This window comes from Silurus meridionalis, chromosome 10, assembly GCF_014805685.1.
Source record: "Silurus meridionalis isolate SWU-2019-XX chromosome 10, ASM1480568v1, whole genome shotgun sequence".
Taxonomy (NCBI): domain Eukaryota; kingdom Metazoa; phylum Chordata; class Actinopteri; order Siluriformes; family Siluridae; genus Silurus; species Silurus meridionalis.
Window position 1 is genome coordinate 2528803 of NC_060893.1, and position 144179 is coordinate 2672981.

The following is a 144179-nucleotide window of genomic DNA, read 5'->3' on the forward strand; positions in this document are numbered from 1 at the left end:
CTGAGGAGACAAGCTGCTCAAGTTTAGGAATAGGAATGTTGTCCCATTCTTGTCTAATACAGGCTTCTAGTTGCTCAACTGTCTCAGGTCTTCTTTGTCGCATCTTCCTCTTTATGATGCGTCAAATGTTTTCTATGGGTGAAAGATCTGGACTGCAGGCTGCCATTTCAGTACCCAGATCCTTCTTCTACACAGCCATGTTGTTGTAATTGATGCAGTATGTGGTCTGGCATTGTCATGTTGGAAAATGTCTTTCCTAAAGAGACGACGTCTGGATGGGAGCATATGTTGTTCTAAAATTTGAATATACCTTTCAGCTTTGATTGTGCCATTCCAGATGTGTAAGCTGCCCATGTCACACGCATTCATGCAACCCCATACCATTAGAGATGCAGTCTTCTAAACTGAGTGCTGATAACAACTTGGGTTGTCCTTATCCTCTTTGGTCCGGATGACATGGTGTCCCAGTTTTCCAAAAAGAACTTTTGGAAAAAAATTTTGATTCGTCTGACCACAGAAGAGTTTTCCATTTTAAATGAGCCTTGGCCCAGAGAAAACGCCTGCGCGTCTGGATCATGTCATATAGATACGGGGGCCATCTAAGGGCCTGAAGATCACGGGCATCCAGTATGGTTTTCCGGCCTTGACCCTTACGCACAGAGATTCTCGGGGTGTATGTGGGTGGGTGCGCGCACGTGTGTGTGTGTGTGTGTGTGTGTGTGTGTGTTTTGTGGGTTACCATTCTGTAGGAGTGTAGAGCTTGTGTTTAAGTCAAGGACTGACAAAAAATAAAAAATAAAATAAAATAAATAATAATAACTCAGGGCAAGATTGGTCAAAGGATTATGGGTTGACCTGGCTTGCAAAGCTCTGGTTGGACTTTGCTCTGTGGGCAGTGATGCCATTAAGAGGGATGGAGCCATGGTCACACAGAAAGAATACATAACTTACATTTTTCCATTTTATTTATTATCTGATTCTGAACGATGTTTCATTTTGGAAAATTACCGGATTCCCTCCACCACATCTGTCTATGACTCACTCTTGCTGCATGTCATGATGCCTCGGTCACATGTCTTACCTCCATCCGCTACCTTCTTAAAGGGGCTCCAGCCGCTAACACATAATACATTACCGCTAACCCCAAGTGAGCAAAATGAACAAAAAACACGACAGTGGATTCAAATTTATTACTAGATTTAGAAAATACCATTTTTTATGGTCGTACACTCCTTAAAGGCCGGTCTGTGAAAATATTGTTCGACATTAATCTGGTTGGGGACCACTGCTCTAGGTGATGTAAACAAGATCAGAGAAGCAGGGTGTCCCACACATCCAATCTGCATGTAGGACTAAATAAATCCTATTAAAGAGATTTTTGACCATGGGAGCTGGCTTGTTCTATCCATTCCACAGCTTTAACCTGTGCATTAACAATTTTCCTGCCACAGGCCAGTTTATTCTAATAGTAGCTAGATTTCTAGCCCACCAGTGGACTTACAGAAGCCAAGCACAATGAAGAGTCACCACCGGCTTGCTCATCAGAGACAAACTTACTTATAAAGAACATATTCACTTTTAATCAGCACATTATCTGTGTAAAGCTGCCTTGAGACAATGTTCATTGTTAAAAGTGCTATACAAATAAAAATGTAATGAATTGAATTGAAAAGAAAAGCCTGCACCACTCCTATTTAAAGCTATGCTGCTATCTAAAACCCCACCCAGCAGCACAGAGTAGATTTTTTCATCCTACAAGCAAACCTAATGCTGCATGTGTCTGTAGCGATGCTGCTGTTAGCACATCAGATGATACGGATAATTTAATTCAACCCTCAGTCCTTAACAAGTGCCCCAAAGCAGACTCATCTTTTGGCTGTTTCAGCCCCAGTTCAGGTAGTTAGCAATTTCAATAAGTATCCCAGCCTGTAGTATACCCAGCTGAACAGACACACTTCACTCTCTTGACACTGATGTTTATCAAGGATTTTAATGTTGAAAATAAAGCACCGTAAGAGCTGAATAAAAACACAAAACATACAAAGTGACTAAATAAAACTCACATAGCTCCAAACAACACGTTTGAACTGAAAACCCACATCAATCATAATGTTAACAAAATAATAATACACCTTATTATGCTTAAAACAACAATTACAATTAAATATCTTGGTACTATAATGGATGAAAAGTTGACTTTTGGGGCTCATGTGGATGCTGTTTGTAAAAAAGCTCACCAGCGTATGTATTTTTTACAGAAACTCTGTGGTTTTAACGTGGATAGTGTTTTATTGAGTCAGTTATTACTTTTACATTTGTGTGTTGGTATGGATCATTTAATCTGAACAATAGAAATAGACTTTAGGGCATTGTTAAAGTGTGTGGTAAGATTGTCGGCACCAACCCGATGGATTTAAACAGTGTGCATAAACCAAGGACTCTGAGGAAGGCTGAGTTAATATTAAGAGATTCCAGCCATCCCTTGCAGAATCTTTTTATTTTGTTACCTTCTTCACGTAGATATTTTTTTACCGCTTTGCAGGACAAATAGATTTAAAAATTATTTTGTACCAGTTGCTATTGGGTTTTTAAATACTTAAATTTATTTATTTATTTATTATTATATATATATGTTATATATATATATATATATATATATATATATATATATATATATATATATATATATATATATATATATATATATATATATATATATATATATATATATATATATATATATGTTATATATATATATATTATTTTATTTTTTTCTCTCTGTACTGTTTGTTGCTGTGCGTTTGGGATTGTATGGATTCTGCTGGCTGTGAAACAAATTGCCCCTCAGGAATAATAAAGTTGACCTAACCCTAACCAATTAATGCTCCAATCTCTATATAGCAAAATCAGCACGTGAATGCTAACCTGCAAACATACATTAGCGACCTGCTAAGCATTAAACATTAGCTTCAATGGAGATGGCTATAATAAACATTCCAAAACCACCAAATTTCCCACACAGATGATATTAAAATGATACTTTGTGCCCTTCATCAGCTAGGAGGCTAAGAGGCAGGAAGAAACCCATGTTTGACACCAGTACAGCCAAAACTCCACCTTTCCCTTTCACTGACAAATCAGACTGCCACTTCACGTAGCAAAATTCACTAATGTCCCACAGAGCCATCACATGACCACACTGCGCTCTATTGGACGGAGGTAAAGTGTCCGTGATTGGAAGATTTAATGGTCATTTACACAGCCTATATTAACTCATTACTCAAAGTGTGCTATTGGTGATGTGTGCTGCTTATGTCATCCTTTCTGTCTGTGGCGCGAGGGGTGCGGATGGTGCAGGGAGGGAGAGCCGAAGGGCTCGTCACACCCAAGCTCAACTTTATATACTAACCAAGTCGACTACGCCACCTGGGAGGGTTATACCCAGGAAATAGAAGTAAACCCCAGAGTTTATTAGGTCACACAAGTTCACAAACAAATCACAGAAGCCAAATGGCAGCAGCAGAATTCCCCTTTTAACTAGTTGTAAGCCGAGGTTGTTCACTCGGCACGCAGCGAGGGAAAAGTCGAATCGCAGCAATAATCACCCAGGACGAAAAAGAAGAGAAGGAGAGAAGGAGAGAAGGAGAGAAGGAGGGAAGGAGGGAAGGAGAGAAGGAGGGAAGGAGAATCCAAACGCGGATAGATAAGTTCCTGAGAATCAATTCACCGCTCAGGATACGCAGCCTTCAAATAACCTGCTGCAGGGAGGGCAATAAACAGATCCAAAGCAGCATCCAACAGGGACACACACTGAAAAGACAGGCTGAAATGTCTTTAGCAACCGCAAAAGGGGAGGATCCGGGCGTGACACATGCCAGGCTCAAACCAACCCACTCTAAATAGTGCCTGCTCGCTACTGACTGGTGGTCAGGAGTGTCAATCACCAAATGAACCTCATTCATTCTGTCACAATCCACCCCCGGCTTCTGCATCGTCGCCCCGACGATGAACTAAACCCAAAAGCCCACCCTCTTAACTTTCAGTCCCAAGGACGGAATAAAACCACAGATGTACTACCCACTATACTAGACACTGTACCTGGTCCCAAGGATCGTGGGAGGTGATGTACATTAGAGTGCTGCCCAGCAGTACTCCTTCCAGTCCTTCTCACCACACTCTCCCCCACCGAAGCAGAGTGTAAAGGAGGGTTTATTAGTGGCTGCTCATTCAATCTTACCTCAGGGATTTCTTCTGATTCCTGGACCCTGGGGTTCAGACTGAAGCATACTCCTAGGTGCTTGCCTACCACTAACCTGCGGTGTTTCAGGTACCAGAACAAACAAATCTCCTCGTCCAATTCTTCTCGAGGCCGCACAGTTTCCACTAATGGAATGTCCTGCAACATGGGGGCTAGAGTTCCTGCCAATCTGAAGTTTCAGCAAAGATCGGTGCACGTGCTTTAACTTGCCTAGATCTGTGATGGGAGCAATTGTATACACCACACCTCCTTCCTTAGGTGCCTTCACAATCTGGTACACCACGGAGCTCCACAGGTCGTGGATTTTATGTCGACCTCTCACGCTATAGTCACGGAGATATACCAATTGACCCTCCTGCAGTTGTGATTCTCGTACCTGCAGATCGTGCCTGGCTTTCCGCGGTCAGCAGCAGCCCCCAACCGCCATGAGCCCCTCAAAAGCCACCTGCAACCGATCCTGATGCTCCAGGACCCACCGATGAACGCTACCTGACTGTGGCTCCTCAACTCTACCAAGCAGGAAGTCCACTGGAAGTCTAGGCTCCTGCCCAAACATCAAAAAATACGGGCATTCTCCCGTAGCTTGGTGAGGAGTAGTGTTGTAGGCGAACAGTACCTGTGGAAGACAAGATGGCCAGTCCCCCTTCCTTGACACAGGCAAGGTGCAAAAGATTGTGCAGCGTCCGGTTAAAACGCTCACACTGGCCATTTCCAGCAGGGTGATATGGAGTAGTGCGTGACTTTTCAACTCCATATAAACAACACAACTGCTTAATAAGCGCTGACTCAAAGTTACGACCCTGGTCCGAATGAATACGGCCAGGCACCCCAAATTTACAAAACCATTCAACAACCAGAACCTGTGCCACAGTCTCAGCTTGTTGATTTCTAGTAGGTACCGCCAGGGTGTATTTGGTGAAAATATCAGTCATGACCAACACATTCTCAAGACCGGAACTTGAGGGTTCCAACACAGTAAAGTCCAAGGCCAGAATGTCATTTGGCCGTGCAGCCAGCAGGTGTCCCATGAAACTAACAGGGGCAGGCTGGACACCCTTTGCACACTGGCACCTTTCACACTCATGGCACCACCGGGCAATGTCAGAGGACATCCCTGGCCAATAGCATCGTTGCCACACCAGCTGAGAGGTGCGCCCACCCCTGGTGCCCGTGCAGTTGATGCAATTGTGTCAACACCTCCGGTTTCATGGCCACCGGCAATAGCACTTGAGGACCTCCTCTCCACCATCCGGGCGAAACACCCGGCGATAAAGCACCCCTCCTTCTCCACCAGACGATCCCACTGCGAAACAAGAGCACAGCAGACCTAGAAAGTTTCTTACGCTCCTCAGAGCTAGGCAGCAATTTCTGCCTCCAAAACACCAGCAGCTCTCCAATAACTGGATCGGCCTGCTGCTGAGCCGACATATCACTGCTGGAATAACCAGGAAAAGATACAATCTGGTTTACCTGACTCACCAATCCACCTTGGTTCACTTGACGCAATGCAGCAGGAACAGATACACCTGGGCACAAATCCTGAACTTCCACAGCAGGTGGGTTCTGGCGTGACAAGGCATCAGCATTGCGATTGCTCTTACCTGATCTATACTTAAGCTCAAAGTCAAAGGCTGCCAACTGGGCAGCCCAACGCTGTTCCATGGCACCCAACTTAGCTGAGGTCAGGTAGCTAAGAGGGTTATTATCAGTGTAGACTACACACTTGTGTCCCAGCAGGTACTCCCGGAACTTCTCAGTCATGGCCCACTTGAGCGCAAGGAACTCCAGCTTCATAGAACTGTAGTTTGAAGTATTGCGCTCAGTGGGTCAAGACCTCGGCTACCATAAGCTATGGGACGAACCTTACCTTGTTGCTCTTGTGAGAGGACCGCCCCTAGTCCCCATGGCTGGCATCCACCTCCAAGATAAAAGGAAGTGAAAAGTCGGCATAGGCGAGTACAGGGCGGTGGTAAGTCTACCTTTAACTCCTCAAAGCTACTCTGACACTCCGTGAGACCATGCCTCAGCAAACTCACGGGACCCATACTTTGACCGCTTTGGGGTTGCCAGCTCTGCCACCAACCTGTGGAGGGGGGCAGCCAGCCTCGCAAACCCTTCCACAAAGCGGCGGTAGTAGCTAGCAAACCCCAAAAATGACCGCAAACCTGCAACACTGGTAGGCTGAGGCCACTGCGAAACTGCCTCAATCTTTCCTGGGTCTGTAGAAACCCCTTCTGAGGAGATCACATGCCCCAGGTACTGTACCGCGTTTGAAGAAGGCACATTTTGACAACTTAGCCTTCAAACCTTCCCTGTGTAACCGGCTTAAGACTACCTCCATCCGAGCTAGATGTTGGTCAACTGATGAGGAGAAAACAACAATGTCATCAAGGTACAAAAGAAGAGACTGACACTGTTGGTCCCCAAACAACCGTTCCATTAATCTCTGGAAGGTGCTGGGAGCGTTACAAAGGCCAAACGGCATCCTGTTCCATTCAAAGAGCCCAAACGGAGTACAAAACGCTGTCTTAGATCTATCTGCCTCACTAACAGGGACCTGATTGTACCCACTGGCAAGGTCCATGGTAGAAAACCAACGTGCCCCTGCCAGTAAATCCAACGTCTCCTCAATACGAGGTAGAGGGAAGGCATCCTTCCTGGTCTTAGCATTTAAATGACGGTAGTCTACACACATGCGTAGACTGCCGTCCTTCTTTTTAACCAAAACGATGGGCGAAGCGTAAGGGCTGCAGCTCTCTCTAATTACCTGAGCCTCCAAAAGTTGGTTAATGTGAGCCTTTACTACCTCGTACTCTGAAGGAGGAATACGCCTGTACCGCTGGCGCACAGGGACCTCATCTAGTAAGGGGATGTCATGGGAAATAAGATTAGTACATCCCAAATCCCCATCATGTATGGAAAACACAGATGAATACCGGTCTAATAGCGCCCTCACCTTGCCTTGTTCTTTTACCGACAACACAGACAAGTCAATCGCCCGGATCTGCTCTTGTACAGGAGGGGAAACCTGCACAACTTGTGTACTTACCCTAGCCGAAACCTCCTGAACTTCAGTGACCTCTGGGGGTAAGCTCACCACCTGAACATGGTTAACAGTGCCTACGACCGTGCTAGCGTACACCACTACATCTATTGTACCCACATTAACCACAGGCACATAAGCTGTGCCATGGTGCACATGGACCAGAGCAGGAGATGCCAACAAACCTGCTGGGAGACCAGAATCTGGAGGCTCATACAATACTGTACCACTTGAGTACTGGGCAGAGCACGTTACGGCAACCAATTTCATGGTGCCCCCCGGGATGCGACACGCCCGACGTCCACGCACCTTGACTCGACCCCCCTGATCTGAAACTAGCTGGATGTCGATGTGATGACAATGCTGTAAGGCCTGGACAACGGAAATAGGGGCCTGTGACACAACAGGTAAATCAAAAAGACTGGTGCCATGCTGACCAAAGAGCTCCCGGTAACAGCGGCTTAGGACGCTCATTCCCAGAACACCAGGAACCTGAGCCCCAAACCACCGGGAGGATCTCTGACCACCAGCACTCCACACCCTAAGACCACACGCCCACAAAGCTGTACATCTAGTTCTAAATAGCCAATATAAGGAATTGAAAGACCATTCGCAGCCCGGAGCTGTAACCAATGGCACGACCTAAGCCGTTCCTGACCCCACGACCCAAAATTCGCCAAGAAACACTTCTCCGTAATTGTGGACACCATAGAACCGGTGTCCACCAGGCAAGGTACCATAACCCCACCCATACACACGTCAAGTTGCGGACACGTTGACATAAAACGAGACATAAAATTGGCATCATTTAGAACACCCGAGCCTGTCTTTTCCCGACCAAGCGGTGGCCCTGCAGCTCAGCGGAATTAGTTTTCCGACGGTTGCCTGGACTGTAACTGCCCACCTCTCGGTACCGCGGAGGCTGCGCGTACTGGTGGAAAACAAAAAGGTCTCCGTTCCCCATCACAATCCCTAGCAAAGTGACCAGGCTGCTGACACCGCCTACAAATTATCTGATTAGATCGATAATTGCGAACGCTGAGGATTTTGAATTTGAGCCACACTTTGAGCAAGTTGATTCAATTGTTGTTGTTGCTTTTTCAGCATTTCTCGCAACTCGCCCAATTCGGAAGTCGCCAACTTACTACTTCCCCCTGTGTGCCGATGTCCCTGTACCCCATACTGAATACCCTGAGCGGAAGGAACTGATTGGCTTCACCACGCACCCCCAGGCATTCCCTCACGTTCCCAGCGAATAGCCGCCACGAACATTCAACAACGTAGCAGTGGGTTGGCGGCGGACCAACTGTTTTAATTCACGTCGAAGCGCACCGTTGCTCACATGCTCAACAAATTGATCTCGCAATAACATATCCGCATTAGGCATACCATGGGGTGATTGACGCCACCTTTTCCAGAAGATTCAACAGGGCTAGGGAGAACTCTAACAAGGTCTCCCCACCCTGTTGTTTTCTGGAAAAAGGATTCTTGAAGAGCTACGAAACTCGCATACAACCATACAATTCGCGCAATGCCTTAATAATTTTGTTTGATCCTCCCTCTCGTCCCTTGGCCGATATCGAATTTCCTCCCTCGCCTCTCCCTCCAAATGATCAACCAAAAAGAATGCTTGATCAACCGAAGAGAGATGGCGAAGACGCATGCAGGCCTGAGCCTCCTCCACCCATTCCTCAATCATAACGCCGGACCTACCGTTAAATTTCGGACACTTACGATCCCGAGGCACAAACACGAAACGATCTGTTGCAGAGGCAACAGCACCAGTGAGTGGTGGATCTACAACGGGAGACATAGGAGCATTAAATGGGCCAGGTTGCACAATTGGCACTTGCTCCTGCTGCAACCTTTCATTATCTGCCCTTAATTGGGCTACCAATTCTCTCAATTCGTAGTTCATCGTCCATAATTGCAAACCCCGCAATCACTTACCACTACTGAGGAAGAATACGAAGCTCAGGATCTACTCATAAAATGGGAAAAAAAAATATAAACTGCTGCTGCCCAGCTTCTGCAAAATACAAAATATATAAAACAGAAATACACAAACAATACCCACGTCTTCTGCACTACACAAGAGATCCTGCCGACTACGCCAGAATGTGGCGCGAGGGGTGCGGATGGTGCAGGGAGGGAGAGCCGAAGGGCTCGTCACACCCAAGCTCAACTTTATATACTAACCAAGTCGACTACGCCACCTGGGAGGGTTATACCCAGGAAATAGAAGTAAACCCCAGAGTTTATTAGGTCACACAAGTTCGATTCCCTTATTATTGAGTGTAGGCAGGAAACGTGGGCATCGTATAAAACAATACAAAGTTTATTGAAAACTTAGCTTTAAAATATAAAACAAAAAATGTTCTCGCTGGTGAATATGGTCCAGTGACAATTACACAAATAACAAAAAATAAACAATCGGACACAAAATATTAAACAATAAATTTACACAACTTCCAAATGAACAAAACAACATAAAATCATTGCATACAGGGCTGGAGTTACCCACCGGAGTGATCAGCACTAATTATCAAAAAGCACACTTCCACACACACCTCACCGTGAACTCAAAACACCCACTCATACACGCCAAAAGTGTCGACAGCAAATGTAGAAATAGCACCACCAAAGACCTTTCACCCGTGGGACCCCAGCTCCTGAAAGAAACCAAAAGCAAAATAAATCTCAGACAGAAAGGAAGGAAACAGCGAATTAAGGTCACAATTCCACCGTAATATGATGGATAGTCACCAAGCACAATATGATTCACCATATACACCGCTTAAACAAAAACCAATGAAGAACTTGATTAAAAGGTTGAGGGAAGCAAAACCCAAAAGGAGCGCCACGTCGTCTTCAAGCCAGCCCCGATACTTGCACGTTGCTCGACCCCACAGTAGATCAGACTGCCACTTCACGTAGCAAAATTCACTAATGTCCCACAGAGCCATCACATGACCACACTGCGCTCTATTGGACGGAGGTAAAGTGTCCGTGATTGGAAGATTTAATGGTCATTTACACAGCCTATATTAACTCATTACTCAAAGTGTGCTATTGGTGATGTGTGCTGCTTATGTCATCCTTTCTGTCCATTGTGTATTAATATTTGCAGAAGTATGAGGAAGCTTCTGCTGAGTTGCATAAATTATGCATACATAAAAAAATATATAATTTTGCTATGGATCAAATATTAGTTATGGAGAGAATTGGTTTGGGTGTTAGAAACACTATCACTAATTGCCCACGTCACCACAGGAACACAATCAGGTGAGACACATACAGTTAGTTCTCTTTTGAATTCTGAAGTTTCGCAGGTCATGTTACCTGGATTACAATATTATATTTACAGCTATAGCCACTACTACCACAGATATTATGGCAGTTGATACACCATAAATATAAGCCATACTCTCTCCAAGTATATATCCAATATATTCAGCATTACCTGAAACTTAGCATTATCCAACTGAGAAATCCAGGCCCACCTTTACATATGACTAGTAATTTCACTCAGGGAAGGGTAATTTGAGTGACCCCACACCCTCAATACATTTCCTGGCATTTGTTAAAAAAAATAGCTAAGATCCATAAATAAATAAATGAACAATGAAAAAAAGAAGAACCCATTCAGTTGGTTTAATATAACCAATAGCTAACTGGAAGAAATGAATACTGACTATTCTTTTGTGCTAGATCATGATACCAAGAGAAAAAGAAGCAGATTGCACTGCAAAAACTACTCTACATTAAAGGTTAAAATAATCCTACAGCAACCATTAAAACCATTTAATATAATAAATACCAGCCCCTAAAGCTTAACTCTTAACAAGTGAGAAATTCATGTCTACCTCCAGAAGTGACTGGAAACTAGTCATTTTACTCAGGGAAAAGTGGTGTAATCGTATAGCCACACTCCTAAAACATTCTCTAGCATTCGTTAAAAACGGGCAAAAAACACAGAATACTTAAAACAAACAAACAAACAATCAAATCAATAAACAAACAAACATTAAAAATAAACCATTTAAAATAGTATAATGTAATGAATGACTCGAAAGACCAGATAAATATATAAATATTTTTCTATTCCAGTTGGTGGCAAACATGGGCAGTGTGTTGTTTTACAAAACTAGCCTGTATAAAATGCTAAACTAATCCCTCTAACTAAACATGAAAATGAGCAAATGCCCCTTCTAAGTAATGTGTCTAATCATTTAAATAAGAGGAAAACACTTTACTGTTACATCACCAGGAGAGAACGATAGAATGTATTAAACACAAAAGCAGATACTTTACTACTGTAGCTGCTAACCAAGAGGTCCTACATAGTGTCTTTCAAGATTTTTAGTAACTCCTGTTGGAAAATAGAGGCTAAAAATTGTTTAGATATGGTGACTGTGCAGACCATGGGAGTTGGTCAATGTAACACATTATCATTCAGATCCATGGAACCACCTTCAGGATAGAATGTTTAAACCAGTGGATTACTTCTAAAATGTTTATTAAATCCTTTTAAATAGCACACCCATCTAGTTTAAATAGTAGACCCATGTAATGCCATGAGATTGCCCCAACTGATCCACCCTCATGTTTTTCACTCAGAGTGAACAACAGTACCTCTTACCACTGACCAGGTGCTAGTCATTTTTATCAGAGAAAGGTGTTTGGAAAAAAACAAAAAAATATCCTGTCAAATTTACAGCAAAAAACTATGGCTGTCAGAAATGTAGTTTGTATATAGTATATACTTTACAGTGTAAAAGGATTGTCCTGTAAATGAATGGTAAAATCCTGGCAGATCAGCTTAACTCATTTTATTTACAGAAACTGACTGCACTGAAATTGGCCAACAGTCATTTGTTTATAAACCAATATTTAAGCAATGCGAGCATATTAGTACTGAGAATGTATTTTACTTAAGTCAATAATGAAAAGCTTCCAGAATTACACTAAATCATTAAAAGTATCAATTCAAGGCAAATTTATTGTAGATAACAGCAGCACACATTCATGTGCGATTGAAATTAGTGCACTGCATCAATAACTACAAAGTCTTCTTGTCAGTCCTTGACTCTATACTTTTACACAATAGTAACCTACAAAACGCGCAAAAATTTACTGTATTTTGCTGTTTTTTTTTTCTTGAATTTATGGTAAAATACTGGCAGCAGGGTTGTAATCTACTGTTTGTTTTTTTTGTTTTTTTGCACAGTCGGCTTCAATAAATTACATTTAGAGTATATTACTGTTAAAATACATTTCAGTGTGTTTTTTCATTTCACACATTTAATCCCACAGCAAAATACTCAGTTTTAAAAGAGCACTTATGCTCTTAATAAGGAAAAAAGTAAGAACATTCAGCTGGATAATTTATTTATGCTGCAATGCATGTTGGGAGTTTTGTACTATGCTGGCACCCAGCATGAATGGTTGTTAGCAGTCACCATTCTTGAGTTTCCTGTGCAGATCCTTGATGTCTACATGTGACTAACTGGTCCTACAGCACTAAAGATTTTGTGCATTAAATGTTTTATAAAATAGTTATTTTTCAAATGAAAGATATAAACAAATGCACTTTACACACACACAGTTAAAACAACCAGAAACAAATTTGTGTTACAGCATAAGGGTCATGAGCCCAACTAAAGCAACCACTGGTCTCCAAAACGGCAAAGTAAAACTAAATATTTTTAATCAAATTTACACCTCTGTTAAGTCTTATAGAATGTTTTATTGATATCTGACAGACGTAAAGTCAAACTGTAATAAGTGAAGCTGGTAATGTTTTTGGAGTTGTTTAATCATCCTCTGTTTCAGTTTAGTTGATTTTGTTTAAGGCTGTAACTATAGGTCAGTTATAGTTTTGTTTCTTTTTATTTCTTTTTTTTTTCAGTGATCCTGCTTGTTAACAGCAGATGTTCATCAGTGTCTGAATTCACTCATTTGTTTTCAATTACTTTGTCAAGTGGACTATACAAGCAAACTAATAAAATGAGAATCGTTTTTTTAAAACCAGGTTTAACCACAAAACTAGTCTATTAAATGTGCCTAATGTCTGGTCATTTGACTGAGTGGAACACAACATCAGGTGAGGAAAGTAGAATGTCTTTAACACCAACTAGCAAATAAATACAATTTCTATAACATCACTGATTTGTTTTTCTTTTAAGAAAAATGTATATTTTTATTGCTGAAATTGCAGAGAGAAAAGTCCCTTTAATGAAACTAATTATAATTTTCACTTGTGTTTAGTTATTAAATCTTGCACAGTGTTGTGAAGGGTTTTCCTGTTCTCTGGAAAATCTGCTTGAAATTTTCCATGAAATAAATCCGTGTATTTCTCGCCAGCTTTAAAAAGTGCTCCACTTCCTGCTGTGCACCACCACTGTGGAGGGACTTTTTGAACGCATGGTATATAAATAAAAGTCCATTTCAAATTACTTTTAAAGCGGTAACCGCACTGTACAGTTTTCTTTATTTCTTTTAAAATGATCCCAAGCCATTTTCTTTGGTTTGAATATTTTTCATGGTTCTTTAAATATGAACACAAAACACAAAAAATGTTCAAATGGATAAATGCAACTAGTGACCAAATGGAAGAGATAAATGTTGAACATTCTAGGTAGTGAAAACTAAATTGGGGCAGTAGTTTGTTCAATAAAACTAACCTACAGAACAGTGGCTGGGTCACTGCATGATGTGAATGTAAAAAAGGTTTCTTTACCCACTTTACTAAAATAGTGAAGAGCAGTTAAATTGTGATCACTGAAAAGGGTTAATTAAATTACTTTTACCAGTTTCTAGGATGGTTTGTGGATTATCACCTTATACACAACACTATTTTCAGTTCTAAGCTTCTGTCCCATGAAATTAACAGTAAAACACTGTCAAATAATACTGTCGGTAATGTGAGCATTTTAGTACTGAGAACATATTTTATTTAATCTAAAACTTAATGATGCAAAATCATTAAAAGTATCAATTTGAGTTAAACTTCTTGCAGATAACAGCAGAGCACATTCATGTGCAATTAAAATTAGTGAAGAGATTCTCACTGAGATTCACATGCAGTATAACATAAAGACAGCTGTCAGTCATTGACTTACTCTACTCTCCTACACAATGCTAACCGACAAAATGTTTTTTTTTTTTTTAGACTTTAGGTGTACATTCACTTGAAGTCACCATAATGGAGATCAGTTGTTGCTTTAGTGTTGCTCTTAAACCTTGACGTTTTAAAACATTAATAAAAATAATAATAATAATAATAAAAATAATGATTAAGTAATCTCTGATCACAGAGAACAATCTCGTGAAAAGTTATAAAAATCAAGCAACCTGCAAATTAACTGTATGAAAAAAAATAGTAAGAAATTCAGATGTATAATTTATTCATACTGCAATGCCTGTTGGGAGTTTTGTACTGTTTTGGCAAAGTTTTTTGAATAATCACCATCCTTCTATAACTGTGGGGGTTTATAAGAGAAAGATCTGCTCCCTGCTGTAGTCTTCATTATTTGAGGTACCAACAAATAGCCTGCACCTTTTGATCTAAGTAGGCGTGGAGGATCATACTGGTACAGAAGTTCACTCAGATATTGTGGCGCAAGACCATTAAGTGCTTTATACATCAGTAGTAGTATTTTATAATCAGTGTGAGATGTAATTGAGAGCAGTGTAGTCTGATTAAAACAGGAGTGATGTGGTCATATTTTCTAGATCTAGTGAGGACTCTTGCTGCTGCATTCTGTATTAACTGAAGCTTATTTATGCACTTACTCCAACACCCAGACAGTAGTCGTTACAGTAGTCTAATCTAGATGTTACAAAAGCATGAACTAGTTTTTCTGCATCCTGTAACGACATCATATTTCTAATTTCAGTAATATTTCTAAGGTGAAAAAAGGCGATCCTGGTAATATTATTCACATGAGCCTCAAAGGAAAGACTCGGGTCAATAATCACACCAAGGTTTTTGACTATTGTACACACTGAAACAGAAACACCATCCAGAGATGCTACATAATCAGAAAGTTTGCTTTTAGCTGCATGTGGTCCTAGTAAAAGTACTTCCGTCTTATCTGAGTTGAGCAGAAGGAAGTTATTAAGCATCCACTGTCTAATGTCCTTTACACACTCCTCAACATTTTTAACTTGATCTCTCTCATTTGGCTTTGCTGAAATATACAACTGTGTATCATCAGCATAGCAATGGAAGCGAATACCATGTTTATGTATAATTTCACCCAGAGGCAGCATATATAAAGAGAAAAGCAGTGGGCCTAAGACAGATCCTTGAGGAACACCAAACTTTACCTCAGAAAGTGTGGAGAACTCACCATTTACATCAACAAACTGATAGCAATCAGTCAAATAAGACCTAAACCAGGAGAGAGCTGTTCCCTTTATTCCAACAATGTTCTCAAGACTAACAAGCAGTATAGTGTGATCAATGGTATCAAAAGGATTTAGGATTATGCTTGTTATTTTTGTCAGGGTGGATAAATATGCTGAATCTAGCAGAACTAAGAGATTTGCTATAACTCAGGAGGCTCTCCTTTCATAACTGTGGGGTATTATAAGAGAAAGATCTGCCCCCTGCTGTAGTCATCATTTTAAGTAAGACCAGAAACATTCGAGGTTGGTTTAAACTGTTCTATCATAGTGTGAATGGAAAGAGAAATGGTGTAGGGGTGATTCTGAAGAAAGAGTACAGTAAGAGTGTAGTGGTGGTGAAGAGAGTTTCTGACAGGGTGATAAACGTGAAGGTGGAAGTTAAAGGGGTTTTAATAAATGTCATCTGTGCTTATGCTCCACAAGTAGGTTGTGAGATGAAGTAGAAGGAAAAATTTTCGAGTGAGTTAGATGAAGTGGTTGAAAGAGTGTACCTAGGAAAGAATGACTGGTGATCGGAGCAGACTTCAATGTCCATGCTGATGAAGGGAACAGAGGTGATGAGAAGGTGATGAATAGGTATGCTCCTCCTTCTTCTTAAAATACATATTCACCATTGGCCACCATCTGTTTAGCAAAATAGGAGGACTGAGAATAGTGGAAACTGAGGAGGAACACTGTAGTGTGAGGTGCAGGGAAGAGGTCAGACAGGGGCATGGAGGAAAGTGCATACAGGTGGACTATGTTCTATGTAGGAGATGCAACCTGAAGGAGTTTGGAGAGGACAGTGTAGCTAGACAGCATCAGATGGTGGTCTGTAGGATAGTTTTGGAGTTGATGAAGAAGAGAAGGAGAGTGAGGACTAAGAGAAGAATAAAAAATGGTGGAAACTGAAGGAGGAAGACTGTAGTGTGAGGTTCAGGGAAAAGTTCAGACAGGGGCTCGGTGGTGGTGAAGAGGTGCTGGATGATTGGGCAACTACTGCAGGAGTCATAAGGGAGACAGCTAGAAAGGCAGCAGGTAAGGAGGGATGTGTCAAAAGCTAAGGAAAAGGCATATGAGGAGCTGTAAGAGACGTTGGACACTAAGGAAGGAGAAAAGGATTTGTACCGATTGGCCAGGCAGAGGGACCGAGCTGGGAAGGATGTGCTGCAAGTTAGAGCAATAAAGGATATAGATGGAAATGTGTTGACTAGTGAGGAGAGTGTGTTGAGAAGATGGGGAGAGAATTGTAAGCATCTGATGAATTAGGAAAATGAGAGAGAGAGAGAGAGAAGGTTGGATAATGTGGAGGTGGTGAAGCAGGAAGTGGAGAGGAAGCCTGAGGAATGGAGAAGGAGTTTGCTGTTAACGATCTTCAAGAATAAGGGAGATGTGCAGACCTGCAGTAACTACGGGGGAATAAAGTTGATCAGTCACATGAAGTTATGAGAAAGAGTAGTGGAAGCCAGGCTGATAGAAGAGGTGACCATCTGTGAGCAACAGTACGGTTTCGTGCACAGGAAGAGCACCACAGATGCCCTATTTGCTTTTATAATATTGAGAAGGTCAGTAGGAGTTGCTTTGTGTGTTTGTGTATCTAGAGAAAGCAAACAAGAGGGTGCAGAGAAAGGAGTTGTGGTATTGTATGGGAAAGTCAGTTGTGTCTGATAAGTATGTGAGGGTGGTGCAGGACATGTATGAGGACAGTGTGACAGCAGTGAAGTGTGCAGTAGCAATGACAGACTGGTTTAAGGTGGAGGTTGAACTACACCAAGGATCGGCTCTGAGCCCTTTCTTGTTTGCAGTGGTGATGGACTGGTTGACGGACGAGGTCAGACAGTAGTCTCCGTGGACTATGATGTTTGCGGATGATATTGTGATTAGTAGTGAGAGTAGGGAGCAGGTGGAGAAGAGCCTGGAGAGGTGGAGGTACATGCTGGAGAGAAGAAGAATGAAAGTCAGTAGGAGTAAGACAGAGTACATGTGTGTGACTGAGAGGGAGGGCAGTTTAGTGGTGCAGTTGCAGGGAGAAGAGGTGGAGAAGGTGTTGGAGTTCAAGTACCTGGGGTCAACAGTGCAAAGTAATAGAGAGTGTGTTAGAGAAGATTGCAGGCAGGATGGAGTGGGTGGAGAAAAGTGATAGCAGGGGTGATTGTGATAGGAGGGTATCTGCAAGTGTGTATAAGGGCGTCTGCAAAATACCACAATTGTAAGTGTAAATGGTGTAGGACCTTCTTTTGCATCCACTACCCCATGTTTTGTCCCTGGAATTAATATGATAATGGAATGATAGTCAGTCGTGACATGATGGGGGTGGAGAAAAGCGTTGTTGTTGTTGGTTGTTTTTTGTGTTTGTTTTTTTCTCCCTTTAATATACCCAACCCTCACTCAATGATATTTAGATATGGTGAGTGTGCAGACCATGGGAGAAACTTAACTTTACTTTCACATTCATCTAACTACTCTATTACCCATCTTGCTGTGTGTATTAGTGCTTTGTCCTCTTGATACATGGTACCACCTCAAGGGTACAAATTTTGAACCAAAGAGCTCCAGAATAGTTTTTTTTAAAGTCTTTTATCAGTGACCCATTGGCCTAAACATTGCCATAATGCAGCCTGCCCCACCTGTGTGTTTTACTCTGGATGCACAACAGTAGCAGTGGTAGGTGTCTTTCACTCAGGTATCACTCAGTCTGTTTTTCTTGCATTTTGGAAAGACTTGAAATAGCATAATGCATCTTGTGACTAAACATGTAAATGTTGAACACATTTTTATTCTAGGTAGGTAGTTTCACAAGACTAACCCGCATTTGAGCCTAAACTCATCCTTCATCTAAATAAACACAAAAACTAGTAAGAGCACAATCCTGTTAGCCAAAAGGCTTAATATGCTTTCAGGTTTTTTTTGCATCCTATTCAACATTAATCTGCCTTGGGAATGCCTGGTGGCTTTTGAGTGGATTTTGAGACATTCCTCAGGCAGAACAGTGGGAAGATCATTATTTAATGTAACTAGCAGAAAATGTTTCCTAAGTAATTCAATCATATTTACTACTTACACACTACTTGTGCTAGATGGGTGTGTCAGGGTGATAAAACACCAATTAATAAAAAGCTCTTTAAGCTTGATTATAGAGTAGTTTAACAAATTTGATCGTGAAGCTGACTGTATTTCTTGGCTTAAATGATCACCATTCTTTGAACCAATCTTATGTATTTTTGAGGAGTGGGAGAAAAAATCTCCAAAATGTATCTGTTTTATTTAGTTACAAGTTGTATTAAGAAATGTTAATATATTTATTTGTTTTCTACTTATTTATACATTTATTTTTTATTTGTTTACAGATTATCTATTACATATTTAACAAGGAAAGATATATGGGGCAATAATGAACGTAACATAAAGGATATCCCACATCTAATTGCTGAGCTATTGAACTGAAAAGAAACAGTTTGAGAGAAGCATCTGATTACTTAAACAGATAAAACACAAAAATGCTGACGGCATTACGGCAGCCAAACACTTTTGTTCCCACCAAGATGTTTAAAACACCTGTGTGTTACAGTTATGGTATAGAAAGCCAAACATCTGCTCCTGGGTGTTTAATGGGTGTTAACTTTCCTCACCCAATGTGTGTTAACTTTGCTCACCCGATGTTGTGTTATGTTGTCACATGACCAGACAAAGATGAGGCACTTTCAATAACAGGCTAATTTTGTGGAAAAACCTGCTGCCTAATTCTTGTTTTCATCAACTAGACCAAAAAAACATATATCTATTAGTCATTTGTTGTATTAAGCATTTATTTATGTATGTATTTATTTAACTAAACTGTGGCCCTGTCCACTTTTTTCCTGGTTGAATTTACTAATTCTCAATCACTTGTCGAGAGAGGTAGGCCTACTATGAGGTTATAAGTATTATTTAGCTTTAAATGTAAGTGTGATGATTCAGATTTTCTTACTTTCTTGCTACAGCCCCAATTCTAGAAAAGTTGGGACTTGTGTGAAAATATAAATAAAAACTACAATGGTTTGCAGATCTCATAAACATATTTTATTTACTATATCACAGACAACCTCAAATGTTTATCATGAAGAACTTTAACATTTTAACAAATATATGATGTTATTTGGAATTCGATGGCTACAATGTGTCTCTAAAAATTTGGGATGAGGCAACAACATGCTCAAAAAGTAAGAATTACTCAAAAACCAACAGCTGGAAAAACTATTTTAGACAAATTAGGTTCATTTACAACAGATCAGTTAACACGGTTTCTTAGAAACAAACTTTTAAAAGTAACAATGTGTAATTTTGGAACAATTTCAGAATAATGTTCCTAAACATCAAATTGTGAAGACTCTGAACATCATTCAAATATAATAAAAAATCTGTAGAAATCTCTGTGTGCAAGGGACACATTATGTAAATTGATTTTTATGTTCAGTTATATGTAGGATTAGTTTAGCCTTTAACACAGGCTAGTTTTGGTGTACAACAAAAAAAGAAAATATGCATCTTGCCTCTCCTGTTTCCACCAAAATGTTTCATTGGGAGTTCTACAGGTTAAGATGTCATGGATACAGCAGTCACTGTATGCTATAAGTGATCCCATCTAGTCCTATATTGGGCCTGGGAAATACTACAGTAATGCAGCACTTAGAAAAGAGCATTAGCTTCTCTTCATTGACATTAATTACTCAAGCTTCAGCAGACAAAAGTGTTGTTTTGGTTCAACAGAGTTGTTTGGATGTGGCTCTTACAACACCGTGGAGACGTTACTTTGTGAAGTGGTGCATTATCACCCAAATACACAGAACCCCCTTCATAGAACATTGTTTGAACCAATAGTTCTCCAGAATAGTTTCTTAAGTTTTCAGCAGAGACATGACCATCTAGTACGAGTGGTGGGTCTAGAGAATGCCATGATTTTGCAGCCCTAACCGTCACTGATTCACTTTCATGTTACACTCAGTCGAGGTGCACAAGGAACAATGTTTTATTTGATTTGCTACAAGTGACCAAATGTTTGCTTCAGTAGTCTGTAGAAAACTGAATCTGTAGAACTCCCAATAAACCATTTTGTTGTAAACAGGAAATGGTTTTGTATATTTAACTTTGCTGTGCTTTGGGTAACTTTGGCTTTAGTTGATTTGTAAAATTTTTGGTTTACAGTTTCGTCAGTTTGATAGTTTAAAAGATATGGTTTATCGTTCATGTTGGTATGTCGATTATTATCCCATATACCATTGTTATTGTTACACTTGCTGTCCTTTTTAGAGATGCACCACTGAGAAACAATACCTATATACACAAACAAACAAATACATTATAAATTCCTTAATACAACCAATGATTAAATAAAACAGATGTATTTTGGAATTTTGGTGGTGAAAACAGGATTGGGGCAGCAGGTTGTGCCACATTTATTTAAGCTAAACTAATCCTACATCTCAATAGACATATAAATGAACAAATGCCTAATCCTGCATAATGTCTAATCATGTGACAGAGGAAAACATCAGCAGGTGAGAAAAGTAGAATGTATTAAACACCAAGAACAGATATTACACTTCCTGTGAGCTGAAAGTCTTTATTTGCTTTCACTTTACTACAACACAAAGAACAACACAATTATTACAAACACTTTTAGCCATTCCTCTTACAGAACAGTGGCCAGGTCATTACATGATATTAGCAAAATAAAATGACTCCAGACACACTCCTCTAACAGACCCAGTTTAAGAGTGGTTTAATAATATCTAGAATAACCATATATGTTTGCTTATAATTTGCTTTAATTCAGCTGCTCTTTAATTCTTAATGACTAAAGGAAACAGATGAATACTGAACATTCTTCTGGACTAGTTCATGAATCTAAGTAGATGGGCAGCAGGTTGTTCTACAAAACTACTCTGTAACCGACCTCTAAGTAACCATAAACATAAAAAATCCCAGCAAAACAACTATATAAGCTTAACACTTAACAAGTGAAACGTTAAAGCCTACCTCTACAAATGATAGTTTTTGTTAACAAATGGCAAAAGACAACATGATACTTGAAATATGTCTGTAAATAAATAAATAAATAAACCAGAAAAAAGAAACCATTCTAATGGTTTAATTCATCAAATGAAACCATATGAATACTGAAAATTCCTCTACTCTAAGTTTGTGAATAATATAAAAAAAAAACAGACAAATAAATAAGTAATAAAAAATATAAACCATTGAAATTGGTTTAGTGTAATAAATGACTAAATTGACCAGATGTTTAATTTGCTTTCCTTCACTATAGTGGTCAAGATGAATGGGCAAAATGGCATAGAACCAAAATTAGAGATCAAAGACCAAAACAAAGACCTTCTTTTGCATCCACTACACCAGGGGTGGGCAAACTTTTTGACTCACGGGCCACAATGGGTTCTAAAATTTGACAGAGGGGCCGGGTCATTGTCAGGGATTCCCCTGCCACGCCCCCCTCAGTAGCTGTCAGAGATTCCCCTGCCACGCCCCCCTCGGCCGCTGTCAGAGATGCACCCTGCCACGCCCCCCTCGGTAGCGCTCATGGTGCCTCAATATCCCGTGCCTGCCTGATCACCGACAGCTGTGACTCGTTATGGTGCAGACTATATAAACACACGTTCTCGAGTCACAGGCTGTCGGTTCTTGTATTGTCATGCTGGTGATATCCGTGGCTGCTCGACCGCCAGCATTCCCCGCTGGTTTTGTATCCTGGTTCTGTTCCTTCTGGATTACTCTTAGCCGCTGCCGTTTACTTTCGTTTCGGACTCTAGGTTTCATTTTTGGATTACTCGTCTCGAGCGGATATTCCTTGTTTGTTTTCTCGCCTCGGCAGCAGTGAGTGTTTGTTTGTTGAACTGTTTTGTGTGAATAAAGACAATGCTCGAGTTATTTCCGCTTCCGCGTCGTCAGCCTGACAGAAGAACCGACCAAAACCGAAAGCGGAATCGCCCTCCCGCGATTTCGGCCGCGAGGGATCGGCAGGCGAACCCGGCTTCGGATTTTCACCGGGAGTTCCAAGCCGTTTCTCGCGGCTCAAAGCCACAGAAGCCGGAGCATGAAAGCGGCTGCGCCACGCCCCTCCGCGAGCGCCAGGGGATTTCCGGCTCGATTCTCCGGGAAAGGAGAAGAATTGGGCGGATTTCTGAGGAGCATCGGCGAGTATGTGGAGGAAAATTTTTCCCAGTTTCCCTCCGAAAGAGCCAAGATCGCCTTCTGCGTTTCTCTCCTGTCTGGTGATGCGCTCTCAAAAACCAGCAGATTATGGAGCGCCAATGGGGGCAATTTTGGCTCACTCGCTGAGCTCACAGTGTCTCCAGGAGTGCGCCTCTTCGCCACAGTGTCTCCAGGAGAGCGCCTCTACGCCACAGTGTCTCCAGGAGCGCGCCTCTACGCCACAGACCCGTCACGAGAGGGCCGAGCCGCCACAGACCCGTCACGAGAGGGCCGAGCCGCCACAGACCCGTCACGAGAGGGCCGAGCTGCCACAGACCCGTCACGAGCGTGCCTCACGCCACAGACCCGTCACGGCGTGCCTCTACGCCACAGACCCGTCACGAGCGTGCCTCTACGCCACAGACCCGTCACGAGCGTGCCTCTACGCCACAGACCCGTCACGAGCGTGCCTCTACGCCACAGAGTCGTCACGAGAGCGCCGGGCAGCCACAGAGTCGCCACGAGGCGCCGGGCCGCCACAGAGTCGTCACGAGAGCGCCGGGCCGCCACAGAGTCGTCACGAGAGCGCCGGGCCGCCACAGAGTCGTCACGAGAGCGCCGGGCCGCCACAGAGTCGTCACGTCCTCCTCAGGGCGACGGCTCGCCCTCTGGTCCTCCTCAGGGCGAAGGCTCGCCCCCAGGTCATCCTCAGGCAGTGATGCAGCTGCTCAAGATGCTCTCAATGGTCCCTCTGTAGAACATGGACAGGATGGGGGGAGGGAGGTGGGTTTTCCTCAGCCTTCTCAGAAAGTATAGACGCTGCTGGGCTTTCTTGGTGATGGAGCTGGTGTTAAGTGACCAGGTGAGGTTGTCTGCCAGATGAACACCAAGGAATTTGGTGCTCTTGACGATATCCAGTGAGGATCCATCAATAATCAGTGGAGATTTGTCGCTCTGTGCTCTCCTGAAGTCCACAACCATCTCTTTCGTTTTGTCCACGTTCAGAGACAGGTTGTTTGCTCCACACCAGGCAGTTAGCCGTTGCACCTCCTCTCTATATGCTGACTCGTCGTTCTTGCTGATTAGACCCACCACGGTCGTGTCATCAGCGAACTTGATGATGTGGTTCGAGCTGTGCATTGCTACACAGTCGTGAGTCAGCAGAGTGAACAGCAGTGGACTGAGCACACAGCCTTGAGGGGCTCCAGTGCTCAGTGTGGTGGTGCTGGAGATGCTGTTCCCGATCCTGACTGACTGAGGTCTCTCAGTCAGGATGTCCAGGATCCAGTTACAGAGGGAGGTGTTCAGGCCCAGAAGGTTCAACTTCTCGATCAGGTGCTGAGGAATGATTGTGTTGAATGCTGAGCTGAAGTCAATGAACAGCATTCGCACATAAGAGTCCTTGTTATCCAGGTGGGTGAGGGCCAGATGAAGGGTTGTGGAGATTTGGACGGTTTGGACGATACGCAAACTGCATGGGGTCCAGGGAGGGTGGAAGCTGTGTCTTAATGTGCCTCATGATGAGCCTCTCGAAGCACTTCATCACGATGGGTGTGAGCGCAACAGGACGATAGTCATTGAGGCAGGAGACAGAAGACTTCTTTGGCACGGGAACAATGGTCGTTGTCTTGAGGCACGTGGGAACAACGTTGCTGCTCAGGGAGATGTTGAAGATGTCAGTGAGAACATCTGCTAGCTGTTCTGCACATTCCCTGAGCACTCTGCCAGGAATGTTGTCTGGTCCAGCAGACTTCCGTGGGTTAACTCTGCATAGAGTTTTCCTCACTTCAGCTGTGGTTAGACAGAGCACCTGGTCAGTGGGAGGAGGATGGTCTTCCTCGCCACCACGTTGTTCTGCACCTCGAACCGGGCGAGAAGTCGCTCAGCACATCTGGGAGGGAGGGATCACGGTCACAAGCAGGTGATGTGGTCTTGTAATTCGTGATCGCCTGGATGCCCTGCCACATGCGCCGGGTGTCTCCACTGTCCTGGAAGTGGTTGTGGATTTTCTTCGCGCGCGCCGCCTCTCTGATAGCACGAGACAGTTTGGCCCTTGCTGTTTTTAAGGCCGCCTTGTCCCCTGTTCTAAAGGCAGAGTCTCTTTGTTTCAGCAGCGCACGCACATTTGCAGTCATCCACGGTTTCTGGTTGAGCGTGTAGTGATGGTCTTGAGATGGTCACATCATCAACGCACTTGCTGATGTAGCTGGTCACTGATGATGTGTACTCCTCCAAGTTGATGGAATCGCCGTGAGGTTGCAGCCTCTCTAAACATGTCCCAGTCAGTGCACTCAAAACAGTCCTGAAGAGCAGAAGTAGCTCCTTCTGGCCAGGTTTTCACCTGTTTCAGAACCGGTTTGGAGCATCTGACGAGCGGTCTGTATGCTGGAATCAACATAACAGAGCAGTGGTCTGAGTATCCGAGATGGGGGCGGGGCTCCGCACGATACGCGCCGGGATGTTTGTGTAAACAAGATCCAGCGTGTTCGCTTCTCTCGTTGCAAAGTCCACATGCTGATGGAGTTTAGGAAGCACAGTCTTGAGATTCGCATGGTTGAAATCTCCGGCGATAATAAACAATCCGTCGGGTGAGCATTCTGCAGGTCGCTAATAGCGCCAGAGTTCACTCAGTGCCTCCTTAGCATTAGCACTGGGAGGAATGTACACTCCGACGATGTAAACAGTGGTGAATTCCCGTGGTAAATAAAAAGGTCTGCATCTAACAGTCACAAACTCCACTAGCGATGAGCAGTAGCTTGAAACAAGCACAGAGTTCTTACACCATTCCGTGTTGATATGAACACACACGCCACCACCGCGAGTCTTACCGCACAGAGCTGCATTTCTGTCGGCTCGAAACACGGTTAGCCCGTCTAGCTGGATGGCGGCTTCCGGAACTCTGTCGCTGAGCCACGTCTCCGTGAAAACAAAGACGCAACAGTCTCTAAACTCTCGCCGTGTGGTTCGCTGGAGTCGGATGTAGTCCAGTTTATTATCCAGGAGCAGACGTTGAAAGAAAATGGACGGAGAGCCGGCCGGCTAGGGTTAGCATTTAGCCTAGCACGGACACCCGCCCGCTTGCCGCGCTTCCGCTTCCTCGAACAGCGCTTTCGACGTCTCCTCTCCAGGCCACCGGCATCAGGTAACACCGAGGGCTGGGGGCCTGGTCTTTGTGGCCGAGGTCGCAGCAAGCCGAGGTCGCGAAGGTTGTTAATAAGATCATCATGCAGATTGTTGGTTGCATGATGCCTGTACTGTAACAGTGTCTGGTGGTCGTACACATGAACACAGCTGACTCTGGTGTCCATGTATTGTGAAGGGTCGTGCTAAATAAGGCGAAAGCACCATTTTTGGATCCGGAGGCCGCTGCGAGCTACTGCCGCGCCGCCATCTTTCTCTCTCTCAGCGTATTTGGACGATCTCCTCCTCTGCGCTCTGTCACGGCAGCGAGCGGAGGTGGATACGAGTGTGCTTCTGTCTCACCTGACTGGCTTGGGTTTCAGGATAAACGAGACAAAGAGCTGCTTGGTGCCCACACAGGAAATAATATACCTGGGTCTCAGATTGAACTCAGACCGTTATCAGGCTTTTCTATCGGAAGAGCGCATCAGGTCGATTCGCAGTTGTCTCTCTCTTTTCCAGAGAGGAAGGAAAGTCCCATTCAGACTCTGTTTACGCCTGCTGGGGCTGATGGCTTCGGCAGTGTCTGTCATACCGTTGGGACTGTTGCGAATGAGAGAGTTTCAATGCTGGGTTACGGCACAGCGCTTATGTCCGAAGCGCCACCTCAATCGCAAAGTGATGGTGACGTCACTGTGCTTACGCGCCTCCATCACTGGAAAATCGCGTTTTCTCGAGTCGGAACCCGCTGGGGCTGTTTTCCTGAGGAAAGTAGTGACGACAGATGCGCCACCGCAGGTTGGGGTGCGGTGTGCGAAGGCAGGATAGCGAAGGAAATGGCCCGTTTCGCTCGTGCGCACATAAACTTTCTGGAGCTGTTAACGGTGTTTCTAGCTTTGAAACATTTCGTGCAGTTTCTTCGGAGTCACCACGTATTGGTCAGATCAGACAACACGACGGCGGTGGCGTACATAAATCGCCAGGGCGGAACGCGCTCTCCTTGACTTCACCGTCTAGCGCGAGATCTCGTGGTGTGGGGCATGGAGCATTTCCTGTCGCTGCGAGCGACTCATGTGCCGGGAATGTTGAATGCGGGGGCGGATCTCTTGTCCAGGGGAAATCCCCTGTACGGAGAGTGGTCTCTCCATCCTCAGGTGGTAAACCTGTTATGGGAGAGATTCGGCCGGGCCGCCAGAGATCTCTTCGCCGCACGAAAACACTCATTGCCCTCTGTTCTTTTCTCTGGCGAAACGGTGCACCTATGGGTGTGGATGCGTTAGCCCACCCGTACAAACGTTCTGCTTTACGCATTTCCTCCTCTAAGTTTGATCGTGCCGACTCTACAAACAGTAAGAGAAGGCGGTCACTCTGTCATACTAATAGCTCCCAACTGGCCAGGGAAAGTGTGGCTGACGGAGATTTTCCAACTCCTGCACGATCGACCCTGGCCTCTCCCGTTGCGCAGGGATCTCCTCTCGCAAGCGCGGAGAGATTTTCACCCGGCACCGGACAGAGTAGCTCTCTGGGCCTGGCTCGTGAGAGGATGAATCTCAGTGTCGCTGGTTTGCCTCCGAGGGTGATTGAGACGATTCAGAATGCGAGAGCAGCTTCGACGCTCTGTATATGATAGGAAGTGGAGTGTGTTTGAACTATGGTGTGCTCAGAGACATATCATCCCTTTTCACTGTTCTGTGGCAGATGTGTTGTGCTTTTGCAGGAACTTTTGGATAAGGGCAGGCGTTCTCAACCGTTAAGGTTTATCTCGCCGCTGTTTCTGCATGCCACGTAGGGATTGACGGTAATACTATCGGTCATCACCCGCTCGTGTGCAGGTTTATGAAGGGAGCGCGGCGTCTGAGCACGTTCTCAAAGCCGCTGGTTCCGCCATGGGATCTGTCAGTGGTCCTGAGCGCGCTCTCTCAGTCTCCTTTTGAGCCGATAGAGAGTATTGATTTAAAGCTCCTGTCGCTGAAGGTCGCTTTGTTATTGGCTCTTTCTACCGCTGAAGCGGTTAGTGAACTTCATGCTTTGTCAGTTCATAACTCCTGTATGCGGTTTGCTTCGGATTTCTCGCGAGTGGCTCTCAAGACTAATCCGGCATTTATCCCGAAGGTGTGCGAGTCAGCCGCCTGCAGGCAGGTGGATTTGGTGGCTTTTCATCCGCCTCCTTTTTCCTCAGCGGAGGAGGAGCTGCTTCACTGTCTGTGTCCTGTCCGTGCGTTACGTCACTATGTTGACAGGACGGAAGGTTTGAGACGGAGTAATCAGCTGTTTGTTTCATGGGTCGATTCCCGTAAGGGAAGTCCCGTTTCCCGACAGCGCCTGTCCCATTGGCTCGTGGAGGCTATTATAATGTGTTATAATAGCGTGGGTCTCAACCCTCCGGAAGGACTGAGGGCTCATAGTACCCGAGGCTTGGCCACTTCGTGGGCGCTTTTTAAGGGTGTTTCTATTCAGGACATCTGTGCGGCAGCATGCTGGGCTTCGCCGCACACTTTTGTCCGTTTTTATAGGCTGGATGTCATGGAGCCTTCGCTGGCTCATTCAGTCCTGAGTGTGTAATATATATTTGTGTATATATTGTAGGTATGATTATATTAACATGTATTTGTCTATATTTATGTGTTTGGTCATGTATACGTGTATGCGTAGGGAATGACAACGGGTGATGGAAACATCGTGGTTCGGATGTTGTCATTTCTCTCACTTTTCCACTCTCTTCAGTGAGAGGGTTTATCTCTTTTTATCACATCACTAGTTGGTTGACACCTGCTTCGGACAGCATATCTGCAATACGGGAGTTGTCTATATCCCATAGTGAGATACCGAGCGAATGTTTGAAAGAGAACTTTAGGTTACTTACGTAACCCCGGTTCTCTGATAACATGAGTGAGGTATCTCACCACACTTCCCTCCTTGCAGTGCACGGAGAAGAGATATGTGAGAATGAGGCAGGGACCGCCAGCAGCGGTGTATATAGGGAGGCGGGACTCCCGCATCACTGTTGTGATTGGTCTGTCAGCCGACAGACGTGGTGTGATTGATGCTTCCAGGATTGGTCACGCCCGAGGCGATTCCCATAGTGAGATACCTCACTCATGTTATCAGAGAACCGGGGTTACGTAAGTAACCTAAAGTTTTTATAGAGTATCAGATTAAGCTCTCTTAAGAGAAGAAGAGAGTATTGCACGCGAACAACGTCAGTGGAGCTGAAGTGCGACATCTTTAGGGGAAACGTGGGCATTACATGGGAAAGGTAAATTGAACAATGTTTACTTGTACCTATTTTAATAGAATTTGGTCACGTTCGGCGGGCCGGAATAATAAACCCAACGGGCCCGTGTGTGGCCCGCGGGCCGTAGTTTGCCCATGTATGCACTACACACATCTTCCTCATCTGGAAAAACTAACAATAAATGGTTAAGGGTCACAAGCCCAACTAAAGCAACCACTGCTCTCCTAAACAGTGAGGTCAAACAAACCATTTTCAATCAAATATAAACCTCTGTTAAGTCTCAAAGAATGTTTTGTAGATATATGACAAATAAAGTCAAACTGTAATAGTGAAGCTGGTAATGTGTTTGGAGTTGTTTAATCATCCTCTGTTGCAATTCAGCTGATTTGATCTAAGACTGTGGCTATATGTAGTTTTGTTTCTTGTCCTTTCCTTCAGTGATTCTGCTTATTAACAGCAGGTGTTCATCAGTGCTGAATTCACTTATTTGTTTTCCTTCATTCAAAGTATACATTTGTGTCCTGGTATGTATAATCTATGTATAATCAGAACATTGGTACATTTTTGTACCTTCTTGTTTGTATTTCTTGTTTGATAAAAATATACTTTTGTGTCTTGTATGTGCTTTGAAAACTGGTCCTTACCCACTTTAAAACCTGTCATACCCATTTGCCTATTACCCGAATAGGTCAACTGAGGACACCATTTCCACAGTATCATCATTCTGCCCTGACTCACCCGGACACCCCCGACTCTTATGCTAGGATGTTGTTTGTTGATTTCAGCTCAGCTGTTAACACTGTTAGCACTTCCAAGCTAATCTTGAAGCTGAAACAGCTTGGCATCAGCACTCATCTCTGTAACTGGACCATGGACTTTCTTACGAACAGACCACAGTCTGTTCAACTGAACACCGTCACCTCCTCCAGTCTCACCCTCAGTACTGGGGTTCCTCGGGATGTGTATTGTCTCCTCTTCTATACTCCCTTTTCACCCATGACTGCATACCTGCTTATGCCACAAACCGCATCGTTGAGTTTGCAGATGACACCACGGTGGTAGACCTGATAAGAGGTAATGATAAGACGGCTTACAGGGAAGAGATCCAGCACCTAGTAGCATGGTGTGAGAAAAATAACCCTGAACTCAACACCAAGATGATAAAGGAGATCATTGTGGATTTTAGACAAGCCGGCAATCACACTCACGCTCCCATTCACATCAACAGGGCTGCTTTTGAGTGTGTACCCAGCTTCAAGTTTTTTGGAGTCCACATCTCTGAGCTTTTCTATTCTGATCAGAAAGGCACAATAGCACCTGCTTTTTCTGAGGAGATTTAAAAATGAAAACTTGAAAACTGTTTTTTTTTTCTGCACTGCTTATCCACTATGCATTTTTGCACCATCCATAACTTGTTTATCACCACACTACTGTATATTCCACCCATATTTATACAGTATTTACTGCATCATGCAACATTTATACTTGTACATAACTATATCATGTCCTATAAACATGTCATTTCCAGACGAGAGATGACATACTCAATCTTTGCACAGCATATTGTATATTACTATATATACATACAGTATATTATTACCTACTGCACCTTCTGTACATTATTCACCTCCCACTCTTGTACATATGGACCCCATACCTTTATACTGTTATTTATTTATTGTAAATAGGCCACTTATGCACTTCTGGTTTTGAGTGTGTACCCAGCTTCAAGTTTTTTGGAGTCCACATCTCTGAGCTTTTCTATTCTGATCAGAAAGGCACAATAGCACCTGCTTTTTCTGAGGAGATTTAAAATGAAAACTTGAAAACTTTCTGGTTTTTTTTTTTCTGCACTGCTTATCCACTATGCATTTTTGCACCATCCATAACTTGTTTATCACCACACTACTGTATATTCCACCCATATTTATACAGTATTTACTGCATCATGCAACATTTATACTTGTACATAACTATATCATGTCCTATAAACATGTCATTTCCAGACGAGAGATGACATACTCAATCTTTGCACAGCATATTGTATATTACTATATATACATACAGTATATTATTACCTACTGCACCTTCTGTACATTATTCACCTCCCACTCTTGTACATATGGACCCCATACCTTTATACTGTTATTTATTTATTGTAAATAGGCCACTTATGCACTTCTGGTTAGATGCTAACTGTATTTCATTGGCTCTGTACATGTACCTTGCAAGCTGACAATCTAATCTAATCTAATCTAATATAATCTAATATAATATAATCTAATATAATATAATATAAAAATGCAACCGAAATTGTACCTCAGTGATTTTGGTTAACCTTTGATGGTGATGTAATTATTATCTAGTTCAGAAATCTCACTAATCAGCTGTAATCATCATCAACATATCTCTGGCTCTCAGTCAGTGTTTAACTGTTTTAAATAATTTCTGATCACTTTAATTGTTTAATATTGTAATATGGCTCTCCAAGAAATCTATGACATTTAAAACTATTAAGAAAGATTTTAAAACATTTTATGCACAAAACCTTCAGAGGCCCAGCACTAGTTACACACACACAGACATCAAGACTCAGCACATAAAACAATGGCGACTATTATCAACATTGTGCCAGAAAAGCACAAACCACCCAGCATGCATTGCAGGATGAAGAAGTTATGCATGTGTGCATGTGTTTACATTCTGCCAAAGTTCAAAGATTTAATTTGTGCACTTAGGACTGTTTCAGATAATTGCTGTAGTATCAGTGCTGCAATTTAAACACATTAGCAACACACCACACACTCAGAGAAAGATTAAATATTGAGTAAGATCATGGTTAATTACATTAGATCCAAATTTATTTTTTGTAATAAAGCCTGTAGTGAAGAAACACAACAAATTATACCAACCAAAGAAAACTACTTTTTTAAAGTTATGTTTCAAGAGCCCAACTACAGCAAACACTGATCTCCATCATGGTGACTTCAAATGAATGTACAACACCTAAAATCTCAGAGCTTTTGTTCCCATATGACAGAAATAAAGCCACACTGGTTAGTAATAACTGAAGCTGGTAATGCTGTTTTGGGGGGTGTTTAATCATCCTCTGCTGAGATTCTGAAAGATTGAGTGTTATTGATGAACACATGAACAAAAGAAAAGAAAAACAAGAGCAGAGAAACACAACTTACAGTCAAAGCCAAAGATAAAATCAACTGAAAAGAATACACATTAAATCCCTCATGAGGAGAATTAAAGTTGTGTTTAAAAGCACAGATTTTGTAGCAAAAAAACAAACAAAGGAAAGTAAGATTGGATGCAGTGGGCTGTGTGTAATGTAAAATCCATCATGAGCTCATCTAATTCAATGTTCTCACTCAATAAAAAATTATATATATATATATATATATATATATATATATATATATATATATATATATATATATATATATATATATATATTATAAGATATATAAGTAATATTTCCAAGTCTGCTTTAATTGTACTGATGTAGAGTGTTTGAAGCTGAAGCTGCAGCCACCGATCTGGACGAGCTCACGGAGACTGTAATTTCACGTCAGTTTCTGTGAGGATATGTGCCACCATCTTCACTCAGATCTTCAATAGATCACTGGAACTGCGTGTAGTTCCTTTGCTTGATCCTCTTTAGTTTGTCTACAGAGCAAAAAGGTCTGCAGATGATGCAGTCAAAATGAGACTGCATTATACACTCACCGGCCACTTTATTAGGTACACCTTACTAGTACCGGGTTGGACCCCCTTTTGCTCTCAGAACTGCCTTAATCCTTTGTGGCATAGATTCAACAAGGTACCGGAAACATTCCTCAGAGATTTTGGTCCATATTGAAATGATATCATCACGCAGTTGCTGCAGATTTTAAATCTCCCGTTCCACCACATCCCAAAGGTGCTCTATTGGATTGAGATCTGGTGAATGTGGAGGCCATTTGAGTACAGTGAACTCATTGTCATGTTCAAGAATCCAGTCTGAGATGATTTGCGATTTATGACATGGCGCGTTATCCTGCTGGAAGTAGCCATCAGAAGATGGGTACACTGTGGTCATAAAGGGATGGACATGGTCAGCAACAATACTCAGGTAGGCTGTGGTGTTGACACGATGCTCAATTGGTACTAATGGGCCCAAAGTGTGCCAAGAAAATATCCCCCACACCATTACACCACCACCATCACCAGCCTGAACCGTTGATACAAGGCAGGATGGATCCATGCTTTCATGTTGTTGATGCCAAATTCTGACCCTACCATCCGAATGTTGCAGCAGAAATCGATTCCAATTGATTATTGGTTGATGGCATTCACTCGCCTTTATAATGACATCCAAGATTCATCTGCACAATTCATCAATTCAAGTCACATTTACAAAAAAAAGTTTAATAGAAATGTTAGATGACAGATTCTGACAACTGGTTTAACCATTTTGCATTCAATGATGTATACAATGAACTGATGCTGAGATGTTTTGGGGTTAAAACCAGGGCTGAATTCAGTATAATATATTTTGATAAAACAGCATCATGCTCATCAAGCTCATGTTGCCAAGTCAAATTCCTTGTGTGTGTAAACATACTTGGTAATAAAGCTTTTCTGATTCTGATTTAATCTTTTATTATTAGATTGATAGACAGATATATGTTCTGTTGCATATGTTCCTGTATCTCCTTCTTGATGAAAGGAAGTTAAGCAGTTTGTGACTGGGATGTGAGAAGTTCTTGATGATGTTGTGAGCTCCGTGCAGACATCTGCTGTGGTGAAGGTGTTCAATTGGTTGCCAGTTATGCGTCGGATGGATTTGACCAGCCTTTGCAGGACTTTACGCTCACACACAGCCTCCAAAACATACAGGGATTCCTAACCAGGGCTAAAGTGTTCTGGTGCCAGGACAGAGCTTTAGAGACGTGAACTCCCAAGAACTTAAAGCTGGAGACATTCTCTACCTCAGTTCCATTGATGTAGACTTGGAAGTATCTCCTACTGTTAGATTTTAAAAGTCCAAAGTGAGCTCTTTAAGAAGTGTGATATATTACTAATGTACTTCATTTGTACCAGTGTGGTATATTATAAATACATAACTAACACATATAATTGTGATACTACTAAATGCCCCATGCACACACAAAAAAAAAGCTTTGCGCTATGACAGAACATAAACACATAAAGAAAATAGTAAGTATGGCTGCATAATTTATTCATGCAGCAATGCATGCTGGGAGTTTTGTGTTCTTTTGGCACCCAGCATGCATTGTGGCATTGTTGGTTAACAGTTAACAGTTAATTTTTATTTCTGTGTGTCCAAATAGTGCTGTAGCTCTAAAACCCTTCTTAATTTTAAAGGTCCAAAAAAGTTATTTGGATAGTCACATGTCTAGTGATGCAAAATTAATTAAAAACACATCATATAAAAATTTGATTAAACATTGAGATCAATTAATAAGATCTGATGATAAGAATTAGTTTAAGAGTCAACCAAATCCCCTTAATTATAAGCTCTCTGGAAGTTTTTTATCATCAAAATATGCTTTAAAAACAAAGTTACAACAGGCAGAGAAAAAAAAAACCATTAAATGGTCAAGGGTCACGAGCCCAATTAAAGCACTGATCTCCAAAATGGAAAGGTCAAATGAAACATTTTTAATTAAGTATAAACCTCTGTTAAGTCTAAAAGAATGTTTTGTAGATAAATAAAGTCGAACTGTAATAAGTGAAGCTGGTAATGTTTTTGGAGTTGTTTTATCATCCTCTGTTTCAGTTCAGTTGATTTTGTTTAAGGCTGTGACTGTGTGTCAGTTGTGGTTTTGTTTCTTGTTCTTTCCTTCAGTGATTCTGCTTGTTTACAGCAGATGTTCATCAGTGTCTGAATTCACTCATTTATTTTTATTCACTCTGTCTAGTGGACTATACTAGTAATCTAATGTAGGGAATAGTGAATGAGGGTCTCTGAGTGTCGACTCTGAACGCTGTTCATTCACTGTTTACTGCTGTAGGCTACTTTCCTGAAAACAAAAAAACAGCATGTTACTGTCAGAATGTGTTTTTTTTTACAGCATATTTTTTGTTACAGTGTAGGTAGATTATTGTAGCTTGATTTGTCTGTGTGTTGTGATAGAAATGTACCTTTGTGTCCTGGTTTCGGTTAAAATGGAAAAATATACAATTCCAGGACACAAAGGTATACTGTAATAATTGCAATTTAAAAAAGGCCACATTCTGACAGTAACATGCTGTTTTTATTAAAACACTTAAATCCCCTATAAAACAATGCATTCTGAGTGATTTTGTTGTTTTCGGGAAAGTAGCCTACAGCTGTATACTGTGAATTAACAGCTTTCAGAGTCAACACTCCGAGACTGTGTCTGATATCACACCCTACACCCTCATTCACTTTTCCCTACATTAGATCATTAGCTCATTTTCAGACTAAAAAGAAATAAATTCCAGAAACTTTTGGAACAGCTTTTGTTGAAGTTGAACAAAATTATTGCCCGTCCCTGAGAGGTGCATCAAATCACAGTGAGCATATTTGGTTTTAAGTGGGAGCTCAGTGGTTACGGCTCTGGGGTACTGATTGGAAGGTTGGGGGTTCAAGCCTTGGCATAACCAAGCTGACACTCTTGGGGCCCTTGAGCAAGGCCCTTAACTGCATGTGCGACAGGTGTGCTGTATCACGGCTGACCCTGTGCTCTGTCCCCAGCTTTCTAACATCACTGGGATACGAAACGAAAAGATTCCACTGTGCTGTAAAGTACATGTTACTAGTATAAAGCACATTTCCTTCTTTAATTTATCTCAAATTATTTACTTTCATTTGATTTGTCCATTAAATAGTGATGTGATGTGGTGCTGTAATATTATTTGTGAATTGACAATCTCTTTTTGTAAGATAACTTTACTACATAGCCATTTTTTTTTGACCGACTTGTTTTGCTCTTTGTTTCTTTCTGGCATGTTGAAGAGGCTGTTGTGTGGATGGTTAATGCAGTAAGGTATATTTTATTTTAGTAAATAAAACCTCACAAATAAACAGCTTTTTTGGCTTTTAAATGGCACTTGGTGTTGAGGACTGCTGCATCTATGAGTCTACGTTCAATATGAGTAAAATACTCAAGTACTGTTCAAATCAGATACTTTTCCTTAAGTCAGATTAGAATTTTAACTTGTAATAGAGTCAGTTTTGCAGTGAGGTATCTATACTTTTCCTCAAGTATGATTTTCAGGTACTCTTCATACCCCTGGTTAAATTGTTGTAACTATACAGCACAGATAATGACGGCATGATAAAGACTAGAGTAAAGACTAGAGAGAGGGCGTCCCCTAGTGACCATTAGGTGTCTCTACAGTGACTGGAGTCTGTTTGGACGGTTGTTAAGGAAACACCATTAAACACTACAGAGGCTGAGATTTCAGCGTTGTTGGTTAGTCGTTTGAAAAATAGTCGATTAAAATGAAAGTTCACTCAAATGTGCATTTTTGCAGTTTGTTAATCATATATTAGTTCGGTTTTGATACACAGGAACTATTTGGTAAGTAAACTCCATTTATTTACAGCTATTTGCAAACCTGTTTTGCGTTCCTCAAAACAATTTGTACAAACAGCACAACACAGTGGATATTTTTTTGCAAAAGTCTGTACTTTTCTCAAAATCCTAAGTAAGTATTTGTGCAAATGGACATCTTATTGCCATCAGAATAACACGTCCTTTAGTCATTGTTATTTGATATAAACTACTGTTTGGATTACAATGATGAAAAATGCACAAGGCTGAATTTATTGTTTTTGCCATCTATAAATTTCAGCAGCACAACTTTATTTATTTAATTGCATATTTGGTTTATATCGATCTTTACTTTACTGTTCTTTTATTTCCTGGTTGTTTTCATAAATTGTATTTCTCTGCTTTGTCTGTCACCAATTGAAGGTTCATAAGATTCATCTTTGACCTGTTTTAGAGAACTAGATATTGAATGTTCTCTATATAATGGACACATGTCTCTTAAGGAAATATTCTACAACTATTAATTTGGCATATAATTGGGTTTCTTAGAATCTGTTTGAAAATCACAGTAACCAAAAAAGAACATGGAAACATGGAACTGCTTTTTTCTTCTTCAGTATTAATATTTTTGCAGCTTTTATTGTCATGTTCTAATTAAATTAATTGTGTATTTTCAAGACCTAGTTTTACTTTCAGATTCTGTAGCCTTATAGCTTTATTTGCTTTATATAAGGTCACAGTTCTCCAAAGCTAATCAGCATTTTTTGTAAATGACTTGGTGTTTAACCCACATCTACTGTAAATATAAATAATCCATGTATACACATACAGATATTGTATTTTACTTTGTTTTATAGCAGACCGTGTATTTTCAAAGTGGCACATGGGTACATCCTCACCCCAACACCCTGAGAAACAATACCTTTCTGTACTGTATTTTTCTCACTGTAGTTTTTAAATATTATTAAAAAAGCAAGGAAAATAATCTCAAAGACAAAGCGAGGTATGTACATTCAACATTTTTTAACAAACAACATAAAAAACGCTACAAGCTTAATTTACGTAAAAAAAAAATAATAAAAAAATATAATTTTAATTGAACCAAATTTAATTAAACTAAATTAAATTAATTTTAAAGTTTCCCTTTACAAGAAACATATTGCTCTCTGTGATTTCATCTAAACTGTCCACCATTTCCTCGTGTAAGTATCACATTGTTCTCAGTCTCCAAGAACAATTAAACTTTACTGTCATTTTTCTGACATGACGCCTTTTAAGTGTCCAATTTCCCTTTAGAATATTTGTATATAAAACATGACATCAATCTTCATTATCTCCCTCAAGTGAATGTATTTTCGGTGCATCAAAATAAAATACTTTTGCCGTATTTTCTGCTTTAGTGTAATAGGACATTACCAACAACACCAACTTTTATTAATCCATTTTATTTTTTCATTTATAATAAAGTATTTACAAAAACTGTGCTGCAGAAGATTTTCCACCTCTTGAACTGTTTCCAGGGGCAAGAAAACCATTCAAATGTGTAATAATGCATTAAAGTGTTAGAGAAAACACGTATTTAAGTAAAAAGATTTTATGCAAAACTGTGCACTGACCTGCTTTTTCCTGTCTAAGTCACAGGCCTAATTAAAGACGTGTAACTGCAAAAAAGTGCATTGAGCAGAATCACTTCACCGCTTCACATCTCCAGTTTGATCCTAAGTGTGAATGGCTGTATGCACAGTTTTGCATTGTTTATATCCTTTTTATATTACATACACAATGAGTTAATAATTTTCCCCATTTTATGTACACAGTATTAGTCATATTAACAATGTTGATGAGTGTTGTACTGTATAATGTGACATTGTGACTTAATTATAACAGTTATTTTAAAGGATTACACACATGTCATATGTCTCATTTAAATGAAAAGTAAAATGAGATAAACAGAAGATGGAGAGAATGACATGTCAGGGAAACTATGAAAAAGACAATGGTCTTTAGGAAAATACTAGTCATAATACTGATAAATCTAAAACATGAAGTCGATCACAACAAAACAATTCAAACAAAATCAACACTGTTACTTGTTTCTGCATGTAGATCATGAGTCAGTCAGAAGGGAGCAGCACTCCTCCATCAGGAGGTGAGGAAAGTGAGAGTCATGTTCAGCCACAGAATACCAGCTATGCGTCAGATGCCGAGGACGATTTACAGGAAGTTTATACAACCAGCTCCGTTACAACCAGTGAGGGCCTACAGTGCCTGGAGGAGGTAAAGATCTTTTCCAGTCGCATCTAACACTGGACATGGGATACGCCCACTTTGTTAATACTAATGAAATAATAGTAATTATATACACTGAATATTACATTTATGTCCAGATTTTTTGCAACTTGGCTTTTTCAATAATGTTCGTTGTTAAAAATGCTGTATAAATGGAACATCTAATTAAACAGATTAACATTCCGCATACCAAATTTCTGTTCAATGGGACATACAGTTCCTGAGAAGACTTTATCAGAACCTCACCTATAGAGCCGGTATACAGTGTGGCCATGCTGTTTTCATCTTTCTCAGGCCTGTAATCAATAATGAGCCACAGCTGTTTGAGTAAATTAGTTTCCACCACTATAGAATTTATTGCCATGTGGCTTTTGTTTACAAAATCTGCTTTGATAGTAGCTGAAGTTCACAACGAAGTTTTAAACACAGACCAAATATTTTCTAGTTTGCAAATATAGGTTTTCATATCATGCAAATATGCAAACCATGTGGTATGACTTTTGGTTTCCGTGATACACAGGCTAAAATCTGTATTATTCAACACGGTGCATATGGTAAATGCTGACACACTATATGCCCAGAAGTATGTGGACACCCAAATGCAACCGCAACTTTCCTGAACTGCATCCACAAATTTGGAATTGTATAGAATCTTGTAGCTGAACGATCACAAATTCACAGCCACATCGCAACTCCTAGCAGAAAGCATTCCCTGAAAAGTGGAGCTTATTATACCAGCACATGAGACTTCATCAGGACAATCATTTATGAATGTGATGGACAGGTGTCCGCATACTTTTGACTGTACAGATGGGGAAGGAGGTTTAATTGCTCCACCCCTCTGTCTACATGGAAAGTAATAAAATAAAATCAGTGAATTTTAACACATTAAATGTACATTTAAAGATATTGTTCCAAATTTGAACTGAATGAGGGACGTCTTTATTGGCTCTAATGCCAGTCAGAGTGAAGAGAGAAACATGTGGGTGTCTGTGAGCTCTTTAATGAAACGCATTCAGCTACTTTGTGAAATATGACAAGCAGCTGTTAGATAAAATGTTGTGGCTGGTTTTTATGTATCTCAGAGGAAACATATGATGATGTGTATTTGCGGTCATTTTGTTTCCCCGTTGTGTCGCAGTGTACAAACAGCTGCAGGTTGCAAAATCGTGATATCTGTTTTTCTGTTTTATTTCTTTTGAAAAACAAAGGAAACAAACATTCGATTATAATTTGAAATAAACATTTTTAGTTTTTACATATCTTTTTTTATGTATTTAAAATAATCAGTTTTTGTTTCTGTTAGCTGTTGTTTTTATGATTGTATATTTATTGAAGCATATAGAGTTTGTACAAAAGACTTTAAAAAATTCTTATGTAAATGATCCCTTTTATGACTATTTTATGCTTTATGCATTAGTGCATTATTAGAAAAGAAAAAGTACCTATTGTTATTATTATTTAATGTGACATAGAGGTGTAATATTGGACTGATATGTAATAGAACATGTATCTGCTAAATTGAAAATAGCATCAAGACATGTTACACCTACAGTGATACAAGGTTCTGTTAGGGTGATATTTATTAACCTGCATTACAAGACACCTAGATGGCAGTATTATACAGAGGACTTAAATGGATTTTGTAACATTTGAGCATCTCTTTTCTTTAAAAAAAATATATATTATCCTGAATTTGGGTTTGAAACATAACATATTTCATGATCTGACTGTAGTAATGCTCAGAATAGCTTATGGGGCATAGTTCTTTGGCCTAATCATCATCCTGACAGTTTTGAATGCATGTCTCTTGCTGGTCAGGAATTGCCCCTTGGGCTTGTTTTGCCATGTGCTCCATATTATGCCATCTTGCTTCCCTGTGTACTCCTTGTTGTAGTATTTCCCATTAAGGTTAGCTGACAGACATGCATTGAACCACCAGCCGGATCCATAGTAAGCACCACAGTTTCCTGTCGGGTACAAATCGTTGTCCCTGTCCCATGTAGTGAAAAACATCTGATCATGTTTGTAGTCTGTGTCGATAAGCAGAGCATTACCAGCTGTGCCTGAGTATGTGCTTACGGACACGCGGTATTTAAGGAATTCGTTTGATACATAAAACAGGTCATACTTCGCATACTCTTTGACACCGTGGAAGTCCTCCAGCTCGACCCGTAGGACCACGTCTCTTATCTTGGTGAGCAGGTGGAGACGATCATTTCCGAGCCAAAACTCCCCACGCAAGTCCCCAAAGCCATTCTTATACTCATTCCATGTGCGGTTGAAGTTCACACCGCCATTGATTCGCTGCTGCACAACAGTCCAGCCGCCACCGTTGGACTCCATGTCACAGAAAACCTCGAAGCTCTTGTTTCTGATGTCAGGGGTGATGTTATATACTCCATTCTTCATCTGCTTCAAGACACTGAGGTCTGAACAGTCTTTAGGCGCTAGGATGTCTAAAACGAGAACGACGACGAAGTGAGATTGGAAATCAAAACATAGCTCTTATTTATCACCAGTTATTGTTACAGCACGTTATTGTGTAATTGATCATTCAATTTAGTTTTTAGAAATTTTGTTTTTGAATTTTAAAACTTTATGTTTTTTGCCATTTGTGTTTTGCTTAGTAAAAAAGTTTGAGACTTACGTAATGGTGCATTGACCTGAGGACACGCAGTCTTGCAGCCATTGCAGTTTTCACTGAGCTGCTTAACATTTTCTTTCATGTCTTTAATCTGAGTGTGAGCATTCTTCAGGCTGTTGGACATCTTGTTCATCTTGATTTGCATCTCCTTGATAGACTTGGTTGCACTCTCATTTCTGGGTGCTGTTATTCCCCCATCTCCTCTGTCTTCTGCTCCTACATCATCCCTTTGGAGGCTGCAGCTTAGGCATGCACTTTTCAGTTGCTTCACCGTCTCCTTCAAGGTCTGGAGCTCTGTCATGGCCTTCTTCAGCAACTGGAACTGCTTGGGCAGCTGGATGGTGAGAGGAGGAATGGTGATCTGATAGGGGCATTCCTCTTCATTTCCACACTGGCCAGCAGGTTTCAGCTTCACCTGGGAGCAGCTCTCAAGGGTTGATGTCTTCTTCACTCCACCAGAAGAACCACTGACCACAGCGTTATGTGCAGCTATAAGCAGGAGATACACACACAGAAGCATTTTGCAGGCAATAAAAGCGAGCTCTGTTGGAGAGTGAAATCTGGCTCTAATTTTGTCAGCAGTGAAATATATACAGCAGCAGTGGGGAAGATGGTGGGTGGAGCAGTACAATTGCACAAGAACCAGAAAAATAATGGAAAAAAAAAAAAACACTAGTTTTGAAAACGCCTCCTTTTCCTCACTACACAGATTTAGTACAGAGGACAGAATGCTAATATATTTAGTTGTTCACCTTCAATATACATTACAGCATTATAGTGTACTTCTGTGCCCCCAGGTAGAGATTAACTGCTTCCTGTTTGCTTTTGCTTTTAGTAAAAGCAGGCAATCTGTGTGTTGACCTTTTAAACTCCATAATAAGAAATGTTACAAATCGGGCACCTTTTATACACTGTACACACTTCAATTCTTCATATTTTTTATATACTTTGGTCACATTTACTTAGTAAATAGTGTTAAGCATCTACCATTATTGCAAATTGCACAATTGTGCAAATACCAAGTGCAGATAAATATGCAAATATATGTACAGCATGTAATATATAGGTGGATGTTCAGCAAACCGAATGTTCAGGAACGTTAGGAATACCATTTTTATGTTTTCACTAACAAATTTCATAAAAATGTAAAAACATACTATTGTAGTAAAGTGACGGTGTCTAGATGAATTCACTAAGGTACCATAGGGGTGCATCCAAAATTCGTGGATTTTAGGAACTCTTCTTAAAACGTAGCCCCTGCGAGTTCCGGGGGACCACTGTAGCTGATTTGTGTAAAACCAGCAATTAATATTAATATGAATTGTGTGCCTGAAATGTTTGAAGTAAATGTTAAATGTAGTAGATAGAAACAATGACAGTCGGTTACATCGCATTCATTTAAAATACATTCAGAAATGGAGTTCGCTTTTACTTTGCCTTTGCATTTTCTGTTTGCAATCATGGGTGATTTTCCTCAAATGTATTTGTTTATATTTGTATTTTATAATCTTTGTTTTGTTTTGTTTTTTAATGTCTTAGCTTTTCGAAGTGGACTTGATCAGTGGAGAGAAAATGGCCCAGCTAAAGGCCAGCCTCTTTTTGCTGCATGACACCTTAAAAAGGTAAGAAGTGTGTGTGACATCTTTTCCTCACAAATTATACATGTTATTATTGTAACATTGCTAGAATGTTCTATTAAATTTGTTTTTCATCAAATAAAATGTGCCCAATGTTTTAACTTAGGCAAAATGGTTTTTATTTTATTATTCAATGAAACATTAACAAATAATTTTTTTTTTTTAATATGTTAACGAATAAAAAATATTATTACTCATGACTCATGATTATGCTTAGGCTGAAGTTCTGGCCGGATATATTACTGTATAGTATGCATTTGTGAAAGAATAGTGACTCATAGCATTAATTATTTTCAGCCAGAAAAGGATGGGTTCCCTTTTCAGTCTGGTTTCTTCCTTATATCATCTCAGAGTTTTTTTGTTTTTTTTGCCACATCTCGCCTACTCATTAGGGATCTAAATCTATGCACATATCTGCATTTCTAAATCTAAATCAAATCAAATTGTTTATGTAAATTTAAGTTACACTTTCAATATGACAAAGTTTCAGAAAGCCAAAATAGCTATCACTTTTTGTTTGCAGCTTGGTGAGGATTATCCTAAGAAAATAAGGTTGTTGTGTGGTTGATGAAGACCTGCTGAAGTCCATCAAATAGGTTGATGTATAGACATTGCCCCACAGAGATTATAGTTTCTAAAACATTTAGAGGAACCCAACCTCTTCTAGGTGGCCATCGATTATAGAATGGTTCTTAAGGTGTGCTATTCAGTGATGAATCCCTAAATGCAGAACTGTTCATGCAAATTGCAGTCCTATGCCACTGTTGTAGACTGTTTATTCCGAAAAGAAGAAAGGGACTATGAGTAGGGACCCTGCTGTAGTCTTCATTATTTGAGGTACCAACAAATAGCCTGCACCTTTTGATCTAATTACACCTGGTGGATCATAATGGAACAGAAGTTCACAGATACTGTGGTGCAAGACCATTGAGTGCTTTATATGTGAGTACTTTAGTAGTATTTTGTAATGAATGTGAGATTTCATTGGATCCACTGTGGACTGATTAAATAGGGGTGATGTGGTCATATTTGCTGTTTCTGATAAGTACTCTTGCTGCTGCAGTCTGAACTAACTGAAGCTTATTTAATAGAACATCTGGACAGTTATAACAAACTCATAAACTCATTTTTTTTTTTAATCTATATTTCCAAGGTAAAATAAGTAATGTTATCGACATATGTCTCAAATAAAAGACTAGAGCCAACAATCATATGAAGGTGTTTGACTGCTGTACACACTGAGACAGAAAGACCATCCAGAGATGCTACATTAGCAGAAAGTTTACTTCTAGCGGCATGTGGTCCTAGTACTTCTAGCTGCATGTGGTTCAGTCTTATCAGAATTAAGCAGAAGGAAGTAAACAAGCATCCGCATCTATTACACTCCTCAACATTGTTAAGATGATGTCTCTCATCCGGTAGTAGGTCATTTACCACTTTATCCAGTGCTGTCTCAGTGCTATGATGAGGCCTAAATACTGACTGATACATTTCATAAATATTATCCTACGTAGGTGTGAGCATAACTGCTTTGCTTTTCTAGGATCTTGGAGATAATGGGGAGGTTTGATATTGGCCTACAGAATAGTTGGACAAGTGACAGAGGTCAATGTCCAAGTTTTAAGATGCCATCTTGAAAGATTAGGCATATAACCAGTGTTAATGAAAGAATTTATTATTTTTAGAACAGGTTTAAGTACATCTGGACTTATCTGTCTGAAGAAGCATGTAGGAAAAGGATCTAGAACACACGTTCAAGTTTAGTTTTTTTTGTGTAAAGCTTAGATTATTATGAACAATAACAGCCAGTTAAACAGGGCTGGTGTATATAACTATAACCAGGAGGACTAGCTTCATTTAATGCTAGATATTCATTCGATTTAATAAATGTTTCTGTTAAACTCACAATTGAACTTCTGATCAGAAATAATTAAATTTATTATCAGCGCTTTTGACATGAGATGTAATATTCAGCTGTCTTATTTAATTTAGTGTTATTTAAGTTACTGAAACAAACCTTCTGGGTTAGGGTTAGAATCAATGGCTTTAACTTATCCAGTTACTATCACTATATAAATAAGACCTCGAAAATGAAAAAACTTTATTTCGGCATCTCCCGTTAGGGGTCGCCACAGCGGATCCTCCACACGTTTGATTTGGCACGTTTTTACGCTGGATGCCCTTCCTAACGCAACCCTCCCCAATTTATTCGGGCTTGGGACCGGCACTGAGAGGGGCTGGGGATGGTTCCCTGACCGGGAATCGAACCCAGGTCGCAGCGCTGCGTCTTAACCACTAGACCACCAGGGACCTTAAATAAGACCTCGGAAAATACACATCATAAATCAGTTTTAATAGGTTTCTTTTCTGTATAGCACTCAAGAGTCTGAGCTGAAACTGATGCAGGAGGTGAAGCGTTTGCATGCTGAGCTGAAGCAACAGCAGCAAGTGTTAGAGAAGGCTGAGATGTTCAAAGAGGACCAGCACACAGATGGAAGCTCAATGAGACATCAGCTCTTACAGTTTCACAACAAGCTCCGAGAGGCTGAAGAGAGAGAGCACCAGATGCAGTACAACCTCGATTGGTGGGAAAATCTTTTTGAGTACCACTTTATTTGTTTAAATCTGTTCATTTCTTGTATTTCTGATCTTCTGATGCAATCACATAATTATTTGAATGAAGTCCACCTATATGCAATTAAAGTATTTTTAAACACCAATATAAAAGTATAATACAATAACTTCTTGACATTAGATTGAGAAGAAACCAGTACACCAAGAGTAACCCTGTTCATGATGCTACCACCAACCATGGTTTACTAATATTGGGATTTCACAAAAACAATGGAGGAGACGGCCCTAGGTGGTATCAAAAAGTTTTGAAACTAGCTCATCATAGATTTGGTCACTTTCGCTGACTGTTCTCCCTCAGATGCCTTGAAACCTAGCAGTAGAACTCGTTTTTGACTAATTTTGTCTTCTGGGGACAAATACTCAATGCACTCTGCCACTAATATCGAAAAAAGACGATGAGCATGCACTTGGTCGAGCTGCGGCCCTGCCTCGGGCTCTTACACTGTGAAGACTGTTGCTTCCTTTCAGGGTCGTACCCATACACCCAAGTTTCATCATCCTCGACATGAAGGACGAGTCGTCCACGGCACTCCTCAACATTGTTAAGATGATGTCTCTCATCCTGTCGTAGGTCATTTACCACTTTAACTAGTGTTGCTCAAACTTGGCAAACTTCGACAGGGTGTTCCATCGGCTCCTGGGTCAGCAGCCTGGGGATGAACTTGGCAGCAACACGGCGCTTGTTCAAATCACACATAAAGATCGCCTCGACTGTTCAGAATGACACACTGACAATGACAGCAACATAGTGGATTATTCTCTAACAATCGTCATGCACAAGTATGTGCATGAATGGTTTGACATGGAAACCGAATGGTCTTTCTGATCGCGAAGACCAGAAAACTGAGCTGTCTTCCAGTGATGTTCTTCTGCTATTAAAGCATGTGCCACTCAAAACACCTTGAAGGACATATTACAGCCTCAGCGTAAACTTGCAGGATCATGTCAAACCTCTCTGTTTCAGATTTGCCCACTTTCACACAGAATTTCATGTTTGATGAAATCACAGACGTGGTATATCACATATTGTACATTTTTAGTTTAAAGAGTTAAAATTGTAGAATTGTTTGAGTGGGTTCTGCTGAATTTGTCTGTTTTTTTTATTTGCATGTGTGTGTGTGTGTGTGTGTGTGTGTGTGTGTGTGTGTGTGTGTGTGTGTATGAGGTATATTAATTAGTCAAGCTCACTTTACATTCTATCATTCTTTTCTCTCGCTACTCTATTATCTCCACACCGGTCTGTTGTAGTCTGAAAAAAGACAAATATTTTACAATTATTGTTTTATTCAATTATTTTCAGTCTTCAGGAGCTGAAGCTCTGTCTCCAGAAAGAGCGCGAAAGCGAGCCGGAGTCGATTGTAAGTACACCACAGACCTACTGACAAATTTCTATAGTGTAACGGTTTAGAAAAGTGTCATAACACACTTTTTGAGTGGTACACAGATTATCCGCTGTACTGCTGTGAGACTTTACGTTATTACTATTTTTACTTATGTGCAAGACACTGTGACAAATAACTTATCATAAGACAAATAACTTATCATAAGAAACAATAAATTATGATTCTGTATTCATATGAACCCAGCATAGTGTATATACTGAGATCAGGAGTGAAGTGTGTGATGGTGCCTCCTCTAACAGGTACTTCATCCAGTAAGTGAACACAGAAATGGATGTAAAGTGGATGAAATTTAAGATGGAGGTATTTTGATTAGGTTTTGTTCCAATAAATTCCTTCTCCAAGTACCAAGCAAGCAATCCAAAGTGTATTTTCAAAATCGTAGTCAAATAAAACGCAAAGATCAGGCAATTGTCGAACAGACCTAAACAAGGTTAAACAAGGCCAACAGAACTGTCAACAAAGAAACCGCAGTCAAAAGCAAAAACAAGAATGAGAAACAAGAGCTAGAACAATGCTTGGAGTGAGTCTTGAGACTTAAAAAGGGTGAATGACATCTGTTGAACTGTTTGTTGTATGTTTTGGCTTGTATTTTGAGAAACGTTTGGGAAATGGAGTAGGAATCAGGAATGCTGTGATTCTGGGTAATGATAACTGATAATTGCTATAATCTGCAAAGTAATGTCTGAATCTGAAGCGTGTAGTGTGCTGCATGCCATCATCAGGAATTCTTACATCATTTTTTCGATGATGCGTGTTTCCAGGAGCAGGAGAATAGGTCCATGGCTCTGAAGGAGAGCTGTGAGATGATGAAGAAGGAGATCACCCAGAGGCATCAGGAGATTGAGACATTAAAGGAGGGCATAAAGGCACGTGATACACAGCTACAGAAGGCGCAACAGGAGCTGGAGGACAAACAGGAATTGATCAGGAGCCAAGAGGTGCTTTCAATCACCACCTAAGACTTATTGTCATTCTCTCAGTCACAGCAAGTGATGGCTTCTTTGTATCTCCAGGCAGAACTGGCTCAGCTGCTCTCCATTCCTGGTCAACTGGGGAAGGAAAAAGAAAGGATCCAATGCAAAATTAAGTATGTAATATAATTGCTGGTTGTTATGGATAGAGGTCGACCGATACATCGGTTTTGCTGATTAATCAGCACCGATAGTTGATTGCTGGAACTATCGGCTATCGGCAAAATGTGTCTATTGCTGTCATTATAAGAGCGGCCTTTAAAGGTGAATCATTGACAAAACGTGGTGCTTGTTTTTACACGTGACTGCACGCTGCAGAGAGCGCTATATGTGCAAGAGCTAAACAGAGAATTTTATTTAGTTATTTATTGTTATGCATCCTTTTTATAGGCGCAATTTGTTGAGTGAACTTAGTGCTTATGTTAATATTGCAGTATTTAAAAATGTAAATGATCCGTGCAACACATTTCCATTTATCTTTTGTTTTAATAAACTTAAAAAAAAAGATTTGCCAATGTGAAAGTGTCGACCTCTATTAATGGAGCTCACATTGTCACTAACATAATAATAATTTCTGCCATTTCAAAAAGAAATGAAATGTTTACTGTGTTAGATGTAAAGTATCGCTTACATTTTCTACATCTGGGAGGTGATTATAAATTCTATTCATAAATTGTATCTGTAAATTCTGAATTCATGATGCCACTTGACCGCTAATTAAAACACTTACAGATGGATTTCCTTTAACATCTATACATTTCTGTACCATTTCTAAAATGATTTCTCACTAACTTTCTGTTTGCAAAACTGAATCACACGTGGACCACAATGTATCATATTACAACAAATTTTATCTTGTTTATTTATGTGATAAACATTTAATAAAAAAATGGAATATATGTGAAGCACATTCATCTCTATATCTCATAGAAGCTGGTGAAGGAAAGGCCTTTAAAGATGGCATACATATTGTGTGTGTGTGTGTGTGTGTGTGTGTGTGTGTGTGTGTGTGTGTGTGTGTCTGCATGAACCAGGAATGTTCAGAAGCAGAAGGCTGCAGTTGAAAGGCAGCTGCTGGAGCTGGGAGAGAGGGTGAAGCAGACGCAGGTGGGATGCAGGCAGCTGGATGAAGAGTGCAGGAGTGTGATCAAGGAGCTGAAGGGCTGCAGGGTTCAACTGGAGGTGGCTCAGAGAGAGAGAAGCATGCTACTTAAAGAGCAGGATATGACCAAGGAGGAGGAGGCAATCCTCCTCGAAAAAAGGTGAAAATCATTTCATAGCAATAAATATGAATGTTTTCATCTGTTTGTTTAGCCGTTGTGTGTCAAAGTGAATGAATTTTGGTGATAAGTGTCAGTGTTCCCTGAAAGCTGTGTGCAGTCAGCAACATGCGTCACAAAACATCTGTCAGATTTGTACAGAATGGAAGCACAGAAATGTGTCAGTCAAATGTGCTAACTATGTGTATGGATGTGTAATGGATATATAATGCAAAGCAGAGTCTGGGCGTGGGGTCTCTGGTCAAATGGTCTGCCAAATAGAAATATCTTTTGATTAAAAAGAAAAAATAGAGGGAGGATATAATGATCATGAAGTTCCACCATGCATTTAGGAACAGATAAAAAAAGAGAATGTAGTAGTAAAAAAACATCAGACATTTCTTTTCTAGGGTTCTGTTGTGGATAGAATATGGATTTGAGAGCTTTGCTAATCATTGCATTTTGTTCTCATTTACATTTTACACAGTGTCCCAACCTTTTTGCAATTAGAGTGGTTTAATACTGTATATATGTTAAAATTGAATAATATACACAATGAGAAGTCCCAAAATAAAGCTACAAAGTAATAAATATTACATGGATTATGATTGATTATACTGATGTGTTTATTTTTCTTATTTTAAGAGGCCTGTTGGAAATTAGCCTGAACCACATCATGGAGGAGAAAAAGACTGTTCATGATAGCCTTGTAAAGAACGTGAGAGAGAAGGATCGGCTGCAGCGCAGGTTAAAAAACATGCTTCTGCAGCACAAATTGTCTGAAGATGCCCTGATTTACACTCAAGAGCTGTACAACAAAACCAAGACCCAGGTTAGTCTGCACTGCTACTTTTTTTGTGTGTGATGTGTGGAATTCCTGACACAAAAAGCAATTAAATGAACAACATCCTTATTGGGCACTGACTGTCAAAAGAAGTGTCACTTTTAGTTAAGAAAAGTTTTTTTATGAAATTTGGAATCCAAATGTTGGTCTTGGATAATCACAGGGAGATGTTGTTAACCGAGACTCCTTCATTAAGCTCCTATATATATATATATATATATATATATATATATATATATATATATATATATATATATATATATATATATATACATTTTTATATGATAGGCATATAAAAGTGAGTAGATGAGAAGGAATTAAAGGGAAGTGACACATGCATGACATGTACAGATATAGAACAGGAAGTTTAATTTTTTTAAACTAAATTTCCTTAGAAATCATTAGAAACAATTTTTAGGTAAAGGATGTTGCATTCAGTCACATGACATTCGAGAATTACTTTTTAAAAACTGCTTATTTTACTGTAATGATCACCAAAGCTTTCATATTGAATTCATGGTATTTGAGTTCTTGAGGAGATGTTTAAGCAAAGTTGTGTGAAATGCAATTTTGATAAGGTGTTGCCATTTATTTTATTTTTTTGTTGATTCATTAGTTTGACACAAAGTGGTATCATTAGTTAAGGCTCTTGGTTACTGATAAGAAGGTTGGAGTTCAAGCACTGGTATCGCTAAGCGGCTATTCTTGGGGCCCCTGAGCAAGGCCCTTAACCCATTGTGCTCCATGTGTGCTGTAACATGTCTAACCCCAGCTTCCTAACATCACTGGGATATATGAAATAATTTCACCGTGCTGCAAATACATGTAAGAAGCATAATGCACCTTTCTTTCTTTTCTTTTTCATGAGTAGTGAGTTTTTAAACTGAACTCAGTAGTACAATATGCAAAATTAAAGATTGGAATGGTCATATATTTTACCATATTTCATTGTCTCACACACACACACACACACACACACACACACACACACACACACACACACACACACACTTAAAGATGCAGGAAGAAGAGCTCCACAGAAACATTAAACAAAGCTGAGATGTGAGACCCAGACATTAAAGCCGATCTGTTCTCCTAAAACTTTATTTATTCATATCCTATTAAAGATAAAATATTTCTGGACTTTGGATGAATCAGAATATTTATGTTTTAATGAAGTGTTATAAATAGTGAACGTCAACTTTAAAGGGATAGAAAATCTCACGGTACACATTCTAAATGTTGCACAGCTGTTGTTCTGCTCCATCCAGATCAGATCCATCACAGAAATATTCGATCGTGACTATTGAAATATGACCAATCGAAATGAGTAAAAAAAAGTGTTATACCTGCAAAATATGTTTTCACTGATGCATAGTGGAGGATCATCTGGGTTGGCAAGAGGTGGCAAATGTCACCCTTAGAAAAAGCATTGCCACTCCATGCCACCCCAGCACTGGTATCTCAATGTATAAAATATACATTTATTCAGTTTCATCAATCAATTTACAGCAGCACTTTAAAGTGATGACATACTGTAAAAAAATATTTACCTATAATCTTTATTTTAAAGCATAGTCCAAACAAACGACTCAACGCTGATTTAAATGTAGTTTCTGTGTATTTGTTATGTGTTTTTGACTTAAACAAACCAGTACTTGATACATTGAGGCTTTGTACCTATGTACAGTATAATCTGTATTGTTTGTTATGCTTATAATTTAAACTTGGCATAGACTTAAACTCGCTACAGGTTTGCGTAGAACTCAAGAAACATCACTAGGTTATGTATGTAACCCTAGTTCCCTGAGGGAACAAGATGCTGTGTCGGAACACTTCAGGAATGCGACTGCGTTGTCCATGCTCTGAGTAATGAGTCTAATTAGTCAAAATTAAAGACAGGCGCACCTGGAGAGAAGACTGCTTCAGCTTCTGTAACCGTGAAGAAAGCGCTGAAGGGGCACCAGAGGTGTGGCTAGAGATGCAGCGTCTCGTTCCCTCTGGGAACTAGGGTTACATACGTAACCAAGAGAAGTTCCCCTTTTAGGAACACAAGCTGCGTCGGAACACTTTGGGAACAAAAGTCCAATAACACAACACTGACCAGTCCCTGACTAGTGTGAATGAGCACAACTGAGTCGAAGGACAGACATGCCAGGACTGGCACAGAGGTCAAGGTTGTAAAATCTGGTAAAGGTGAGCAGGGTGGACTACCCCACAGCGTCACAGAGGTCTTGGAGGGACACTCCAGAGGACCAAGCCTTGGAGGCTGCCACACTCCGGGTCGACTGAGCTCTGTCCCTGAATGGAGCGGGAAGACCAAAGGACCCATAAGAAGACGCGATAGGGTCAATAACCCACCTGCTGAGCGTCTGCTTATGAGCAGTAAGGCCTATCCTAGGAGGGCCATAGCAGATGAAAAGTTGTTCCAACTTTCTTCAGGGACTCGTATGGTGGACAGACCAGTCCAGCGCTCGGACTGAGCACAGCCGGTTTAATCTCTCCTGGCCTGGGGTCAGGAATGGAGGAGGGTTGAATGCCTGGAGCCTGACAGGTCATGGGACAACCGAGGGCACCTTGGGGACATAACCTGCTCTAGGGTGCAGGAAGGCACTGGTCATGTAGTAAACTCCAGGAAAGAGGGGGACACAGAGAAGGCCTGTAAATCATCAACTCTCCTCAGAGAGCAGATATCCAGAAAGAAAGCGGTTCTGATGGACAAGTGCCTCCACAAAGTCTTGGCCAAAGGCTCAAAGGGGGATTGGATAGAGCCTCCAACATTAAGGCCAGGTCGCAACTAGCTTCTGGGTTTCACAGAGAAAACGCGTCAGGAGTGGGTCTCTGTCCAGTGAATGCCTGGACACTGGGGTGTGATACACCAAAATGGCGGACTCGTAGACTTTAATGGTGGACAGAGCAGAGAGCACCATGCAGTGAACAGACACCATCTCGCGGCACACAACCTCCTCATGGAGGGAGCTCTGGATTGGAGAATGGTCTCTACCACCATTGTGGAGAGACCCGAGCCTCTGAGCTGTGCCCCTTCAGGGGCCACAGCCACAGCTTCCACAACTTGGGGTGGGGGTAAACTATTGTGCCCCCTGATTGAGAGAGGAGATTCCTCCTCAGAGGAATTTTTCATAAAGGAAAGCAGCGCGACGGGGGAAAAGGCATAAAGATGCAGCCTCGGCCACAGTTGCGCCATAGCATTCAGTCCCAACGGGGCTGGTGGATATAGGGAGAACCATAGGGGACAGTGAGATGTTTCTAAAGACGCTAACAGGTCTACCTGGGCTGTGCTAAATTTCTCCAAAATTTGCTCCACCACCTGAGGGTGGAGGCGCCACTCTCCGGGCTTGGACCCCTGTCTCGAAAGTGTGTCTGCTGCTTCGTTCAAGTGGCCCGGGATATAAGCTGCTCTGAAGGAGAAGAGCTTCCCCTGGGCCCACAGGAGGATCTGGCGTGCCAGCCTGTACAGGGGGCATGAACGCAGACCCCCTGGTGGTTGATATACGAGACCACCAAGGTGTTGTCCGAGCGGACCAACACTTGATGGCCTCTGAGGTCGCAGAGGAAGTGCTTCAAAGCCAGAAGCACGTCCAGCATTTTTAGGCAATTGATGTGCCACCTTAGATGGACACTGTCCCATAGACCTTGTGCAGAGCGGCTACTCATGACTGCTCCCCATACCGTGAGGCACCATTGTAAGCACAATGCAACGATCCACACACTTCGTAAAGGTGCGGGGTGACAGGGCAAGGCTGAATGTGACAAACCAATCCTCGGATCTGCATTTGGCGGTACAAAGTGCTGGTTTGGGGTTGGGGCTGTGCCCGCCGAGCAGCCCCATGAGAGCGGCATGGAAGATACCGTTGGAATACCACCAATTGTCTCTTGTACTCCTGGAACCTGTCGACTACTGAATCAACGGCGTCGCCGAACAGGCCCGAAGGAGAGAGTGGGGCATCCAGCAGCACGACCTTGTCCCTGTCCGGTATTTCGGACAGGGTAATCCAGAGACTTTTGAATTTTTTTATTTATGTCTTTCAAATCCAGATATCAGGTTCAGGTAAAGTCAATCAACACAGCAAATATTTTACAAATATAAAAATGCCCTTGTGTATACATCAAATATGTATATTAGTCCTTGAATCCACAAAAACCCTGCAAGGATACTTGCTTCAGTGTTGCCACCCCTCATAATTCTCATGCCACCCCCTTGCCACCCCATAAATAATTTTGTAGATCCACACCTGCTGATGCAACATTAAGCACACAGTGTTCTTCTGGTTGGATAACAGCTCTAGAATGCATGAGAATTTGATTCAATATAAGTACCAAATAGTTATACCATCCTCTACTGTATATCCTTATAAAAGTTGTTATTGAGACCTTTACTGTAATTCCACAAGGAAGGACCACGGAGAGCAACGGTCTAGTTTCTTCTTATAATGTAATTATAGTTCAGTATGGTCCAAATAATTATTTTATTTAAATAGCGCACTGTTTCAATAATACACTGTGAATAATGTGCAGCTGAGGCTCCTCTGGTGAGATAAACACCATTGTTTTCTTTCAGAGGGATATGATGCCTAAGGATGATGACTTGCAACAGAAAATCCGAGATCTGCAAACAGAAGTGGACAACTTGAAACTGAAATTGGTTCATAAGGTAATCTTTTGGCCCAGAGAATCTTATAGTGGATAGAAGTTAGTATGTATGTTTGTGTTATTGTTTGAATTGTCTGTCCAGCAGTCGGTTACTGGTGTTGAGGCCCAGAAGGTTGAGCAGTGTATAGAGCAGAAACAAGATCTGTTGCAGGAGTGCAATCGCCACCATAAAGAGTTGCAACACCTTTATGCCCTGACGCGCATTAAAGCAGAGGAGAGGGATCAGAAGAGCCGAGGGCTGCTCAAAGCCCAGGTACAGTGTCCAAGGATTTACTTTTTTCATATTGAATATTTATATTGAATATTTATATTGAATATTATATTTTAATTTTTTTGAGGCGATTTAAAATGTTAGAGTAATATCACTACTAATCCCCAGGATCCCAGCAAACATAAAGCCACATTATAATGGCCAAAAGAACACCTCACTACTGAACATTCCAATACACTAATATAGAATCTTTAATTACTGATATAATAAGTTTCAATCTTCTCCAAAGTTTTTCCACTGATTTTTGGGGTATGATTGTGTGGATTAGTGATCATTCAGCTATTTAACAGAATTAGTAAAATCAGGTAATGTTGGGTAATGAGGTCTGGGGATGAGTCAGAGTTCCACTTCATCTCAAAAGTGTTCAGTGGTGTTGAGGAGGTCAGGGCTCTTGAGTTCATTTACATTATAACAGCTACAATCAGTTCCCTTACACATCTCTATAATTTTTCGTTACATTTGGAATCATTGGTGGACAGTAAGGAAGTAAATGTAATTTGTTACTGTACTTAAGTAGGTTTTTTGTGTATCTGTACTTTACTGAAGTATTTCCATTTGGACTTTTACTCTTACTTCATTATATTTCAAAGTCAAATATCTTACCTTTTACTCAACTACATTTTGTGAAATCAGTCATTCCTTTTTATTAATGAATGAATAAAAACATAACTGGTGAAACACGATAGTCACATTAGAGTCTTTTCACATTAACTGAGTTGATTAAGAAAAGAATCTTGTGGCAGAAATGTTCCTATGACAAAAATATAAGAACATTATAGCCGTAATAAATCGTTGTACTTTGCATTCTTAAGTACATTTGAAGGAAAATAATTTTGTAATTTTACTCAAGTGAAAGTTTAAAGGGAGCATTTTTATTTAACTGAAGTAATATTTTACCGAGTGTCTCTCTACTACATGGTTTGTGTACTTCATCCTCCTCTGGTTTGAACTGTTATAGAAGATAATCAACATGTATCGATTTGACAATTCAACAATTCTTTAACATTAAATGCTTCAATAGAATAATCAGTGCATGTCACACTGTATCCCTTAGGCTGCTTTGATATTTTGTATATATTGCATCATTATATGAATATCTTGCAACTTAAAAATATTCTTTATGAATCCTTTTCATGTATCACACAAGTGCTAACTAAAGACACCTTTACAGATGAGATGCAACCAAATCAAACAAGACTGTCGAGGAAAACAGCTCCAGATTCTGGAGCACAAGAAACAACATCAGGAGATCCAATCAAGGTAAAAGAACTCTCTATTCATGATGGTAAAAAGAAAGAAATGTTTATTGCTATTTCTGCTATACATAGATAAAGAATTGCAAAAGGTAATCAAATATATGGCCTTATATTAGAGAGAGCATAAATATATTGGCCAGTTTTCTGGTTAATATTTGATAAAATGTTATTAATCAAAAGAATTCTATGCATTATTATTGAAGATCACAGAAACTGCTGAATTTTAAGAATCATATATTGAACACATTTAATGTTTACACTGTTCTTTCAGAATGATTTGCACTTAATATCTAATGAAACATTCCCATGAGCAAATAACAAACTGTTAAGAGTTATTTTAAACTGTTACAATGTTTAGGTATCTTGAACTGCTTGAAACTTGTGTTTTTTGTGTTGGAACCATTATTATATTATTGTAAAAATTTTAACCTGATATAGCGACAGAGAAAACAAGGTTCTGGATTAAAAATATCCTGGTACTTAAAAGAACCTCTGGTGCAAAATGTATTGGTGTTTTCCTACCAATTTTACACAGAAATGTTGTTCCAATGAAACAACTTCATTTTGTTGCGGTTTATTTTTACACAGTCTTTCCATCCAGCTTGCTCGAATAGAGGCGACGTCTAATAGTTGATTGTGAAACAAGGTTTTACAAGAATAAATTGCAAAACAAATAAAACCCAGACAAATCAGAATTTTAACTTAAATAAATTAAATCTAACTAAACAAAAAGGGAAATATGATAATTGTTGAGACTTTCTGACTTCCTATATCAAAAGGCATTTCTATAAATATATGGAATCAAATCACAGGTTTTAACTACTTTACGTATTTTTTTAAAAAGTCAATATTTTTACATCCACATTAGATTAGAATGAATTCAATTATACAAGTACATTAAGAGAAAAATGTATATTTTTTGCAGGATGGCACAGCATGGTTGCACAGGTTGCACAGATCCACAGTCCCTTTATTTGCCCCTAACCTCGGGTTGATGTCTGTATTAGTGATGTATTAGTGCATCTCCATAACTGATGCAATTTGCACCTCGATGCATAGCCACCGATATGATACATTGAATGAACATACAGTGCCCTCCACAATTATTGGCACCCCTGTTTAAGATGTGGTCGTGGACTTCTAAAAATTCTCCTTTTTTTTAAAACAACATAGAACCCAAATGCAAAAAAAGAGAAAAATCCAACCTTTCATTTAAGTACATAACTTTGGTGGTAAAAAAAATCATACATTTAGAAAAAAAAAACTTGAAATCATGTGTCCCACAATTATTGGCACCTAACAATTCCTCTGAAAAATTTAATTGTTTTTTTTTTTTATATATATTTTCTGTAGTTGCTAAGGTTGGTCAGGGTATCTATGGACTTTTAATTAGTAATTCATGATTTCCTGTTTCCCTGGGGTATAAATATGACACAGAGGCCTAATTCTCTTACCCATTTGTCAACATGGCAAAGACAAGAGAACACACCATTCAAGTAAGGCAGATGTGTGTCGACCTTCATAAGTCAGGCAATGGCTACAAGAAAATAGCCACCGCCTTAACTTGCCGGTATCTACAGTCAGAGGAATCATTAAGAAGTTTAAAACAACTGGAACAGTGACAAACAAGGCTGGAAGAGGTCCCAAGTTTATCTTGCCACAACGCACAGTGAGGAGGATGGTAAGAGAAGTAAAAAAATTTTCCAAGCTCACCGTCACAGAATTGCATCAAAGAGTGGCATCTTGGGGTCACAGAGTCTCCAAAACAACCATCAGACGCTCTCTACATGCCAACAAGCTGTTTGGGAGGCATGCAAGGAAAAAGCCTTTTCTCACTAACACTCACAAACGAAACGCCTGGAGTTTGCTAAGCGGTACTGGGACTTCAACTGGGATCGTGTGCTTTGGTCAGATGAGACTAAGATTGAGCTTTTTGGCAACAAACACTCTAAGTGGGTCTGGCGTAAAACAAAAGATGAGTATGCCGAAAAGCACCTCATGCCCACCGTGAAGTATGGTGGAGGATCTGTGATGCTGTGGGCCTGTTTCTCTTCCAAAGGCCCTGGGAACCTTGTTAGGGTGCATGGCATTATGAACGCTTTGAAGTACCAGGATATTTTAAATAAAAACCTGATGGCCTCTGCCAGAAAGCTGAAGATGGGTCGTCATTGGGTCTTTCAGCAGGATAATGATCCAAAACATGTGGCAAAATCTACACAAAAGTGGTTCAGCAGTCACAAACTCAAGGTCCTCCCATGGCCATCTCAGTCCCCAGACCTCAACCCAATCGAAAACCTGTGGGGCGAGCTAAAAAGAAGAGTGCATAAGAGAGGACCCAGGACACTGGATGATCTAGAAAGATTGTGCAAAGAAGAATGGTCAAAAATCCCTCTCTCTGTGTTCTCCAATCTTGTGAAATGTTATAGGAGGAGATTAAGTGCTGTCTTGTTGGCAAAAGGAGGTTGTACAAAGTATTAACATCAGGGGTGCCAATAATTGTGGCACACATGATTTCAAGTTTTTTTTTTCTAAATATTTTCTTTTTTTTACCACCAAAGTAATGTAAATGTAAACCTTAAATAAAAGGTTGGATTTTTCTCTTTTTTTGCATTTGGGTTCTATGTTGTTTTAAAAAAAAGGAGAATTTTTAGAAGTCCACGACCACATCTTAAACAGGGGTGCCAATAATTGTGGAGGGCACTGTATGAACCAGCTGCCGATGCAATGTGATACGATTCACCCCTATTACTATGCAGTGCGGTCTGATTTCGATTTGATTGGACACAATGCAATATGATGCAATGGGGAAAAAAACATGCTATGCAATTCAATATGGAACAGATATTTGACTTTTATTTGCACTGCAAAAAGAAAAAAAAGAAAAACTAAAACCAGAGGTTCTTTTCCTGTTCTGTCTCCTGGAAGATGCAGCTCTCCCATTTTAAGTGCAGATTAAAAATGTATATTTTTAGCAAAGCCTATACATAACACATATCAGATTATAAATTTGTGCTCCAGAACATCTGATCACATGCATATTATCAACTTGTGCTTGTTAATATCATGAACAGCAGCTACGCTAATTCCTCTCCGCTGCTTCTCTTTCTCTGCCCATCCCGAGGCATCCTGAGGATGCTCCAGCCCCAGTCACATCCCACCGCAAACCGATCCCGCAAACATCCCAAACCATCTAGAGACGTATCAGTGCCAATTGGATCCCACTTCATGTGGAGTTTGGACATTGGACCTCTTTGAGTGTTTAAAGGCTCTGGCATGGAGAAGCTGGTGTTTGATCTGTGATGATCTTAAATGTTGAGCTATTTTATGAGTTGCTCAGTAACTCCTAGTTTTAAAACCACAAATGACTGTAAAAGACTGTAGAAAGGACATTACTTATAATCTTACATTCCAGTGCTCATGTTAGTTTTCTCCCCAGTGTTCTGTATTGTTTAAAGATTTATGATCAAACTCTTGATGTCACCCAAATGAGGATGGGTTCCCCTTTTGAGTTGGTTTCTCTGAAGGTTTCTTCCTCATAAAATCTAAGGGGGTTTTTCCTTGCCACAGTCGCCATGGCTGCTCATCAGGGATAAATACACATAGCTAAAAAATCAAATCAAATAAAATTTTATTTGTCACATACACATACGTACATAGTACGAAAAAGCATTGAAATGCTTTTATACGACTGTCCGGCATGAGGGAATAGGATGAGGGAGGAATAAAACAAAGAGAAAAAAAGCAGGCAGATAAATAAAGAGTATAAACTACGTAAATTATAAAATATATAAAGATATAAAGATATATATATATATATATATATATATATATATATATATATATATATATATATATGTGAAAAGTGTATATACAAGGTATGCTTATGGATACAATGTATGCTTATGTACAGTAAACAGTAATCACATAAGGTGGTTGATGTGAAGTGTCTTTTTTAAAGTGACCGTGTGCGGTATGGTGTGGTATAAAGTGCACTGTGCTGTGCGAGTCCACAGTTAAAGTGACAGTCCAGAGATTAAAATGTCATAATGCGAAAAGAAAAATATTTGCAGAAAAGTGTGACGCAACAAAGAAAAGAGTCCATTGTTGGGATGGCTAATGTCCTTCATAATCTTCCTGGCTCTGGTCCGGCACCGCGTGCTGTAGATGTCCTGCAGGTTAGGGAGCTCAGCTGAACGCACCACCCTCTAAATGGATCGCCTGTTCTGCATGGTGCTGTTCCCGCACCAGGAAGTGATGTTACCCGTCACAACGCTCTCAAGGGTGCAAGTGTAAAAAGTCTTTAACACCTAAGAGAGTAGTTTAAAGTCCCTTAAGCATCTCAGATGGTACAGATGCTGCCGGGCCTGCTTCACCAGGGTGTTGGTGTGACAGGACCAAGACAGGTCCTGTGTAATGTGAACACCTGAGTACCAGAAACTGTCCACTCTCTCCACTGGGGTCCTGTTGTTGTTTAGCGGTTGGTATGACCGCTTCTGCTTCGCGCTTAAGTCCACTATCAACTTCTTAGTCTTGCTGAAGTTCAGGAGAAGGTTGTTCTCCTGGCACCATCTCTCCAGGTTTTTAACCTCCTGTAGGTAGGCCGTCTCATCGTTGTTGGAGATCAGGCCCACCACAACAGTGTCATCAGCAAACTTGATGATGGTGTTGGAGTTGGAAGTGGCCACACAGTCATATGTGTACAGTGATTACAGCAGGGGGCTCAGAACACAACCCTGGGGAGCTCCACTGCTGAGGGTGAGAGTGGATGAGGTGTGTTTTTCCACCCGTACGGCTTGTGGTCTGTCTGTCAGGAAGTTAGAGATCCATTGGCACAGCGGCAGGCTGAGTCCCAGGACCTCCAACTTAGAGGTGAGTGTGGAGGGAATTATTGTGTTAAATGCTGAACTGTAGTCCACAAACAGCATCTTTGTGTAATTCCCTTTTCTGTAGTCCAGGTGGCTCATCGTGGTGTGGAGGAGATGAGCAATGGCGTCCTCAGTAGAACGGTTCTGGCAGTACGCGAACTGTAGAGGATCCAGTGTGTCTGGTAGTGATGCAGTGATGAAGTCTCTGACCAGTCTCTCAAAGCACTTCATCACTACTGAGGTCAAGGCTACAGGGCGATAGTCGTTGAGGCAGGCGGGCTGGGGTTTCTTTGGGACAGGAACAATGGTGGACTGTTTGAAGCATGAGGGGACAACAGACTGTTCCAGTGAAAGGTTGAATATCTCAGTGAACACCGGTGCTAGCTGGTCAGCGCAGGCTGTCAGAACCCGACCTGTGATGCCATCTGGTCCCGCTGCCTTACTGGTATTCACTCTCTTGAATGCCCTCCTCACGAATTACACAAACAGCATCTTTGTGTAATTCCCTTTTCTGTAGTCCAGGTGGCTCATCGTGGTGTGGAGGAGATGAGCAATCGCGTCCTCGGTAGAACGGTTCTGGCAGTACGCGAACTGTAGAGGATCCAGTGTGTCTGGTAGTGATGCAGTGATGCAGTCTCTGACCAGTCTCTCAAAACACTTCATCACTACTGAGGTCAAGGCTACAGGGCGATAGTCGTTGAGGCAGGCGGGCTGGGGTTTCTTTGAGACAGGAACAATGGTGGACTGTTTGAAGCATGAGGGGACAACAGACTGTTCCAGTTAAAGGTTGAATATCTCAGTGAACACCGGTGCTAGCTGGTCAGCGCAGGCTGTCAGAACCCGACCTGTGATGCCATCTGGTCCCGCTGCCTTACTGGTATTCACTCTCTTGAATGCCCTCCTCACGAATTACACAAACAGCATCTTTGTGTAATTCCCTTTTCTGTAGTCCAGGTGGCTCATCGTGGTGTGGAGGAGATAAGCAATCGCGTCCTCGGTAGAACGGTTCTGGCAGTACGCGAACTGTAGAGGATCCAGTGTGTCTGGTGGTGATGCAGTGATGCAGTCTCTGACCAGTCTCTCAAAACACTTCATCACTACTGAGGTCAAGGCTACAGGGCGATAGTCGTTGAGGCAGGCGGGCTGGGGTTTCTTTGAGACAGGAACAATGGTGGACTGTTTGAAGCATGAGGGGACAACAGACTGTTCCAGTTAAAGGTTGAATATCTCAGTGAACACCGGTGCTAGCTGGTCAGCGCAGGCTGTCAGAACCCGACCTGTGATGCCATCTGGTCCCGCTGCCTTACTGGTATTCACTCTCTTGAATGCCCTCCTCACGTTATGCACCGAGCGGGAGCTCACCTTAACTCTTAAAATTCTGTAAAGCTGCTTTGAGACAATGTCTGTTGGTAGACAAAAAGCACTATAGAAATAAACTTGACTTGACTTGAGTTTTGTTAAAGGAACTGGGAGTAGAGAATTTCAAATATTGTGTGTACAAATCACATTTGTCTGTTCTTTTAAACATTGCCAAAGTCTGTCATTAACTTAAAGCTACGATAGTAATTGTTATCTGTCTTATCTTTTGCCAGACTTTGTGTCTTCACCAAGCTGTATGATACCACCAAGGGAGAACGAAATAAATGTGTAAACCTGCTACAGATGGCAACCGAGTGCTCAAGCAAGATGTGGGAGAAGTTCAAAATTCTGAAAAACGAGACTGAGATTCTGCACACCGAAACAATAAAAAAAGACAGGTCTGTAGAGAAAAACAGCATTTTTAAATGACAAATTCATACAGGTTTTTTTGGCTAAGTTGGTTTGAGAGATTTAAATACAATTGGTCCTTTTCAATGTTGTAATCTTCAGTGTTTCAGTGTAAAAATCCTCTCTTTGGATATTTGTGCCTCACAAGCATACAGTTGTTAATGGTTTTAATACAGTATATTATCAACTGTACCTTTATCTTTTCCAAGAGAAAATATATAGGAGGGTAGTTTTTTATATACTAGTTGAGAAAGAAGAGGAGCCCGGAGAAAATGCAGATTAAAGGTTCAGAGGGACAGTAGTGTTGGGACATGGTGCAAAGGTTGTTCATGGTCTGTTCATGGTCTGAAGGGACAGGGACAGTCCTGGTCTGAAGGGACAGTCTGGAATTACCACAGAACCCTTTAGGCATTAGTTGGGAAATAAGCATGGGTCACAGGCTTGGAAAATACCCTGTATGAACAAAAGTATTGGGGCACTTAACCTTTCCTACCATATGTGGTTCTTCATATGTGGTTCTTCCTGAACAACAAAGTTGGATGCAGTATAATAAAATTTTCCATTTACCTGAACTTGGAAACCCAAACCTGTTCCAGCATGGTAATGCCCCTGTGCACAATGTGAGCTCCAAGAAGATTTGCTTTTCATGGTTTGGAGAGGAAGATCTTGGATAACCTGCTCTGATCTTTCCCGAATGATCATTCCAAAATCTAGTGGAACATCTTCCCAGAAAAGTGTAGGAATTATAAGAGCAAATTGTGACTAAATGTGGAATGCAATGCTCAAAAAGCACATATCGTATTTATGGCAATAAAAAGTTTTACCTTAAAAGTCACCGTAACTTAACACTGTAAATGCATTTAGTGTTAAAGGTCATATATCCGCTGTATCTGCTACAGGCTGCTGCAGAAGTCTCGTCTGATGCATGTACACAGCCGCACAATCAGGGATAGCTTGAAGAATGACATATCCAAGGTGACCTGGATGCTTCATGAGATGCAGCACAAGAATGAAGAACAAAGACTCAATATCATTAAACTTGGGCAAGTGATCAGTGGTCAGGAACAAGACCTGCTGCACTTACACAAAAGACACAATGCTTGTGTCCAGAGCCGCAATGAACGGTGAGCATAAAACTGTATCTTATGGGTTCTTGGTTCTTGGTCTAGAGACGATCTTTAAATAGAATTAACATCTTGAGATATTTCAAGATTTTTCTGTACGTACATTGCTGGTCGGTGGATGTTCTGCTATGCTTTTCTGCTTGATTTGCCTCTTGACTTTCTACATGCATGTGTGGTTGATAGGGGGGTGCAACTCCTTGAGAGAGAGGAGGAGATGTGTGTCTTTTATGCGAAGGTCAACATGCAGGAGAGTCTGATTTGTGAGGGCACACTACAGATACAGGCTCTGGAAGAGGAGATCTGCTCTCTAAAGGTTAATTAATGAGGAGCAGAGACAAATCAACTTGAGCAAAAAACTGCTGCCTTGCAAGAAACCCCTGGAAGATGAGTGCACTTCACTGCAGAAGCAGGTACTCAAAATTTCCTTCTCGTTATGTAAGTGTCTTGAGGCAAATGTTAAAATGAGGTGTCACATCTGTAGCAGTCCAAATCATCATAACACAATCATAAATATCAAATATTAATGAAACTTTTAGGTTTTTAGTATGATATGTTGATGTCAGTCCTTAGGACCCTTCTTAGGGCTTGTCTGCTTAGAGTTGGTAGGCCTAACTTTGGTATCTTAGGGCAGATGCAGTTCTGACTTAATTAAGAAATGCCCACATTTAACATCCCATAATCCTTTTTTTTTATAGCTGTCCTTCATGAGTTCCCTCTGGCTTCTGCAAGCTGCTGAGTCACATCCACTTCTTGGAAGTTAAATGAGGTTCTTCTTTTTTAGGGAGCAATCAGTAGAGCAGTTTTTTTACTCCTAAAAATCTCTAAAAGAAAATATTAGTGGTTATACAGTAGTTTATACCAATCAGGCATAACATTATAAGTTATATTATAATATAACGTGCGTTTTTGTATAGTATTGATGGTTTTTATAATGGTGACATTATAGTGGTGGTATTAAGAGGTGGATTAAGTCAGGTAAGTCCCCACAGAAGGCCCAGGTACCAAATGCATGGCCCACCACTGATCATCATGGCACCTGTTAGTGGGTGGATTTATTTATTAGGCAGCCAATTACCAACACAATATTAGGCAGGTGGTCATAAAATTATGCCTGATCGGTGTCATTCTTCTGGTACTGGTGTGCAAATTTGCAACAAAAAACTAATAAGCACAGATAAATGGGTCTTGCAGCTTAATTGTTTGGTAAGAAGATGGGACGTGGTAGCTTTACTGGTTAAGGTGTTGAACTTTAGATTGGAAGGCCATGAGTGCAAATCCCAGCACCACCAATTTGTCAGTGCTGGGTCCCTGACTAAAGTCCTTAACCTTTAATTGCACAGTTATGCAAGAGTTCCTGGATGAGGCATCAGCCAAAAGATGTAAATGTAAAATTCTAAGAGCTCAAAGAAAGACTAGAAGACTGTTAGCATTTAATTGAAATGAAGTCTTTGTTTATTTTTCTCTCTGCTCACAAAGCAATTTAAGGACAGGTGGCTATAACAAATAAAACACATCAGTAGTGAATATTTTGAGTAAGGGTCCCCTGGTGGTCTAGTGGTTAAGATGCAGCGCTCTCACCGATTCAACCCGGGTTCGATTCCCGGTCAGGGAACCATCCCCAGCCACTTTCAGTGCCTGTCCCAAGCCCGGATAAATTGGGGAGGGTTGCGTTAGGATGGGCATCCAGTGTAAAAACATGTGCCAAATCAAAACGTGCGGAGGATCCGCTGTGGCGACCCCTAACGGGAGAAGCCGAAAGAAAGTTATAAAGTAGTGAATATTTTGAGTAAACCAGTACAGCATTGCGAGTATTGGAGTAATTCATATAAAATGTTCTTAATAATTGCTGTACCACTAAGAAGTTCATGCATGTCTCATGGTGTGTGTTCTGTGGGCTAGCTGTCTGAATATAAGAAACAAAACTTATCCCTGGAGAAGTCTCTTGAGAACCAAGTTACAGAGAGGAAATTGCGTAAACTGAGTGGTAAAGATCCATCTCCCCCTGAGCTCATCAAGAAGATAGAACAGGTAATGTAGCCATTTGCTCTAAAATATAATTCATGTTGAGAGTTGCATAATAATAATTCATTGTGTGTGTGTGTGCACAACTGATTGTGCTGAATGTAGCTGGAGATGCAGCTGGCAGAGAAAGAGGCGCAGCTGCTGGAGAAAGAACTGATCTATGAGCAGGTGACTAAACTGTCTCAGGACGTTCAGACAAAGGCAGAAAACGGTAAAGAGGACACGCTGAAAATGGCCAAGAAAGTAAGTGCGTGCACACACACACACACACACACACACAAATACAGTATTTGCCTTCTTTCTGAGTTTTATATTTTAGCATATTTGTCCCACTTAAAAGATTCAGATGATTTTAATATTACAGAAAAATATCCTGAGTTACCTGGAACCTGGTAATCTTTGTGTATCTTTGCTTGATGATCTGAATCATTTAAGTAGAACAAATATGAAAACAAATGAAAAAAATCAGGCAAATACTTTTTCACAGCACTGTATTTTGCTGCAACAAGTCGTTCGAGGTGTTTTGAGTGGTAGGCACACGTAACTAAAAGATGACAAGAGATCACTAAGACCTTCAACGAGCTCAAAACCCTTCGGCAATTCGTGCATGATGATCATCTGAGAATAATCCACAACATTGCTGCCATTGTCGGTGTGTCATATGGAACAGTCTAGGTGATCCTCACTTTTATTAGTTCAATAATCTGGCAAGATTATAGAACTAATAAAAGTGAGGATCGCCTGCTCATTTAAGAAATAGAGTGCATTTGAAACGGTGTCATGAAGCAAGAGAAAGTCGAGATGTTGGAGATTAGCAGCTTTTGAAATTTTTACACCAGAGTTTCTGAAACAACAAGAAGTTACATTTTTCTCAAGTCTGATGTTGGTAGTTTTTAACGCATTGAACCTTGAATCTAAAGGTTGTAAGTTGAAATCCCAGCCAAACTAAGCTGCCACTCCTGGGCCCCTGAGCATGGCCCTTAACCCCTGTAGGATCTGTAGGATCTGTAGGATGTTATGAATTGTGCTACTACACGTTTGGTTAATTTGAATATTGCATTAATGATGTCAGTGTGTTCCTATTTAACTGGCTGGTGAATGTATATTAAGTGTTCGAGATTATTGCTTGAATAAGCTGAATCAGAAGAGAAGGTTTAGATCAGATGGACAATCATTGCTAGTGTAAAAACTAAACTGCAGCAGACTTGTTCTTGATTTCTACAGCTGTGTGCTGCCTGGGTGGGTTTGTGTGTCCATACAGGTGAATGAGTTCCACAGCCGCATTAAGGATTGTACTAAGAAGATGATGGCTGTAGTGTCAGAGTTGGCCATGCGTCAGACACAGGCTCTGTGTCTCCAGCAGGAGCTTCGCGAGAAAGAGTTTGAACTTGACTTTTGCCAGAAAAGACTGGAGATGGGGCTCGCACCTTCAGACACCATCGAGCAGGAGTGGATGCGACAATTGCGAGTCCAGCAGAAACGCAAGGTACAAGGGCAGGAGAGCGCACGAGTCAAAATGACCATTAGTTCTGTAACTCAAATATGAACCTCAAATACTGGCTTTAATTTTATATACACATTATACTGTGTTTCCAAATGGGATATGAATTTAAATGGAAGAAATATTTTTTATCCAGTAAAATGTTGAATATAAAAAAACATTCTCATATCGACATAATAAAATCAGACCTGTATGAATTTTTTTTCTGAAGATAATGAAGCTTATAAATGTCTGTCAATGGAACTTCCACTTCATCTCCTCAGAAAGTGTCTCCTATAGATTAAGAAAATCAGTAGACATTGGTTAAAACTACCAGTTATTAGGAGCCAACTGATCTAATTTATCTGTGCTCTCTATGTGCCATTTTCTTTCTCTCTCTTACGAGTTGTGAAGCATGAACAGAAAGGCAAAAAAAAAAAAGAGAGAGATGCAGTGGCCAGCTTTGTTTTTCTTTGAGAAAGCAAGAGAGGAGTAGCTGTTAAATAAGAGGGAAGACCTGGATGCTGGGGACCAAATTAATGAAAAATTGCAGAAATGGACAAATGTGTAATACTGTATATAGCCTCTTTTAGAACTAAACTAAGAAACATTGCTGTCGATTTTGTGTTCTCAAAATTGTGGGTTTGTGTATGCATTTTTATCTTCTTTCATGTCTATCTCTAGGTTACTGAGGAGGAAGAATGGTATCAGCTTCCAAACGGGGTTTATACCACAGCAGATTTGCGGCCCGATTCCTACATCCCAGCTGAAGACTCTCTGCCTCTCCCCAAACCCTATGGGGCCCTGGCACCTTTCAAACCGAGTGAGCCTGGAGCCAATATGCGCCACATCCGCAAGCCCCAGCCCAAGCCCCTTGAGATCTAGAGACCCACATTACATTCATATTTACTGCAGATATACAAAACCAGAAACAATGCGAAAATGAAAGTTTATTTTTCCAAAGAACAAAACATCGCACCTGTTTTTGGTTACCTCATGTTTATTGGTGAAAGCTAGTTTTCACTGGAAATTGAGCATTCATGTGGGGAATTCAGAGACTTTCTGGCAGAAAACACTGGACTGCAACAGTCAGTTTCAGGCAACCCCAGAGAAATACTTGGAAACTTTTACACTCACACCCTTTACATAAATTTCAAGATCCAAGATTCCAATGTGGAAGTGTGTGCTTCGATTGATGATCAGTACCATTTCTATTGTAGTGTCCTAATAGGAAAGTTATTTACTTTGCACAACATGGTCAACCATTATCACAATAAGAAAAAAATATAAACTTCTTGTTTTTTTTAAACTCCAGTCTATTTCTAACTTTCCTGGATGTCTGCATAAATATTTGTATCTCCTGTTCGATCAGAAATAATACAAAAATACAAGAAATGTCAAATAGAAGAGCTTTTTGTAATATATCTGATATAGAAAAAACAAATAACCAAAAAACAGAAGAAAGCTCACATTTTCCTATTTGCAATATCATTATGGCAAGAGATGAAAACAATCACAAACTGAAACCTACTTTTAATTCGATTCAACTGTTATATATACAGAACATAGAGATCCCTTTAGGGTTTAGTTTTGTCCTGGATAAACTCTTTTATCAAAGTCAGCAGGCAGTGTTGGAAAAGGAAATTAAAATGGGAAAGGAAAATGAGTGTGTACGTGTGTGCTGGGCGAAAGTTACAGATTTTTAGACGAATGTCAAGTATCTTAAACAGCATGTAATCATCGTGCAGCATAAGTGCTGAACACAGCGTTGATTTGCAGTGTGACACATCTCAATAGGGTTCTCTCGTGTACTTCAGTTATACAGTCTGCTCCTTTTGTTCACATACTCTCAAACCCCAGCTTTATCAGGGTTTGTTTTAGTGCAGTTTCCTCCACAAACCTGGCATCCACATGCTCCTCTTCCACAAAGGGGTTCGTAGCTAAAACACAACAAACATACATATTTATTCCACTCAGAATCCACAATCTTCACATTACACCGAATCTCTCCAAAGAAAATACCTTTCTGCTCCATGTCTGAGAGAATAGCAACAAGGTAGTCGAGAGGCAGAAACTCAGGACGAGGTGACAATTTGTCTCTATCCAACTGCACTGATGCCTGTGAAGCAAACAATGATCTCAGCTCTGCAGACTCGTAACCAGTCACAATTCCAGAGCACGTGATACACAGTAACAAAGCTCTTAACAATGTCTTTGTGATGCGGTGGTTTTTATAGACATTTGCCATATAAAGGCACACACACACACACACACACACACACACACACTCTGCTGTAGAAATATAGTTTTCAGTAGATCAGCTAAAATCTAGTTCTATAAACTATATATGTTTAAATACAACTCCAATTCTAAAAGAAGTGTAAAATGTAAAAAAAATAAACAAATAAAAAATGCAATGATGAGCAAATCTCATAGACCTGTATTTTCTTTACAATAGAGCATAGAAGTCGTTTTCAATTTGATGGCTGCAGCACGTCTCGAAAACAAATCTAGCAACAGAAGTCTGGAAAACATAAGTGTTGATAAAATGAAACATTTTGCAACTAATGAGGTTAAAAGTAAACAGGTCAGTTAGATGATTAGGTATAAATAGTGTCTCTTAGAGAGGCAGAGTTTTTGAAAAGTAAAGATTGCCGGAGATTTAAAAGAGTAATCTGTAAATGATTGTCTACAAATTGTGAAACAAATGCATAATAATGTTCCTCAACATCAAATTGCTAAATATCTCATCATTTACAATACATAATATCATCATCGAAAATCAATATAGGATGGTCGTGATCCTTGGGCCCTCAGGCAGCACTGCATTTAAACCAGTCATGTTCTGTAATGAAAATCACTGCATGGGCTCATTTACACCTCATTAGTGTGAACAATGTTTGTTATGTCATCCACAAAAGCAGGTTAAATCTCCATCGTGCAAAGAAGAAGCCAGGTGTGAACATGATCCAGAAATGCCACCATCCTCTCTGGGCCAAAGCTCAGTTCAAAAAGCTGCATCTCTGGTGGTATGGGAGTGCATTAGTGCCTGTGGAACGGGCAGCTTGCACATTTGGAAAGGCTTCATCAATGTGAACGGTATATACAGTTTTTAGAGCAACAAATACGTCCATCCAGAAAACGTCTTTTTCAGGGAAGGCCTTGCATACTTGAGAAAGACAATGCTACAGTTACTGCCTACTGCATCTATTACAATAGCATGAATTTGTAGTAGAAGAGTCTGGGTACTGAACTGGACACCCAGATCTGGACACAAAGAAAACCCAGAACTGTTGAGCTGCTAAAAGTCTGCATTACTTACATTACTCAGCAACTGGTCTCCTCAGTTCCCAGACAGAAGACATGATGCTACACAATGGTAAACATGGCCCTGTCCCAAATTTTTGGAGATGTGTTGCAGCCTTTAAATTTAAAATGACCTTATTTTTTCCTAAAAATGGTGTGTATTCTCAGTATGAACACATTTATTTTATTTTATTTAATATGTATCCATGAGATTTGCAAATCATTGCATTCCGTTTTATTTTGGGTTGCATCATCACTGGATCTAACGTTTTTTTATTTTTAGATGAAAAGTGATTTGGTTTTCTAAGATTTGGTCTCCCACCTTGGTCTTGTTGTATTTCTCCAATAGTCTCCTCACACACTGCGTGGTGATGCAGGCTGAGCTGACTGGATGATCCCAAAGCTGACACACTCTCTGAGCGAGGCACTGAAAGAACACCAAGCCATCATTCCTGTCAAAATCTTCATAAAATAAAATACAGACCTCTGACAATTGACTACACTTTTAGCTTATTAGGTAAATAAATATGCACATACACGTGCCATTTTGTATGAAAGTGAAGAAAATGTTATCTAGTAGATTTAGAAAGTGTGTGAAAAAAGCAACATTTCTTTGAGACTGGAAGGACAATTATTATAGTGACTGCACATTGAGAATCATCATCTACACCCATTACTCCAAAACATAAGGCAAGCTTTATAATATTCAAGCGTTTGTATCTTAAGTGGAAAAGTCAAAGGCAAGTAAAAAAATCCTGTGACTTGTGAGTATCCATATCATGCTGGCTCGATGACTAAGTGGGGTATATGGTGGTTAATACATACCAGAAATGGTTTTAAAAAGGACAACTGTTGAAAGCATTATGGGCTTCCAAGTTTCATTAATGCACATGTGGAGAGAAAGCGATCCTGTGGTCCGTTCAGACAGACTGTAGCACAAAAACTGTACTGTAGCACAAATTACCTCATAGAAAGGAGTCAACACACACTTGCTGAGTACGAAGATGCAGAGCTGTCAGATTAAACCCTGTACACCACCCAAAGATCTTACAATGGATACTTGAGCAACTCAACTAAACTATGAAGCAACAGAAGGAGGCAGCTTCACTTTATGTTATACATCATGTGTGTGTGTTACTAAGGCGGAGAATAGATGGCACCAAAATGCACCATGTCAAGATGGAATTGAAGAACAATGAGGAACAAGACAATGTTCAGTGTTGCCTTGAACTTTCAATCTGGTCAGGATCTATATTCAGTAGTTATGTGATTATGAGTGCGCTATTACTTTTATACAGGTTTATAAATAAGTAATAAAAAGTGAGGTTTTAGACATAACATTACCAAATAACTATATTTTCTGTACATTCCTGCTGAAGGTGGATCCTGTTAAATCCTCTACTGTAGTAACAGCAAGAACAAACCATTGCACAATTACAGACATTGGATATAATTAGATTGAGCATCACAAAGAATTTTGGGCAGGAAAACGTCACCTCTGGGAGTCTTTTCAGGACACTGAACTTCAGTTCTTCATTGTGATTACTGTTATCTAAATCTGCAAAAGGAAATGAACAAGTTAAGCTATAACGATGGTGATGGAGCAAAATATAAGGTACAATCTTTTATACTTCTTTTATAAAATGGTTTTGTGTGCAACACATCGAGTGCAGACTCTAATTTCTATCTGTATGTGTATACCTTCAAACTCGATGCTTTCACCTTACACTAGAGAATACCAGGACCTTATGTCATAGCACACTAAAGGGAAGGGGATTTGAAAATAAATGCTCAGTTGGTTCACTGAATCAGAGTTTCAGAGAAAAGGGCTAGTGAAGGCTCAACACCACCTAAGTTACTAATCGGGTGGTTGGGGCTTCAAACCCCGGTATTGCCAAGCTGCCACTCTTGGGGCAAGGCCCTCAACCTACTCTACTAAAAAGATGGTGCATCATGTCTGACGGTGCGCTCTGACGCTAGCTTCCTGGGGTATGTGAAGAGCCAAAAAAGAATTTCACTGTGTTGTAATGTATATGTGACAAGAAAAAAAGCCCCTTTTAGTATTTCTTTCTTAAAGCAGAGATTCCCAGTGGGAAAACATACAATTCTACACCAAAACCTTTTTTTTAATGTTTTTTTTTAATTAGATTTGTATTTATAACAAGCATAGTTATATACAGGATACAACCTGCAAAGGTGCTTTATACTTGTTGCATTCTTTCCTCACATATCCCAGTGATGTTAGGAAGTTGGGATCAGAGCACACGGTGAACCATAATACAGAACCCCCAACCTTCTGATCAGTAACTAAGAGTTTTAACCACTGAGCTACCACTTCCCATGTCAGGAAGCTGCGGTTAGAGCGAAGGATCAGCCATGATATGCCGCACCATGGAGCAGAGAGGGTTTAAGTGCCTTGCTCAAGGGTCCAAGAGTGGAACTTGTCAGTGCTGGGGCTTGAACCACAAACTTTCTGATTAGTTACCTGAAGCCTTAACCACCACCACCTTTCTGCCGTGTTCCCATGATGTATGTATATGCATTCATGGTGCATGTTTGAGCAACCATCACCTGTCAAAAGGCGGGACACAAAAGGCTCAGTAAGGTGCAGAAAGCCCTGGTCCACATACAGGAAGAAAGTGTGGCGAGGTAGACACCGAACCCCCAGTACACTCAAAAGTGTTGAGTAACCTAAAAATGATCAAATCATACAGTATCACATATCAGCTTCGATCTCGATTTTAACATTTAATAATCCTTTGTCTAGAACATAAAAAAGAGTGAAATAAACTGGGAGTGAGATGACAGAACTGGGAGCTTCTTCTCACCAGGTGGGAGGGGAAGACAAAGTCCTTCAGCTGCTTCCAGAATCCGACACATGGCATGAAACATTGTCCACTCCTCCAAGCTGCCTTGCTGTTTACTAGAGCACAAAAACAATTTTTTTATGTTTTATGAAAGTGTGATGCTGAGAAATTATTTGGATTATCCTGCCACCATTACCATGCCTTACATGCTAATATGTAAATGTTTAAAACATTTAGCAGTATGTGTAAACAGCGGTTTGGATGCTGATCCCTTTTTGTGAATTTGTTGAAACCAGGAATTTTATTTTATATTTGATTTTAATTTAGTGTTAATTTAAATGTACGTATCCCCTGCTAATTCTCATTAACTTGCTAGTTGCTTTAAGAAAACAGCTGCCAAGTGGGCAAACGCCCATTTCCTCTGGAATATGCAGTTCAACATGACATCCTTCCTACCCTGGGACCGCAAAGTGATAAATGACCACTCACAGGCAAAGCACAGACGAACCCAAGTTCAGCTTCAGCCACAGAGTATCCAGCATGTGTCTGAGCAGCTCCAGCTACACACACACACACACACACACACACACACACACACACAAATACACACTCATTATCACAAGTGAAAAGAGTAATATAATTTTCAAGTAATAGTGCTTTTACCTAAATTTACCCATCTAATAATCTACTCAAATTAAAATTGAAATGTAAAATGGAACTGTTATAATGTCATTTATGATAATGAGAGAAAGTTAAGTAAAATGCTAGTTAAGTACAATATTTTGAACAAAACATACTTAAATAAAAGTAAAATTACAGATTTTAAAACTAACTTGGAAAAGTAGAAGTACACAAAAAACCTACTTAATTACAGTAATGCGAGTAAATGTAACCTGATACTTTCCACCTTTGATCATTATACACACTGAGCATCAGTAGAAAGTCCTGTGGATTTTTTTCTGAGCATGAAAGCATTATGTCGCACTTTGTTCATACTCATAGTACTCTAGACTCATTTTAGGAAAAGGTTTTTAAAGTTTTTTATGACACAATGCTTCTCTAAATACAGTGGGGGGATTATTTTACTTTAAATATAAACAGAAGTTAAAATATAACAATTGAAACATGAAAGTAAATATAATCATAATTCTGTACTAGTCCTACTTTCCTACAAGCAGATGTGTGATATAGATCATGTGTGATACTGATTAGGGTAACTGGTTTGCACAAAAAGTCATCATTTCGTAATTTTGTCTTAAAATCTTCTGCTGAAACTTGTGAAGTTCAGCTCAAGTGCACACTGTCATAAAAGCAAAAATAATACAAAACAAATACTTAGAAACTTTCAAATTTAATACTTTTCACTCGAGTCAATAATCAGAGTAGTAGTATTAAAGTAGAGATACACTGTAAAATATTACTCCAGTTAAAGTAAAAGAAAAAACTTTCACTTCAGTAAATGTACAAACGTGTTGGCCTTTAAATGTAATTAAGATTTATTATGGCTATAATGTTCCTATTATCATTTTTGTCACAAGACTCTTTACTTAATCAACTCAGTTTATGTGAAAAGACTCTGTAACTCTCAGCACACCAAACTATTAATAAAATGATATTAATAAGTCAAAAATTTATTTATTTTTATTCAAAACATCATGAGCCCAAAACCTTCTTTTTTAAACTACTTCTAAAAAATCCCTTCATGATCTGCTTCATTCTCGCCACCAATCTAAACATTTGATTTGGGTTTCATATTATTCCTCTTATTATTATTATTATTTTTTTTTATTATTATTATTATTATTATATCTCAATATTATTATTATTATTCAAAAACACCATTTTCAGTAGTCACGATTTCTGACTTTCACAAAACTGAGCACAATTGTGTTTCCTTTATAGCAGGGGGGTGTGTGTGCGTGTGTGTGTGTGTGTGTGTGTGTGTGTACACCTCAGCAACCAGCTGCATTTCCTTAGCAAAGAAGTAGTGACAAACTAATAACTGCCTGTAATCAGACTGTAAGTTCCTAAAAACACCATGGCACGCAACTGGGTTAGCATAACAATGTCTTAGCAACAACCTAGCAACCACCTTGGCTAGTATTGCAACCTCCTAGCAATATGTTAGCACCCTATTCATAACAAAACACAAAAACAAAATGAAATGTATTTATAATTTTTAGTGAACTCTATCAGGCCAACATTAAATTTGAAATGTCCACAAACCTTCTGATTCTTCTTTTTAAATATTTTCTACATTTCACTCTAAAACAATCAAATAGGAAACATTTTGTCCAACCCTGGAAAATGATTTCACCTGTCCACACAAAATCTCCACACATTCAGCACATTTTAGCATGTACTAATAATGCACATGTACATGCGAAACATGCCGAACTTCTCATTTCCTTAAAAACAGGAAGTCTCCTCAGCAAAAACACATCCTATTCACTTGGTGTTTCAGCAGATATCTGGAAATTACTTGGAACAATTTCACAGTGATGGTTTCCTGTTTTACGTCTGATTACGTGACCATGGAGTTCCCTGTTCACTTTATAATCTACAAAGGACACTAACAACACTTTCAGAGGAAAATTCTTCCTGTCTCTCAGTGTCTCTCTGCAATTACTTCTTTTAAAAAAAAGAACTACCACCTAACCCTATTACAGACATTTAACCATGCTGTGACCTTGGATCAATTCCTAAAAAAATCTAATCAGTATAATTCCATATAAATATTAAAGATATCTTAAACAAACACTCTAATGGAAAATTTGACAGCTGAAATAACAGTAAGGCAATCCGATCTCAGAGCTTCTTGATTAGATTTTCCTTTCATTTGGTTTTCCAAAAGAAAAAAGAAATCCCGCTGTCAAGTTTGTGAATTTACAGGCCTTGATAAAGTTGCCTCAAAGCAGAAGGAAGTGGTTTCAGAAGCACAACCTGCATTTTATCCTGTTCAGCGAACTAAATTTTCAAGAGGAGATAAATTGCATTTGAGTATCTATTACAGAACAGTTCACCTCAACAATGATGGAACTGAAATAAATTGACACTTGGTGTTGAGGATGTGGACGAGGTTCCCGTTTGAATCTGGTTCCTCTCAAGATTTTTTTTACCATGAAGTCTAATGGACCAGTCGCCACGGGCTCGCTCATTAGGGATAAACTTACATGAACAAATTTATAGGCACTAAACTTACATTTGCACTTTGGTCATGAGTATTTCAAAGCCATGTCCACACTAATACTGTACATTTTCATTTAAAAACACATTTATCTCTTCGTTTTGGACTTCTGTCCTCACTGAGAGCGCGTTTTTTGGTCAACAAAAACCTTTTTGCATTGTAGTGTGGACTATGAAATTGAGGCTTTTGAAAAAGATGCCGAATTTTAATCATGTGACGGCACCTTTCCTTGACATTTATTTACTTCCTTCATGTAAATAAAGGCAGGGGAAAAAATGCAGGTCGCAAGAATCTAATGTTTTGCTCATGCGCAGAACAGGGACGTCAGCCTTTTCAGTGTGGATGAGCAACTTTGGGAAAGGATTGAAAACTATGGTGTGGACGCAAAGCGATTTTAGACGACATTTTCAAACGTATCCGTAAATTTTTGCTTTAACCCAACAAGGAAAAGAGAATTTGCTTATAGACCTGTGGCTTGAGTTAGAAGTTGTGATAGAACATCAATCAACAGTTTCTAACCAATCAGGATATCCAATTGGGGAAGTGGTAGCTCAGTGGTTAAGGCTCTGGGTTACAGATATGAAGGTCAAAGGTTTAAGCCCCAGTATTGCTAAGCTGACACTCTTGGGTGCTTGAGCAAGGACCTTAACCCTCTGTGCTCCAGCGTGCTCTCTCATGGCTGATCCATTTACATTAATCAGAGTGACCTTTATCTCATCCATACAACCGAGCCGCTGAGGGTTAATGGCTTTGCTTAAGGGCACATAAGTGGTGAGGTTGTGGAATTTGAACTCTCATAAGTCAGAATCTTTACCATTAAGCTTTAACATTTAGCTAAAACCTTACCACCGGACCCTGCACTCTGACCACAGGGCCAGACATGTGATGAAAGAATTTTTACTTTGCTGTAAAGTAAAAAAAAACCTCTTTATGAATTTAACTTCAGTATGATATTTATAGTGATATTAATAACCTGAATTTCACTCTTTTATGGTTAAGATATTTTCTTATTGCTTTTATCAGCAGGGTGTGGTTCTGGAGGAGAACTGACTCTACTGCCATCAGGTAAAGATTTCTATCTATTCATAAATAAATCCTTAGTCCAGCTGTGCTGTTCAGCCGGTGTTGTGCGCAAACCCTTGTTTCATGGCTATTTTAGTCTCCTGATGGTTCCCATGCTTTCTTTCTGAAGCATATTTGATTGATCACTGATTATATTTCGCTTTCAATTTCACTGTAAAAATTGTCCTGCAAGATGTGAAAGATGTGAAAGCACACACCAGCTTGGCCGTGTAGTTCACCACCAGCGTTTCAACCTTTTTCTTCCCCAGCTGTGGCAGAAATTTGTTCAGGTGCTCCCGGAGCTTCTCAACCGTCTGAACAAGAGAAACACATTCACTATTATTAATCATTTTGACATTCAAATGTCTTCACCTCTTTACAAGCAGCTTAAAGAAAGTTATGAAAAAAAGCTTGGTCGCTAAATTATGTAACAAAATGGAATAATAAAGAAAGATCATTATAATCTGTGATTATAAAATGAAACTCAGTCAAGAAAATGTACTAATGTGCTTTTTTTTTGCAGTGCCTTGTGATTGGATGATGCACTGAGAGAGAAGAATGATCTCTCCTAAACAATAAACCCAACACAACTAACCAAGATGACAAAATTCGATGACTATCAGCACACAGTAGTGGTGTTTAAATGAGTCGTTTCTATGATGTATAGCGATATGAATAATAGACCATAATCGATTATAGCCCACTGACGTCATTCGTCACATATGTGCTTGCCGTGCTAGCTTAAAATGGCAGACGAATGCAAAACACCAAATCGAGTAATAAAATCTGCACCACCAAAGCCCAGGTTATGCCATCAATGAGCCACACTAATAGGGTACCAATATAATTTAATGTTTATACATTTGTTAACAATAAATATTTCTTAAAAGTACATTACACTATATAAATCAACTATATGGACAAAAGTATTGGGACATCTGAAATTCCCAGTCATGTGTGGTTGTAGTGCCATGAGATTTTCTCTTCACTTGAACTAGGAGACCCAGACCTGCACAAATGCTGCTGTACACAAAGCAAACTCCATGAAGATCAATTTGAATGGGTTGGAGTGGAGGTTCTCCTGCAATAGAGCTCTGACCTCAACCCTACTGAACACCTTTGTGATGAATGTGAACACTGACTGCACCCCAGGCCTCCTCACCTCACCTACATCAGTACCTGACTTTACTAACACCTTTGTAGTTAAATGAGCACAAATCTCCTACAAGCACACTCCAATATCTAGTGAAACATCTTCCCAGATTAGTGGAGGGAATTATAAGAGCAAATTGGGAATAAATGTGAAATGCGATGATAAATGACCAGGTGTCCTTTTGAAGTTTGCTATTTTATTTTGGAGCAAATCAAATAAGAAGGTAGATCATTTATCTGACTGCATGTATTCACTGATAAAAATGTAGCTATGTGCAGCAATATTAAAAATGGAGGCTCCAACCAATCATAATATTCAACTGAACTGTTGACATTATTATCACAGTCGAATCACATCATGAAACCAGTGAGGATTCACACCCCTAGCAACCAAGTGTCAGTAGTTAAAATGAAACAGAAGGTTACAAAGTTCTGGGAAAACTTCTAGAATGAGGTGTAACCTACCAGGCCTATTAGCGCCCTCTGTGGCTGGTCCACCTCCTGAAAGAGAGGAACCACTCTCTTATCTGTCGACCAAACAGAGAGACTCAGAGGTCAGTGGCAGTTTAGTCTGAGTTCATTTTCACATTTTTCATTAACTACATGTTCATGATCTTACTCTTTATATTCAGAGATGAACTGTACCTGTCATAGAGTAACATTAGATTGAACAAATGGAAAAAAAGGGGGAATTTGAGGAGTTTCTGAACTCCATCATTCCTCAACTCTCGATGCATTTTTTCCTCTGTGTTCATTTTATTACATTCAACAAAAAATAAACTGCTCCCAGAGGAGTCGAAATTATTTGGCCCTAAAACATTAGGACAAAGTTATTGAACATAAAAAATTATGAGTGTGTGTGTGTGTGTGTGTGTGAATGGGTATATGCTTGGTGTATTCGAGTGACCTGCCATTATTCGTAAATATCGAATAATCACAGCAATACACCTTTGCACAGCAGGTTTTTTTTCTTACCCAAATGCCACGTATCTACCATGGACAAAACTCTATGGAACACACAAAATAAAGTTTTTAGTAGGACAGCAAATATTTATTGTATGTTAGAAAAGGTTTAATAAAGGATTCTATTTAAATTCCATGTTTGTAGAGCATTTACAGAGAGACTTGTTGTTTAGGGAATGCTGTAATTAGAAGCAGAGCCGTCTCTGTATTTAATAAACTGTGTAACAAAGAGGTAAGGCTTCTCACACACACACACACACACACACACACACACACACACACACACACAGCACTTACTTTTTGGTGTTTTCCTCAAGTTGTTGCAGGTAATTTGAGGATTTCTTTTTGTCTGTGTTCTGTAAACATAATATGAGTCATTACTTTTACATCAACTGAATAATAGTGTTATTATAAACAGAACAGAACTTAAAATACTGATATCCTGCAGCCTTAAATTAACATCCTGGAAGTATCACTGTATGGACAAAAGTATTGGGACACCTGATTTTACCAACATTATGTGTTTTTTTTCCCAAACTTTTACCACAAAGTTGGAGGTGAACAAATGTATATGATTGTCTTTGAATGCAGGGCCATTAACTTTACCCTTTATTTAAAATAGGAGACCCAAACCTGTTCCAGCAAGACAAAGCCCCTGTGTACAAACACATCTCCATGAATATATGGTTTACAAGGTTAAGAAAGAAAGATCTTGAGTGGCCTTCTATAGAGCTCTGATCTTTACACCTTTGGGATGAACTGCACCCCAGACCTCCTCACCTCACCTACATCAGTACCTAGCTTTACTAAAACCCTTGTGGTTCAATGAGCACAAATGTGTCACCACAAGCACACCAGGTATCTGCAAACATCTGCAATATAGTGTATCACAAAGCTTCACCTGCACAAATATTTTGAGAATAAAGCATTTGCATGTACAATGTGAGCACCCCGGGGGAAAGGAAGAATGCAGACTGATGTGTTTTTTCTTCTCACCAGTACAGCTTGAAGTTTAGTCCAGTCACTCTTGATCTGGGAGAATCTATATCGAGGGTTAGGCACGGCCTCAAAATATTTTGTCCTTTCGATAATTGTGTGTAACTCATTCCAGTAGCCCTGCGGATTCCTGCCCTTTATCACATAAAAGACAAAACAACGCTAGTAAGTCAGCAATGCAATGAATAAACACGTTTCACAATAAGAGTCTGTTTGGATTTGTGCTAAATGGAATTTCCAGAAATTGGTTTTGTTCCAGAAATAAATGCAGGTACAGTTTTGTTCAGAATAGAGCAGTTAAAAATCAGAGAACTGATAAACCAGCTTTGAGCAGTAGTAATACTTCATTGCAAATAAATGTGCTTGTAGATGTTTTAGTGTAATAGAAGACTAGCTGACATAACTCATGACATGTGGTGTACTGAGTCATTGACTCAATCATTAACAGGTGTCATTAATTATCCTTTATTGTAGAATAAGTGAAGCACTATTATAATAAAATTTATTGCCTTCTGAATTGCTGTTTTGCTGAATTGAAGTTTCTGGTGTATATCATGTATGCGTTGGTATTTGAAACCTGACAGCATCCTTCTTAATGGTTGGACACTTAAATGTATGTTATCAATCACTGACAGACACAGAGCTATTTCAGTTTAAATAAATCCCTGATCAAAGTTGAAGTGAAGGCAATCATCTATGATGCTGCAAAGAGGCTACCTCTGGAACATGCTCTTATGCTGAATACACAGAAAAATTAAGTTCTAATCAAGAGAAAACAAAAAAAAGACAAAAGATTGTAATCCACAGCCTCTAATGACTTCTATAAGAGATTTTTTTCGACACAACTGAGTATCATGGTGAAGCTGAATAGAAAGTCATTTATTTTATATTATTTACTGGAGCATTTGCTAATCCTAATTCTAAAGGAAAAACGTGAAATTCTTCACTTCTTCACTGATGTTTTATTTCCTAACCATTTTTTCTGTCAGTTTAATGTTCTGTATTTAAGGGAAAGAAATAATCCGAATAGTCCGTTACCTTCCCTTTAATGATTGGCTGAGCGAGCAGCTCAGGTGTGCACTTCACACCAGGGATTGCAGTCAGCGCTACAGGAAGTTCCTGCAGCAGAAAACAATTCATTCTTCAGTCAGAGTTCGTGTTATTGTACTTCAGTAAAAATCCAGTGAGTGACAAGTCAACATTTTCACTTCTGCATTTATCTTTAAAATGTCACCACTATTTCACTTCTCCTCTCACACCCTGGTATTATTGTTTGTGGTTTCAGGAACAGAAATGCCTGGTAGACTGACACCCATTTCCTCTTTGTATACACTATATTTTATATAATATTGCTAATATATTCAATGTTAATAATTACTAAACATTGTGCTGCCTGTAATGTACAGAATAATCCTAAACCAAATATCATGTTTGCTGAAGAAAGTAGTATGATCAGGGGTCCACAAAAATTTTTCTGTGAGGGGGGACAAGGTTGGTCTGTAACAGATTTATGCCTATGTTTATTATGCCTCCTAGATTAGTTTATTATTTTGTTCTGCACTATACCTACAAATGTGCATTACTTTTCAAAATAATATATAAAAAATAAATATATTATATATTATTAAATATCATCATATAATTAATTAATTATAAATTCTTTATATAATATAGCACACTCAATGTGATTTGCCTCTAGAGGGCGCTCTCGTTATGACAGCGGACCGAAAAACTGCATGTCAGTATGGATTTTTGCCGATAGTTCCAGCGATCAACTATGGGTGCCTCAACCTCTATTTATAATATAGAGAATTTACAGTGTGAAAGCCGACCTTTATGATATTTATTATATTTATTATATATTTAAAAATGTAATTTTTAAAATGTCTCAGGCATTGTTTAGAGGGCCGTTCCAAATGTTTGGGCCGTAGTTTGGGGACCCCTGATCTAAGGGATACATGAATAGTCTGTGTTGGAAGTGCTTTATCAGACATTTAACTTACCTTCTTCTCAAACACAGATGAGTAAGGAAGCACTTTATTCAGACTGGGAGACTGCTGATAGCACTTTCTGTACACGGAACCTAAGACAAAAGAAGGTTGGTTAGGATCTCATATACAGGCCCACACACAAACACACATTCACAAACACCACAACCACACAAACACACCCATTCTTACTTACCCAGAATAAACTCCTGAATCTGATCAAAAGCATTAAAGCTCATCATGTTCTCGCTAATCCAGTAGATGATCTGGACAGAGAATGCAATGCAAATTATATTTCCCATTAGCATATGGCAAGCAAGACTTAGTGCTGAAAAATCAATATCTAGCATTGTTACAGAGTCTAATAGATTGCAACATTAAACGTGGCCAAGATGAAGGGTGGAGTCTTTGTATACTTTTTTTCCCTAATGTACAGTAATTCCCCACTTTCCCACGGTTTGAATCTGGCTCCCCCGTTTATCGCAAAATTGCATTTGCCACATAACTAATTTGGAAGATATTTTAATCGCTAATGTTGATTTCCTTAAGATGTGGTGTAGTGGTGGTGCAGTTGTGCTGTACTGGTGATGTAGTGTAGTTGTGATGTAGTAGTGGTGTAATGGTGGTGTAGTTGTGGTGGTGTAGTTGTGCTGTATTAGTAATGTAGTAGTGGTGGTGTAGTTGTGATGTAGTGGTGGTGTATTTGTTATGTAGTTTTGGTGCATTGGTGGTGTAATTAAGGCGTAGTGGTGGTGTATGGGCGGTGTAGTTAAGGTGTATAGGTGGTGTATGTGTTATGTAGTTGTGGTGCATTGGTGTTGTAACTGAAGTATTAGTGGCAGTGTATGGGTGGTGCAGTTGCAGTGTAGTTTAGGTCTAGTGTGGTGTGGTTGAGGTGTAGTTGTAGTGTAGTTGTGCTGTATTGCTACTGTAGTAGTGGTATAGTGGTGGTAATGGTGTAGTCTTGGTGTAGTGGTGGTGTAGTTGTGCTGCATTGGTGATGTAGTGGTGTTGTATATGTTATTTAGTTGTGGTGTAGTTGCGTGTATTCGTGATGTAGTGGTGTAGTTGTGGTTTATGGGTGCAGTTGCAGTGTAGTTTAGGTCTAGTGTGGTGTAGAGGTGGTGTAGTGGTGATGTAGTGGTGATGTAGTGGTGATGTAGTGGTGATGTAGTTGTGGTATAGTGGTGGTGATTGTGTAGTCTTGGTGTAGTGGTGGTGAAGTTGTGCTGTATTGGTGATGTAGTGGTGTTGTATATGTTATTTAGTTGTGGTGTAGTTGTGAGCATTGGTGATGTAGTAGTGGTATAGTTGTGGTGAATGTGTGGTGTAGTTGAGGTGTAGTTGTGGTGTAGTAATGGTGTAGTGGTGGTGTGGTGGTGTGCTGTATTGTGGTGTAGTTGTTATGTAGGTGTGTTGTGGTGATTAGTGGTGTAATTGACGTGTAGAGGTGGTGTATGGTTGGTGTAGTGGATGTGTAGCAATGCACACATCCAATACAGTAGTGTAGTGGTGGTATAGTTGAGGTGTAGTGGTGGTGTAGTTGTGGTATATTGTTTGTGTAGTTGTGGTGAAGTGGTGGTGTAGTTGTGGGTCATTGGAGGTATAACTGAGATGTAGTGGTGGTGTAATTGAGGTGTAATTGTTGTGCAGTTGTGGTGTAATGGTGGTGCTCCAGGGCCCAGTAGTGGCAGCTTGGTCGTGCTGGGATTTGAATTTTGACCTTCCATTCCAGATTCCAATGCCTTTACCACTGAGCTACCACCACCTACTATACATAATTAAAGCTCCTTTAGACCTTTTGCCACCGAAAGAATTCCACACAAAACCTGGAAAACTCACTTTAGTCCTCATATGAATCAGAAAAGCATTCAAAGCATCTTTCTCTCTGTCCCACCTTCTCCTCTAAGTCCCGGTCAGGTTCAAGCTGGACCAGCACGCAGTGCAGCGCAGCAAGACGCTGGGCCTCGGGCCGATTAGGGCTAAGCAGCTGAAGCAGGAAATCATGGCTGATGTTGATGGAATATATCTTGCCCATCCACCCATCCAGCAGCTTGTGACCTGGAATGTTCACTAAAACGCTGTTGACTTTTAGCGCATCCACGTGGGCATCAGCACCTGCAGCCAAGAAGCATAATGGAGCTAATGAAAAATTATAATACACAATAAACAGTTACAATCATATTTCAAATGTTTAATAATGCAGATTTTAATGTATAACTTCTGCCAGAATTAACAGCAGTGTTGACTGACTTGCGCCAATGGCAGTATGTTTTGTTTACTTGTTTGTTTTTCCAGGCAAGAAAATGTTACAATGGCAATAAAAAGATCAGGAACAACACGTGCTGCTTGTGGTTGTACTTATAATCAGACAAGGCTTAATTTAGAGCTTAAAGAACAGCACTATATACACAAAGCTAAAGTTAGAGTGGACTGCACGTGCAAGTGTACAGGACTGGCATTTTCTTCCTTTATAGAAGAAATAATAGACTTTCTTACTCTTTATTTTTATCATTAATCCCACTTTATATAAAGGTGTCTTTAACGGCTATGTGCAAATGTTTAAAAAGAAATATTAAAGAATCACCAGTTTAGTTATGATATCAATAGTTAGTAAGATCAATTGTGTTCATGTATTGCAATACACTTGATGGCACTGAGGTGTGATACATTTTGGATGTAATTAATGCAAATGCAGATCCTGTGTTTTTGCTAAGGTTTGCATATGGTGGTGTGTTCTTAATGACAGATATCATTATTTAAAGAAGTTATATCCTAGTCCTAAAATAAGAAATATCCCAATATATATTGCCCTGCTTACAGTATTGCAATGTATCGTATCGCATCCCCTGTATTGTGATAAGTATCATATCACCAGATTCTTGCCAAAACAGTTTTATTAAATATAAATGGATTTTGTTCTATAACTCTGATATTTTGTAAACCTGCTGTGATACAATATCCATTGTAAAAAGCAATACAGAAATATACTTGAATTAAATTTGTAATGATGATTATAATTAAGAAATTGTGTTCAATCAATGGTCCTTTTTACTAAAACAGTGGGCTTTTATTTTCCTATTCTAATATGATCAGTCACTGTTACCTCCTTTGTGAGTGATCACTTTTGCACTACAGGGTTTAGAAGCTGAAGACAGAGCAGCTGGAGTGGTGGTATAGATGTGGTGTAGATGTGGTATAGTGGTGGTGAAGTTGTGGTACACTGGTGGTGTATATATGGTTTAGTCGTGGTGTAGTTGTGGTGAAGTGGTGGTGTAGTTGTGTAACACTTAAATTAGCACTTTCCAATTTTGCTTTGTAAAAATCAAGAGTTATAGTCTGACTTATATTAAGTTTGTACTCTGGCGTACCAGTGTAGATTTATTCATTGCTAGAGACTCAAAGCACTTTTGTACGTTGCTCTGGACAAGGGCGTCTGCTAAATGCCACAAATGTAAATGTAAATGTAGTTGTGGTGTATTGGTGGTGTAGATATGGTGTAGTTGTGGTGCAGTGGTGTAGTTGTAATGTAGTTGGTGGTTTAGTGGTTAAAGCTTTAAGCCACAGATCAAAAGGTTGTGTGTTCAAATCCCACCACAACAAGCTGTCATTGTTGGCTGAGACCCATAACCTTCAGCTTTGTCTCAAAGCAGCTTTACAGAATGTAAGAATTATAAAACAAAAACCACTTATATTTATTAGAGCCAAGTTTTTTACCTTATAAACCCCAATCTTATCGTCCCTACACTGGCTACCTCTTAAGTTTCGAATCGACTACAAACTACTGCTACTTACTTACAAAAGCCTAACTGGTTTGGCTCCCATGTATCTATCTAGTCTTCTAACACGCTACAATCCGTCAGGTTCCTTGAGATCCCAAACCTCTGGACTTCTAGTAATTCCTAGAATAGTGAAGTCCATTAAAGGCAGTAGAACATTCTCACATTTAGCTCCTAAACATTGGAATAGTCTTCCTGACAGTGTTCGGGGCTCAGACACACTCTCCCAGTTTAAATGCAGATTAAAGACGTATCTTTTTAGCTAGTTCTACACATAACACACATCACATATCATCACCTTGTGCTCCAGTACATCTGAATAAATGCACATCATTGTCTTGCGCTTAATTTCTCTCCACTGCTTCTCTTTCTCTAACCATCCCAAGGCATCCTGAGGTTGTGCCAGCTACAGTCGTGTCCCACCTCATGAAGATTGTGGACCTTTAAAGAAGTAGATGCCGCAAACATCCCAAACCATCTAGAGACGTACCAGCGCCATTTGGATTCCACTTCATGTAGAGTTTGGAAATAGACCTCTTTGAGTGTTTAAAGGCTCTGGCATGGAGAAGCTGGTGTTGGATCTATGTTGATCTCTTTTATGAGTTGCTCAGTAGTTCCTGGTTCGATAACATCAACTGACTGTATAAGACTGTAGAAAGGACATTCTTACACTCCGGTCCTCATGCTAGTTCTCATTCTCTGGTGTTTTGTATCGCTTTAAGATTTATAATCAAACTCGGGATGTCACCCAAATGGGGATGCGTTCCACTTTTAAGTTTGGTTCCTCTCAAGGTTTCTACATAACATCTAAGGGAGTTTTATCCTTGCCACAGTCACCCCGGTCTTCATCAGGGATAAACACATCATTCACCTTAATTCTTAAATTCTGTAAAGCTGCTTTGAGACCATGTCTAATGTAAAAAAGGGCTATAGAAAAAAACGTGACTTGACTTACCTGACAGGAATAGGCTATGACAGAGCAGGTCTTGCTGCCGGCAGTTGATCAGATGAAGGAAGTGTCCAGGTACATACACTACCACATAATGACCTGTGGGTTCAAAGTTTTAGATATTATTCATTATAAGACCATTAAAAATAAACAATAAAATCATGATTCATGCAGGTATGTGACTGGACTTATAATGTTTATTTTTAATTTTTTTTATAAACATCAGTTTCCTGCACTGACCCACAGAAATGAAGAGTGGCTGGAGGTTCGACATGCTGCCTGGTAGAACGGTTTCCTGAGGTGCTACTGTAAAGGTTTTACTGAAACCTGCGCAAAAAAAAAAAACATTATCGCATGAACAAATATGTGAGTTTATTTAAAAATAATTAACCGTTTTCGTACCTTTGTGCACAAGCGCAATAGTGTATGTGTAATCCTCAGTGCCATGTAGAGGATGGCTGTAACACACACACATGATCCCTGTAGGGAAAACAGCAAAAGATGTGTTTAGTAAATGCTAGAGCTCCAAATAAAAATCCAAATACCGGCAAACAGGACAATGAGGAACAGAGGCAGAATCAGAATCAGAAATATTCCAAAGATCAAGCACAGCAAATTAAGCAAAATAGGGCAGAGAAAAACACAAAAACCAAAAGAACAAAAATGTCCAATGTCCAAAACAAGTAAACACTCAGGCAGGGCAGAACAGGAGTCCGAGACAGAGATTGGGAACAGAAACCAGAGCATAAAGAGTCGCAAGAATAATCTCAAGGACTTGTATAGCCGGTGAGATAATCTGGCACTAAGTAAATGTGTCCTTGAATTTTTGTGTTCTTAAATAACGGGTGGCATCAGAAAAATGGCAAGATGGCCACCAACCTGGAAGTGCGCACAAAGAAACCAGAAGATCCTGACAGTACCCTCTTTCCATGGCCGTCTCCAGACAGCCCCGTTTTGCCAATGTCTGGGAAGAAAAATATGGCGGACAGAAGAGGCAAAGCCTCGCCACCCGCCCTGGGTAGGTGAAGGGGGTCTGGTTAAAGGAACTGCTGGACAGAAAAAGGGTCCTTGAGCCTGGGCATTAGAAAGGTTGGGTGCCAGCTGCATACACAGCGGGACTTGAGGTGGATCGCCACTGGGTAAAATGCCTTGAAGGTCGGAAAAGCCCAGACAAAGTGTGTAGCAAGCCTCCTGGCGGTTGCCTCCATGGCAGGTCTCTGGTGGGCACCCAGGCTTTGTGGTCAATGTCATAATACGGAGTGACACCCTCAGAGGAGGTCTAAGGTGGAGCGGCACCCTCTGCAGAGGTCTGAGGCAGAGTGATGCCCTCTGCAGAGACCATGATGTTAGCGAAACCCAGGGGCCAGGCAAACACCTTGAATAAACCAAGGAGCAGAGCGACGTAGTCAGCAAGGCTTGAGGGGTGCAGTGGTGAACAGGTAATGGAGCGGTGCCCTCTGCGAGACTCTGGAGTAGCAGGTCTGATGAGCTGGGGAGGGTTTTCGGCAGGGCAGACAGGCAGAGCAGTGATCTTGGCAGGTCAGGAGAGCTGAGCGATACCCCCAGCCAGGCAGAAAGGCTGAGCAAAGCTCTTGGCAGAAATCCCAGGCTTGGTGACTTCCCCTGTGGGGCCTTGAGCATTAACCATAAGCGTGGCAGGGCCCTGGAGCTGGAGACACCCCCAGCGTGGATTATAGGTTGGAGGTACAGCCGTCTAAAGATGTTGTCAAGGACACATTGGCGTGCCATAGATTGGGCATGAAGTGCCAAAAGATACTCTGTTGTCTGCTGGGGGCTGAGCTTCAAAATATTCAACCACCTCTGTTGTGTCCTTGAATTGCCTATTTGAGGCAGGGCAAGTCCAACTCTTTTGTGCATCCACAAGGTCCATATTTTGGAGAGAATTTACTGTCAGAGAGTGAGACCAGGAGAACCTAAATGCAGGACGCAGACTGGAGTATAATTTAATGAAGGGAGGAAGCAGAGAAAACAAAGTTAAAAAATAGCTGAAAGATAGAGCAATGGGAGAAAACACAGTCCAATAAACAATTTTAATACCAGCAAACAGGGCAATAAGAAACAGAGACAGAAGCAGAATTAGAATCAGAATCAGTCCAAAAAAAAATCAAGCACAGCAAGCTGATAAATATAGTGCAGAGCAAGACACAAAATTCAAAAGACAGTCCAAAGTCCAAAACCGGTAGACAGGCAGGCAGGGCAGAACAGGCATCTGAGACAGGGATTGGTAACAGGAACCAGAGCATACAGGGTGGGAAGAAATATCTCAAGGACTTGTATAGCTGGTGAGATAATCTGGCTCCAAGTAAATGTCTTTTGTGTCGTTAAATAACAGGTGGGAAAAATGGTAAGATGGTCATCGACCTGGAAGTGTGCACTGTGAAACTGGAAGATCCTGACACCCAGTACTTTTTGCATTGTGATAGTTACGATTTTAAAACATAATGCGAGTTCTACATTAAATATTTGATCAAATATCCAAGTCTGTTGCCATTTTTGGAATTTAATTGCATTTGATGAAGTCAAGTAAGTCAAGAATATAAAGCTACACTGACTATGTTAAGTCATATGTAATTATACAGGCAGTGGTGAACAAAGTATACAAACCATGTAGTTAAGTTAAAGTAGAGATCCACTCTGTAAAATATTACTCATGTAAAGTAAAAGTGCTCGCTTTAGACTTTTACTTCAGTAAAAGTACAAAGGTATTTAAATTCAAATGTACTTAAGTATCCAAAGTACTATGATTTATTACCATGATTGAATTTGTAAGTTGAAAAAAAAGTGCATGAAATTACTTGCCAGTTTTGTCTGTAAATACCGTCAGTTTCATTCCCTTGTTCTCCTGCTCTTGGTAGTAATCGTGTCCAAAATTAAGAAGCCTATACAAAGCAAAACATGCAAATGACCGATTACTGCACTTTTTTGTTTTATATTGAACATTAAGTATAATTCAAAGCAATACCACTAGCTAATGGCCTGCTTACCTCACAGAGGTGAAAGAACCATTGGGTAACTCCAATGGGAGTATGAACTGCCATAAGACATTAAAATAACACTAAGCATTAATCAGTAAATGCAACACTAAAGAAACTGACAATAATCAATCAGAATCAGTACCAGAATCTCATAATTGTGATCAGGAAAAAACTGTACACACTTCAGCACATACTTCTCCTGAAACAGAAAAAGAGTCACAATGTCAATGTAGTCACTTAAATAACAGATCGTAGAGAAGACATCAATGAATGCAATGTTCTGACCTTAAAGCCACTTGAGGGATCAAAAATAACCTTCACTTTGATATGTGGTGTTGGTATTACAGTAATTTAGAGCTAAGTCTTTGTTTACCAATGATCAGGCTTCATTTATCAGCATTTTTGGTGAAGATGCGTGTAAATGTGAAGTGGAAGTAAAAGTTGTTTGAATTCATGTCGATATCAATAAAAAGATTTATAGAGGTGTTATCACTAGTTTTCGAGTCTTGTTCTGTAACACGCCAACAGATGGCAGCACAAGGCACAGTGAGCGCCAACCTTCATGTCAGTGTGCCAAAAGACATCATCATGTGTACATCGAGAGCTGTGCAACTGGTGCTGTTCTGACCACATGCGTTACCAAATCTGCAATGTCATCATGGACAGCGAGTTAGAACAAAGAACAAACGAGAAATTTCTGTTCAATTGAAAAGAGATCAAGAAGATCTTCAACGAGCTCAATACCCAGAAACTAATCGCCAATTCGTGCATGATGACCATCAAAAAACAATCCACAACATTACCACCATTGTCAGTGTGTCACATTGAACAGATCCTCACGTGTGATTTAAATCTGTTTGCATCCAGCTTGATAAATTATGCTGATTGTCTACTATGTCTTAGAAACCGAGCACCAAATGGCTAAAAGAGACGGAATAAAAGGACCTTGCTCGTGAGGAAGAAGAGTCTCTGGGTGTCAGAGTCCCACTGAGCCCAGCAGAAATCATCTGTCACTCTGTCTTTCACCAGATGCTCTGTGTTCTGCATCACCTGTCACAAGAAAAATCAAACACTCTGAGCGAATCATAAAACGTCGGACTGAGTGAAACAGTAAAAGCCTCTTTTAACTAGATTTTAACTAAATAACTTTCTCCTTCATCAAAAATGACAGACTGGTTAAAGATGGAGGTTGGACTGCATCAAGGATCGCCTCTGAGCCATTTCCTGTATGCAGTCGTGATGAACATGCTGATGAACGAGGTCAGACAGGAGTCTCCGTAGACTATGATGTTTGTGAATGATATTGTGATTTGTGGTGAGAGTGGGGAGCAGGTGAAGAAGAGCCTGGAGAGGTGGAGGTACGCGCTGGAGAGAAGGGGAATGAAAGTCAGTAGGAGTAAGACGTGTGTACATGTGTGTGAATGAGAGGGAGGACAGTGGAGTGGTGCGGTTGCAGGGAGAAGCGGTGGGGAAGGTGGAGTGCAGGTACTTAGGGTCAACAGTGCAAAGTAATGGAGAGTGTGATAGAGAAGTGAAGAAAAGGGTGCAGGCACAGTGGAGTGGGTAGAAGTGTGGGTAGAAGAAGGGTAAAGTGCGAAAGAAGATCTCATTGCCATCAGAAATCGTTTTGTCATTGTTCAGAAATGAAATATTTAGTCGTTGTCAGTATGACGGCACACGGTTTCAGTATTTCCTGATGTAAACCAAGGTTTGAATTATCATACACAAGGCTGAATTTCTTTCAACAGCAAAATGTACTGTAAATCTTTGGGATATTGATTATAAGAGGATTCACACTTTTACCTTACTGTACTAGTGTTCATTCATTTCCTGGTCTTTTTCAGAAATTGTAATGCTCTGTCTCTTTATGCTCACTAATTGAAGGTTCACGAGACAAGATGTTTTTTGGGGTTATGACTGTTTAGGTGAGAACCAGTATAATATCATGTTGCCAGAGAGAGAGAGAGAGAGAGAGAGAGAAATAGAGAGAAAGAGAGAGGGAGATGATGATAGATAGATAGATAGATAGATAGATAGATAGATAGATAGATAGATAGATAGATAGATAGATAGATAGATAGATAGATAGATAGATAGATGTCCACAAATCACCTGGATAATTTTTAATTAAACTTTAATTATTTATAATTATATGACCAAAATTTCCCCTCACTGGAACTAACAAACACTGTTCCAGCATGACAAAGATAAAAAAAAATATGGTGTGTGACAGTTGGAGGAGAAGAACCTCTTCTTGCTCTGAGCTCTTTGTGGATGAACTGGAACACAGACTGAAAACCAGAGACCTCCTCATCCAGTATCAGTTCCTGATCTCAATAACGATCTTGTAGCTGAATGATTATTAATTTCCACAGCCATGCCCCAAAATCTAGAGGAAAATCTTCCTAGAAGTGTGATGTGTGTTTTTCTAACAAAACGGGCAACTTTACTATATTAATGCCCATTGCTTAGTAATAGCACATATGGGTTTAATAACCAGATGTCTGTATACTCTTTGTAATATAATGTATGGTGCATTTTTTTATATTTATGAAATGCGATATATAGACTTACAACTTTACAGCCTTCCTGCCTCCCCAGCTGGATGTGGTACTTGTCAATATCTGGACAAAAACGGAAAAAAAAATATTAAAACATGTATGTAGAAAAAACACTCAGGATTTTACAACAGTAAATTTAACAGAACCATAATTTGTATAAACATCATGTATAATTAAAAGCATCTGTTTCATTTGAAAATATATTAAAAGCTCTAAAGCCTTAAAAAACTATTAATAAACGGCTGTAGCAAATAGGAATATTTACAAATACACTGGTCCGATACATACAGCCATCTTCTGCTGCCACCAACAAATGGCTTTCCTGCACCATGTTCTGTGACAAGTGTGGATACAGAAACTGAAGAACATAAAAAAGACTATTAATCAAATACTTTATCAACGCTTCCCTAAATTGCAATACCGTTAAAGGAAAAATAATATACAGTTCACACTTCAAAAATGTATATATTTTATCTCACAAATACATTTGAACTACATATAAAGTTTACATCGACACATTACACATAGAGGTGAAACAGCATGAGCATGAAAATGATTCTCAAATATCAATCCAAGGGAATATCAACCAAGTAATAAATCGTGAAAATATGCTGAATAAAATAAATATGAATATATATTATTACATACTGAAGAAAATAAAAGTCATGTATTCATATGTAATATAATATCATAATAAGTAAGCATGATAAAACAAAAAACTACAAATACACAAATACTTCAGTGATTCGCCTCTAGAGGCCGCTCTCATACTGTATAACAACCCGGAAAAACTATTGGAATGCAAAACCAATTAATCAATCCACCTCTAATAAAGAGGGCACAGGTTATCAAGTGTGGCACGTGCAACAGAGCCTGGTCCAACCAATGGGTACTCCAGATGCAGTCACAGCAGCCATTCCCCATTTACATGAACAGCATTTAGCTGACGCCGTCACCCAGAGCGACTTTTTTTTTTTTTTAACCTAATTTACGCAGGAGCCCAGGAGGGGCAACTCGATGCGGCAAGGATTTGAACTTACAACTTTGAACTCCAAAACTGGTCCCCTGAATCCAGGCCCCTGATCCCGCCTCCTCCCCATGTCTCTCTTTTCTCCCACATAGGTGGGTAATTCTGACACTGTAGAGAACCCGAGCATTTCTCTGACCAATGGCACATGACTGTGATGATTGTCCATTTCCTTTTTTTTAATAGGAAATCCCCTTGTTCACTTCCCTCTGGAGCAGACGTGAGATGAAACTCTCCGGGACCTTCAACCAAATAAGGGTAACTGATTTGCAGAGAGTACCGTTTTATGATATTCTAAGTGAAGCAGGACACTCAGACGACAAAAAACACAATAGTTGAGCCATTGGGGATTGTGTTTTCTGTTGGCTCACCATAATCTGGAGCCAGGGACCTTAGTTGAAGACAAACATTATACTGTCTCATGGCCTACTTCCACTAGCTAAGCATTCACCGTGATTTCCACAGATGGTGTACGGTGTATTGCTAATATCAGTTGGTAAATCTTCCACCCACCACAAAAGTGACATTGTGTCACTCACCCAATTTAAAGTCCCCTGTTGGGAGAAACCTTACATTTCTTTATTCCTTATTTTTTCTTTAATTTGCCACCTAAAAATGTTTATCACATGCTAACTGTAATATGCTTATCAACATAACTGCAGCCTAGACTTAGACTTAGACATACTTATTGATCCCGTAAGGAAAATGATTGTGTTACAACAGCAACAGTATGTTACACAAACAGTAGTGGGGTTTAAAAAAACAGAATGTAAGTAAATAATTTTAACTTAAATAAATAAATACGATATTGACAGATGAAGCTACATAAAAAACAGAGTGCAACAGACAATTCAAAAAGAAAGAAAGAAAAGAGTGAACTTACCTAATTGTCATTGAATGTGTGAGTGTATAAAGTGACAGTGAATAATGAATAATTAGATATGTATATAATATAGCCTACCTGAACTTTGACCTTGCAATCCACAGCTTTTATAACCTTAGTGTTGTTAATTGGATGTATCTCTATAAGCAGAGTCAGGTATTTTGAAACTACAAAAAAAGGAGGAAAAATGTAGTTATGGATTTGTAGTATGGTAAATGTATATACTCATTGGTTGTTGGGAACTACTGTCAGAGAAACTATACTATATATGGACAACAGTATTAAGACACCCAACCTTTCCAGTTATTTGACGTTCTTCCACAAAGTGTTAGCACAAAATTGTAGGCACGCAATTGTATCAGACGTCTTTGAATGTCCTAGCATTACATTTTCTCTTCACTTGAATTAGGACACCCAGACCTGTTCCAGCATGACCAAGTCAGCACCAGGAAGATCTGCTTTACATGCGTTGGATGTACGTGGAAGATCTCCTGCTATAGAGCTCGATACCTGACTTTACCGTAGTACAATAGTACCTGACTTTACTAACGCCCTTGTGGCTGAATGAATCCACAAATCTCCACAAAATCTAGTGGAACATCCCCCGGGAAAACATAGACGTAATTAAAACCAATTTTATGCTCTGCTGTCAAAAAAAAACTTTTGTCCATATAGTGAATCTAAAGTCCAGTTCAGAGTATAGTGTGTGAATTTGATTGATTTTGATTTTCCTTTCCTCTTAACTTTTTCTTTTTGAATTGTTTCATACAAGTACCTTGTATATTGCGTAGCATGAACCGAATGGAGGTTACATACATAATAACCAAACATAAGAAGGTAAACGTTCGACCACAATTGCAGCACTATTGTCATTTCTTTGTAGCCAAGGTGAGTTCACTATGCAGTGGCTATCTATGAATTATTCATAGTGAAAATAACTGAAAACTTTAGAGACTGAAGTGGAGGAAGCCTCTTAAGATCACTTGTTCTTATCAAAATAATTGCGTTTAAATCTATTGCTACTGTTGCACTTAGTATTACAGGAATTAATTTATGAATTCAAAATGTATTCTGTAAACTATTGAGTTTTCTAAAGCTACTATGTAAAACTGAAATTAACGGAATTTTATTCATTACTTTATTAACTTGATTTGAAATGGGTAGTCTGTGTCTGTCTGTGTCTGTCTGTGTGTGTGTGTGTGTGTGTGTGTGTGTGTGTGTGTGTGTGTGTGTGTGTGACAATTTTGGATACCTGGTTTTAAATCTCCTCCCTGCACAGACCGTGTCAGACTGACCGCTGAAGAAGACAAAAGACATTTTTTATTATTACAAGGTATTATATTATCAAGAATACATCAATATAAGAGAAAGATGCTGATATATATATATATATATATATATATATATATATATATATATATATATATATATATATATATATATATATATATATAGTGTGTATATACTAACTATCTATCTCTCTCTCTCTCTCTCTCTCTCTCTCTCTCTCTCAATGCTGTCAAAGGCATAGGTACCGATTGTTTATATTGAGTGTTTATATTGAAATTTGGACCATCTTTACCAAGAAGAATTCAAAGCTTTTCTCTCATCTGTGATAATGGCTCTGCACGATGAAAGATGTATGGGAAATCCAATCGTGGTTGCCAATAACTGATTAATCAGCCAATAGTAAAAATATACATAATACTCCATATAAAATAGTAATGCAAATCTAAAATGTATGTAATTACAATGGTCTGGACTTTGTGTAGACGTAAAAATGGTGAGTTTCGGCATGACTGTTTGGATCTATGTGAATTGGTGACACTTTACATTTTGAGGGGTCAATCTCTTTGAAGCTACCTAATGGTAAGCTAATTTGTAGAAGTTTTGTGTAGAACAGAGAATCTTCAGCTGTTACTTTTATTTATGATAAATGGCAGATGTTCTAATCCAGACCAATTTACAATTATCTCATTCATACACCAGAGCAGTTAAGGGTTGAGGGCCTTGCTCAAGGGCCCAACAATGGCAGCTTGGTGGTGCTAGGATTTGAACTGCCTTCCAATCAGAAGTCTTGATGTCTTAATAACATGAGCCACCACTCAGTCATCATGCTGTCATGACAACTCAGACTTAAATATCATCACAAAAAATGGTATGAAGAACTAGAGCGAAACAATCTAATGGTTATTGTGCTTCTCTTTATTTATAAAAGAAAGAACAGCTTTAGGAAAGTTGTAGCACACGACAATATATTGTATGGTCTATTTTAGTACTAATAATCTCTCCTGTACAGAAAAGAGGGAGAGTCGACACTAAGACTCAAAATTCCTATCACTGAAGAGGCAAGCCTGAAACAAACAGCATTCCAAAGCAATGAGAGCACAAAGGGAGCACCAGACACATCGATGTGAACAATCCTAATAGACAGACTTAAAAATTCAACAAAGACCACTCTCCACTGTAGAAACATGTGCAGTAGAATCCACTGTTCGACCCAAATGACCCATCCTTCTGTTCAGGAAAAATAACTTTCTTTGGATTTCTCAGTGGTGCTCAAATGTAACCAGGCTCCAAAACATCAAATATCAGTTTATGCAGTTTAGTCACCACCCATAATTAATTAATAGCAAATAATTGGATATTTATTATATGTGAAGTGGAACCTCAAGTTTAAGCCATTTGTTATCTGCTGGGTCCTTGAGCAAGGCCTTTAACCGCTTAGTTTTAAAATAGTAATTGCGAGTTGCTTGGGATTAAGGCAGGGGTCCTCAAACCTTTTTTTTCTGTAAGGGCCAAATCATTTTTCAGAAAATGTTACAGTATTACTGTACTACCAGTATTACTGTGGAAAATTTATTATGATTTAAAATGTATTTATTTTGCCTCTTAATTCTAAATTAGTTTATTATTTTGTTCTGCACCGTACACACAAACGAGCAACGTTTCAATAGATATATAGCCTATTAAAAGGGCATTATGACCTTTACTTACTTATGCATATGGTTAATGGGTGACTCTTACAAATAATTAGGCTATGTTAAAAATTTGAGGTCGACCGATAGTGGATTTTACCGATAGCGAAGTTGGACTGTAATTGCTTATAATCAATTCATCAACCCATAGTTTTTTAAATAGATACTGAATAAATAAACAACAACTATGAAATACAGATATGATATGAGTAAAACATTTAAAATTAAAATTTCAAAATATGTCTATGGCATTTTTCAGAGGGCCGTTCCTAATGTGGAGGGGTAGGGGCCGTATTTGGCCCATGGGCCATAGTTTGGGGACCCCTGGATTAGGGCATCTTCCAAATACCATAAATGTAATGTAAAAATATTTATTATTCAAGCCTGAGAGAATTTAACTGCCAGGTTGTGGCCACTCAAAAGTGCAATACTGGTTTTGCTGTTGTGTGCCTGAACATAGCACTTCATCTGATGAGCCTCTGGAACATTGCTGCGAGCAACATTGGCATGCACAAGGCCAGTCCAAGTCACTTGTTAGCATTCACTGTGATCTTAAGCTTTGAAGCCCATAGTTCCAGCTTTATATCACAGACTCTCTGGAGCCTGGCCGTGGCCTCTGTGGTTAATAAAGGCCGAATTCAGTTCCCTCCTAGATACTTCTGCAAGTCCCATAGCCAGCTCAGATGTTGGCTCTTAGTCAGTTGGGAAATGCCCAGCGGAAGGAGATATCAACATAGCTCTGAGAGAGCTTTAAGACAATTTATCAGCTTTGCATTCCTACATAATAAGATATCTGTGCCAAAAGATCACTGGTGCCCCTGAACATCAAAGAGGCTAGACATTAGCATGGATTTAATCAGAGGATTGAATAATATTAGTAGCATGCATGAGCAGGACTGTGACATCATCTAGTGCTGCTCAACTGGTCCCACCATCTCATTTATTTTTACAGGCCCTTACCCAGATCTTATCATACAACTGAGCAAGGGTTGCTTGGGGCCCAGAAGTGGCATCTTGGTTTGGCCAGGATTTAAACCTCATGACCTTTGGATCCAAAAGTCCAATGCCATAACCACTAAGATACCACATTTACATTGGTGGAAATTATTATTTGAACCCAAGCTGATTTTGTAAATTTACCCCCTTACAAATAAATGAACATGTTAGAATTTTTATTCCAGCCTTGTGTAGGTCTTCAATCTTGTCCCTGATGTCTAGCTTTTTGGTCTCGCCCATGGTGGTGGAGAGGTTTCAATGGAAGAGGTTGATTCTGTGACTGGTGTCTTTTATTAACATAATGAGTTGATATTTGAAGCTCTTTCCTAAAGGGACAGGATTAATTTGGGTGTGTGGGAGTAAGAATTCTTTCTAATTTGGTACGGGATCAAACACTTATTTCACTCGATCAAACACAAATGAATTTATAACCTTTCTTTAATGTTTTTTTTAAAAGGATTTCGTTTCTCTCTCTGGTAAAATAAACCTACCATAAAAATTCTGATCTGTTTCTTGTAAGGGGGTAAATTTACAAAATCACCAGGGGATCAAATAATTATTTCCCCCACTGTATCTTTCATGGTAAGAGGTAGGTATATATATCAAGACTCTTTTAAGTGGTGGACTAAACTTCCCCTAGATGCCCAAACAGTTGAGTCACTGGCTATCTTCAAACGACTCATAAATACCTACCTCTTCCTGAAACAATTAAACTAGCGCTTATTATTTCCTGTTTGTTTTATGTGTATAAAAAAAGTGCTATAATTCCTCAGAACAGAGTTTTTTGGCTGATGGTATCTTAAGTCTGCAGCCAGTGAACCAGTGTTGATTTATTCATTGATGGAGACTTCAAAGCTCTTTTGCACGTCAGTACATAATCTGCTAAATGCCATAAATGTTAACATAAATGCTGCCTCATAACTCAATGGTCCATGATTTAGTGCTGAACGTTATGTTTGTACATTCTGTCCATGTTCTCTCCATGTCAATATAAAAAAAAATACATGAACACAATTAGTATCACTGTAACTCACATGGTCATTAAAAACACCTAATATAAAGTGGTATTGATGATGATGATGATTGTTTTATATTATTAGTATTACCATTAGCGTTATGCTAGTAGTAGAAGCATGATCCGAACTCTAACTACTGTTTTACATCCAAAATCTACAATCTAAAAAGGTAGAAATTGGTAAGGAAAGATAGGCATGTCCTGTACTCTCACACGTGCAGTCCACTCTAACTTTAGCGGAAGTTACACCAATAATTGTTTTTATGGCAGCGCCCTTAGGAAACAGGTGGATATTAACTAACATTTGTGACGTGCCCTTATGCTAGTACTTCCTGTCACTGTTTAAGTTCAGAGATAAGAAGACTGCTATCTATCTAGCGGTCAGAATTAAACAACTGCCATGAATCTTTTTAAATATCGATATTGCATTTTTGAGAATCGATACAGTATCGACAAACAAAATATCGCAATACTCATGTGCATCAATATTTTCTTACACCCCAGTTTTTGTTCTGTTTTACTATGTAATTCGTCCATGCGCAACATACACTTTTAAGAGTGTTTTCCTTGAAAAAGTTCCATTTGTTTGTAACTGAGGAAGCAGCAGTTTGAAAGCCTATTAAATGGTTTTTTTAGATTTTTATTGGTTGTGTTTCTGAAATTACACATAAAGTCAGACATTTTTTTCTAACAGCTAATACTGTTATGTAAATTTATGAACAAGCCCTTTTTTCATGTCTACTAAATTTCTGTTCTTTATCCCCGAAGTAACTTGGTTTAAATACCTGCCAATAAACAAATATGAATGTAAAATGGTAAATTTCATTACACACTGTATTTACTAATCACTACACTGTGTAAATACCCCACACATTCTACTGTTTCAGAAGAGACCATTTTCATCCACTAAGCAGATCAATTGAAACCTACCCAGCAGCGTTTCTTCTTTATTCAGAGAGCAGTTGCTAATACACACTTGCTTGTCAAAAGTGTACAGGAGCTGTGAAAATGGAGAAAGAATAGGAATGAGAAACATACTGTAACATTAAGGTTTTGTTTAGAAGCAAAATAATTGTTCATGCATAGGCCAAAGCATATGATACAGAATTATCAATGGATATCATATTTAATGATGATGAAAATGGCTTCATATGGTTCAGATTAATGACAAAATAGATCTGACTGAGCTGTGAATTATAACTCCACAGATTCCTTTCAAAAGTATTGGAATTGCAAAGCATTTATGCCCTATACCAGGGATCCCCAAACTTTTTCTGTGAGGGCCACATGATTTTTTCTTTTTTTAATGAAACCAGGTCAATCTGTAACAGAAAATGACATGTGACTACCAGTATTATTGTGGAGATTTTTTAATGATTTTGTCTTTATTTTGCCCATTAAAAGAGCATTCTTACTATTAGCCACATTTTTTCATATTAATTGCTATTGAAATCAAAACATTTACTTATGCATATGGTTGGTGGGTGAATCTAACAAATAATTAGGCTACTTTCATAACTAGAGGTCGACCGATGGATTTGACTGATACCAATAGCTAGCTAGTTGGATTGTACTTGCTAATAATCAACCGATTAAAATGGATACTGGATAAAAAACAAACATACTGTAACACTTCATATAAAATAGTACCAAACTTTATTTAAAAAATTAAAATAAAATACTGAATCATGAAAATGTGCTAAAGAAAATAAATATATTCATTACTAAATCTATATAGTTATATTTATTAACCAACTTCATACAGCGAGCAAAACATCAACTTTGAGGACAAAATGTTCACTTGCTCATTAATATTTCCACCTGTCAGTGGTCAAAATGCTGATCAGTGTGTATATATATCGCTAGATATAAAATAGGGCAACAACATTTACCTTTCACACTTTTCAATATTTTTGTTGAAAAATGGGTTGAAACTAATTTTGGCCAGCACATCCCACAGTTGAACCCAAATGTCTTCAGTATATAGCCAAAGAAATAGAAAAATATTCACACCATCACAATTTCCACCATCACAGTTCCTTATTGCAGAGGATAAGAATGTACTTGCAACACATGTACATCCCACAGTTGAGGACATGGTGCAGGATGATTCATTTTATCTTATGATTATTTCGACACCTCTGTAGACCACTGCTTGCTGTTACTACACCACCAAACACTAAAATGTGCACTTGTTTTTGTAATAACTGGGTTTATGCACCACAGGCCTATTATATCAGGAAGGTTTTAGCCCATTGGTTAAGAATCTGAGTTACTGATCAGAAGGTCACGAGGTTACGTCCTGGTATCGCCATTTTGCCAATCTTATGGGGCCCCTTGAGCAAGGAACTTAACCATCTGTGCTCCAGGGGCACTGTATCATCGCTGAGCCCAGCTTTCTAGCATCGCTGGCAAAGAAGAAATCATTTCACTGTGCTTTAATGTACATGTGACTGACATAAATTCCCTTTCTTATAAGATCCCTTTCATTGATTTAGCTGACAGACTGTTCATCTGGACAATGTGAGCTTAACGTGAAGTGCCATTTTCATTAGGATTTATTTAAGCTGTTTACATCTGTCCCCCAATAATTAGGCCTCATACAGTCATTAGAGTTCTACACCATGTATGTTAGGCTTGTTAACCACTCAGTTATGCAGTACAGTCATGTACTGCATGACTTAAAATCATGTACTCCATGACTTAGTACATCTGACTTAAAAAATCCTGCACTCGTGATTCTACACATATTAAACAAGTTTTTATTTCTGTAAAATATCAACCATCTTTAGAAACTCCCAGAGGGCTCAGATACCTCAAGTCTTAATAAAATTTTAGTCAACTTTAAGTGCATGTGCAGCAGGCCAAAGTCCAAAACTTCCCCAACGTACCTTATTCTGTTTGGTATGTGGGTCATATTTGCCAATTCTGGTGTTTCCTGTGACTCCCTGTGAAATGCAATCACAACACTATTAATTTCATCATCACACTTCATTGGGGTCTGGACTTGTTTAACATACAGTTATGTGACAAACCAAGTACACAATCCTTTAATTAGGTGTATTAATTTATCAAGGTCTAAAGAGCAAAAATCACACATGACAAAAAAAACCTTTAACATATTCAATTTGAATTGTTTTTTGTCATTTTTTTCCCCAAACATTCTTAAGGTCACCATTCTACATGAGAAGGACTGCTAAGAAATGAAGATCTTTTAAGGTTTTCCCCAGAACGAATTCAAACAGGTAGAAACACAGACTTTTATGTTTTTTGAGATACATGTTCCTTTGGTTTCTATGCAATAAACTGGAATTGGACAGTGACAAAGTGGAAGAAATTTCTTTGTACAGATGAGTTTGAATGTGAAATGCTTTGGCTCTGAAGTCAAACTTCTGTAAAATCTTGAACAGGAAAGATGTCGACAGTTTGTTTTTGAGCAAAGATGGTTATTCCAGGTGAAAGGATGGCTACCATTCCATATTTCAACAACAGGCAATTATGTCTGGATGATGTTAATTGGAACCAACTTCATGGCAAGACAATGTAGTGAATAAAAATGCAATAGCAAAATCAGCCCAAGTTCAATCACTTAATGCTCAGATATAAAATTAAAAAATAATATAAGAGCTTCTTCAGGTAACCTTAAGTCTCTGCAAGTACATTAAATGTTCATGTTCACATTCTTTATACCATTAATGAAGCATGATGGTGGAAGGGCTGGTCATTTGGCATGGTTTAGCAGCCACAGGAAAGTCATTTAAAGTCCACTTCATACATTTACTGTCCAGCAGCTTAATATCTAAACAAGAATTAGTGTGTTGGAATTGCTAATCCATAGTCTATAACTTGAGATGATGTGAGAGGATCTTAAGAAAGCTTAGTGTGAACATAAAACAATAATGTATTGAAACTAAGAAAATGGTGGCCAAAATTTCTCCAAAACAATATGAAAGACATAAAAACTCCTACACACAGAGTGTTATTGCAGATCATTAATGCTAAAGGCGGTTCACCATGTTCCTGAATGCAGATAATATTAAAACACAAAATTGAAGACCAATGTATTTTCTATTTCTGTGTGCTGTTTAATAGAAAAATATAAAATTTATACTGTATGATAAAAATGATTTTTTTTTTTTTACTTACTCTCCAGGAATACACCACAGCTTCATCCCTCTCAACGTTCAGGATCTGAGTGTCAGCGACCAGCACGATGTCTTTGTAGCATGAAAAGAACAAATCAGCGTTCAGTGAAAAGTATGTAATTCAGTAAAAAATGGACAGTATGATCAGCATTTGTTTTCCTCCCTGAATAGTGCAAGTCAAAACATTTCTATCATTCCCTCTCATCCTCATGCTCCCCAGGTACCAGTGACCAGTGTAACTGTACCTTTTTTTTTTGGATCTGTCTGATTCATCCCAATGCCCTACCTCTGGATGGAGTTCTCTTCAATTGGGGACGACTCTGTCTGAGGATTTTTCCACATCAACAGCCTAAAGTTCCATTAAATTACTATGCAACTCAAGAACTTTGAGGATGGATTTGGACTGTAATTAAGCAACAGTCTACTACAGTGGATCAGGACCACAGTTGCATGAACAGCACCCATCACTGCATACCCTAACCATGATAAAAATGTAATGAATGGACATTTGGTGTTGGGGATGAGGATGGGTTCATTTCTGAGTCTGGTTCATCTCAAGGTTCCAATCTCACACCATAGAGTTTTTTTGCCACAGTCACCACTGCCTCATCACTAGGGACAAACAATTATAAGCAACACACCTATATATTATTTTATTGCTGATTTATCTATTTAACGCTGTTTTAAGACAATGTCCATTGTTAAAAGTGCCATACAAATAAAAATTAATTGAATTTCTTACTGATAAAACTGTTTTGTACGAGTAATGTCAATTAATTAATGCAACATAAGATAAGGGGGTGTGGCCAATATCAAACAGGAATTAGAATATTAGAATAACAATAATAATCATTTTAGATCATTAATAAATATTTATGAGTAGGATGTTCTACTATAACAAAGCATACAGTATAACATTATTTCCAATCATGTCCATGTGCTTATAGTCCAATCTTTTTACTCCTGATCCTGATCTCATGCCGTCCCAGTTTACCTGTATGTCTGCTCATTTGGGACAGCATGCCTTGTAAAGCAAGTAGCAGCTCATTAGTTAAAGCTAATCAGAAGGTTGGGGGTTCAAGGCCTGGTTCAAGCCCAAGCTTCCACTCTTAGGGCCTGTGGGGAAGGCCTTTAACCCTCTGCTCTCCAGGGGCACTGTGTCATAGCTGCACTCTGACCCCAGGTTCATAATATCACTGGGATATGCAGTGAAAACCTTTAAGTACATGTGACAAGTATAAAGCACCTTTTTTTCTTTTCTTTATATAGTGAGTCAAGTCAAGTGGCTTTTATTGTCATTTCTGCTATACACAGTGGTACACAGTAAAAAAGAGACAACGTTCCTCCAGAACCCTGGTGCTACACTAAACAACAACATAGAGCTACAACACAATACAACGATACATAAAGTGCATCGAGTGCAACCTAGTGCAAACAGTGCAAACAGTACAGTGCAGACAGTGCAGACAGATGGACAAAACAATACAACACAAGACAATACACATAACACAAGATAGCGCCGACCAGTAAACCTACTGTACACTCTGAATACACAGTACTGTGCAAAGAGGACTATAAAAACTACAACCAAGAGTATATATAAACAAACACAATGCAGTGCAAAAAAACAGCAGCAGCAGCAGGAAAGAGGTGCAAAAAACAGCATGTAAACAGTGTAATATGGTTAAGTATAAATAATAATAAATAAATGATATAGAGCAGAGAGAGGTAAGGTGAGGGAGTATAGGTATATATGAATAGTTGGACGAAACTCACAACTACAGTTAAATAAGTTTGTTACATTTCCTGAGCTTTAAATATTTTTTTCATTACATTTTTTAAACAAACAGGGAACTCAAGTAGACATAAAAAATATTATACTGATACTCAAATCTATTACACAAAATGCAGAGTTTCTTATTGTGTCTCTATTTCATTCCAGACTCATGTTAATGTTTAATTTAAAGAACCCCGTGTTACAGTGCTACTAGATCTAACTGTCTATTGTGACTTTACAGATTGTTCTGAATTAATTAAACATTACAGTGGAAATATTAAGTCTTTAATGGCTTTTGAGACATGCGTGCATGTTTCATTTGTTTCTATGCAACAATCTTGGTAAAAGGCAAAAACAGTCCAAAAGGGACATTTTTGTCTCTAACAGAAGAACTTGTATAAGAGAAGAGAAGATGTGATCAGACACCCTCACCCCCCACAGTTACACATGAAGGTGGAAGAGTAAAGTTTTGAGGGATGGTTCCGTAATGTGAAATCCTGAACCAACATGGCTCCCATTCCATATCTCAACACCTTGCAATCTGCAAAAGCGTACGTCCAAGCTCTGTAAACGTTATTTAGAGGAACGTTATCTGTCATGGAACGACCTGCCCAGTCACCACACTTAAATCCTATTAAACTGCACTGGAACAAGAAATCTACACCTAATGAAGAACAACTCAGAGGCATGGAAAAGTATTTCAGCTGGACGTTTTGAGAATCAGACTGTGGAGTTTGTAAAGCTGCTCTTCATGCTATGATCTGGACATTTATAGAGAGAAAATCTTCAGACATTACCAAGTTTTCTGCATAGAAACAAAGTAACATGAATGTGTCTTAAAAACCATAAAACACTTGGTGTTTCCAAACTTTTCAGTCTTCATATATAAACTTGGAAAAGTGTTTACTAGAAACCTGTTAATGTTCACCAACATCTAAATATGATTTCATTTTTATAGTAAACTTTTTTTTATTATTAATACTGAAATGTAAACATAAATAATGCTTTAACATGTAAAAGAGGATGAGAATAAAGGATTAAACTGATGTATATAAATATGAAAGTGATTTTCAGACATGACTGACAGCAGAGTGAGCCATGTTGGATTTCTTTTTTTTTCAGAATATAATATAAATATTTATTTATTATTAAGTCAGCAGATGTTTTGTGTCATGTGTTTTGTGTTTTGGAGTGTTTGTTTCATTAATGAAAAGAAAGTTTTGACACTTTGTAAACTCCGGAGACCTGAAGCTTGTTTTAAACTGTCAGAAGGTTACAGCTCTCACACACACACACACACACACACACACACACACACTCACCCCTGTTTCTTCCTACTGTCTCTTCTTTCGCTAAAATGTTCGAAACAATATCTCTCTGAATGTCGAATGTTGTTGTGAACTGCAGCATGTCTCTCGGGGGTTTTGAGGAGTTTCCTCAAATCCACGGCGGACTGGAACCCGCTCCCTCCTGCGCCTGCATTCAGGAAATGATCGGATCTCACGTCTTCATCAGCCGCAGGGTGCTGATCAGGGCGGCGTGGATCATTTCTCAAACTTCTCCTACTAAATACCAACCGCCGCACACTGCGCGAAGGTGTTGGGTTTTAGTCCCAAACAACAATGACTTCATATCCTACATTCAGTGATTACGTCACTGTTTACCTGCAACTTTCAACACAGTACAGTACACTACTGTGGTATAACACATCTGCGCGCGCAAGAATGCGCACACACACACACACACACACACACATTGTATCAGTTCCTGGGTTTTAGGTCCCATCAGTAATCAGGGAAACATCTTGTTTAAGCCCCGCCCCCTTTGGTATTTTATTTGCTCTCATGCTGTCAGTCATGGTGTCATGTGATACACAACGTGACTCTGATCAGACCAAATCTCACTGCGTGTCTAATGTAGCAGTTTATTTACTTATAATCTTTGTGCATTTTTGTGAACCTGTAAATAAAAAAAGTACATCTAATTTATGGAGTAATGTGGAGAATATGGAGTACTGGGTCTAAGTAGAAGGGTGTCAAAACTTAATGCACAACAGTAGTTGTGAGCAGTAGTGAACCGTGCAATTTCACCCCAGGCCTTCAATCCAACTCTTAATCCCATCATTATGTCTATAGAACCTCAATATTAAAGAGAATCGCAGTAAAACAGAGCGCTGCATCACACACAGGATTCTCATACAGACAGAATGAAAGTCTTCACTAAAGCAGGAGACCCAATAAACACAATTCAACACGTCTCCTTTCACTGGAGCCACAGCAGCACCGCCCGCATACATCATCTCTAGCAGAAGCATCGATATCAACCTCATCAAATGATCTCTGCATTTTTCTGCATTTTTTTTGCATTACGTTTTTTGGGGGGATTTGAAATGAAGGCAAATTGTGTGCTTTCTGCATCACAGACAGGAATCTTGTACAGAGAGCGAATTGCATTAATAATGCAGGAAACAAAATGAGCAAAAATTCAACAATTTGTACGATATAATTCTGGAATTCATCCTACAATATTGTTGCAAAAATAAAAATAACACATAAAAACATATTGCAGTTTTAAATTTCGTTTTTTTGTTTTTACACAATACATAATAAGCATTTATATTATTTTCCTGGACTGGGGATATAAAACCCACATTGTTCATATAGTTTAGGAAAATAAGGGCCCTGTAATCCTTTAAATATATCTCTTCTTTTTTTTTTTCTCAAGGGAAAAACAGACACATCTGTAAAAAGTGTTAAATTAGGATTCAAGATCAGTAGAAGCTGATATTAATCAGGTTTGTCCTCTTCCCTGTTCAATCCCAACATCTTATATGTAATTTAGATTTAACAATAATGAGCCTGTGTCTTATAATCTTACAGAAGCAGAGTCAAAACTATATCGTGTTGCTATTTTTAACGACTTTACAGGTATTTATTTTAAATTAAAATAAAAGTTGACCAAATGTTAAAACAAGCATTCCAAGGTTTGAACAGTAGGTGTCGCTGTAAGGTAAAAAATGAGTCAAATGTCTCTGCTCCCAGTTTATCATTTCACAAATTGCATTTTCTATCAATTCTACATCCTAAAACTAGTTAAACGTAAAATACAATTTATGATTAAAGTGCAGCAAATATACTATATAGACAAAAGTATTGGGACACTTGATTTGGGTCTGAGGAGATGAAGCAATTTTCAGAGTGATATGTGTAAAAGAAAATTGGTACTAATTAGATGCTAACCAGATACTTCTTTAATTTTACATGTGTGTATTCAACTGCCCCAATCATATTTATGGAAAAAAAACTGAGCTATCATTAAAATAAGAATTACTGTATTTTTAGTTGTGTTTTTTAATTAAAATACAGAAAATTGAATATTGGTAGAAAGTTTTATAATTTTGACATAAAAAAACAAGGAAAATAAATGCTCAATAAATTAAAAACGATCATTTTAAATGATTTATACAGAAGGTCAGATTTTTCTCATTCATTCTATTGATTGGACACATTTTGTCTCAGATGTATGATAGTGAATTTTCTGTTTCCAGTCACTGTCTCAGCTTCGTCCCATGTGGTGTTCATTGGGGCTCTTTGCAAACCAAAGGATCTCTGTTCTGAGGATGCGACCATCCAGTAAGAGTCTCCTTTGAGAAACGATGGTGTAGAGCTTGTACACGTCACTGGAAACTGTCAGTCTTCTTGTTGATGCCGTTTGGTCACTGATGTGGGTGTCTGTTGGGACCATGATGAAAGTAAACAGGGTGATGGATGTTGAGGACCAGATATTGTTAATTCTCTGAAGGATAGCAGTCACTTTCATAGTGTTGTATTTGACATCCTAATCTGCATCACTCTTCTGGGAGAATACAATACCCAAGTCTGGGAATTTACATTTAGATTCATGGCATGTGGCAGATTTACAGTTATCTGAGTTGAATGAGGTGGTATCAAAAGGTTTTGAGACTTGCTCTGTTTACAATAAAGTACTTTATTTATTTAGATTTTACCTTCACCTACAAAATAGTCCCCTTGCACAACAATACAGCTCCCAACGTTCCTGAAACTTCTGAATGTGTCCTGGAAGTTTACTTTTCGAAGCCTGTGAAGTATCTACTGCTATTCTCACTGGATGTCCACCATTGTGTCAAAACAGCAAACTTTAAGCTGAATGTTCATCTTCAGGAAAAGCCCGCATGAGCCAAATCTGGCGAGTAGGGTGGGTCCAGAAGTGAGATCATGTTGTTTCCGGGAAGCTCAGTGACAAGAGTGCCCGCCTGGTCTGAACAACAGTTGTGGTAAAGCATGTGGTCAGAATAGCACCAGTTACACAGCTCCTGAAGTACACAGGACCATGTCTTTTGACACACTGACTTATGAAGGTCGGTGCTCCCTGTGACTGTGTATGCAGCCTTGTGCTGCTATCTTTTGGCATGTTACAAAACTAGACTCTAAATTATTTGATACCACCTCGTATAGCTGAGCAGTTGAGGGTTAAGGGCCTTGCTCAAGGGCCTAAGAGTGGCAGCCTGGTCCAACATCTCATCCTCATCTAAGCTATTAATTTATTTATCAATTTATCCACTGGACCAATTTATCCACCTCCTCCAGCCATTGCAGTCCATCTATGAACCCCTTTTTTTGTAGATTAAGTATGGGATTTTCTGTGCAAAATTCTGCTTTGTTTCTCTTTTAAATATCTTTATTGAGTATATCAGAGCAAATTACAACTATTGACATACATTTTACAAGATTGACAAAAAGCACATTTAAAGTACAATTATTACATTAGTACATTAGTACAATTATTTCTTTCTCTAGGCTGGTCATGGCAATTTGCAGTTTCTCCTCATCTTCCTCAGACAGGGCAATGTCTGCAAAGCCCTGGTTGTCCAGATGGTTTCGGTTGGACCATTAGATACCAGCCAATCAATTTAATTCAATTTATTTTTATTTGTAGAGCACTTTTAACAATGGATATTGTCTACAAAGATAAAGCGGTAATAAAGAATGTATAAGTTTGTCCCTAATAAGTGAGCCAGTGGTGACTGTGGTGAAGGATAAATTCCCTTAGATGAGCACGAGGAAGAAACCCTGAGAGGAACCAGACTCAAAAGGGAATCTCATCCTTTAGTGTTGTTAGGATGTGCAGTGAAAAGTGAATACATGCAACTTCCTGAGCCATTGTAGTAGACTGTTGACATTAAGTACAGTCCAAATCCATCCATTAAGCTCTTGTGTTGCTCCATAATTTCATGGATATCCAGGTCATTGATGCAAAACCAATTTATGGCAGGAGAGAGGAAGAGAGAACAGGATGCACCCTTGTATTGCCCTGATGATGATGTGTCCATGTGACTATTTTTGAGTTTGACATAGCAGCTTGATCACAGATTGGAGACATGTCTTTGAAAATAATGATAAAGACTACTGGAATCTGCCAGAAGGACAGGGACTACATCTTACATAGTAGAGCAATGTGACTCCTGGAGTCTTGTGTTAAAGATCATTTTGACTCATCAAAAGTCCTTTTGAAGGAGCTCAAAAAAAGACAAAACGTGTGTAATTATAGGGATGTAATTGCTAAGAATGTTAAATCTGGGAGGTCATTATAGTGTGGCTCACAGATAAAAAAGAGATTAGGGCACATGGGCACATTATTTGGCAGTGTTTAAGGAGAAGGTTGTACACAGCACCTCAGTATAACATTGAGCTTTATTTACATCACAGGTCTCCAAACTATGTCCCGTCCCCACATTTGGAACAGACCTCAGAACAATGCCAGAGACATTTAAAATATATGTTTTACTCATATCATATCTGTATTTGATTTAAATTAAAATGTCCCTTAGTTATTAATAGCGGTCGAGGCACCGATATTAATCACAAAAATCCATAACGATAGTTTTTCCAGCTTCCACTGTTTTGCTGCCATTACAAGAGCGGCCTCTAGAGGTGAATCACTACCACTGGTGCTACACGGAGAGCACTATATTTATTACTTATAATTTATTCATTATATAATTACAGTATATTTATTAATGAATACACGCACATGTATTTCCTTTTATATATATATATATATATATATATATATATATATATATATATATATATATATATATATATATATATTTTTTTTTTTTTATAAAGGTCAGTACTATTTTACATGGTGTTATTTTTTTTCCCCAGTAACCATTTTAAAAACTCTTTTGATTAATCGGCTATCGGCAAGCGATCCAACTGGTATTAGTCAAATCCACTATCGGTCAAGCTTTAGTTATTAACATAGTCTAATTATTTTTAGGTTCACCCACCAACCATATGCATAGGCATACTTATAAGTAAGTAAATGGTTTGATTTCAATAGCAATGAATGTAAAAAATGTCAATATTATAGTAATAATGCTTTTTAAATAGGCAAAATATCTCTTGAAAAGTGATGCTCATTTGTCTGTATGGTGCACAATAAAATAATAAACTAATCTAGCATTAGGGGACAAAATTAATAAATTTCATGTAATTTCATCATATTAAAATCTACGGGTAGTCACTCCAGCCCATGTAATTTTTTTGTTACAGACTGACCTGCCCCTGATTAAAAAAAGAAAAAATTATGTGGACCTAAAAGAAAAAAAGTTTGCTGACCCCTGTTTTACATTCTGTTTGATTACACAAAAATCAGACCTCAGATCACAATTAACATTATCAAACATGAAGCATCATCGGTTCTGTGCATTATTATTTGTGATTTGTAAAAAAAAAAAATTCAAAACCAACTAAAAACAGATTCTATTGTATATTGAAAAAAATAGGATGTGAACTATACTGAGGTAAAACACACCAGTAAATTAATGCAGGTCTAATGAGGTTCATTTATGAAGACAATATGAGCCACATGTAAAATGCTAAAAAACCGAAAAAATCCTCTTTCAGGATGTGGAGGCATTCCTGTGTATGACATTGTGTACCTGGAGGGCAGTTATTTTAACACAGGCAGTTGCACGCTCACCATTTCACCAACACTTGGCACCCACGCCTGAGTGTGTTTAACCAAAGAAAACTGAGGGACAAAGAACACAAGATACAGAGAATTATAACAGAAGATTCAGTAATGACAGGCGTGTACCTGCTCTGATTAAACACATAAAGCTTGAGGTTTGAAGTGAACGCAGAGATTGAAAGCTGGAATAAATCACTTCAATAGATGGGGTGTGTGAAGTTGTGTGTAGTTGTGAGTGCAAGATGGTAGATGTGTTATGTGATCTGTTAGCAGGCTGTGTCAGGACTTGCTGGAATGCATTTTCTTGCTCAGCTGCTCAGTCCTGTATTCCTGAAGAGAATTCCTTCAACATTCTCTCTTTACACATACACACAAACACACACACACACACACAAATTCACAAGTACAGACAGATCCACAAGTACCAGCATGCAAGTACACATGTACAAATAGTCTATGAATGTGAAGTACTGCTCCAAAAATGACATTGTACACTTCTAATGGTAAATCCCTGTGAACCAAAAGCCTTAATTGTGCTTCCTGTAGACCCTGCTACAGTCTCTGTGGGCTTTTCAGGCTCAAACAAGTACTCTATTTTTCTTGATTACCGAGTTCCCGTTTCGTTCATCCTAAAAAAAAGAAGTTTTGGTTCATGAGCAGTAAAATTGTCTAAAATGTTTAAATATGAAGACACTGATGTGTCATATGGTCTGTTTCCTGTGTTAAATAAATATTAAATATCTCTCTGTTTTAGTGTCTGAGTATCTATTCTTTATCTATTTCCTCCTGGGTTTGACCTGACTGATGGCTCTTGGGTAAGATGGGTGGTGCTCTGTTACTCACCATGCAAGTCCACAGCCTGCGGTAAAGCATTCTTTCAGATATACTTCACACTTTCCTGAACACCTTTTCCACTTTTAGACGTATAGTTTTTTGTGTGCTGGTCATAGTAGTGCCTGTTTTCGTATTAACTCAAAATGTGAAGAGATTCAGTATCTCTTATTAAACGATATTTCTTAATCACGTGATTATTCATAAAGCAGTGTTGATTGGCAAGAAAATGTTATCTGTGCAAGCGAGATGGTATAGAAAAGTTATAAGACTAATGGTGTAACTGGTGCTATTCTAAACATGTGCTTTACCACGTCTGCAATTTCATCATGGATAACAAGTTAGAACAAAGAGCAAACACGAAATTCTGCATAAAACTGGGCAAACAGAGACGTGACATACATTTGGCATACGGCGATGCTGCAATGAGTCGTTTGAGGTGTTTTCAGGAGTGGAAGAACGTCAGTGGCAGACTACGGAAGATCAGGAAAACCTTTAACGAGCTCAAAATGACGAAACCATTTGGCAACTTGAGCATGATGATCGTCAGAACATTCCACATGATCTCACTTCCATATTAAATTCCACATTCCGAATTAAAACCCTCAACGCAACACACATTTATTCATGACGTCCTTTCTTTCCTCAGATATTATAAAAAAGTAATAAACTTCACAAAAAAAATACATTTTAATCATTAAGCATTTGTTTTACTGATGCGCCAAGTCTCGAATCAAGCACCAAAATCCACCAGGATCCCCACATCCGGCAATTAAAACCGTCCGTGTGGAAACATTGCAAAAGTTCCGTTTGGTGTCCTGAAGATTTACGTCATTTAAAACACCATTTAAAACGTCATTTACAAGAATATTTTGTCTTCATGCTCTATGTTGAGTTTGGTTTCACTAATAATAAACATACATTTGCATAAAGTAATCATATTTGTTCATGCGCATGTTTATTAGAGTATTAAAAACTTGAAAAGTATTGATTTAAGGTACATTTAAAAGAGATAAAAATGTGCGATTAAGTTACGATCAATCACACGTTAACTCATGACAATCGTGTGATCAATCGTGATTAAATATTTTAATCGATTGACAACCCAATTAGCTTAAAATCTGGTGAATTTAAAGCCATAAAATTAGATTTGTCACTATTTTTTGACTTATAAAACCATTTAGTCAACCATGTGGAAAGGGACATTTTTATCCTGTGTAGAAGCCACACCCAAGCGAAGAAATTATTATTCACAGGAAAAGGTAATGAGTCAGAACAACTTTGTGTGGAGTGACTCCTCTGGGTAAACACACAAGTCGGTCTAACACATCAGAAACAGCAAAACCAGCAAACAGCAAAACCATCTCTCTCTCTCTCTCTCTCTCTCTCTCTCTCTCTCTCTAGGAAAGTACAAAAATTGTAAAAATAAAACGATTTATTCCTTTCATCTTGGGTCCCTTCTGTTCATATAGCAAACACATTTACAAACCTACAACTCAATCAACACAATTCAACACGTCTCCTTTCACTGGAGCCACAGCAGCACTGCCCGCATACATCATCTCTAGCAGAAGCATCGACATTACCTCTTAAAATGAACCTGAATTATTTAGCATTTTTTCTGTGCATAACGGATTTCCTGGGGATTTAAAATGAAGTGTGAGAATTTTCTCTGCAAATCTACAGAAAAGAAAACACAAAATTATAAATGTTTTATGACCTATGCTTTCCTCACGCCAAGTCTATCTTGTAAAAGTGTATCTGCGAAATTGAAAAATCTGCGAAATTGAAAAATCTATTTCTAGCTATGAAATCCAAACGATATATTTGAGCTTGTGCAGTTTGCTACAGATGCGATTCTGCGGGATCAGACTGGTGTGCTCTCTGACCATCTAATCAAATGATGTGAAAATGCAGACATGATTAGACGCCTTCTAGATTGCAGTCTGATTAGTTAAAGCGTGTCTAATTGATATGACACACTGACATAAAGTCAAATTTGCACATGTTGCATGTAATAAGAGAACAGTCAGTGCTGCATGTTTTGCAGTGGTCTGAGATGATGGTGACACGATAGATTGATTGGTGTGGTTTGGTATAGTATTGCTTTAAATGCTTCCTGGGCTTGCAGGTGGTACCTCTATCTAGTAGTGATCAGTGCAAATGCTTAGTATGCTATGCTATCTGATTCCGTGAATATCCTGAGTCTTCTCAATGATGGTTTCTGGTGGTTCTTTGTTTGTTAATTATGAAGCATTCTGTATTGGAGACTAAACATGCTACTACACTAGCACTCATTTTGCAGGGATTGTTGTAGTATTGAGGACTGCATGTTAACAGTGTGATATACCAGTGATAGCCCGCAGGTTTCAGTGGGTTGTTCAGTTGTTTCAGATGGTGAGATATATAGCTGTCGTTAGCTTCAATGATGATCCTTATAATGCATTCACTCACCTTATTCTTGATGATCTTACGAAGGTTTTAGGATACACACACATAAATGGCATCCCTGCTAGGAGAGTGTTCCTTGTATATTTCTATATCACCACAGATATAGAGTTTGCCTTTTAGTTCGACTCTGCAGCTTTCTGGTACACCGAACTGACTAACCACCAGCTGAGGTGAGGTCTGAGCTGAATATCACTTCTTGTGGTTTCCAGATTATTGGTTTCCACTTTAGACATAGCCTGGGTGCTGGCCGATGACCTATGATGCCTGATTCACCATTTTGAGCAGTAAATAAAACTTAGTTATGACATTAGATTAGATTAGATTCAACATTATTGTCATTGATAACGCAAAGTATATGTACAGAGCCAATGAAATGCAGTTAGCATCTAACCAGAAGTGCATAATGAGGCTATGGGGTCCACATGTACAGGGGTCAGAGTGATTAATGTGCAGACGGTGCAGTGGGTAATAAGATATGATATAAATAGTAATATACAATATAACATGTCAAAGAGATAACATGCTCAATAACACAATATGTACATATATGAATGTTTTTATGATACAGTGTATACAGTATAAATATAGTTGGAATATACAGTAGTGCAATGATAAACATAGTTATGGATGGTGCAAAGATGCACAGTGAATGAAGCATTCCAATATAGACAGAAAGTGCAGTATTGTATTTGTTGACTTTGTATGATCAGCTGTTCAGTGCAGGAAACAGGTTCAATTACAGGAAAAATAAAAAGCTATTCTTCAGTCTGTTTGTGCGTCTCTGAGGCACCTGTAGCATCTGCCTGATGGGAGAAGGATGAATAGTCTATTGTTGTCTATTGTATCGAATCATCTGCACTCAGCTTCCCACCTTGGAGGACATTTACAACAAAAGCTGTCTGCGAAGGGCGAGAGGCATAATCAAAGATAGCTCTCACCCTATGCAGACAGCTTTTGTTGTACAGTAAATGTCCTTCAAGGTGTGTTAGCTGAGTGCAGATGATTAACTTTCTGGTTTTCACCACCCTCTGAAGGGCTTTACGGACTGAAGCAGTGCAGTTGTTGTACCAAACTGAGATGATCTCAATGGTACAGCGGTAAAAGTTCTCTAGAATCCTGTAGCACAGATGGGACTTAGAAAATAGAGGTGCTGTTGTGCCAATATGTGACTGATACTTCAGAATTTCTCATCCAAACAGGCATTACTACACTACTACACTACACAATGTTTCCACTAATCTTTGCCATTCTGATTATCTTTCGATCTATATTAACAATAGTTGCTCGTTTTCTTCTGTGTGTTTCAGGTTTATGATGCCATTTAAAATCATTAAATCATTAAATCATCATCAATCATCAATTACATTGTTCCTCAGTGAATGCTAATGGAAAAGGTGAAAAATGCTTTGCGTCCACACTTTCGTTTTCAATCGTTTTTCCAAAAATAAACTTCGACCTGTCTCTTTTCCGCCGCCATTATTTACTTTCGGGCTCTTTAAAACATCGCTGCAATGACTTTTATGGAAGCCTCTATTTTTAAAGTCCAAACTAATTTCATCCACTTTGTAGAGCGTTTTTAAAAAGCTTTGTTTTCTTCGACTGAAAATGCCGTCGCGGTGTAGATAGACGGTCAAAGAAGTATATTTGTTTACATATAAAAACATATTAGTGTGGACATGGCCTAATCAAATATGTGCGATATATTATGTGCAGTTCAAGTTCCTGCTTTGGATGCATGGATTGTTAACCACAGCTGCAAGATTAATCCACAGTTATTGGACTTTCAGAAGTGGATTATCAGCTGGCAACTCAAACTTTAATACCAGAGACAGATATTTGTTCTCGTCTAAACGAGAGGGGCATAAGCTCCAGCTCCCTGGAGGATAAAGGCTTTTCTCCAGAAATAGGTCTGCCTAGGAGTGGTCACAGGGCAATTGCAGGCATATGGAGCCCAAATGTAAAGACTTCAATCAGCTGGAAATGCTTGACAGTGCAGCTTTTGACAACAATGATTATATTTTTTTCTTAAAGACTAGAAAATGTGTTTAAGCTAAAGGAACAGCCCTCTTTTGCTTCAGGTCTTTGGCTGTAAATAGTGACTGCTTTTTGCCTATTTAAGGGTACAGATGTACCAATAATGTTCCACTAGTTTATGTTTTAGGTCCAATGCTTTTTATCTATATTTGCTACCTTTGGGAAACCCAGCCGAGAAGGAGAGGAGGAAGACGTCTACAGAGACAGCAGGAGAAGGAGAAGTGGAGGAGAGTGAAGGTTCGGGTTGGTACTTTAAATGTTGGTACTATGACTGGTAAAGGGAGAGAGATAGATGATATGATGGAGAGAAGAAAGGTAGATATGTTGTGTGTTCAGGAGATAAAGTAGAAAGGGAGTAAGACCAGGAACATTAAAGGTGGGTTTAAACTGTTCTATCATGGTGTGGATGGAAAGAGAAATGGTGTAGGGGTGAACCTGAAGGAAGAGTTTAGTGAGAGTGAAGTGGAGGTGAAGAGAGTTTCTGATAGGGTGATGAACGTGAAGCTGGAAGTTGAAGAGATGATGATAAATGTCATCAGTGCTTATGCTCCACAAGTGGGTTGTGAAATGAAGAAGAAGGAAATGATGAAGTGGTAGAAGGGGTACCTAGGAATGAAAGATTGCTGATTGGGGCAGACTTTAATGGGCATATAGGTGAATGGAACAGAGGTGATGAGGAGGTGATGGGAAGGTATGGCTTTAAGGAGAGGAATGTGGAAGATGGTGGTAGATTTTGCTTAAAGGATGGAAATGGCAGTGGTGAACACTTATTTTAAGAAGAAGGAGGATCATAGAGTGACATATAAGAATGGAGAAGGTGCACACAGGTGGACTATGTTTTATGCAGGAAATGCACCCTGAAGGAGATTGGAGACTGTAAGGTGTTGGCAGGGGACAGTGTAGCTAGACAGCATCGGATGGTGGTCTGTAGGATGGTTTTGGAGGTGAAGAAGAAGAGGAGGAGAGTGAGGACTGAAAGAAGAATAAGATGGTGGAAACTAAAGGAGGAAGACTGTAATGTGAGATTCAGGGAAGAGGTCGGTGGTGTTGGAGCTCGGTGGTGGTGAAGAGGTTGCTGGATGATTGGGCAACTACTGATGAAGTGATAAGGGAGACAGCTAGTCCTGGTGTAACATCTGAAAATAGAAAGGAAGACAAAGAGACATGGTGGTGGAATGAAGAAGTGCATAAGGGGAAAGAGGTTGGCAAAACAGAAATGGGATTGACTAAGTGATGAGAAAAGTAGGCAGGAGTACAAGGAGATGCGGCAGCAGGTAAAGAGGGATGTGGCGAGAGCCAAGGAAAAGGCATATGAGGAGCTGTAGGAGAGGTTGGACACTAAGGAAGGAGAAAAGGATTTGTAGCGATTGGCCTGGCAGAGGGACCGAGCTGGGAATGATGTGCTGCAAGTTAGAGCAATAAAGGATGTAGATAGAAATGTGTTGACTAGTGAGGAGAGTGTGTTGAAAAGATGGAGGGAGTATTTTAAGCAGCTGATGAATGAGGAAAATGAGAGAGAGAGAGTCTATCAACTGAGCTTTATTCTGAGATCTTTACATCTCACATTCAAATTTATTTCACTATTACTCTCAAAAATGCTCTCTAAGTCATTCTTTACATTTATTTGTCTTGTATTATATTTATGTATATCTATGTATCTAAGTGCTATCTTGTATCACCCTAGAGCCCTCAAGGCATGAGGCTGCCACCACCATGCTTCACAATGGCCCCATTAGACCATAATACATTTTGCTATATGGTATAGTGTGATGTAGGTGGTCTTGGATGTTACTGCCTAGTTACTGTGATCATATAGTTAAGGCATGTAAGGAATAAAGTAAATAAAGTTTTTACAGGGAGTGACCAATATTTGCCAGATACAGTAAAATGAATTGTTGTTGTAGGTTCTGATGAGTTTTCTTCTGCTTAATTGTCTATTTTAGAAGAACATTCAATTTTTTGGTATTCTTGTGAGAAAACCTTAGTTATTAGATTTGATTAAGCTCATTATAAAAGAAATTTATATAATCTACACAAACAATTGCTCTAAGATGGACAGCAGTAGAGATAACTTCTGAGAAGAGATAAATTCCTCTTTAGTGACATTTCCTGTTTTCAACACAGTGTCATTTTCTTATTTTAAACCCCTGCTCAGGTTTTTACCAACGAAAACATTTACAGCTTTATCTGTTCTGTACCACAAACAAGACGAGCTAAAATGCTGTACAGCTAAAAAAGATGGATAGTTGCTTGTTTTGATAGACAGCATGAGATTTGGAATCTGTAAATGACTTTTTACAGTGTTCTATAGTACATCTAATGATTGGAATCAATTTTGCACCTCTCTCTATTTAATACCTTTCAAGAATAAGATCATGGTTGTCACTTTTCTTATAGAATAATGGCTTTAGGAATTAGATGACATAAAAAAAGAAACAGGGTTTAATTAAGGGGTTATTAAAGATCGCTTCAATCAGGTGTATAATCATTTTTTAATGTGTTTGTTTGGATAATTAGGTGCACAGTCACATGTGCCATTACAAAAGGGTAGGCCTAATTTTGCAACCAGGATGTTACCATTATTTGTTTTCCTATTTTATTCATTTAAACTCTTCTCTTTTTTCATTATTTTTATTTAGTTTATTTTTAAACTTAACTATTTAAGTGTATTTTCACGTTTAATTATAACCCCAATTCCAAAAAAGTCATTTTTTTAAATGTAAACAAAAACAAAATGCAATGATTTGCACATCCCATAAACCCCCTATGTTATCCCAAATAGAACAAATATTATCAAATGTTTAAACTGAAGAAATGTACCTTTGTAAAAAAAGAAATTGATAATGTTGAATTTGATGCCTGCAGTTGAGACATGAGTATGTTTACTACTGAGTAGCATCTCCTGTACTTATAATGACAGTCCATATACATTTGGAAACTGAGGAGACAAGTTGCTGGAGTTTTGGGAAAGGAATATTGTCCCATTTGTTTCTCATGCAGGATTCAACCCCTTTAATCTTTTCTGGGTCTTTGTCATATTTTTCATTTCATGATACGCCAAATGTTTTCAATTGGTGAAAGGTCTAGAGTGCAGGCAGGCATGTTCAGCAACTAAACTCTTCTACTATAAAGTCATGCAATTGTAATAGATGCAGTATGCAGTTAGCATTGTCTTGGTAAAATATGCAAGGCCTTCCCTGAAAAGTACAGGATGGTAGCATATGTTGCTCTCTGGACTACATCAGACTACAACAAACTACTCAGCATGAGTACAGACACCGCTGCATGTTTGTTTTCACTGAGACGTGGCTGAACAACTGAGTTCCGGACGCCGCCATTCAACTGGACGGGCTAGCCACGTTTTGTGACAGAAATGCAGCTCTGTGCGGTAAGACGTGCGGCACTGGTCTGTGTGTTATTTCAACACGTGATGGTGTTAAAACCCTATTCTCGTTTCCTCCTACTGCCCACTGCTGTTATGCTGTTAAAGTGTACATTCCACCTAGCGCTAATTCTAAGGAGGCGTTCTGTGTACAATACCGGACCATTGACAAACTGCAGAACACACACCCTGACGAATTGTTTATTGTCACTGGAGATTTTAACCATGAAAATTTCAGGACTGTGCTCCCTAAGCTCCATCAGATTGTGGACTTTGCAGCCAGAGGGGAAAATTTGCTGGATGTCGTTTACACAAAAATTCTGGACGCATACTGGGCGAAGCCCCACCCCACCTCGACTACTCAGATTACACCTCTGTTATGCTGATCCCAGCATAAGGACCACTCAACAGGTGTTCAAGACTAGCTTGAAAGCAGGTGAAAACCTGGCCAGTAGGATCCATGTCTGCTCTTCAGGAAATGGATGTCTAGATGCTTTGAATGCACTGACACATGCTTTGAATACACTGACTGGGACATGTTTAGTGAGGCTGCAGCCAAGGACAATTCCATGAACTTGAAGGAATACACATGTTCCATGAACTTAGAGGAGTACACGTCAGCAGTGACCAGCTACATCGGCAAGTGCATTAATGATGTGACAAGACCATCACCACGCGCTCCAAACTGAAGCTGTGGATGACCACTAAAGTGTGTGCGCTGCTAAAATCTGGAGACTCTGCCTTCAGAGCAGGGGACAAGACAGCCTTAAGAATAGCAAGGGCCAAACTGTCCCATGCTATCAAAGAGGTGAAGCACACGACAAGAGAATCCACAGCCACTTCCAGGACAGCTGAGTCATCCAGCGCATTTGGCAGGGCATCCAGGCGATCATGAACTACAATAAACTTTACCTGCGCTTGACCGGGCAACTCCCTCTCAGATGCACTGAACGACTTCTAAGCCCGGTTTAAGGTGCAGAACAACATGGCGGCGAGGAAGACCACCCCTCCTCCCAGTGACCAGGTGCTGTTTCTAACCACAGCTGAAGTGAGGAAAAGTCAATGCAGAGTTAACCCAAGGAAGTCTGCTGGACCAGACTTGCACTTTCTGGAAAAGTGCTCAGGGAATGTGCAGAATAGCTAGAGGATCTCTTTACCGACATCTTTAACATCTTCCTGAGCAGCAACGTTGTTCCTACGTGCTTCAAGACAATGTACCAGTGTCAAAGAAGTCTACTGTCTCCTGCCTCAATGACTTTATTCCCGTCGCACTTACACCCATCGTGAGGTAGTGCTTCAAGATGCTAATCATGAGGCACATCAAGACCCAGCTACCACTCTCACTGGACCCCATTAAGTTTGTGTATTGTTCAAACCGTTCTACAGATGATGCCTTCTCTATGACCCTCCATCTGGCCCTCATCCACCTGGACAATAAGGACACATATGTACGAATGCTGTTCATAGACTTCAGTTCAGCATTCACCACAATAATCCTCAGCACCTGATTGAGAAGCTGAGCCTACTGGGCCTGAACACCTCCCTCTGCAACTGTATCTTGGACTTCCTGACTGGAGACTTTAGTCAGTCCGGATTAGGAACAGCATCTCCAGCACCACTACACTGAGCACTGGGGCCCCTCAGGGCTGTGTGCTCAGCCCACTGCTGTTTACTCTGCTGACTCACGTTATTAGCCTGTTTTTTACTAGTAACGCGTTACTGTAACTCAGTTACTTTTGACAGTAACTAATACTGTAACGCATTCTTTTTTAAATAAAGTAACTCCGTTACCGTATGGTGCGTTGTACGTTACTTTTTTTTATTAATTATTTTTGGCTGAAGTGTAGCCTACAGCCTAACCTGTTTACACCCTAATTAATATATTAATACAAGAGAATTAAAAATTATGTTACCGAATGAATGTATCCAGGCTGCCATTCAGGACAGCCATTCTCCACTGATCATCTATGGATCCTCAGTGGAGATTGTCAAAAGCACCAAATTCCTTGGTGTTCATCTGGCGGAGAACTTTACTTGGTCACGCAACACCAGCTCCATCACTAAAAGCCCAGCAGCATCTCTACTCTCTGAGAAGTATTTCATCTCCCTCCCCCCCATTCTGACCATGTTGTACAGAGGGACCATCGAGAGCATCCTGAGAAGCTGCATCACTGCCCGGTTTGGGAACTGCACCGTCTCAGATCGCAAGTGGATCCTACAGAGGATAATGAGGACGGCCGAGAAGATCATCAAAGTCTCTCTTACCTCTATCACGGACATATACACCACGCGCTGCATCCGCAAAGCCAACAGTATTATGGACGACCCAAACACACCCCTCACACACACTTTTCAACCTCCAACCATCAGGGAAAAAGTTCTAAAGCATTTGGGCCTCACATCCAGACTGTGCAACAGTTTTTTCCCTCAAGTCATCACTCCTCAACACACAGAACCAAACTAAACCTCACACACACACACTTACTCAACTGTGTGTTACTAAACTGCGACAGATCTAAACTCAAACACTAAACTGCTACAGATCTAAACTTAAACACACACTCATACTCATTTCACACATCCATGTCTTCAGCAGCACCCATATTAGATTATTATTTTTAGGTTTACTGGTGGCGCTGTTTTGTGTTTCGTGTATTTGTCCTACATTGTGTTGTTTTGTCTGTTTGCACCAGGTTGCACATGATGCTCTTTATGTTGTGAGGACACTTACTTTAGTCCTTAGCTCTGTGTTTTGTTATGTAGCTCAATGTTGTTCTGTGTTGTTTTATGTAGCACCAAGGTTCTGGAGGAATGTTGTCTCATTTCACTGTGTACCGCGTCAGCTATATAGGATTAAAATGACAATTAAAGCATCTTGACTTGACTTGAATTTTAAACCTGTATATACTTTTTTAGAATCGATGGAGCCTTTCCAGATGTGCAAATTGCCCATTTCATAGGCACTAATGCATCCCTCTCCTCTTTAGTCTGGTGGGTGTACTGTCTATGGTTTCCAAAAATAAAAAAATTGATTCCTCTTGCCACAGAACAGTTTTTCTCTTTGCAGTGATTTCCATTAAAGAAAAATGTCTGTTTTAAATTCAGTTTCACCTGAAGGCCTGAAGATCATCCAATATTGATTTTCACTCTTGTGACCTTGTAGAACACATATTTTTCTTTAGATTCTCTGATTCTTTTGATGATGTTATGCATAGTAGATGAAGAGATATTCTTTAAAACATTTTGTTGAGTAACATTATTCTAAAATTATTCAACTCAATTCACTTTTCTTTGTAAAGCGCTTTTAACAGTGCACATTGTGCCGGAGAGTATTCTTATTGTTACAGAGAGGTTAAAGACAATGTGATCAGAGTGCAAGACATGAGGGATATCTGGGATAAGAGACGCCCACCACACCACGGTCAACACACCTGAGTGAAGTGTGACAGCATATATCTCATAATCAACATAAATCCATAATCGCTCCAGATCTTCTCCTTTAACTCAGGAACACCTGCTGAAAAGAGGCTTGACTAAATTGAAAGGCTGATCTATAACTGTGGTGTCTTATAAGAGAAAGCTCTCCCCTTGCTGTAGTTTTCATTGTTTGAGGTACCAACAAATAGCCTGTACCTTTGATTGAATTAGACATGAGGGGATCATAATGGTACAGAAACTGACCCAGATATTGCGGCACAAGACCATTTAGTGCTTTATATGTCAGTAGTAGTATTTTGTATTAATGCAAGATTGAATTGGGAGCAGTGTAGACGTTCTGGACTAACTGAAGCTTATCTATGCATTTACTAAAACAGATGTAAAAAAAGCATGAACATCATATTTCTTCTTTTGGCAATATTTCTTATCTGAAAGAAAACTAAACTGGTTATTCATATGAGCCTAAAAGGAAAGACTAGAGTCAATAATCACACCAAAATATTTTGCTGCTGCATATGCTGAGACAGAGAGACTCATTATGGAACAAATTCTGAGAGAATCTGCCTGTCTAAAATACTCTTTCTAAACCTGTTGCCAATGAACCTCAATAGTTAAGAAACGTTTCTTTTTAGTGATGCTCACTTTTCCAGACTTTTGTTGCCCCTGTCACAACTTTTTTAAACCATCAATCATCACCATTTTTTCTTTAAAATAGTACATTCCTCAACATCCATTTAGCATCCCATTTACTATAACCAAATACTGTAATATATGAGGTGGTTTTAAAAGGTTTCGAGCTTAGCTCTTCTTACAAGAAAGGACTTTATTTATCTATGTGTACACACTATCAACTTCAAAATGGTCCCCGTGTGCAGCAATACAGTGCTCCCAGTGTTCCTGCCACTTCTGCAATGTTTCCTGGAAGTCTTCTTTTTAAAGCATATAAAGCACCTTCTGCAAATCGCACTGGATCTCTGCAACAAGGTCAAAACGGCAGATCTTTATCTTTTGGAAGAGAGCATGGGTGGGTGAATAAATAAGATCATGTGGATTGTTTTCCGACGATCATCATGCACAAGTTGCCAAATGGTTTTGACATTTTTAGGGGTTGAGCTGGTTGAAGGTCTTCCTGATCTCTTGTCATCTTCCAATTAAGTTCTTCCACTTTTGAAGCGTGTGTGCCACATTGAAAACACCTCTTTGCAGCTTCGCCGTTGGTCAAACGTATGTCATATCAAATGTATCTGTGGCTGTTTCAGGCAGAATATCACGTTGATGCATGTGGTCAGAACAGCACCAGTAACACCATTACAATTAAGAAACTTTTTGATACTCCCTTATAATATTTATAATATGCAGACAATATCATATGCAGCTGCTGTCATTGTTCCAAATTGTTGTCTTACTTTCTCTCATTTAGAAATGCTTTGCCTGTAGCAGAAAATGTTTTCTAATATAGCAAACAGTTCCACTGAAAGCTACACACACCCACACCCTGCCATGAAGGGCTTTTTTTCACCAGGGAAAGAATTTTCCTGAGCTCACCAGTGCATTCTTTCTTTTCAAGAAAATACTTGATTTGGCCACAGCTAATATTTTTATGTTCGGCTAATGTGCACTCTGTCTGTCTAATGGGCTTGTTTTGATTTCAGTCTAATGATGGTCAGTGACAGTTCTTTGGTCTTCATATTGAAAGTACAGCAGATTCCAAATGCAAAACTCACACGAATTTATCTGCTGAAATAATGAGAGCACACACAGGTTGGACATAAATCCATAAAAAAGAAGACCCCAATTTGAAACATAGGGGTTTGAACTAATGTAGCCATGGCAACAGGAGCGATCTACCATTAAAAAAAGGCATTGATTTAACTCTTGCACCAATGATGGGGGCAGACTGAGTCATCTGAATGAAAATACACTCAAACAACATTGTTGACTGGGAGAGTGTTTCACAAAATAAAAACTCTATAAATTAGGCTTAAATTTTACTTTTGGTATTTTTGGTTCCTCATAGGAAGCCAGTCTGCACTAGATTCACATGGCAAGTCTGTAACTTTGTGCTAAACCATATGACTAATTTTGCTATTAAAAACCATCAAAAATGGTGTTCTCTCCCCGTGCCTTATTGCTGAGTTTCCACCAATTACCCTAGTGTCTGTTGCTAATGAAACCTACCTAACATACCCAATGAACACCCTATTTTACCCCTCTTAACCACCAGAAGTTGTGTTTAAATTTCTAAATTACTTATGCTACAAAGTCACATGGAACTATCTCACTCTAGGACCAACTGAAAGGGTCCTCATATAAGTCTGTGACTGTAACTTCACTGGGAGGAGCAATCCTGACCTTGAGAAGTCCACTATGAAACCCAAATAGATGCAGCACAGATCTCCTGTAGCTGTGCAATTTTCAGGACTGCCCATGAGAATGAAACTCCTGGTAAAATAATAAAAAAAATGCAATTAAAAATTAAAAATTATGAGACTCTACTCAAGATCTCAGTAAGATCGTCTACATCAGGGGTGCTAACACTTTTTCAGTTTGTGAGCTGAACTCCAACATCTTATTCAAGCATCAAGTAGATGATACCACCAGGGTCGGCCAGATCAACAACGACGATGAATTAGACTACAGGGAAGAGATCCGAAGCCTGACAGCATAGTGTGCCACCAACAACCTGACCCTCAACGCCATGAAGACTAAAGAGCCCATTGTGGACTTTTGGAAATCTAACAGCAGGAGACACTTCCATTCTACATCAATAGAACTGTGATAATTGAGAGGATCACCAGAACACTTCAGCTCTGGTAAGGAATGCACAACAGTGCCTGTCTTTCTTAAAGAATCTTAAGAAAGCTCATCTGTCCCCAGAGTTTTTACCCCTTCATCATCAAGAACATCCTGACCAAATCCATCACTGTATGTTTTGGAGGCTGTGTGTGAACGTAAAGCCCTGCAAAGGCTGGTCAAAACCACCCAACGCATCGCTGGCAACCAACTGAGCACCTTCACCACAGCATCAACAAGAACTTCTCACATCCCAAACTGTTCAACCACCTTCCATCAAGAAGGAGATACAGGAACATATGCACCACAGCCAGCAGAGCATGTTAGTAGTCTGTGTTGCTATTCTATTGTTATTATTATTATTATTAGTCTGTGTTATTTAAAAAATTATATTCAAGTAACCATTTTGAGATGTTTGGTCATTTGAGGGACATATTTTCACATATTTTTTTAATGGTTTATGGTTATGGTGCTTACACAACACTCATTAACATTAGAATAGTTACAATAAAATTTTATTTGATTTGAAATCTTCATCCCAATTCATCGTTAATGAAAAAAAAACCACATGAAAGTAACTACATAATTCCTAATTTATTCTTTCTAAGAATCTCTGCAGACTCATTAAGTGGCTTGAGATACACTGTCACTTTCTCTATATTTAAAACGAGCCCCAAATGAGCGGTACGGTTTAATTAATAAACCTAAGTATCAAATTTTTTCTCATTTTTGTTGATGCATGTTTTGTATGCATCATAATTCTGTGAAATACATTATTCAGGATGATGAAAACGACAACCACACCACACTAAAGCACATTTCTCTATTGCTGTTGTAATGGATGCCATTCCTAATGGGGCCTTATTGCTAATAATGTCTCAGTTAGATCTCCGGCCTCCTTCTGTAGAGTTCAAGCTTTTAAAACTAGAATCAGGACTGTCTGTTTTTTTTTTTTATAAGATCCTTCTAGTAACAAAAGGATGATATTATTATTATTACTATCTCAGAACGAGATCATTTCATTGACATATGCTGTGTCCTCGAATGGCCACTTTGATAACATTCCATGGAATAAATTGTGGATTCTGTCTTACCAATAAGGTCAAGGTGATGCGGCAGCAGGTGAAGAGGGATGTGGCGAAAGCAAAGGAAAAGGCATATGAGGAGCTGTAGGACAATAAGGAATGAGAAAAGGATTGGACAGGCAATCAGTACTGATTGGACAGGCAATCAGGGGAAGGACTTAGATCTTATGATGATGATAGAAATACGAAAAATGGTAAATATATCAAAATCTCTGTGCCGCATTTTATTTTTCGTGTGATACGTTGGGACGCTGCTGGGATTTATGCATCTGCCACCTTGTGAGATGTCTTACTCTCACCAGCGGTCGAGTTCAGTTTTCTCGAGCTTTTATTTTCAGTATTTTTGGTGTTTCAAAATCCAATTTCAGCTCTTGTCTCTTTCTTTTATATCAGCGTCACCAGACACTGAAACAGAAGGCCTCCGGCTCCATCCACCACTCGCAAACTGCCACATGCAATATTTTGCCAAAAGTTTGGACACCTGGTGATAAGTATGATATGTGCTTTTTGAGCATCGCATTCCAAATTTAGTCCTAATTTGCTCTTATAATTCCTTCCACTCTCCTGGCAAGATGTAAAATGATGGTGTTGAGATCAGAGCTCTATAGCAGGCCCTAAAGATCTTCCTCTCCAAACCATGTGGAGCATATCTTCATGGAACTCTCCTGGCAAGATGTTCCACTAGATTTTGGAGTGTGCTTGTGGGCATTTCTGTTTATCAGCCACAAGAGTGTTAGTAAAGTCAGGTACTGATGTAGGTGAGGTGAGGAGACATGGAGAGCAGACAGTGTTGAGATTAGAGCTCTATAGCAGGCCACTAAAGATCTTCCTCTCCAGACCATGTGGAGCATATCTTTATGGAGCTCGCTTTGTGTTCCATGCTGGAACAGGTTTGAGTTTCCAAAATCAAGTGAACGCATTTTTATTATAGCGTATCCAACGATATCCTAATCGTATTCCTCCAGCTTTGTGTTAACAGAAGGTCAAATGTCCCAATACTTTTGTCCATATAGTGTACAGTATGTAGTGTGTAGTTTATACATGATGGTACTGTAAATTGCTGTGTTTTGCTTTTACTTTGTTAAATTATGAACAAATTACCGTAAACTACCCCATACTGATAACCCTTCTTTAAGACCGCTGGGTAGGCCAGGCTCATCAGAACGCATCTCCATCAGAAAGCAGGGACTACGTGTGTTTTTATTACAAAAATTTCTCTTCATTACACAAAGATGTTCCATTTGGTTATTAAGACTTTGATAAAAGTGTGTCTCGATAACATTATTATTTTCAAATAACATGATTATATTATTATATATTATTATATTTTTTATAATTTATATTATTTTAATGATATATTATTGTTATCAATAACATAACATTATTATTATTATTTCTTTCTTTATTTTTCAAGATTGTTGATTTATTTATTTATTTGTTTTTGTTATTTGTCCCATGTTTTTAATGGGACTTAAATACTACCTGGAGAATATCTTTTATAATAAGTAACTGTAGTTTCTTTCTTTCACACTCTGCCATTACTAAACATGTTTCTGACTTAATCAATCAATTAATTTGCAGGAAAGAAATATTTCTACCCCTAGATTTTTTTGGGCGTAAACTTCCGGTTTGAGTCAGACCACACCCATTTCGATGATGTCACGCGAATAGAGGCATGTTATTTCTATCAGTAATAAAAGTTGTATTAATCAGGACAGAACACAGAAACGCATGAAATGTCTCAATTTTCCGGAATTCACTCATGTAAAAATGCTATTATTTATTTTTAGTGATTTAAAAACTCGTCCGGTGTAAATCTGGGCGGGACGAGCGAACAGGAGTCGGCCAATCATAACCGAGATGACGTCACGCATGTGATTGACAGCGAGAGCGCACAATTGCCAATTAGGAGAGAGAATTTTTATTTATTTGTTTTGATGTATACGGCGTTCCAGCCAATCGTGTGCCAGGGTTTTCGGGTCGCTGCCCAATAGGAGAGGAGTTCTCTGTGAGGAGGGTGGAGACCGGGTCGTGGCGGATCTTTGGGCGGTCCAGACAGTTTTGTTTCGGAGTTGAGTTGGTAATGTGGCAGTGTGGAGCCTGGGAGGGGTGAACCCATGCGTGCTTTCTGCGTCTCTGTGTGTGAAAAGCTCCCGACGGTATTTATGCACAAACCCGTATAGGAGTGCCTGAGGTGCCGCGGTGAAGGAGGGGATCTACAGCTGACACGTTGATGCGTGTTCACCCGGGACCAAACAGAACCATGGAGCCATGAGGATGTTGGGATTAATCCGCAGTGGAGATTTCTTCATTTAAGATATTTATTTTATTTTTTTTATTTTTTGTTTCTATACTTTTTTTTTTCTATTGTGCGTCCGGGGCTCGTGAGGATGGATCAGGCGAATATCCTGAGGAAGTTCATTCAGGGGGTTCACGCCATGAGATCCGGAGAGCAGAGAGGAGAAGATAACTTCAGTTCGGACTTCATGGTGAGAGACGAGACGGGCAGATCCGCTCACACGCTCGCGCACGCACGCACGCACACACACACACACGCGCGCGTGCACACATTCACTCATCTCCTACAGTCAGTAACACTTCACACGCGCGAGGCGCTACTTTGTATATTCCACGTGAAATCTTTGTATCCTTTCAAGAACGCACGCACACACACACACACTAACAGACTCAGCCTCCCCCTAACTCCAGCTACCAGGCTTCTCCTGCGGCCTACCTCTTTCCTTCCTCTAACACACAACCCCAATCGCACGCACGAGCACGCACACACGTGATGAAATCATCCCGGTGTGTGTCTCCCTCCTCGAGACTGGATCTCGTGGTGGAATCTCGAGCACTGAGACCTGAGCCACGCCGGGTGTTTGCTCTGGTGCTCGCATCTGAAGCTCCAGTTAGTGAAGCCCTCCTTCTCGACAAACAAAGAGAAGAAAAGCAAAGCCCCCCTCCACTCCCCTTCCACCCCCCCAGCCTACACTGAAGCTCGCGCACGGGGCGAAACTGAGGAGGTGTTGCTGGAAAGTAGGGCAGATATCCGGCCGCGGTGGAGGCAGCGTGCTCAGGGCGCGTCGCTTGAGTAAACAGGCTCGGGCTTCTGTGGAAGTGTGTAAAACAGAAAGATCTCCCTCACTTTTTTTTTCCCCCACACATCTTTTGTCTTTGGGAGTTTTGGCTCCAGATATGAGGGGATGAGATCTCAGTAGAAGGTATTCTATATTATACCTGGTAATCTTGAATGTGGTGCCATTACTTTAGATCACTAGAGCCGCTGGTGTGTATCAGGACATGACACCTCATCAGCATCTCAACACACACTCATGAGAAACTTTATTATACATGCAGGTTTTACGCATCTAAATACATCGATCCATGCGTGCAATCGGAATTACATTCCTCTTAATCTACTAGGGTTCAGGGAGGCTCATCAGATGAACTCATTCTTCTGACCCTTTTCTGGTTTATACTATTACTACTACTACTACTACTGTGATGTGAAATGCACCAGTGATTTAGTTTAGGTGTTTAGATCTGTGAAGTGACGTGAAGGTGTCACGCTGCTAATTGTTCAAGGTGTTTCTATGATTCACAATTATGCATCATGAGAAGATTAGATTCAACTTCAGTCATTGTGTGGAGAGCACAATGAAAGGATGTAGGCATCTAACCAGAATATATAAGCTTTTTCTCATTCATACAACTGATGAGCAGTTATGGGGCTAAGGGCCTTGCTCAGGGGCCCCAGGTGTGGCTGGGATTTGACCTTCAGATTGAAAGTTTCTAATGAATAAACTTACTGAGCTACAACCTCCCATATGTATGTATGTATATATGTGTGTGTGTGTATATATGTGTGTGTATGTGTGTGTGTGCATATAGAGAGAGAGAAAGAGATGGAGAGATTTGTGTGTAGATAGAGAGAGATATAGAAAGTTATACCCACACACACACTTATGTACAGTATACTGTGTTCTATGAAACGGTGCCTGTATGAGGTGGTGAGTAGAAATCAGTATCAGTGTGAATGACACGGTGTGTAAATATAGCGGCGCACAAAGCAGAAAAATAAGGTAAAAAAAGCCCAGTGAGCACAAGGTGACTCTACAGAGATCACACTGTAATTATAGAGTCAAATGTGCAAAGAAGCGAAGCAGAGACGGAGGTTTACGCCAAGTAACTTGGTCATGCAACAACAACAGTGCAAACACTACAGGGTGCTTGTGGTTGTGGGTTTTTATTTTTTTTGTTTGTTTTTTTTGCGGTACAGGTTTGTCCACAGGTTGCTTACAGTACCACGGTGTTGCATTATTCTTTTTGCCAATAATAATGATTGTTTTTTTTAAATTTATTTTCTTTAAGAAATCTGAAAGACAGACAGAACAGTGAACAGCATTAGAGTTCTGCTGCGTCAGTGTGTGAGAAATCTCTATCCACAAAAATAAAAAAAACCCTTAATATTGCAGTTTCATATCAGTGCCACTATTAATCACATCACCCAGATCTAATTTCTAATATTAAAAAACGTTTTTTCTCCTGCATGCATATGTGATCAACTTTTATTTTCTGTTCTCATCGCTATAAAATGAATTAGTGTTTGTGAAACTGGAGAGCTGAAATGCAGAACTTTGTCTGTAATTGTGTGAAAGTCTCCTGTAGCTTTTGAAGTCATCGTTTCTGTTCTAATATTGTGATGAATCCAGATGTTTGTTTGTAAACGTGATTCTAAAGTTGATTGCTTCAGTTGAATGTTGACGAGTTCCTCGATCTTTTGGTTTCAATGCATCAATATGTTGCTGATTTTTTTTGAAAGCCCCATGAGATTCAATCCAGAATCCAGAACAGTGGTTTCTCTATGAGAAAAGGGCTTCAAGAGTCTTTGAGGGAGCTTATAAAGGCTCTTATCCAGCTGTGGCTTGTGACCGTAGATTGTAATGCTGGAGGGCTAGCGTTAAATATGACATGGTCCCAGACACAGTCAGCTCATTTGAATAGGACACACACACACACACACACACACACACACCACACCTATGCTGTATATGATACAGCAGGCATGTTTATCATGTAGAAGGCTTGCATCGGTTGTCAGATTATTTGCTATAAAGCAACATTTGTTTTAGTGTTTTTGGTGATCAATCTGGCAACCCATTAAACTGTTTAGTTTCTCTCTTGAGCATGGGGAAGTGTGATTCCTGCCCAAAAGTGTTTTTTTTTTTTTTTTCCCTCAGCCATATTGTGTGCAGAGATTTTCATATTAATTCCTGACATATTCACTCTATCCAGTCTTTAGGCGCTCTCGGCAATACACCTTCTCGTAGCATAAAAAGAGAAGTACATCATATAGATTTCATTCTGATTATTTGCTGTGAAACAGTGTTTTTTTTTGTGTGTTTTTGTTGTGAAATCTGGCAACCCAGTAAACAGTGTTCCTTCCTATATCAGTAATCAGGGTTGCCATGTTTCAGTAACTGTGCCAAGTTATTGTAGTTATGCAGTAGAAAAAATGCATCATAGATATGTTATAAGATTTCATTCAGATTATTTGCTCTAAAACAAACACTTAATGTTTTTGATGACCAATCTGGCAATCTTTTGTTCCTCCATTGAGCATGGGGCAGGAGGAGTCTAGTCCCATTGGGTCTCTAATAGTGCACTTTACACTTCCTATATTGATCATTAGATATTTATTTCTGTAAAAATTGTAAAGAGAGAATTCGAGAGTAACAATCACCTGTTGTGATTCTGCTATTAAATATATAGTTTAAAGCTTTCAGATAAAAAAACGTGTGCACTTTTTAAATATCTAAAACGTGTATATGCTGAGAATGCTGGAGCAGTAAACGGCGCTGAGGTGGGAAATGCGTTCAGACTGCATTCTTGTTCTGAATCACTGTGGACTGTGTGAGAATTTAGAAGATTCCTGTGAAAGGTGACTGTGTGTAACGGTGGGATTTATTCCGAACGCAGGCATCGCTTTTTGACTTTTTGCCGTATCCAGGTGTTTTCAGCACACCTGGGTTTTTTTCCCCCTGGGTTTAACAACCACATTACACAGTAATCAGTTAGTTATTACACAGTTAACTAACTGATTACGGTCTTTACTGTAGTTTTAGTCTTCACACCTCTGCTTATAAACAAGATCTTTTCTCTCTTTTTTTCAGATTTTAGGCACTCTCTCTCTCTCCATTTGACTTTCTCGTTCCATCACTTTACATGTCATACATCTTTTATTCGTTCTCTTTCAAACCATTTGCAATCTCATGAAACAGTATCAAACATTCATACCGGTGTGTTTGAGCCAGAGTTCGTCACGAATTGAATCTCCGATATATATTTATATATAACTGAGCAGTTGAGGGTTAAGGGCCTTACACAAGGGCCCGTCAGTGGCAGCTTGGTGGTGCTGGGATTTTGAAGGTTTTAAGACGTCAGGGGTGGATCAGTACACAAAATTCACAGTTTGGTACATGTGACGCGCACACAATTTAAGCCACGTTTTGTGCGTACGCCACTTTTCACACAAAGGTTGTGATTTCTAAAAAAAAAAAAATTAAGAACTTGAGCGGAAAAAGTGCACACAATGTGGATACACGGAAGGAGAGAAGGGGAACTGGCAAAACAGACCTTTTTAAATGTAAACTTTTACGCACGTTTCCAAACCCCTTTTGTGCTTTAGATGGATAGATAGATAGATGGATAGATAGATGGATAGATAGATGGATAGATGGATAGATACACACACACCTTCTCCTTCAGTGGTTTCAGTCTCTGAAACTAAAAAAACCCTTTAAAGATGTTATGCAGGTTTCAGTTTTGTAATAGCAAACCAGCTGCTTGGAAGTTTGGAATCAGTTCCTAATGATAAAAACCCCAGAAAAGATTGAATGATCTCTTGTGAGTCCTGTGAGATAAAAGATCATGGTGTATCGCAGTAAATCGTTCGTTCCTCCTGGTGCAATGTATTGTACAGGGAGAGTTTAAAATACAAGGAATCAACTTGATCTTCCTCTCAAAGTCGCCGATCAGAATAAATGACACACAAACAAGTAAAAGCAGTTCCCCAAGATTCTGAAGTCATAAGAGGACATTAGACTTGTGTGAAATATTTGTATTTCTACAGTCTAACGCCCATAAGTTTTGGCTGGTAATGAAAAGAGCGTTTCATTACGGCTGCCTTGTTTATTTATTTTCCAAAAGTGAAAGCATCTTGTTGGTTTGTCGCTACATGCATGAAAGTAACACGTGCCAGCGTTAAAAAAACTGTACAGTAGATGGTCATCATTATAGGAATAAATGACCGTCTTTATTAAAAGTCAATTATCAGTAACGTTTAATTTTTACAGATGGAAATGGTTTCTATCTTCATCTTTATCACAGGTCAGTTTATAACTCCAGGTCTGGAGTATATGTAGAGTATTATAAAGCCAGCTTGGTATGGACAAGCACATGGTATGGAAGATCTCCTGCTATAGAGCTCCAAAACTTATTGAGATAAATGTGAACACTGACTGCACTCCAGGTCTCCTCACCTCACCTACATCAGTACCTGACTTTACTAAACACTTTTGGTTAAATCATGTGAATCTGAACATGTCCCATCATTTAAGGGGAAACGTTGGATGGTCACCTGAAGGCATACTGAATATTTACTGGCTCTACCTGCTTTACTGAAATATACTGCGGTTACTTCCTGCTTCCATTTTCAGAGCCAAATTCACACATTTAAACACTGGTGCATTCACAATAATGCTGCTGTACTGAATATAATGACTGCAGTCATAAGACCAGGTCATCTCAGGTCCAGGTCTGTTCTCGCAGGTCCTTCACCAGTCGGCTTCTGTCCTCGCAGGTCCCGGTTTATTCTTACAGGTCTTCTTCTGACCTCGCAGGTCCCAGTCTGTCCTCACAGGTCTTCTTCTGACCTTGCAGGTCCTCGCAGGTCCTGGTCTATCCTCACAGGTCTTCTTCTGACCTCACAGGTCCCGGTCTGTCCTCACAGGTTTTCTTCTGACCTTGCAGGTCCCGGTCTATCCTCACAGGTCTTCTTCTGACCTCGCAGGTCCCGGTCTGCCCTCACAGGTCTTCTTCTGACCTCGCAGGTCCCGGTCTGCCCTCACAGGTCTTCTTCTGACCTCGCAGGTCCTGGTCTGTCCTCACAGGTCTTCTTCTGACCTCGCAGGTCCCGGTCTGTCCTCACAGGTCTTCTTCTGACCTCGCAGGTCCCGGTCTGTCCTCACAGGTCTTCTTCTGACCTCGCAGGTCCCGGTCTGTCCTCACAGGTCTTCTTCTGACCTCAGGTCCCGGTCTGTCCTCACAGGTTTTCTTCTGACCTTGCAGGTCCCGGTCTGTCCTCACAGGTCTTCTTCTGACCCCACAGGTCCCGGTCTGTCCTCACAGGTCTTCTTCTGACCTCACAGGGCCCGGTCTGTTCTCACAGGTTTTCTTCTGACCTTGCAGTTCCTCGCAGGTCCCGGTCAACCCTATGGCTTGATTGCCATTATGGTGCACGTATGAAACATTTCTGTAATAGAGAAATGATCATCAAACAGCTGACATTTTAGACTCAAAATGTCCAAATATTTTGCCCATTTTTGCTCCATCGATGGAACTAATTGTCAAAAAAAACACTTATATCATGAAGCGGTGCGTGTTGCCACAGAAACGTACTTTTTTGATTGTGTGACAATTATTTGTGAGCTGAAGAAGGGAGTGGCCGAGAGGAAAAGTGTGTGTGAGGCCGAGGCGAAATAAAAAATGGCGGAGTAAAGCATTGCTGAGCTAAAGATAGACCAGTGTTTCGTTCGGTAAGGAATGCGAGGGGGTTGAAAATCACGAATGGGTTTCTTGCTAATAAATGGAAATGCGTTTAGTCAGTGCCTGATGGTCTGCTGTAAGAATGACGTAAGAGGCAGGAAAGAATAACAGGATATTTATTTTTAAGTGAACTCGAATTGCCACTTTTATTTATTTATTTATTATTTTAATAATCGACTCTGCCCTTACCAGATGCCTTTTTAGGGTTACGGCCATGCTTGAATATGAGCTAGCTTTTGGTGCTTTCTTGCAGCTCCTAAAATAACCATTTGGCCAAATTCCTCGAGTGATCTTAGTGTTCCAAGAACGTTCACAAGAATGCGTCCAGTCTGTGCAATGAAAGGAACACTGTACGCAGGTTAGGACAGATAAACACACACACACACACACACACACACACGTCAGTTTGCAGTTTGTTTGTTTGTATCCACTCTGGTGCAATCGTGTGCTCATCGTTAGGATGAGATGTTTTTAAAGATGCAATTTGTCCATTTTTGAATGCCTTGGATTAGGAGATCCAGTTCACAGTAACGCTGATCCTCCTCCACTTTTCTCTGAGCAGCTCGAGCCTGGTGGACTTCATTACCAGGCCAGAACAATGTAAACAGCTGGAGAAAGACACAAACTAGTCAAAGTGCAAACTAATCCCTCACATATAAGTAATATGGTGCAGGAACGGGTGATTTGGCACAGTTCCTTAAGAAAAAGTGTACATCGATCAACCAAAACATTAAAACATCTGTCAGGTGACACGAGTAGCATTAATTATCTCGTTACTACTTCTTTCGGCTTCTTCCATTAGGGGTCAACACAGCGCATCATCCGTCCTCATACCCCGTGTCCTCTACATCTGCTGCTTTTAACCCAACTACCTGCATGTCTTCCCTCACCACATCCATAAACTTCCTCCTTGGCCTTCCTCTTTTCCTCTTTCCTGGTGGCTCCATCCTCAGTTTCTCAGTTCCTTCACTGCTGTCACACTGTCCTCATACATGTCCTGCACCACCCTCACATACTTCTCTGACACACCAGACTTCCTCATACAATACCACAACTCCTCTCTCCACCCTGTCGTACGCTTTCTCTAAATCCACAAATACACAATGCAACTCCTTCTGACCTTCTCTATACTTCTCCATCAACATTCTCAAAGCAAATAATGCATCTGTGGCGCTCTTCCTCGGCACGAAACCATTCTGTTGCTCACAGTTGGTCACCTCTTCTCTCAGCCTGGCTTCCACTACTCTTTCCCATAACTTCATGGTGTGACTGATCATCTTTATTCCCCTGTATCTCAGTACCAGCACACTCCTTCTCTATTCCTTAGGCATCTTCTCACCTTCCAGAATCTTATTGAACAATCTTGTTAAAAACTCCACTGCATCTCTCCTAAACATCTCTGTGCTTCTACCGGTATTTCATCTGGTCCAACCGACTTTCCACTCTTCATCCTCTTTATCGCTGCTCTCACTTCCTCCTTACTAATCCTATCCACTTCCTGCTTCACATCTCCACATCATCCAACCTTCTCTCTCTCTCATTTTCCTCATTCATCAGCTGCTCAAAATATTCCTCCATCTTCTCAACACACTCTCCATCTCCATCCCCTCTGCCTGGCCAATAATAAAAGAAAAACAGTGACACTGCACTCAAAGTGCGAAGTGGCAACTAGACAAACTTGCGGTCAGCCACTTAATATGTTTGTGAGGAAACTCAGATTTGATGTTTTACTTCGTTATTTATGTGGCACAAGGGGAACTACCCAGTATCAGGTGTTTTTATTTTATTTTTTTTATGTTCTGGCTGATTGGTGTATGTTAGGTAATATTAAGGTCACCATACATACTACCTCATACTTTTTTTCACACAGTTTTGTATTCTTCGGTCATCTGACTGCAACTCTGGAAACTAGTTATGCAACATTTTCAGTTCGTTTCAGAAAAGTTTTGTGGTTCTCAACACAACTGAAACCATTTCCAGTTTCACAACATGCTAAAGAATGTTTCGCAAATGATCATCCTTCACTGCGTTTTATTTATTTATTTTTTTTAATCAAAGCCAGAGCCTTGAGAACTGATGACCTCATGCAGCAGTGTGGAAAACACCTGGAAGGTTTCATTCCATTCATGTTTCATTTGATGGTCTGGAATGAACTTGTACGGTCTGCCCCCAATGTCCACCAGTCTTCTTCCAAATGCAACAATTCAATTCTATGCAATCAGATTTTACACACAATGGTTTTTGTCCCAATGCAGTTTTACAGAAATTAATTGTGTAGAAATAAACATTTGAAGTTCAGAAATTAGCCCCAATAAGTTCATCTTTATTTAGAGAACCAGTGGTGATTGAGGGAAAAACTTCCTGGTATAGTATGTGGAAGGAACCTTGAGATGAACCAGACTCAAAAAGAAACCAGTGTCTACCAAAAGTCAGTTTCTTATAGTTCATACTCTCCTTTCATCATTGTTAAGGTTATGAACTGTTCACTGATTTGAGACTCGAGGGGAAACCTTTTGGAGTTTGTAGTCCTCAGCCATTGTAGAAAACCTATGAATTACAGACCAAATCCATTTATGTAGTTCTTGTGTTTAACCTCCACAATAATCTCACGGCGCTTTTATGCAGCAAGTGGTCTCCTAAGAGTCCTATAAATGTTTATTTTTAATGAGTTTTGAATCAGATGTTTGCAGTTTGCTTCATTGCTTTTTTGTGATTCATGCAAGTGAATGTAGCTGCTGCTTTCGGGTTGTCCTGCAACTCTTTTTTTCCTCTTTATTGTTACTCCGAGAGCGAGATTGTGAAATCCTGCGCTTTTTACATCTTCTGAACTATATATATTATATTATTATATTTTCCGGACTTTAAGCCGCTACTTTTTTCCCACGCTTTTTCCCCGTGGGGCTTAAACAACGAAGCGGCTAATATGTGGGTTTTTCCCGGTTTCACAAACTTCAAGTCAAAAAACTGAGCCCCATAACATTAGACCAATGAAATTGCGGAACGGGTTCAGGTGAACCAATGAAACTCCCACTGAATCGGGTCGCACCACATCATAAATATGGATGATGTTCCTCTGACGTTTGACCTGCCGCTCACTCGGACTGTCTACAGGAAATGCGAATCATTCGTCACGCTGAAAACAACCGGGCATGAAAAAACGCACTTCACCTGTGTTCTGAGCTGCACGGCATCGGGAGAAAAGATTCACCGATGGTGATTTTTAAACGCACGACGATGCCAGAAGAAAAATAGAGAAATAGTTGTGAAAGGAAGAAGGAAGACGGTGAACAATGACTTTCTTGGTAGGCTACTGTTTAGATACAAGTCATGTAACAGACATTGTCTTTCATTAAAGCCTGTGTAAAGTTCATTAGTTTCAGTGTAGACACCTTATAGACTTATAGACAGGTGCGGCTTATTTATGTTCAAAATAAACATCTTCGTCAAATTCAGTCGGTGCGCTTAATAGTCCGGAAATTACGGTGGTTGTGGTTCTGAAAACTCTCCACCTCTGTTTTATCAAACCAGTGATACTAACTGGGATCTTTTTTCAGTCAAGTGTTTTTGGAAATCTTTGCTGCAATGCTAGTTTTTTGAGGAAAAAATTATAAAATACTTAATTTTATAATTAATAATTATAATTTCATTAATAAAATGTATTATTTCAAGACAAAACTCCATAAAAACTATTGCCTATACGTTTTTTAGTTGATCATGCTCTCCGCGAGAGACCAGGAAAATCAGCCAAAATAATTAGTAATGTGGGATCTGCAATTCTGCGACAAACCAAAAAACAACCTGTCCAAGAGCATGAATTACTGCAATCATGTCCTGTGGTCTAATGAGACTTAAGTTAGTTAAACTTGTTTGGCTCAGATGGTGGCCAGCATGTGTGGTGACACCCTGGTGAGGACAACTACGAATTGTCCTGCCTACAGTCAAGCATGGTGGTGGTATCATTATGGTCTGGGGCTGCATGAGTGCTGATGGTATTGTGGAGCTGCGATTCATGGAGGAAAGCATGGATTCCAACATGTACTGTGACATCCTGAAGCAGAACATGATGCCCTCCTTTCAGAAACTGGGCCGAACTGCAGTTTTGTAACATGGTACCAACCCCAAACCCACCGCCAAGATGACTGCCAAGGTGAAGGTAATTTCAGTGGCCAAGTATGTCTCCAGACCTTAACCCTGTTGGTCATCTGTGGGGATCCTCAAGCAGAGGGTGGAAAAGCGCCATGTGTTTAATATCCAGCAGCTTTGTGATGTCATATACCAGCAACAACCTGTGCAGTTCTGGTGAATTCCATGCCCAGGAGGATTAAAGCAGCGCTACATAATGGTGTTAACACAAAATTTCGACAAATGGTACACACAAATGGTTTGTGTACTTCGTCCACCACTACTGAACACACACACTATATAGTGTAGTACAAGGATTCCAGTAAAACAACATTGTGGTGTAAGTTGTTGGTCAGCATTGTGAAATCTATGGAATGTTCTGGAAACTTTGTGAATTATACTAAAAGTTTACCTCGGTTGGACATTAGAAGTCTACACGCCCCTCCCTGTTACATCACATGGTTTTGAAACTGGCCCTCTGGGCGTAATGAGCGTGAAAGAAAGTGTCATTTTCAGAACTAAAAGCTTTGCGCTTGCTAAGGGGTTTTCCAGGCGGCTTTGTGTGGCTGATTAGACTGGAAGTCATGTGAGGGAGTAAAAGTTACCAGTTTTGGTCACTAATGTTGAATTTCTGTATGCCATCACAAACGTAGATCAGGCAATCGACCAATCAAATACCTTCATCTTCGGCACATATAAACACATTCATGAAGCCGCTTGTATATCAGGAGCTTTTCTTTCGAATCTGCAGAAATCTAATCATATCTCACGTAAAACTTCAGTACAGATACAGGGGTGTGCAGTGTACGGAAAAGCTTAGTGAAGATGTTTACACTGCAAAAACTTCTCATCTAGTCAAGAATTACAAAGCCATAAAAATCGTATTGATCTTATTTTACAAATAAAATACTATGCAAGAGCAGAGTGTGTAAGATTATGATTGTTTTAAGATTGTATATCTTTTGTTTCTTGCTTAAGCTTAAAGTTAATTATTTTACCTGCAAATTGATCTTACCATCAGAGAAATCATTTGAGGCCTTGTATTGTTTTGAAAGACTATTTTAGCTGTAATAACTAGAAAGAGGTTAAGAAAATGCTCAATATTCACACTTAAGACTTGTTCATTGGTGTAAACACCAACACAACACACGACCTGATAATAAATGAAGTCACCAAACTCCTTCCAATGATTATTGAGAACAGGTATTTTTTCTTTTTTTGGAAATGTATTTATAAAAAGTACTTATTGCTTTTTTCTAAAATGTTCTGTAGTTGGATTTTAGTTTCTCATGTTGAATATCTTTGTGTTCAGTAATGACAAAAAACATTCAATTATGTTTTATATTGCAGTAAGTTTATGTATTTTGAGAAGCAGCAAGTAATTTCACTTGGTTGTTTTTTGTATGTGATTTTGATTTTAGTTGTAATTAAAAGTGTATATTCTCTCTCATTTTAAGACCAAATATATAATGATGAATATCCTTACATTCAGATGAATTGTCTTGTTTAGTAGGTTTGGTTTCAAACTTATTAAGAAAAGCAAACTAGTTTTATGTTAATTATAGCAAATTGACTGCTTGGAATAAGTTTTAAATGCTTACATTTGAAGACATTTTGTTCTTTTCTAAAGACTAGATGCGTTTTCTTATTTCAAGAAATCTTACCAGGTGTAATTATCCTACTGTACTGGCAGATCATTTGACTTGTTTCTAGTCTGTATCTTCTTAAATCATGCCTT

At 39.5% G+C, this 144179-nt stretch overlaps 4 protein-coding genes and 1 long non-coding RNA gene across 9 annotated transcripts in view; 3 read left to right on the forward strand and 2 right to left on the reverse strand.

Moving 5' to 3' along the window:
- The first annotated feature begins 36651 nt into the window (after positions 1 to 36651).
- On the forward strand, positions 36652 to 40819 carry LOC124392749. Its single transcript, XR_006927204.1, has 3 exons — positions 36652 to 36800; positions 37631 to 37776; positions 38880 to 40819. It is a non-coding gene; the product is annotated as an uncharacterized LOC124392749 (long non-coding RNA).
- Positions 40820 to 40843: 24 nt separating this feature from the next.
- On the reverse strand, positions 40844 to 42010 carry fgl2a (fibrinogen-like 2a). Its single transcript, XM_046859737.1, has 3 exons — positions 41713 to 42010; positions 40928 to 41521; positions 40844 to 40848 (listed from the first exon to the last, which is right to left on the reverse strand). The coding sequence occupies exons 1-3, from the start codon at positions 42008 to 42010 to the stop codon at positions 40844 to 40846; spliced, it is 897 nt and encodes a 298-aa protein (XP_046715693.1).
- A 38-nt stretch (positions 42011 to 42048) lies between these two features.
- ccdc146 (coiled-coil domain containing 146) lies at positions 42049 to 69320 on the forward strand. Its single transcript, XM_046859738.1, is given in 19 exon segments — positions 42049 to 42322; positions 43249 to 43331; positions 45722 to 45931; positions 47281 to 47338; positions 48145 to 48321; positions 48397 to 48470; positions 49389 to 49616; positions 50259 to 50445; positions 55037 to 55129; positions 55211 to 55381; positions 56571 to 56659; positions 63113 to 63277; positions 64187 to 64411; positions 64595 to 64726; positions 64728 to 64821; positions 66311 to 66439; positions 66539 to 66676; positions 67695 to 67919; positions 68598 to 69320. Coding segments are annotated over 19 exon segments (2811 nt in total). The 5' UTR covers positions 42049 to 42190; the 3' UTR covers positions 68799 to 69320.
- LOC124392743 (gamma-secretase activating protein) lies at positions 69311 to 108255 on the reverse strand. Its single transcript, XM_046859937.1, has 31 exons — positions 107803 to 108255; positions 104705 to 104775; positions 103450 to 103506; positions 101489 to 101558; positions 96822 to 96866; positions 95648 to 95736; positions 93948 to 94017; positions 93673 to 93722; positions 92044 to 92148; positions 91241 to 91297; positions 91108 to 91154; positions 90923 to 91002; positions 88505 to 88582; positions 88343 to 88429; positions 88109 to 88201; positions 85272 to 85492; positions 83571 to 83640; positions 83390 to 83469; positions 82425 to 82505; positions 81387 to 81521; positions 80688 to 80746; positions 80403 to 80434; positions 79893 to 79954; positions 78494 to 78589; positions 74516 to 74586; positions 74048 to 74142; positions 73791 to 73910; positions 72716 to 72777; positions 71542 to 71646; positions 69936 to 70032; positions 69311 to 69853 (listed from the first exon to the last, which is right to left on the reverse strand). The coding sequence occupies exons 1-31, from the start codon at positions 107888 to 107890 to the stop codon at positions 69753 to 69755; spliced, it is 2574 nt and encodes an 857-aa protein (XP_046715893.1). The 5' UTR covers positions 107891 to 108255; the 3' UTR covers positions 69311 to 69752.
- Positions 108256 to 131456: 23201 nt separating this feature from the next.
- ptpn12 (protein tyrosine phosphatase non-receptor type 12) overlaps positions 131457 to 144179 on the forward strand; it is a 53166-nt gene continuing 40443 nt past the window's right edge. The window contains exon 1 of one of the 5 annotated variants that reach the window (XR_006927202.1): positions 131457 to 131982. Coding sequence is in view for 3 of the 5 variants with exons in the window: in XM_046859938.1 (XP_046715894.1) it covers positions 131884 to 131982 (99 nt within the window). In the remaining 2 variants the exon portion in view is untranslated. The remainder of the gene's footprint in view (positions 131983 to 144179) is intronic. The other 4 variants (XM_046859938.1, XR_006927203.1, XM_046859939.1 and 1 more) reach the window with 4 other exon arrangements.

Coding starts and splice junctions, on each gene's coding strand:
- fgl2a (XM_046859737.1), bottom strand. CDS start 42,010: ATGACAGAGCTCCAGACCTTGAAGGAGACGGTGAAGCAACTGAAAAGT. Junction 41,522..41,712: donor TCAGGTCAATGCACCATTAC/GTAAGTCTCAAA, acceptor TTCTCGTTTTAG/ACATCCTAGCGCCTAAAGAC.
- LOC124392743 (XM_046859937.1), bottom strand. CDS start 107,890: ATGCTGCAGTTCACAACAACATTCGACATTCAGAGAGATATTGTTTCG. Junction 85,493..88,108: donor TCATAGCCTATTCCTGTCAG/GTAAGTCAAGTC, acceptor TCTTGGCTGCAG/GTGCTGATGCCCACGTGGAT. Junction 80,435..80,687: donor CTTGAGGAAAACACCAAAAA/GTAAGTGCTGTG, acceptor TGTGTTCCATAG/AGTTTTGTCCATGGTAGATA.